Source organism: Nyctereutes procyonoides, unplaced genomic scaffold (assembly GCF_905146905.1).
Source record: "Nyctereutes procyonoides isolate TBG_1078 unplaced genomic scaffold, NYPRO_anot_genome, whole genome shotgun sequence".
In the NCBI taxonomy this organism is placed as follows: domain Eukaryota; kingdom Metazoa; phylum Chordata; class Mammalia; order Carnivora; family Canidae; genus Nyctereutes; species Nyctereutes procyonoides.
In genome coordinates this window covers 9,758,338-9,902,516 of record NW_026575129.1, presented here as the reverse complement: position 1 = coordinate 9,902,516, position 144,179 = coordinate 9,758,338, and the positions used below count along the sequence as shown (strand labels likewise).

The 144,179-nt window shown below is 36.9% G+C and overlaps 1 protein-coding gene and 1 non-coding gene across 2 annotated transcripts; both read right to left on the bottom strand.

Annotated features, from left to right (window-relative positions):
• Positions 1-119,019: 119,019 nt before the first annotated feature.
• On the bottom strand, positions 119,020-121,485 carry LOC129521089 (cytochrome c oxidase subunit 7C, mitochondrial). Its single transcript, XM_055342321.1, has 3 exons — positions 121,288-121,485; positions 120,152-120,295; positions 119,020-119,143 (listed from the first exon to the last, which is right to left on the bottom strand). The coding sequence occupies exons 1-2, from the start codon at positions 121,360-121,362 to the stop codon at positions 120,179-120,181; spliced, it is 192 nt and encodes a 63-aa protein (XP_055198296.1). The 5' UTR covers positions 121,363-121,485; the 3' UTR covers positions 119,020-119,143; positions 120,152-120,178.
• On the bottom strand, positions 119,244-119,306 carry LOC129521102 (small nucleolar RNA Z39). Its single transcript, XR_008666760.1, has one exon. It is a non-coding gene; the product is annotated as a small nucleolar RNA Z39 (small nucleolar RNA).
• Positions 121,486-144,179: the final 22,694 nt, after the last annotated feature.

The following is a 144,179-nucleotide window of genomic DNA, read 5'->3' as shown; positions in this document are numbered from 1 at the left end:
GTGTGACTATCATAAATAAATAAAAATTTAAAAAAAAAGATTTTAAGGAATTTATAAGAGAAGCAATGTTTCAAAAGAAAATTTATATGTGTGTATATATATATGTATTTTTAAATTATAAACAGTCCAGAATGCTGAAATGAATTCATTAATAGTAGCAAAACTGCCTAATATCCTACAGGGCAATAAATTGTAATGTTTATGTTATTATCTCAACCAGGAGGAATTCAATTTTATCTCTACTGGATAAAATTTATTTGCTTAATTATGAATAGGAAGACTTTGCCTTGCCATGGAGAGGAATTAACCAGCAACTTAACTTCTACAATTTGACCTCCAGACCTACAGAACCTGCAATAGCCTAGTCAAGAGAAAATTAATCAAAATTACTTTCTTAAAGAATCAGATTATCCTTAGAGGATCCACTGGACAAAAGCACACCACTGAAACGTAACTTAGTGACCTCTTTTGTCCACTTTTAAGTTTAGACCTTTTCTTAATCTTAGCCTGGGGCGAGGGAGGAGGGGACAACTATTTTTTCAGGCCTCTACATCTATATAGTTCTGATATTAATAAATTACTAAGATCTTCATAAAGGCCCAGAAACTGTGTTCACTTTCAGAAAAGTAGCCAATGAGCTGTTCAGAATAGGGAAGAGAATGACCTGCAATCTCTAGTCACCAAGCATTGGAAAGAACTTTTATTTCCTTGATTTTACCCTTCCCTACAAAACAAAACAAACAAAAAAACAGTTAATACATCTTATGGAACAAAATAAATTATCCTTTTGCATGTATTGTGATGCAAGGAACAAATTTTCCACGCATTCATCATTACCTGAAAATTTATTTCAATATGTTTTTTATATTTAAGTATCCTGACTGCTTTTATTTTTTGTTAAATTTTTATTATTGAACTGGAGTGGACATACAATGTTCTATTAGTTCCAGGTGTACAACATAGTGACTTCACAATTATACACATGTTGAATAACACTGACCACAATGTACACTGTTACCATCTGTTGCCATACAATGTTACTATGATTTTGTTGACTATCTTTCCTGTACTAAGTATACTGTTTGTTTGATGAGACACTTGGGTCCTACGGATTTCTAATTTTCCATGAATTTTCCATCTTCCCACCTAAAGATACACTGTTCCTATGGTTTTTGGTATGGTATAGTGTGGAGTAGGCTCCAGGCTAGAAGGCAACCTGGGAAGCATAAGGATCCTGAGCAGTATTATAGAAGGCTAAGAGCTCTCTAAGAGATCCAGCTGGTCCAGACCTAAAGGGAAATACTTCGGTACAGCAGCTAATGACAGAGAATGAAGTAGGCAGTTCAAAACTTCACAGAAAAAAATAACTATAACTACGATGAAATTTAGAAAATAATCAATGTTAGGAGGTCTGTCCAGTAACTAGTAACCACTGGAAAAGTTTCCATTCATGAATCATGCCAACAGCCATTAGAAATCTATGGATCCAGGAAATAGAACCCAGCATACTTACTCTAGAGAGAGCACTGAACAGAGTAACAAAGGCTAAAAGCAGAGAAAGGTGACCTTAGTGGAAGTCTAGACTTTGGATAGTGTAGCTTTTTTGGAAACATAGTTTTTCTTTGGTACATTCATTGTATAATTAGCTTAAGACAAGTTTGTGAGGTACACACACAGGAAATTAAGAAGGGCCATGTGAGAGCCAAATAGTCAAGACTGGGTTCCTTGAACTAGCCAGGAAAGTCTGCTGGAACTACCAGTGATGCTAAGAATGAGGCTGAGACTTGGATTAAGAAGGCTTTTCTTTTTTTTTATTATTTTTTTATTTTTATTTTTTGGATTAAGAAGGCTTTAAAATTGAAGTAGGAATGATCCTGGGGTGGGTAGAGGAGTAGACTCATAATTTGAAAATTCTGATGGTAATGGCACAGATACAAGTCTGGAACTAGATAACAACTACTTCATTATTCTACCTCTTTTCACCTTGAGCAAAACTTAATGGAGTATATCTTGTTAACCATCCTACCTACTTGTCCCAGGCTACCTTTAACTGACTGTTGGTACATAAAAAACTAGTGTATGTAAATTTGTATTCATTCTGCAATGTCTATAACATTCTTTCTGTGTATCAACTTTTAATAAGTGATCGTACCACCTCTTTCACAGAACTTTGCCCTTTATTGACTTGTTAACTAAATTGATATATTTCATATATTTCCCTCAATCTGATTTCTAGGTTTCAATCTTCCAAGCATTACAATTTTATATATCTTTTCCACCTATAATGATTATTTATCCCATAGCTTTTGAAATTAATGATCTTATATCTGGACCTTCTTGTCAATTTAGATCTGATTTTCAATCTGTCTTTAAGTCATTATTTCTACTCTGCAGGCCTTGCTTCTTGAAACTTTATGATCTATTCCCCTCAACCACTGTGTGCTAGATGTAGCAGTCCTCAAGAGCTGATTATTAAATATTCAAGAATTTTCTGAGTGGGTTGATAAATTGGCCATGGTGGGAATATTTGTATCAGGGAAATTCATAGTTCCTGCAGCTGACACGTCCACCTTATAGAAGAGGAGATTGAGGTACAGTAAGATTCATTAGTTTCCCCAAGCTCAAAATACTAAGTTGTGGTGGTAGAAATAGAATATGGGTCTTCTCTGTTCTAATCAATGCCATGGGCATTTTGTGATTCTTCATATAAGAGAATGTTAAAATGGAATTAAGCAATTTAGTTCCTCTTGTTTCATCTGATCCAATGTTGGTAGCTAAAAATAATTAATGAAATGGTATGATGATATGTATTTTAGTAAAAGATAGAAGATAACTCCAAGAGGATTGAGATCCTTCTGTTCACAAAATAGGGTTAAAATTGTAAGGTGCCCTCTTTGTGAAGATTGCTTCCTTTTAGGCATTACAATAGAATTTTATAGAGCTGGTATAGGCTCAGTCATGTTTATGAAACTTGATGAGTTACTATCTCCCAATAAATAAAAATGATAAAGTTAATATTATATGTCTATAGATTTCTATATTTAAAATGGCCATAGGTATAGTGGTCACCCTAAATGCAAAAAAAAAAGTGTAGAACTTGAAATAAAGACTTAAAAATATTCAATGCAGAAGTGCCTCGGTGGCTCAGTCAGTTAAATATCTGACTCTTAGTTTCAGGTCATGATCTCAGGGTCATGGGATTAAGTCCCACTTAGGGCTCCATGCTCAGCGGGGAATGTGTCAGAGATTCTCTCCCCCCAACTTTCCCCCCACTCACATGCATGTGCTCTTTCTCTCCCTTGTATGCATGCTCTTATAATCAATCAATCTTTAAAAAATATGTATACAATACAAACTGAGGCTGTCTATTATCAATTGATACCTAACACTGGTGAATTGAACCAGTTGATTCCCCCCTAGTTGATTACCAAACTCACTACCGTCACCCCTAAGTTACAGCTCATCCTGCCACTACCCCTTGCTTTATATAGTCACATGTTTCCTTCAGAAAAGCTACTGGTTCTTTTCAGAGAAATTTGTCACCATCTTTCCTGTAGAGCCAGCTCTTGAAAGCATCTCTTTCTTTAAAATTTCTCACCAGGAAGTCCTGTTATCTCTTTTGACTGCATGACTCAAGCTGCCCAGAAGTCCCTTAAGATAAGAGTTCACATATTGGGTTTCTTTTCCCTGAGGACTCCTTTCTTTCTGTTAGAACTATCTACATAGCCCCTTTGTCAACAAACTTCTGCATCATTTAACCACCAGCTCTTAGCATTAAAAGCAAATCCTTATTCATCAATCAGGTTATAAACAGCCTTTCTAAGATTGAGGAAGTGAGAGGATCTTTCAGTCTCCAAGATTCTCTCACTCCCTCAGTCTCCTCATTGCATTATCAAAACCCAGTGATTAGGATTTGAACTTTCCTGTCTTCCCACTGCTACAATCTTAGTTCAAACCTTTATTATATTGTTTGCCATCAATAGTAACAAATCTGTTTGCATCAAGTTTTTGTCATCTTCACTATATTTTTAATTGCCTGAATGTTACTGTATCAAAATATAAATCAGATCTATGTTCAATCTATCTTGTATTCTTAGGATCTGGCACTATCCAGATCAAAAAAAATTTTTTTTAAAGATTTTATTTATTTATTCATGAAAGACACAGAAAAAGAGAGGCAGAGACATAGGCAGAGGGAGAAGCAGGCTCCCTGCAGGGAGCCTGATGTGGGACTCGATGTCTGTTGGGTCTCCAGGATCACGCCCTGGGCCCTTGAAGGCAGGCACTCAACTGCTGAGCCACCCAGGGATCCCCTACTCACTTTATTAAAATGAAATAATATTGAGTTTGCTTCTTTTTTCTCCCAATTTGGTAAGAATGGCAACCTCTTTAAATTGTTAAGCCTGAATTCATTCACATCTAAGTAAAACAACTCTTAAAATTAATCTTTATCACTTCAATCATTCATAAGCATTTATTCAAACTTTGTATATGTAGCACCTAATAGTCTACACAGTAGATGAACAGACTAGATCCTAAGTCTCAGGAAGCATACAAAGCAACTCAGAGGAGCTGTGACAAGTATGCAAACTCTTTTTAAATGAATTAGAATGGCATCAGAGTAATTAGAAACACAGTGACCAAGCGCTTCTGAAGACCCTTTCATCTAGGGTCATGGATGGCTTATGGATAAGGATCAATAGTAACAAATCTGTTTTTGGCTGAATTTTGAAGTGCAGGCATACATGTGGAGGAACTTCTAAAACAAAAGACTAGAAATGGAGAGCAGAGACAATGTTTAGAAAGAGCTGTGCCCTTGAGTGTGTGAGGAGACCCAAGATAAAGCTGGAAGATGGATTATGTTGAGGCAAGGGAGAAGCTTGAGTTCAAGAAGTAGAAGAAGTAGCTATTCTCTCATTCCATAGTACAGTAGAGCCATCCTTGAGTGTTTTTGTTCAGGGAAATGAGGAAATCATAGTTGTGCATTTGGAAGACACATTCAACAGCAGGCGAGAAGATCCCTGAGAGAGAGAAGAGCCTGGACATGGATGGCAGGTGCAGGGTACAGGTTTGAAGGCCACGAGGCTGGGGTTATGGTAGTGGCTGTGGAGATGGGAATAAAAAGGAGCATTTAGGGAACAGTGAGGACTAAAGGGGACAGAACTTTTGGGCCAAATGTGAGGAATGTGATGAGGAAAGGTAGAGAAGAAATTAAAAATATCCCGGGCATTTTCATTCAGGAGAACCAGGAGAACGGCCTGTCATGAAGAGCTCGTAGGAAGGAAGGAAAGAAGAAGAAAGAGGGGTGGGGAATTTCGGTGCAAGATGACTTTCATTTTAGATATGAAGATTTTAAATATTAATCAGCTCTTAATATGAGGACGTTTTTCAGCATCAGGTTCAACTTACTTTTACTCTCAGAACTTCTGTTTTCATTATCGTCACTTTGGCTCAGCTATTCCTCATTGAAAAGGAAATTTAGGCCATCTGTCACTGTCATGCTAATTTCCTTTTTTTCCACGTAGGCCCTTACCTCTAAGATATTTGTATCCTGTAATCGCGTCTTCCCTCTTTAGGGTGCACATGGTTGTTTCTCACAGTCCCTTCCCTCGTGTTCTGCCTTATAATCCTTGTATTGTTTTGACTGTGCTCCTTGATCTGCCCAACCTCAAATCATCCTGTCACCATGACCTTGCTGGGACTGTACTACCTGTGTCTGTTGGAAGGGCAGCATTTTCACCTTAGAGAGGCAGGCTTGAAATCAAAATTCAAGGAAATATTTTGTATAATACTTGATGTGGGTGGGCAGCAGATATACTGTTGGCAATCCATCACAGTTCCAAATAGAATTGTCATTGCTTTTGCCTTATATTATAGATGCCAAATATAAAATTATTCCAATGTTGTCCCTCTGGTTCTTTCTGATAACTATATACTAGAGGAAAGAGACTAGAGAAAGTGCCAACTTGGAATTTATATAATTATGATTACATAACTACAATATAATGCTCAATTTATGTGGTACTTACATAATACCACTTTTGCTTTCAGGTTTCCTGACCTTAATATTATCACCAATAGCTGAAAGAGTTTTTGTTGCAAGGAATGATGGAAACTGGCCCTGGTGTACCTTGATGATCACTCTTATAGCTTATTAAAAAACAACAACAACATATGACTGAGCATATGGTAACATTCCAACTTTATAGACTTGCTGTTTAGATAATTCTAGACTTTCCATTCTAAAGTGCTTCATTCCTCAAACCTGTGATTTCTTAATAAAGTGCTCTTGATTACATTCTCCCTCTTTTAGACAGTAACGCTTAACTATCTGTCTCTTTACTGTATCGTGCCCTCTAATCCATGTGCTGTTTTTAATGCTTGGCTGGTAACGGGAACCCCACAGAGACAAGGCTGTCTGTACCACATAAGAAGGGCAGGATTCGTGCTGTACAGAAAAGTGTGTGTCAGATCAAAGGGCAGGGAGACTGCATCATGCTTGTGGGAGTTTCTCAGCAAGTAATTCTAAAACACTTGGATAGTGTAATCAAGAGAGCTTTGCTGGTTCCTGGTAGCAACAAAGTCTGTCTTTATCACTGGGAAAATAAAAGCAAAGAGAAAAAGGATAAAAAACCAGAACAGAGTTTTCTTACTTTTTTGCAGTCATTGCTATGGGCTGTGGGGATTTTAAAGAAACACAAAACTTGTTTGTGCTGCTCACTAAAATTAAAAATAATCATCATTTTGTATGTATGAACTGCTTTGACTCCAACTTTGGACGGTTTACTTTTTATTGTTAATCATGATTCACAGATCCTGAGTACCACACTCAGGCCAGCGGTTCCTGACTAGTTCCCTATTCTTTCATTGACCTGGTATTCATCAAATAAGGGTCATTTTTCATTGCTGGGAAGTTTAAGGCCTAAAGGAAGGACTATGGACTATAGCTAAACAGCAACACATACTTCTGAGCGACCAACACTTTTCTAGGCTAAATATTGAAAAAAGTGGATTTTCCTTTTTTCAAGAACTATTGCATCTGAAACATAGGTTATACCTATTTCTATTCTTCCAGGAACCATATTACTTACTTGCTAAAGTTTTTCATTTGTGAAATATCCATTTTCAGTGGGTAGGAAAAGAAATGGTATAGAGAATTTGTGAAGAGAGAAATTTTTCACAATTTGTAAGCCAGATTAGTTGATTTACAAACTGCTGACTCAATGTTTAAATCCATTTTCACCATGATTGATAATTCCTGTCAAGAGTATAAAAGTAGGTATGGTATTCTCTAAAGAATATGAAAATATGAGGCAGAAAAAAACTTACAGCTTCCACAGTCCACCCTACTACATTGTACAATTTGGTTCTTTCCTTTCTTGGCATTAGTTGCCAAAAATGACGTAGGCAACTATTTGCTTATTGTATAAACATTCAAGCCGTCTATTTTGTGTACTAATATTTGTGATGCATTTCCTTATTTTCCTTACTTTTTTAAAGCTTATTTAAAATTGAGTGTAACTTACTTTGCTTGTAATTGTTTAAAATCTCATTTGGAACTAGATGTGAATTCATAGATAAAATATATTTACTTACTAAAGCAAGTTTTTCATAATGTACCTTTCAATTTTTAAACAATGCCCTACAAATAATTAGCTTAAAATCAATATTATATGCTTAAATTTATTTACACTTTTCAATTTCCTAGCTGAAGGGAAAATCTGCTAAACTAAGGGAGCCTGGGTAAGAGGACTACTTCACAAAACAGAACCCAAGGCAATTTATGTTTGATACCGATGAGTTTCTTTTTTCTTCAACTCTTTAGGATTTTCCGAGTCGATTCAGCAACATTTACAGAGTGCCTCAAAATTGCACTGCATGTAAAATTTGGTCTTATGTGCCTGAAAAAGTCAATTTCTGTCCTAGCTTGTGTAAAATAGTTTGGAGCATAGGGCTCAGGTATTTCAACTCAAAGTGGTAAGTGTCTCCAGAAATTTAAGATACTTCTTATAATTCTGCGCTATAAAAGCTGTATTTTTCTCTGGGAAGTTGGTGGAGGACACATTATCCTCCCTGAACATATTGTTTGTGGTAAAATTGCCACAGTTCTTTGCAGCTCTTCTCAAGAGATTTCTTGACTTTCTCATATTTAGACTGGTCTCGTAATTTGCTTTTGAAAAGAGAGTGCAATGTAAACCAAGTAGTGTAGGTACGAACATGAACTTCAGGAAGCTTTTCATGTTTTTGCTGATTCTCTTGGCCCCCCACTAACTACCATGTCAGCAACTCTCATCCTGCTGAAGGAGAAAAGAAATAGAGCAGAGAACCATCCCAGCTGAGAGTAGCTGGCAGCCAGCTTAGGTGAGTGTTACCTATCTGTAGATCATGAAGGAACACAGCCAACATGAGCCTCGCCAGGCCTAGATCAGCAGTCACATCTAGCTGACCCACAACTCATAAGCAATAATAGTTGATGTTGTTGTAAGTCACTGAGTTTGGGAGAGGCTTATATATGGCAATAGGTAACTGTTCACATTTCCTTCAGACCCTCTGTAAGTGGCCTGTTTTCAGATCCACTTTTCCTCTTTGCCATAACGATAATTTTGAGTTTAAGTGGTCATGACCTGGCAGGTAGTTTATATGAAAAGAAGTGTCTAGGCCTAAGTGAGAGGCCATCGAGTACAAGCCCTGGATCTTGCCTTTCAATGTGGCTCAAAACCCAAATGAGTACTTTTTCTGGTTTCTCAAAACACATTGGCTAGAATAGTTTTAACCCTGGTAGTCAATATACCAACATGTAGTCAAAGCAATTTTGTCCCTTGCTTTTGTTACTTGTTCTATTTAATACAATTTGCCTTCAGGAAGTTTGATTTTGTGTCTTAAATAAAACTTTCTTTTTCAACTTTAGGCTCATACTCTTTAAGTTTTCTTCCAGGAGTGAAACTCAGTGGTTTCAATAGCCTAAAAATATGCCACTTGCTCTGGATATACAACCAGCAATACCAAGGTTGTGGCTGGTAAGTTCCCTACTGCTTATGAAATTTGTTTTGGGCTTGCTTTAATAGGAGAGATGATGCTATGATGAGCCTAAAGTTCTTAATACTTGCAGTGTCTCAGTGGTCTTCACTGCTGAAATATACTGAAGAATATCAGAGACCACACATCTCATGAGAATAAGAAATAGGCATTTGAATCCATCAGGAAAAATACTAAGAAAAATGTTCTGGTTTTTGACTGAATATTTGCCTAGATTTCCCACTTCATTTGGAGGGCCGCTAGGAATTTGCTTGCCTGTTTCACAGGAAAGAGAAACGTCAGCTGTTTTTGAGTAAATGAATGTAACCTACTTCAAGGTTCATTTCAATATTCCTCTCTGGTCTCCTTCACTCAGAATTGGTCTCAATTTCCATGTGCTGTTCTTAGTCCAATTCTTAAGTTGTATACTGCCCCTACAGCTACTCTACGGAAGACCTTTACAGATTATTTTACCCCTTTTGTTGCCTTGTGACTTTTGTCGGACTCTATTTTCTAATATTCCTGTATATTAATTCATATCAATTATATTAAATGTGATCATGTTTATGTCATTTCCTTTTCAGAGAGCTAGCATATCTGTAGTCATCTCCAAATCTGAAGGAAGGGCTCACCAGTGTTAAGAATTTCTGGCAGTAAGCTTTTGTTCAGGGGGTCTAGCAATACCTCTCATGGACCGTCAGTTGTCTGTCATCCTCACTTTTAGAAAAGACCTCTTTTGGAGAACGATATTTGATCTTTTTTCTCTTGCTATATTCCAACCAGATTAATAGCTCAGTCCTAATTGTGAGCAGTTCAGGTCCTCAACATACTTATTATATACTTTTTATAGCTCTGTGCTTAGTGAGTAAGGAAGAAGACATGGTTGTGTGTATGTGTGCGCGTGAGCACACACGTGTGTTTTTGTGCGCTCATGTGGTATTCGCCTCGGGGTGAGCTATCCTTTCTCTTCTACTTGGCTCTTCACCACAGCAAGTTATGGATATTTTGTGGATTTTGCAGAATTACTCCTCCTCCTGCTATCTCTGAAGGAGGAGTAATCTGTTTGCAGCTGCTTGAACCATTCAGATTCAACAAAGCGCTTCTTGTAAATGATGACATCTGTTCAATGTATGATTCTATAATATAGGCACCTGCAATATCTTTGGTTGCTATGGCAATTTGGGTAGGCAGACCAGTTGGCAAGTGGAGATAGCTTTGCCCAAATAGGAGTCTTGAATGTCCTGAGCCCATAGCCCTGCCAATGCCATTACAGCCAACTAAATAGAGGGTCAAAGAGTAAAAAAGTCAGTGGAATCTTAGCTCAGTAGCACTGAGCCCAAGGGAAGAGTAGGGACACAGAATAGCCTTGAATGTATATGAAAAATTGGTCCTAGTGACTTTGAAGAGTTAATAAAGAATGACAAAACACTGAACTCTTGGTTACTTAACAAAAGGCTGGCGACATTCTGAGAAAATGACTCTCAGCATGGTATTATACATGCGCAATAATTTAAATATAAAATTTTGAAATGCTGGTGCCAAGACCAATTCCAGCTGATATAATTTTCTCAGATTAAATTTCAATGAATATAAGATTCCAAAAAATTATATTGTGATATTAAAGGAAAAGCTCTATTGCAAAGGTAGAACATAGCTCCCTTTGTAATAAAAAGAATGAAAAGGAATACTGATTAGTAGGAATGAGTAAAATCCCCCCTGTGTTAAAGCATAAGATACAGGAAGTTAATTTTTACCCACCAGATTCTAAAATTGCTCACATAAATTTTCTCACTTATTCATGTAAACGAAGCTATGTGTTGTGTGAGGAAAAATTAGGATTCAGCAAGGAAAAATGCACATTCAATTTATGGTTGTAATTTTAGAGTTTGAATCAAAATTGTCTGAACATTTGGACTTAAAGCTGCTCTTCAGCGATTTTAGACATGAAAAAACCAGGGAAGGGCCTGAAGTGAACCGTAATATCAATATTCATTTGAAGTGTACCTGACACTGAGCTTGGACAACCCCCCAAATTCTACATATTTCTCATTGTTGGACTTCCTCTGATTGTGCATTAAAATCTGCACAGGATCACTGCAATAGCATCATCTGAGTGACTCAACAAAAATTCAGACTCCAGATCTTACCTCAAATACCGTGGGTCAAAATCCCTGTGGCTGGAGCTTGAGAAAATACATTGTTAATATGCTGGCAATGTGATTCTGACACTCACTCAAGTTTGAATACCCCTCCTTTGTGGAACATTAGTAAAGAAATAGTCTACTACATGCAGTTTTGGAAAATGCAGTCTCTTAGGATCAATAAATCCAGTGATAACAAGCTGCTAAAGTAGTCAACGTACATGAGGTCTCCATCCCAGACATTCTCCTTCCTTGGCCTTAACTTAATACGACCTTCTATTGGTCCAGCCTCTGCTTCCCATCCCAGGTTTGATAACCAAACTTCTCTAAGTAAATGGCAACATTTTTTTTATTTATTTATTTATGATAGGCACACAGTGAGAGAGAGAGAGGGGCAGAGACACAGGCAGAGGGAGAAGCAGGCTCCACGCACCGGGAGCCCGACGTGGGATTTGATCCCGGGTCTCCAGGATCGCGCCCTGGGCCAAAGGCAGGCGCTAAACCGCTGCACCACCCAGGGATCCCAGTAAATGGCAACATTGATAGGACCTAAGGATTTCTAATTTGTTCAACTCATCACTGCCATTTTTCTCTACCTTTCTTTTTATTCAACCACTATAAAGTTGAAACTTGCTTCATGTTTGATATATTTTATGACTCAAGCCTATGTGCTCAGGTACCTCTGGTGACTGGGCTATCTCCAAAAACTGGATGACTGGGAGATACTTTATACTTGTAAAATGTTATATATGTGCATGTTGTTCATTCTATATACTAACCAAATTAAAGTATAATAAAAATTAACTCTATTTTTGTCCCACATGACATTAAACTCCTTCATGACTTACCCTTTGAAGTTTCTAACTGCCATAAGCCTGTACACAAAATATAAGTTCCATAAATCTTAAATGAGAATTACGAAGCAGAGAAGAATAATTTTAAATTTTAGATTTGTACTTGAAAAAAAAATGCGCTGCGATACCTCCACAGAACAAATCTGTATACACAAAGGTTTGCAAAGCCCCTTTTGTCAGTTCAATAACATGTCCTTATTCATCTGGCTAAGCCATTATGCTGACAGGAATTTTTTTCCTTAAAGTAATTTTCTAAAAGATTTGTACAATAGTTGTTTTTTAAAACTTAGTCACTGTGAATAATGAGTTGATACAAGTATTAGGTAGTGGGGATAGGAGAGAGGAGACCCAATTTTTTGGCAAGCATCAAGCCATCCATTATCAAACACAAGACGCACAGACTTAAAATGTTCAAAATACTGGAGAGGATTAGCCCAGGTCACTAAGCCCTGAATTAAGTTTCTGATTATTTTAGTTCCTGCTGATATTTCCTTCTCTGAAGTTTTACAGTAAATTTGTATCTAAATAATGCAATTTAATACATAATCATTCTTCACTCCTGAAATATTTAACAGAGATTTCAATTTATAAAGTGTAAATAGATGTATACTTCTAATATATTTAGACACACACGCATGCATACATATATTCATGCTTTAAGAGTTTTATCTCATTTCTACTATTAAATGTTAAGGTCTCTAAAGGCAAGAACCATACTTCATACTTCTGTGTCCTTCTCCACAGAATGAACACTCTGCATGGCAAAAGGAACATGAAAAACACATTGCCTAATAGAAAGTGTCATTAAATATTATGGTCAATTACTTTCCCAAAATCGATGGAATATAAACACAATAATCTCTCTGCATCCCCTTTCTCTTTCCCCACCCATTTTTTGCCAAGAATTTTCCCCAGTTCTATACTACTTGTTCATGTTTAAGTATCTGGTTGCCTTGATACTGCTTTTTAAAATTTGCCATTTTTTTTTTAATTTGCCATTCTTAAAAAAAAAAAACTTTTTTGCCATTTTGGAGGCAGATCAAATTGTTAGATTGAATAGTTTATTTTAAGAAGTTTTATAATTAAGTATGCTCATCTTTTTCAAGTAATAAGAATATTATTGCACTCTTATGAGTACTTAAACAATGACTTAGGGACAATATCAAGATTTAATTTGAAGAAACAGAAATTTGCTGATTTTTAGATAACTCCAAGTAACTGTTTTAGGCTCGAAATGCTACTTTATGCTGGGCATCCTCTGTAGAATAGATTTTTTTAAATGATTTTATTATTTGAGAGATAGTGAGAGAGATCATGATCAGGGGGTGAGGAGAGGGAGAAGCTGACTGCCTGCTGAGCAGGGAGCTCAATGAGGGGCTCCATCTCAGGACCCTAAGATCATGACCTGAGCCCAAGGCTGAGGCTTAACCAAATGAGCCACCCAGGTGCCCTTGTAAACTAGATTTAAACTTTTAAAATATTTTTAAATAGTTGAAATAAGCCATAAGACTTCCAAATCTCTTCTGTTTCTATCATATAGTTAAGGCTTTGGTGATAAAATTGGAAATAATGGAGACATTCTCCTAATTATCTGTCTTTCCCTCCCTATTTTTTTTCTGTGATCGATAATAAAATACATTTTTTTAAAAGATTGTATTTATTTATTCTTGAGAGACAGAAAGAGAGAGACACAGGCAGAGGGAGAAGCAGGCTCCATGCAGGGAGCCCGACATGGGACTCGATTGCGGGTCTCCAGGATCAGGCCCTGGGCTGAAGGCAGCGCTAAACTGCTGAGTCACCCGGGCTGCCCTAAAATACAGTTTTAAACTGGCATGTATTCCTATACCAAATCATAATGATGTCAGCTTGTTTCATTACTGCTCCTGTATCTTCAGAGAGAAGCAAAATGCAGAGCTTTTTAGGCAAATGGAAACAAAGGTGGCTAAAGTTCATTGAATGGTCCCGAAACTCTAAGCATTTTTCATGTATTAACACACAACACCTTCTTATATATGGAAAGAAAGGAGGCAGAAGAAGAAGAAGAAGAAGAAGAAGAAGAAGAAGAGAGAGGAGGAGGAGGAGAGGAGGGGGAAGAAGAAGGAGGGGCAGGAGGAAGGGGCAGGAGGGCCATGCCCTCGGTAGAGGTACCTGATGGTACAAGGCTTGGCATACAGATGGCTGGCATGCATAGTTCAGACCCTTCATCGTTGTGCTGCTATATGGCTGCTATAGGGCCAAAGATGTGTGTACATTTGTTTATTTGTTTTAATGTAGGTTAAACTATGAGAATTGAAAATGATACCTCTTTGTATGTAGGAAAGAAGTCCCTGCTTTAGGGCAAGTTTCCTAAAAGTGGAGCCTGAAATGGAGAATTTGCATTAGTTTCCTATTGCTGCTGTTACCCATTACCATTAACGTGGTGGCTTAAAATAACACAAATTTATTATCTCACAGTTCTGGAGGCCAGAAGTCCTATGCAGGTCTCCCTTAACTAAGCTCAAGATTTTAGACTGGGTGTGTTCCTTTCTTGAGGCTCTAGGAGAGAGTATTTTCCTTTCCCAGCTTCTAGACTGCAATCTGCCACTCATGGCCCATTTCTTCCATCTTTAAAGTCAGCAATAGGCATCTCTCTAAACACATTCCCCTGTAATTACAGCTCCCTCTGACAACTTCTCTCTTCCACTTTTAGGGACCCCTGTGAGTACATTGGGTCTGCCCAGATAATCCGGGCTAATCTCCCCATTTTAAGGTCATCTGATTAGCAATCTGAATTCCATTTGTAACTTTTCCCCTTTGCTAGGCAACCTAACAGTCACAGATTCTGGGAATTAGTATGTGGACATCCTTGGAGGCCATTATTCTGCTTATCACAAGATTCTTACTCCTGTGGTTTATTAACAGATGTTCTCAGTACGACAGGAGGGGGAGAAGCAGGAGAACAAAACCAAGCAAAGATGTGATCTCAGCTAGAGACTAGCCTCAGCCTAGTACAAGTTCTTAAGCGCAAAGTATGCCACAGCATTAGTCCCAACTTGAGGCAAGAGACCTGCGGGTGGTCTGGGGGTGGTCCAAGTCTACACATTGAGATAATTGTCTTTGGATAAGTGGGAACTATCAGAAGAAAGGCAGTTTGAGTCACTATGAGGCAACATTCACAGCAAGTGAAGAGTAACTGCCACTACACTAAGGAGGCTCTGGGCAGAGTAGCAATAGGATCCACGGTAGACCCCATTGTGGGTTGAAAAGTGTTCAGGACATGAATCATGTTATATTGGGGCCCACACTAATGACCCCCCTTTAACCTAATTATTCCTATTGAATTGTGTCCCCCTCTGCAGTCCCCACTCCCTAAAATGATAAAGTCTTAACCCTTAGTACCTAAAAATGTGACCTTTCCTAATCCAGGGTGACTGGTGTCCTTATAAGAAAGGGAATGTGGACGGGCATGCAGAAGGGGACAATGACGTGCAGAGAGAATGCCATGTGAAGATGGAGAACTAGAATGACGTATCTGCAAACCAAGGGACATGTGAGGTTACCTGAACTATGTAAGAGTCATAGGACAGTTCCTTCAGAGGGAGCATAGCCCTGCCAGCATCTTCCAACTTCTAGCCTCCGAAATCATGAAACAATGAATTTCTATGGTTTTAAGCCACTCCGTTTGTGTTACGACAGCCCTTGGAAACTAATATAGACCCTATGTCAGAAAACCTAGAAAAGAGAAACTAAGTAATTATGAAGTCATCCTCCTCAGAATTTCTTCCAAGGGGGTTTCTTCCACATTGTTAAGCTGTAATTTTTAGGATTTCCTTTAGCTAAGAAGGCATTAATCTAAATTCTTCCCTTGACTTGAGAGAATAAGGGTAGGATGTTCTTTTTTTTTTTTTCTTTCAACATGAGGCTGGCTTGAATTCACAATCCTGAGATCGAAAGTCAGACACTTACCTGACTCAACCACCCAGGCGCCCCAAGGGTAAGACCGTTCTAGACCCTGTAGGATAATTTTGTGAATTCTACTTCTGGAATCTCACCCCGGTCTGCAAGTGCTCTGATAATAGACCCATAGCCCTTGATTTAATTAGTTACAATATGTTTTTGCTTTCAAAACAGTAAGTTCTTTGAAGATAAGTACTATCCAAATTCATATCCAGGCTACCTAGCATGTAGCCTAATATCACAGAAACTTTGAAGGAATTATTCAAACAGTTTTTCTGCCCTTGGGAAGGCCCATAGGACATTAGCAGTACTTTTTCGTGGTCAAAGATTAGGAACAATAAAACACAAAAGAAGAGCCTAAGATAATGTAGTAACAAGCCAGGAGATAACGTATTGGGCCAGCAATAAAATGATGTGGGTTCTATGGAGCCTGCCATTTACCCCTGTGAATAATCTCTTGGCATTATAACTGAAGAATTATGAAATGGAGGCATGATTAGAAGTAACTTTGGCTCAAAAAACTCAAGACTACAATCTGAACACAGTTAAAGGAAAAAAAAATCAGCCAAATAAATTCTTGGCATTGTCAAAGAAATTTCTCAAAAGCTGTGAAATTACATGATTGCATGCTGCTATGAGATACTGAATTCTACTACTCTTGACCCAGGCATATTGCAGGATAAACACAGCTGACATTTTATGCTGACCTAATACGACTTTAAAATTATAATTGAATTACTTAAATGTCTTCTACCACTGTGCCCAAAGTAGAACCATGGGACTCCTAAGAAAAAGACCTTGTAATGAAAAGACTGAGGTGCCATAATTTCTATTCCAATTCACGCGGCAAACAGAATGCACTATTGCCAAGGACAGCTTTTCTTCGACTGACCTTTCAATGGATTTCATTTATATAAGAAAAGTGCAAAACAATCTTAGTGGAGGAAAACTAAAATGTATATATTAGGCCCTATAATCTAATGATGTGCTTTCAGGCCCATTGTATAAATTTCACCTAAGCCTTCCACACCCATTTTATTGGCTTTTATCATAGATCAAGATACAAAGGATACATCTTAGAATTATCTTAGAGAGAGAAAAAAAAAAGAATTATCTTAGAGAATGCTTACATATTTAGAGATAAAATACAAGCAAGGTTAAATGGGAAAAACATCATCATTGAAATATTACAGTCAGAAAGCAGATTTCACTGAGGCTGTTCAAATAAAGAAGCATAGCTTTCCTGTTTTTTCACTCATCCATTTTTGCGGAGAGTCACTGCCTACATACACAGAAAGGGGCCTATCCTCACCTCCAAAGGATGACTTTGTTCTGCTTTCAGCCTGTACCTTTCGTCTTGCCTCAAAACTCCACAGCTACACCATCCCTTCTGCACCCTGTATTTTCTTTTAAACAAACATTTCCTCAAGTGTCGAAGCACATCACCAACAACCTCTTAGAGCTGAAGTTCTTAGGATCCCTTGGTATGAAGCGGCTAACCAATTCTTTGATGGGTGTATGCTTATGTGTGTTTATGTGGGGTGTATGTATAAAAACATACCAATGTTTTTGCATGAAGTTCTAAAACAATCTTTCAAGTACATTTATAACCTATGAAAAATATCTTCAAGTACCTGGGTTTCTTTCCACTAAATTTTCAAATGTAAGTATAAGCAAGGATTTTTAGTTATTAACATTTATGCTGACTCCTTTCAGTGACATTTTGATTGGACAGAGTTGGAAAACTTTATAATCATAGTACTTTCGAGTTTCCTAAAGACTAGTAACTCTCAAATGCATAGTAGAACTAAAATAACCTGTCAAATAATTCAAGACCCATACTGGTTTCTAAGATTAACTTGACATTTAGCACCCCTTTGGAGTTACAAAATATTCTATCACATTGAATTCTGTGGTTACTTCTCTGAGTAATTTGGGTTCACTTGTCATGTTTAATTATAAAGGTGAGTAGTAACTTTTTAATTTTTTTTAACTTAAGAAATTATTTCTTTCCTGGTTTTCTAGTCTTGTCAATTCCAGGATCTTCTGAAAGCAAACCTGTACTAGGTGATGAAGTGTAGAATGATTCCAAAGAAACCCTACAGAGGGCAATTTGGCAATATGGTCAGAACTATAAATATATAACCATTTGATGCAGTGATGCCTAGGTCAAAAAGTTTATTTTTCTAATTTAAAAATATATATTTTATTTAAATTCAATTTACCAACATATAGCATAACACCCAGTGCTCATCCCTTCAAGTGCCCTTCTTAGTGCCCATCACCCAGTCACCCCCATCCCCCAACCACCTCCCCCCTTTTGCAACCCTTTGTTTCCCAGAGTTAGGATTCTCTTATGGTTTGTCTTCCTCTCTGATTTTTCCCCACTCAGTAATCCCTCCTTTCCCTTAAAATCCCTTTCACTTTTTCCACATATGAGTGAAACCATAACTGTCGTTCTCTGATTGACTTATTTCATTCAGCATAATATCCTCCAGTTCCATCCACATTGACATAAATGATGGGTATCCATTCTTTCTGATGGCTGAGTAATATTCCATTGTATATATAGACCACATCTTCCTTATCCATTCACCTGACATCATGGCTCCTTCCACAGTGTGGCTATTGTGGACATTGCTGCTGTAAACATTGGGGTGCAGGTGTCCTGTTGTTTCACTCTATCTGTATCTTTGGGGTAAATTCCCAGTAGTGCAATTGCTGGATCACATGGTAGCTCTATTTTTAACTTCTTGAAAAACCTCCACACTGTTTTCCAGAGTGGCTGTACCAGGGGGCGTTCCTACCAAAAGTGCAAGAGGCTTCCCCTTCTCCACACCCTCTCCAACAGTTGTTTCCTGCCTTGCTAATTTTCACCACTGGTGTGAGATGGTGTCTCATTGTGGTTTGGATTTGCTTTATTTTATTTTTTTTTAATTTTTATTTATTTATGATAGTCACACAGAGAGAGAGAGAGAGGCAGAGACACAGGCAGAGGGAGAAGCAGGCTCCATGCACCGGGAGCCCGACGTGGGATTCGATCCAGGGTCTCCAGGATCGCGCCCCGGGCCAAAGGCAGGCGCCAAACCGCTGCGCCACCCAGGGATCCCTGTGGTTTGGATTTGTATTTCCCTGATGGCAAGTGATGTGGAGCATTTTCTCATGTGCTTGTTGGCCATGTGTAGGTCTTCTTTGGAGAAATGTCTATTCATGTCTTCTGCCCATTTTGTGACTGGATTATTCGTTTCTTGGGTGTTGAGTTTGATAAGTCCTTTATAGATCTTGGATACTAGCCCTTTATCTGATGTACCATTTGCAAATCTCCCATTCTGTAGGTTGTCTTTTAGTTTTGTTGACTGTTTCTTTTGCTGTGCAGAAGCTTTTTATCTTAAGTCCCAATAGTTCATTTTTGCTTTTGTTTCCCTCGCCTTCATAGATGTGTCTTGCAAGAAGTTGCTGTGGCCAAGTTCAAAAAGGTTGCTGCCTGCGTTCTCTTCTAGGATTTTGATGGATTCTTTTTTCATATTTAGATCTCTTAACCATTTAAGAGATCTTAAACTTTAACTTTGTTTAACTTTGTGTCTGGCATAAGGGAATGGTCCAGTTTCATTCTTTTGCATGTGGCTGTCCAATTTTCCCAACACATTTGTTGAAGAGACTGTTTTCCATTGGATATTCTTTCCTGCTTTGCTGAAGATGAGTTGACCATAATTTGAAGGTCTATTTCTAGATTCTCTATTCTGCTCCATTGATCTATGTATCTGTTTTTGTGCTGGTACCACACTATCTTGAGGATCACAGTTTTGTAATACAGCTTGACGTCAGGCATTTTGATGCCTCTGCATTAGTTTTCTTTTTCAACATTCCTCTGGTTATTCTCAGGGTCTTTTCTAATTCCACACAAATCTTAATATTATTTGTTACAACTCTCTGAAGAAAGCCCATGGTATTTTGACAGGGATTGCATTGAATGTGTAAATTGCCCTGGGCAGCATTGACATTTTCACAATATTAATTTTTCCAATCCATGAGCATGGAATGTTTTACCATCTCTTTGGGTCTTCCTCAATTTATTTCAGAAGTGTTCTGTAGTTTTTAGAGTATAGATGCTTTACTTCTTTGGTTAGGTTTATTCCTAGGTATCTTATGCTTTTGGGTGCGATTGTGAATGGGACTGACTCAATTTCTCTTTCTTCAGTCTCATTGTTAGTGCATAGGAATGCCACTGATTTCTGGGCATTGATTTTGTATCCTGCCACACTGCTGAATTGCTGTATGAGTTCTAGCAATCTTGGGGTGGAGTCTTTTGGGTTTTCTACATAGAGTATCATGTCACCTGTGAAGAGGGAGAGACTACTTCTTTGACAACTTGGTTGCCTTTTATTTTTTTGTTGTCTGATTGCTGAGGCTAGGTCTTCTAGTACTATGTTGAATAGCAGCAGTGGTGAGAGTGGACATCCCTGTCATGTTCCTGAGCTTAGGGGAAATGTTCTCAGTTTTTTCCCTATTGAGAATGATATTCGCTGTGGGCTTTTCATAAATGGCTTTTATGATATTAAGGAATGTTCCTTCTATACCTACACCTGGAGTTTTGATCAGGAATGGATGCTGTATTTTGTCAAATGCTTTCTCTCCATCTACTGAGAGGATCAAACGGCTCTTGTCTTTTATTGATGTGATCCATCAAATTGATTGTTTTACAAATGTTGAACCACCCTTGCATTCTGGGGATAAATCCCACTTGGTCATGGTGGATAATCTTCTTAATGTACTGTTGGATCCCATTGGCTAGTATCTTGGTGAGACTTTTTGCATCCATGTTCATAAGGGATATTGGTCCATAATTCTTTTTGGTGGGGTCTTTGGTTTTGGAATGAAGGTAATGCTGGCCTCATAAAACAAGTTTGGAAGTACTCCCTCCCTTTCCATCCTTCGAAACAGCTTTAGCAGAATAGGTACGATTTCTTCTTTAAACACTTGATAGAATTGCCCTGGCAAGCCATCTTGCCCTGGACTTTTGTTTCTTGGGAGGTTTTTGATGACTGCTTCAATTTCCTCATTGGTTATTGGCCTGTTCAGGTTTTCTATTTCTACCTGTTTCAGTTTTGGTAATTTGTAGGTTTCCAGGAATGCATCCATTTCCTTCCAAATTGCCTAATTTGTTGGCCTATAGTTGCTCATAGTATGTTTTTAAAATCATTTGTATTTCCTTGGTATCGGTTGTGATTTCTCCTCTTTCATTCATTATTTTATTCATTTGAGTCTTTTCTCTATTCTTTTCAATAAGTCTGGCTAGGGGTTTATCGACCTTATTAATTCTTTTGAAGAATAAGCTCCTGGTTTCGTTGATCTGCTCTACGGTTCTTCTGGTCTTTCACTGAGTTCTGCTCTAATCTTTATTATCTCTCTTTTTTCTGCTTGGTTTAGGCTTTATTTGCTGTTCTTTCTCCCATTCCTTTAGGTGCAAGATTAGCTTGTGTAATTGAGATTTTTTCCAATTTTTTGAGGGAGGCTTGTATTGTGATGTATTTCCCTCTTAGGGCTACCTTTGCTGTATCCCAAAGATTTTTAACAGCTGTACTTACATTTTCATTAGTTTCCATGAATCTTTTTAATTTTTTCTAATTTCCTGGTTGACCCATTCATCTTTTAGGATGCTCTTTAATCTCCAAGTATTTGAGCCCCTTCTAAATTTCTTCTTGTGATTGAGTTCTAGATTCAAAGCATTGTGGTCTGAAGATACGCAGGGTATAATCTCAATATTTTGGTATAAGTTGTGACCCTGGGTCAAAAATTTCTCAGAATTTGTGCTACAGAAATACTAGCACATGTGAGAAATGATACAAGTGCATGCTTATTCACCTCCACATTATTTAATAATTTTAATGATGAGAATATAAATGTGTAACATTAGTAGAGTAACCAGTTATGATCAATTGATAACATGGAATATGATACAACTTTTTAAAAAGAATATTCTCTATATACCAATATAGGAATATCACCAAAGTATATTGATAAATGAAACAAAGGTGCAGAACAGTGTGTATAAAAGACTATCTTTTGTGTAGAAAGAGTAGGGTTCAGACAATATATTTATATTTGTTATAGATAACCATTATAGATAACAGTATACTGTTATAGATAACAGTATAGCTAATAGTTGTTACCTATGTGTTGGGAAGAAGGGTTGCTTAAAAGGGTTGGGAGGAGGGACACATGGGTGGCTCAGCAGCTGAGTCTTCCTTTGGTCCAGGGCGTGATCTTGGAGTCCCGGGATCAAGTCCCACATCAGGCTCCCTACATGGAACCTGCTTCTCCCTCTGCCTTTGTCTCTGCCTGCCTCTCTCTCTCTCTCTCTCTCTCTCTCTCTCTCTCTCACTCTCTTTCTCTCTCTCTCATGAATAAATAAAATATTAAAAAAAAAGGTTGGAAGGATGTGGGATAGGGAGATTTTAACAATACCTGGTTTGATGTTTTGTCATTTCTGAACGAAAAGTTACCTATTTGTAAATTTTAGAAATCTGAATAAAAAGTTTTAAAAATAATCAAATTAAAATAATTTCCATATAAAAGGACATACTAGGGTGATTGGAAATCCTACTTTATTGCTTGGCACCTGAGCACCTATATAAGTTCATATTGTCTTATGTGCCTGGAAATCTCTCAGCATTTTCTGGAGAAATCATGCTGTCATGATCCAGAAGATAATTTCTCCAAACATGGCTAAATATTTTTCTTGGTTTTCCCTCCACCATATTTAGTGATTTCTCCTTTTCCTACAATCTATCACAGTTACAATCTGCTAAAAATGGATGCGCTCAGCTTCCCCCCACCCCCACCTCCGCTCCTCCAATCACTTTAAAGCCTTGACAGTTGACTTGCTTAAACCTTCATGAATACCTATGATCTTCCTCTGAAGAAATATCTGTATATTGTCTTATTCTCCCACTCTAATGTCACCAGTAGCATATTTACCTTCTTCAGTTATGAATATTTTAACAATTATATACAAAGTAAAACCATTCCAACCTCATGCTAGATGAGAAACCAAAGACTAGGGTATACTCCACAATATTGTGCCGCCACAGTAAGGTTATGATCCAGCCACCTTGGCCCCACCTTTGACTTACTAAGTTTTTTTTTTTTTTCTTTCATACTGAATGAGACCTCACTCTCTACCAAGCACAAACTTTTCAGTTTTATTTCTTAAACTTTAAATCCCTTCTACCTCTAAAAGTTCTTCTTGATAATAACCCCAGCTGTCTTTTATAGATCTAATTCTCTGTGCCAGCCATGGGCACAGTCTTTTTAAATATAGAAAGTACAAGTTTCACTGACTATAAGTTTACTGAACCAAAAATGTAACTTTTTTTTCCCCATGACTGAACTCCTATTTCAAAACCCATTCCACTGGCAACAGAGATGGAATCCTAATTTCTGAATGAACTAAGTCCATCCAGAATTTTTTTCCCCATTCTCATCTTCAGAGTTATATTGCTTCTGAAGTGGGAGGCCACTAGAAATAGACTCATGTAGTGTCCTGTCTTTGGTAAGAGGACATATTATGTCCTCAGTCATTTCTTATCCAGGATGACCTCTCCTAAGCTGTTCATTGTCTCATCTGACCAATGATCATTACTCTTCATCATTGACATTTCTTGGTTCTATTTAATTCTCTGGCACCTGTTGTTTTGTCTCTCTTCCCCATGGAGTTCAATAGTTCCCCAGATCCAATGCTGCGAATGTACTCTCTTCTCCAATGCTGATCACAATGGAAAACAGCTCCATGTCATACAGGATTGGATGTTGGCTAGCCCCAGAGTTCTCTGTCTAGAAATAGCACAGAATCACTTCTACTGTGTCACTCTCCCTCCATGTCAATGCTCCCTCTAATCTGAGATCACCAAATATATTTGGGGGAACTATCTTCTTCCTCTCAAGGACAACACTGGGCTTGTCCTTTTTTTTTTTTTAAGATTTATTTATTTTAGAGAGAGAGAGGGAGAGAGCGAGCAGGGGGAGAGGCAGAGGGAGAAGAAGAGAGAGAATCTCCAGCGGACTCCCCCCGGAGTGTGGAACCCAATGTGGGGCTCAATCCCACAACCCTGAGATGATGACTTGAGCCCAAGGCAAGAGTCAGATGCTTAACTGAGCCACCAAGGCACCCTTGCTCTCTTTCCTAAGTAGCCTCAGAATTTCCTTCTCACTCATGTCAGTACTCCCCTTTCCAACTTGTCTATCTTATTTCCTGTCCCAGAGTTTGCTTTGGACTCTATGAAAGAAAATAATCAAACTCAGTAGATATCCCTTCAAATCTTTTTGATGCTCAAATAACAAGACCTACCCTCCTTTGTCTTGACATTGTGCTACATTCTCCCTGAAGAGGAAAAACACATTAGCTGAATTCATCAAATTGCTGTCCCTGAAGCACCAATATTAACTCATTTACTGCTCACAGCAGCTCTATAATGAAGATACGATGAATTTTATCTTATAAAATTTGAGTTTTGTTTTCCTAAGGTCATGAAGCTAGTAAATGAACAGAGTAGGAATTGGACCCAGACCTTTCTGTTCCCAACGCTTATACATCTAACCATAATCTCTTCTAGAATTTTTTCTCCTAACTTCTTGTGAAAAGTCATGCTTTTCTTGCTTAAACGATTCTGTACTCATGTAGTTGGAAGAAAATGTCTAAACTAATTTTCATATTTAGCCACTACCTCTTTTTTGGTTTCTATGGTATTTAGATTTTAAAGCTTCCTACTTCAGTCAGATCCAAATCAATGATATCACTTTTCAAATCTGTGTTAGTGTTGCTTTTCGTTCAATCTTTTACAGATTCTGTTTTGCTTAATATAGGTGTTTTTTTAAAGCAAAGTTTTATAAGAGCATTATCCTTTTTACTCTCTCCTCAAACAGCCTACTTCATCCTTAGATTGGTTCTCCTCTGCGGCATTGACATGTTTTATTCTATTTTCCCCTTTGTCAATAGTGTCCCTGACTTAAGTTGCTGAATAATGTTTCAGCTCATTTTGAGTGAGTTTCCACTGCTCATTCTGGTTCTTCCAGTTCTGTGTATTTCTCTTTCTTCAAGGGACTTCCAAGGAAAATATGCAGGCAGAAATAGTACATGGGTACTATTGTACCAGCATAGTGCAGTGAAGATCTCCAATGCCTTTGATTCCCATGCCCATAGATTAGGCAAAGGAATCGCCCAGAGCAGAATGGTTTCCCCTTAACTACTATGCATCCCACTGTGAATTTGGAAGGTAAAGAAGGTTAAAAATGTAGAAAGAATAAATGGGGAAAATCTAGGGGTGGGTGCTGAGGAGAAAGAAGGGAGGGAGATAGAAAAGACTCAAAGGGTAAAGCTGCTTGGAAAGCGGATAACTGGAGCAGAGTTTCAAAATAAGAGGAATGGAATCAAATCTCTCAGTCATGGCAGGAAGTCTAGAACACTAACGAACAGTCAGATGCCTGTAAACAGGAGCAATGCAACACACAAATTCCCAATAGGTATATATGATCATGTCTGGATGATTGATAAATGCTTCCAGAGGTGCTGAGTCAAAGAATTTCATGATTCTAGGTTTAGGGTTGCCCTTTAAGAGGAAAGTGCAGTTAATTTCTGGGAACCAGGAAATTAGACTCAGTCAGCCTGATAGAAGAAAACCTTAAGTGTGGGAATTTCAGGTGACTGCCACAGTCTTCTTTACAATTAAATCAGCCACATTGTCATCTAAGTTATACATCAGGATGGAGTTCAAGGTAACAAATATTTATGTGCACCTACTAGGTATCACTTGCTATTTTGCATCCTGGGGATATAGTGTATTATGCATAATCTTGGCCCTTGTGGAACCTAAACATTAATAGCACAGTTCTTATGACCTTGAATCTTGATAAGATTTAATATGGTGGCACAGACAATAGAAGTCTTAAACTTTGAGATTAACTAATGCATTCTGTGTGTACTGCATAAATGGCAATTTACCATGACAGATTTTGGTCATTTATTCTTACTTCTTTTATTTAATCAACAGTTGAATAACTCTCTAGTACTAAACACTGTAAAAAGTAATCTACCTCAATTTTCTCAAACTAGCAGAATCACCTTTGTGGACAAAATATGGATTCTCTTAAAAAATTTTTATTTAGTGAGGCTAGAGTGTACCTCAGAAATGTAGACTCAGCACTCACTGCAGGAGATTCTTACAAAGAAATTTGGGAAATCCCTCTGTAAAACTGCAAAGATAAAGTAGATATGGAACGTACCCCACAGATTTTACATTCTCTCAATGTTCTTTGATTAGATCTTCCTCTAACATTTGAAGGGGTAATTCAGATAGCTTTATGGCTCAGTTAGGTGGGACTGTAAAATGTCACTGATTTTTTTAGGTGACTCTGAAATTGACACTCTAGAAAATTCCACAAGTGCAGTTCCAAAAATGTTCAGAGTAATGGATTTCCAAGAGGATTCATTTCAAGTGAAATTTATTTTTTTTAAAGTTTCATATTCTTATTAGAAAAAAAAATCATTACCTTGGAGTCACATGATTTAGTTATAATCATATAATTTTGAAGCTGAAAGGGACCATGGAGATAATCCTCACTTAAAAATTCATAGTAAAACTGGACCCAGAGAGACTTAGCGAGCTTCCCAAATTCATAAAACTAGTAAAGAGAGAAGAGCAAGAGCCTGTCATCTAATTCTAAAATAAAAACACTATTTCTACTTTACATATACTCCTGTCCCTCAACTGCTGAAAGGCAAAACAAAGGGCTGTCCACAAACTTTAAGCTTTACAAGCAAGGGGTTGGGCAGCTTTTAGCTCATAATCACTATATTCCCAGCAGATAGTATAGTACCTGGAATGCCACAGATGAAGGGGACCATCTCCTCTCACCCATTAAACCATGGTTACAAGGTTCCTCGACAGCTTTTCTGGACAACTAAGCCTAGTACTTAACTTAAACTTCTCACCCTCCCTCCCCACCCCTTCTTGAAGCACAAGTACACAAGTATTTTTGCTGGGTTCCATCTGGGTAACCATTGCCAAAGTGTTCCCCGTATCGGCAGCATCAACATCATCTGGGAACTCATTAGAAATGTACAGTATCTGGACACCCCAGACCTATTGAATCGACATCTACATTTAAGATCCCAGAGTGATTCATATGCATATTAAAGTTTGAGAAACACTAACTTAGGGTCCCTATTAAATGCACATTAGACATATATTTTATACCCTGTAAAGAGGTAATAGCAGGGGAGTAAATTATATTTTAAGAGAGAAAGAGAATATTTCTAACCTCTTTTTGGAAAGATAAATTTTTTTTTCCAAGCGACTATTAGTCTTAGAAATAGTTTTTGTCCTGTGCTTAATTTATCCAGTAATAGTAATAATTTTTATGTCCTAGAAATATTTTATTATAACTTTCAACTAGCATGATTATGGCAGAAACAAATGCAGTACAGAGCATTTCTTGAAGGCTAATGATAAGTTAGGAGAAACAGCTGGCTTGAGAAAAGACTGAAAGCAAGAAATAACTTGTTGGATTAATTAAGACAGGTTTATGTTGAAGTCACTATTGTTTCATCCACAGAGCCCTGGGAAAAGAAAAGAGAAAGAGAAAGGAAGGATGAGAGAAAAGGGAAGAGAAGGAAAGGAGGAAGGAAAGAAAAAGAGAAAGAAAGAAAGAGTTCTATAGATCTTTCTCATGCGTTAGGCAGTTTATTTGTTGTTTGCCAATGTTTTCTGGAGGCTCTCATCAGAGAACCACTGCTTTGTTCATTAACCTTTCAAATTGCTTAATGTTTGCAGCAGATTATGCAGTATAATATATCGCTGTTACCTCAACATTTCATTTAGTACTTCTGCCACAGGTAGGAAATGCACCGTCAGTTCCAAACTCATTATGTAAATACTACATCTAGGCAATATTATTCTGACTTCCCTTAGCTCTACTCCACCATTATCCTGGCCTCCTGTGAATCAGAAGTGTTAAATTACACATGTAGATTTGTGGAAGTTTGAGTTTTGGTGTGATATGGAATGGTCTCCCACAGACTCAGCACAAAATCAATTGGATTTGAATCAAACACTGCATTCCACATTTTCAAATATTATAGTTCAAATACATCCTCTCTAGAAAAATCTTATAACACATGAGCCTTAAGAATTAGCTTAGGGAATCACTTCACGTTTACAAAGCCAGGAGACAGCTCCTCTCAAAACACCTGCAGGTCTGTATATCTCCTGAAACTTCTACCTGAAGATGGTTATTTCTAGGCTAAGCAATGAATAAGACACTAGACTACAGGGAAATTTTTAAGACAAAACAAAGCAATCTCAAGATTACCTTCTATGTATCAGACTTCCTGTGCATACATCAGGTTCTACTCTATATTTTGTGCAGCATACCCTAGAAGCTATCTGCCTCTATGTGCAATGAAAGTATATTTGTTTGAACTTCCTCAAGATCTTAAGTTTTACATTCTTTGTCAATCAAGTAAGGAAATATCCTGTCTATAAGTTAATATGCTAAGTCACTCCTTTATTCAAAACAGATCTTAAAGTACAAAAGACTATTTTTCAAAATGAAATTAAAAGTAGGGCTTCCTTAGTATATTCACCACTGTCCCCAGCTGGCCTGGTTTAGCCATATAAGTAATGCAGAGCTGATCTAAGAATTCTTGGTAAAGCATTTTTCCCTTCCTCCAACTCTTCATACCAAAACTCATTGATACCATCTCTAGGCTCGTTCTAAATACCTTTATTCATGTTGGCTGAAATCTAAACATTTTCCATCAACGGATACTCATGGTTTGAATGGAATTTAATTTTTTGAGAGCCCCCCCATCACCAACATGACTACTTCAATCATTGCCTATATACACTGAATAAATATGTCTCCTATGTATGTTTCTTCAGCTTTTAATATATAGAGATGTAATTTTGATTAATAGGGTGATAATGCATTTAGGTGTTAATTTTGTCATTACCTTTTAGTCTAAGTTAATGCGTACTTAGCTGAACTCTTAAGGATGAAAATTGTTCACTTAAAAACTTGATTTCAGGTGTTTAAAATGTGGGCAAAAATACACTAGAAAATGAGAAAATAGGTTTAAGTGAACATATGTCTTTTGCTGCACAATCTGAATCCCTCAAGCACCACTGATCACCTTTTCTGTGCTAAGCATTATATGAGGGGTTGGCACCATTCGACATTGTATGACTCGTTCTTTGACCTGAAACAAGTCATAGTAAGTCAGATATGTGAACTGGGGGATGAGTCTTAATTTTTAAATTTTCATATGATTCATCAATTTCAAGACAATAAGGTGAAGAACAATATAAAACAAGCTCTACAGATTATATTAAGACCTTATAGAAAATATATGTATTTTTCATATAGGAGATTTGTGGAAATTAACTTTACATCCACCTTTAAGAGAGATGATGAATAGTGACAGGAAAAAAACCAGATGATAGCAACTTCAGGTATACAACATCCACTACACATTTAAAGCACTGTCCCCAACGACCTTAAAAAGCCTTTGATTTGTGTGTACTTTTAACCAGTTCAATAGATTTCTTCAACGTTTATTATATTCTGACATCCAGAGATATTGATCCAAACATGTTTTATCACTAGAAGCAGCTGATGTATTTAAGCATCTAAAGATTTTGTTTTTACTGCATTTTATCCATGAGTTTTCTCCCCAAGACCTGTGACTGTAAGTGCTATGTAAGGCAGCAATTTCCTGACATTCATTTAAAGCATGGAGTTAGGAATATTAGATTCTGATTTAATTGACTCTTATTTCACAGTCATAAACTCTTATGGACTCCTACAATTCTGGTACTGAAGCTGACCTAAGATGAAAATCATGTTAGAGAAAATATTTGAGGTAATGTGTATTTTCACCAAACTTTTGTTTGAATAAATGGTCAAATTAATTGTTTCATTAATGAACTCATAGATTTGTTTGGTTAAATGTGCAGTAAATTTACACATAGTTATCAGTTTAAGTCTCATGACCCTTTTTACACTTAACTTTATCTTCCGAATAGAGTCCTATGGTTTAAAATGCAAGCTGGAAGCTGGGAGTGACAAAGAATATGAGGAAAGAATGCCAAGAATGGCCTTCTGAAATTTTGGGTTAACCAACACTTTAACACAGCTTTACTTGTAACTTGGATGATTTAACTGGATCATTTGAGAAATTGCTAGTGACTATTGGTCATGTAGGCAGAACGTGTTAAATATTAGAATGAAAACAAAGAAACCAAATCAGAAATTCAACATAAAGTTTTTTTTTAAGTTAATTAACCTATTACTTTATTCATGTCAGTTTTCCAAATAGATGATGGGGATATTGATGCACTGGGTGATATGTCATATATTATTAGCAATGTAACTTGGCCGAGTTGCAATCTGAAGGGAGAGATGGTGGTAACAAAGAGGAAAAGAGTTGGGTTGGGTGAGAAGGTGACAGATTTGTGAACTTGTGCATGTGTCTCTCTTTAATAATGCATCTAGGCAATACTCTTGATTAGGAAGAAAAAAAATCACATCAGAAATTTTTAGTTTAGAATAATTGATCAATAGGACATTCCCTGATGCGGAAAGACTAAACCCAAAATCTTTTGTCTCCTTTTAATTTCTCAGCTTTGTAATCAAGTAACCAAGATACAGACAAAACAGGATGGGACATTTTATTATACTGAGTAAGAATACATGGATTAAAGTAACCACTTACTAATCTTTTTGTATTACCCTCAGCAGCTACTGACAGTAGTAAGAAAATCTTCATTAGTCTATGATACAGCAGAAAACTACTTTGAAAACATTTGATTTCAACTGTTTGAACTTTGTATATAACATTGAGTTTCTAGTACATCAGACATGACTTTGAGTACTTTCTCATAAACAAGGTAGGTCTAGTCTGGGTCTTTGTTCTCAGAAGCCAATTAATGAACCTTCAATAACAGAATTCTTGCAACTATAAGGACAAGAAATCCAAAGCAAAGTGCATTATTTGGAATAGGATTGGTCTAGTTGGGAAGCCTTCAGTGATCCATCCATTCGATAGTTATTAAGCTCCATCTATTTGCTGGTTACTTTGTGAATGCTTGACCCCAGTGGTGAATGAGAGCCCCTGCTTGTATGTAACTTATTTTCTAGTGAGGTATAAAACAAAATAGATAACATAATTATTTTTAAAAATGCTAATTAATGCGACAAGGGAAAAACCAAGTAAACCAGGCAAAAAAAAAAAATACATAAAGTCACCTATTTTGGTACCAGGTAGATACTACTCAAAGTCTGTGACCTAGTTTACAGAGAAAACACCATATTTATATAATGAATTTGAACTCTGACAAGGAATATGCAACTCAAGTTACTTTTGACACATAAATTAAATCTACAAACAAATAGATGGTGAAACTTAATAGCTCTGTAAAGGATAGTGCAGAGGTCAAAACTCTTCTTTAGTGAACCATTAACACTTTAAGATCCACATTAAATTGATGCTGATATTAGAACATAGCAAGAGGAATAAGAATTTAATGCTCAGGTTGACATTCTAGTTCTGCTACAGATCCCACTATTTTATGAACCTCTGATCTGTATGTAATTAGTATTATAGGTTCAAGTGATGGCAGACAGAGCCTTGGGACAGAAAAAAGTAAGATATGGTCAAACTCTGAGCAATGGTATGGAAATAGATATGACGTATTTTCTCTCACACCTCTATCTTCTTTCACTTACTTCTTCTCTATTTGTAATAGAGAGACAAGGCATATTTTATTCAAAACATTTATTTGTTCATATAATCACTTATTTCTCGAGCACGTATTTATTGAGCATATATTATAGTTTTTCCTAAACCTACCTCGGTATAAACTAAGCTGTTTGACACTTGATCAGTCCAAAGAATTATGACATGGTAAAACTGTCCTTGTGTATCATTTATGACAAGCCTATTCTGTTGCTATGGATTCCTACAGGGTGGACGTGTATGGTATACAGCTTCAGGTTGCTTAGTGACACCTTTCTTAGGGTACGGCACAGTTATGATAAGTAGTTCATTACTTTATTATATTTCATAGACACTAGCTAAGACCACTTGCATATTTAAGAAAAATGCCCATCACAAATGCTATCTAGGGATTGTAAACATTCAGCATAATATCATTTTTATTCATTATATATGCAATGTTGAGCTTTTCAAAAATGAAAAACAGGATTTGTATAAATAAGATATAATATAGAAACATAAGAAAGAAGTCTCCTGTAATAGTTACCTTTGGTTAGGCCTTTACCTAAAGACCTTCCCCGGGTTTTATTTTTTAAAAACTAAGGAGAATGTATATTTGAAGAAGGAAGAAGAGAGCAGAACAAATAATTTTAAGTTCAAAAATCAGATATAAGGGGAAATATTACCAAATTAGAATCACTTATCCTAAAGATGAAAAAGCTGATGTGATTCAATAGTGATAATGTACAGAAAACACAAGATAAGCGATATTGGACAAATGTGTTCTATATCCCAGAGTGAGTGGGATAGAGAGGAATGAAGAAGAAAGAAACAAATGAAAAAGGAATGGAATTTGTTTGGTTAGATGTTTTTAAAAGGTTTTTCCTCCCAAATGGTCCTTAAACACAAACAAATCTAAGGAACTTGTAGAATGTTCTTCTCCAAAACCTTAACTGGTATCGTAGAGGGAGCTACTTCTATCCTGCAGATCATTCCAATGTATTTCTACTTGAGACCCAGAGCTCTAACTTAATGGTTTTAAAATAAAAATTGCTATACCTGTGTTGAAGTTGAACTATGTGCCAGTCGTTGGTCTAAAGCTTTACATTCTAACATAACAACACTATGAATTAGTTTACTAAACCTGTTTACTGGTGGATTAACTCAGACATGAGGGTTCAAATACCTTGCCCAACACCAGAGGCTCAAAGTACAAACTGAAAGCCACTGAATCCTATCCCTTTGCCATGATTTCTGTAGAACGTGGGGCTTGCCTGAGTACCTTTGCTTGGAAGCTAGATCAGGAAGGCAGGAATTATATCCACACTTCATCATGTCACATATACAGATCATTAGAATGCAGCAATCCAGTTGTTTTTGAAATTAGAATCTCCAGAAATAAAGTTGCACTGACTAGCCAAAGTTTAAGTCACTATTCAAAATCTAGCAATAACTTTATCAAAAGGATAGCTTTTATTTAAGATGAGTAGGCAGTGAAATATGTATGCTGATAAAGTTACTTGCAAATGTTAAAACACTAGGTACAGAGAATTTCAATTACTTTGGCCCAATAGGGGCTAACAACAGTTGAATCATTAAGAAAGGGTTTATGTACCTGCAAGTAATAAAATACTGTTTTCTCTCTGAGATTGAGGTCTCTAAGGCAAATTTCAACTTAGTCATACAAAATAAATGAGGTAAATAAGATAGAACTTACTAAGGGTTTTGTCTATAGTTCCAAATACTTGAGAACCTGAAATATCTAAAAAGATACATTTGAAATTAATGGTGCATAAGGATGAAACTTTTAAATGTCAGCCTTGCAACCAAGGTGAGTGGGATGAGATAATGGAAGTTTATTCAACTTTAGGAATGTACTACCTTAAAATGGTTTTGTTCTTGCTAAATAATCTTTTACCTTTGTGGAAAATATTAAGTCAATAGTTCATTTGTAAAAAAAAAAAAAAACTTTGCGTATGAATAAGTAAGGTGGAGGTCGGAGGCAACTATTAAAAACTTAGCAAATAGTCACATCACGTCATCGCCCATTAGTGCTGTCTAAAGAAACATCTTGAATCCTTAACCCTCCACAAATGCTCTGATACATTTTGATAGACACTTTTCTTTCCATATCTCCATAATACCTTCTCTCATGATGTTACTTCTCTTTCTCAACATATTTAGGTTGCTTTACTCTCTCTTATCGCTCTGGGCCGAAAGAGGTTCTTTTTGATATGGAGTTAGAATCACTCGAGTCACTAGAACACAAATGGCTCATCTTGGGGTGAGGGAGCACAGTAAGCCTCCATAGTATAACACCAGAGTCCTGTACAGCACCTGTGGGTCACTAACACTGTGCAACTGAAGCTCAAGCTCAAGTTAAGGCTGCCACATTTCTCTTGCAAAAGAGATTCCATCACCTGAGCCACTCCCCGGGGCCACCGCCTAACTGTGGAAGGAGCCTCGGTGTCCATCGACAGGTGATGGATAAAGAAGCTGTGGTCTATGTATACAATGGAATATTACTCAGGCATCAGAAACAACAAATACCCACCATTTGCTTCGACATGGATGGAACTGGAGGGTATTATGCTGAGTGAAGTCAGTCAATCGGAGAAGGGCAATCATTATATGGTCTCATTCATTTGGGGAATATAAAAAATAGTGAAAGGGAATCAAGGGGAAAGGAGAAAATGAGTGAAAATATCAGTGAGAGTGACAAAACATGAGAGACCCCTAACTCTGGGAAATGAACAAGGGGTAGTGGAAAGGGAGGTGGGCGGGAGATTAGGGTGACTGGGTGACAGGAACTGAGGGGGGCACTTGGCGGGATGAGCACTGGGTGTTACGCTAAATGTTGGCAAATTGAACTCCAATATTTTTTTTTTTTTTTAAAAAAGACTCCATCCACTGCTAACTGCAGGATGTCATTGGCAGGTGGAATTCCACAAAGTTCTTGAATTCCATTAAATTCTTACTCATTCTATTATATCACTTTTTGACTTATGGTGCCTGATCCGGGTTATCCAATTGGAGATGGCATCACTAGCATTGATCTAGGGATGTTACCAGAAGTTCTTTGTCCTCTATGATGTCTATGTTCATGTTTACATTGGAGTGTTTTTGTATATGTCATAGAATTCAGGCTTTGATGTACATTTTTGAACTGGGAAAATTGTTAGAATAAAGAGTGTTTCATGTGACAAGAAGCAGACTGTATGTATCTATTATTGCTATATCAGTATCCTTGCTCTCTTTCTTTCCCCTTTCCTCCCTTCTCCCCCCTCCCACCTTTTATGATAAGAATTATGGAAATCTTTCCATACTCTTCTCCCTATGCTATCACAGTTCTAGGTGTCTAACAAATACACTGCCTTTAGGAGAGCCATAGCCCTCCAGTCTACATTTTTTCCATGCCCCAATCCTCTCCCCAACATTCACCAGAATGTACTATTACCACTAGCACAGTCTTACACATGCAGGTACACGTGTACAATCACACCTCACCTTCCTATTGGAGATATGGCTCTTTGCTCCGAAATGATCTCCCACACATCTCCTTCAATACAACATTTCACTTCCTTACAACCTTTCTCAGGTCAGCAATCCAGTGAAATAATTCTTAGGTGCTAAAGAGTTGTTTTTTTTTTAAAGGAATACTCTCATTTTAAAAGCAGCTTTTGTATAGCTCTATTAAGTTTTAAAGAGTGAATCTTTACTAGTAGAATCTCAGGCAAAAGGACACATTTCATAGCAGGTATTTGGGAGGAGAGAGATTCTCCTATCCTAGAATATCTTCCAATGCCACTTGTTAAAATAATCCTATGATAGCCTAGCCTATGGAAGATAATACGAGATGGAAAAAAAGCCACTGGACCCCTGGTATTCAGGAGGAATGGGATCTAAACTCAATTTTGCTACTAAGTGGTATGCTAGAAACCTGAAACTAAACTATCCTGACTTCAACATCTCATGATTGATTGAGTTGTATGGCATTAAATATTATTCTATAACGTTATGTTTAGAATGGAGTTCAACTGGTATTTGTAATGCAAAACAAGGGAATAGATGAGAAGATACACATTAGGAGGGGAATAATTTTAATAAGAGAAATGAGGATTCAGCTACTTTTACAAATGGAAGACAAATCAAAACATATGTGCCTTCAGAATCCATAAATTTCAAATGCATATGTTTGTCGTCAATTGAGTTCTAAAGAAAAAAAGCTAAATAAGGCCGTTAGTATATTAATAGGAGCTTTAAGAATGAAATTCAGACTAATCCAATCTTTTCTCAATCTAATTTGATATTGCACACAAGTGAATGTAATTCCTAAACAGATGGACCTTAAAGAAATTGCCAATTAATCTTAAAGGGACAATAGCTCTGCAGCTCACAAAAATAAGTCCTATTTAAGGACATTTAGTTCTGATCATATTCAGACCACACGTATTATGTTTTACAATATTCCTATGCTGTGTCCTTAGTCAAAATACTGCAGTAAGGGAATGCTTAAATACCCGAGAGAATTCAAGTTAATCCACATAAGGCCACTGTGAGCATACAAAGCATCCTCCCATCCTCCAACACCTAAACACAGTCTTGCAACCTTTAAAATAAAGGAGTAGGTGTTAGAATCTAAGAAAAATTTCTCATGTCAAAAATAGGACTTCAGATAAGAAATAACTTGGTGCAGCTAACCATATTGCAAAAAAAAAAAAGTTTTTAATTTATTCCTATAGGAAAGACTTAAGGGGGAAAATACAATGAGAAGTGATTGTTTATTTGCTACCTTCAGAATTTTCTCAGACTGGAGAAAATTTTGACAACAAAATCTTTCATAAGAGGGTAAGGAACAAGTTCTAGTTGTTTGGACTGAAAAACAGTCCTCTGACTTACTATGTTAAATCCAACTCCCTCCAACTCAAGACTGATTATCCACTCTTTCCATCTACTATTTGGGATTAGGGAGAGGATGAAAGCACAAGAAAGCAAGTAAGTAACAGGTGTTATTCTATACTTCAAGCATCTACAATACTTTCAACCATTTATAGCGTCAATTATAAATTCTGGAACTACTCCAAGCCTAAAGATCTCCAACATCACCCCACTTTATTCATCCAATTTATTTGGACTCTCCACCCCGGCCAGTTTCTTCATGCCCCTCCACTCTAGTGGCATATTTACTTGAAGTCAAAGTTCTTAGTTCTCTGTTTAAGATTCTTTTCCTTCTGTTTCCACTTTCTTAGTTGATTCAAATTCTAGTCAAACTTTGAGGCCAACTCTAGCTCTAATCTTTCCTAAATGTTTGTCAACTCTTCTAGGTTATCCTGACTTCTCTTGTCTTTCTGAAAAAGGCCTTGGAAACTGATATTTTATCATTTTCTAAACTGCTTTGTGTATTTTATCTTCCCAGTGAAATAACTTAACAGTTCTTAAGTATTTTTTAAAAAAGATTTTATTTATTTATTCATGAGATACACAGAGAGAGGGGGAGAGGGAGAGGCAGAGACACAGGCAGAGGAAGAAGCAGGCTCCATGCAAGGAGCCCAACATGGGACTCGATCCTGGGTCTCCAGAATCACACCCTGGGCTGAAGGCAGGTGCTAAACCGCTGAGCTACCCAGGGATTCCCAAGTATCTTTTTAAAAATATTTTATTTATTTGAGAGAAAGAGTGTGTGAGTTGGGAGGAGGGGGAAGGGGTAAGGGTGAGGTAGAGAATCTCAAACACACTCCACACTGAACACAGAACCCAACTCAGGGTTCATTCCCACAATCCACAGATCATGACCTGAGCTGAAACCAAGAGTGAGAAGCTTAACCAACTGAGCCATCCAGGTACCCCAATAAATATGTATTTAAATGGTTTAATGTAAATGGTTGCATTATTTAAAAGTGAGGTATATTGAAATACTATGCTTAAAAAAAAAAAAAACAATCACTCTCCAGCCAATAATCTTATACTTTGTGTCAGGATCAGGGGTGTGTTTTCCGTAAGCTTTTTCCAGTCAAGCTATAGAAGCTTGTTTTCATGAGGTAAACTCTGTAGAAAGTCCTGGGAATTATTCTCAAAAAAAAAAAAAAAAAAAAAAAAGAGCAGTCTTCAAATTTTCACAGTCTTACTCCCAGCTACTGTTTAAAGTTATTGCAAATTTCTTGATTTTATCTAAAATCTATATTTTCATTTCTTAGATTTAGAAACCTTAAGAAAATAATTTTTAATGTAACATAATGTGGAAAGCAGCTTTGATTTTTTTATTGTGCTCCTGTATATACTTGGTGAATACATGACTTTAGAAGATACTCCAAAGAGCAACATGATTATTACCAGCCTGGAACTTCTACAGATCAAACAAAGAGTCTGCAGCTGAATATCTTTCTTTAAAAGAAAGGCTAATTGAGGAGTTACAATGAGTCATTACTTCAGATCTAGCCTAGATTCATACAATGAGAACACATTGACAAAAATACTTCTGACCTGTTGGCAAGACTCCCTTTACATTTTAAATTCTCTTCAGTTAAACACAAGATGACTAACAGAAGCTTCAAGACCAGCACTTCTCTTTCCCTTCTTTTTCTTTCAACTCAGGCACTGTATCTTGCTGTATCTGCCTTTCCGTGTACCACGTGGGCACTCCAGGGTGAAGGACAGCTGGCTCAAACTATTATCTCCTCTTTCTTTCACTTCTAACATTCTCCACTTAAGCCAGGAAGACAGAATAGAGAAGCATAAATCAATTTCGGTTTTATAACCAGAGTCCTCTTAACATTTTACCAACAGAAACACTGTAGTCCCTGTAGACTTTGTGGCTTCTTAACAATGCAGAGATGCCATTGTGCTTGAAGCACCTTGCAGAATGTCTGGCCTTGGCAGAGTGTGTAGGCCCTTAACAAACAGTAGCTATACTTATTTCCAATTCTTCTGGATCTCCTTGAGTGATTGTAACAATGCCTACTACACAATAGACACTTGGTACATGCTGGTTAAATTCATATTATGGCTAGTATCCTGGAAGAAATTTTTCTTCAAGGTGTCAAGTAAGAGAAAATAGATTTACCTAACTTTTCGTAGAGCTTTGAGATGGCTGCTAAAACCAGATCATGCAGGTCTATAAACCCTAGTTTCTTTGGGCTGCAATACTTGTTCATACTTATATAGTAGATATGACTTAATAAGTTTGTCTAAAATATATTAGAGCAACAATCACACTATCGGTTAGGGATCTAGTCAACACTCTCATATAGTTATTTAATTCACATCAGGGTTGTTCAGTGCAGAGGTCTTTGGCAGTACGTTATCCAAGGGCCAAGAATCACTGAGAACATCAAGACAAAATTTGGAATGCTCTGCTAGTTCTGCTGGCTTATACTCTGTTAACTGCACATTTTTTATCATAAAAAAATCTAGTATTTGTTATTAAAAGGAAATAGAGCAACATGGCTGCTCAATTTTAAAGAGGTAATAGATTAAATGGCAAAGTTTAAATAAAAATGGATCTAAGTTTCCTTGGATCAGGCTTTACCATTCTACTTCCTAAAGTAACAGTGATATTGAAGCACTTCAGGTATGTTACAGCTTGTTGGGATGAGATGTTCAAATACACAGGCTCCACTATCCTGCAGTAAGTTATAACCAGGAGACACCTGATGGGTGTGGTAATTGAAGGCCATCAGAGCGTGCTGGGATTCTCCCAAATGCTATCGTCTTTTTTCATTCTCTCTTTGTATCAAACGTGTTTTACTCCTTGCCCTGTTCCACAAAAAGAAAACTGCCACAATCCCGTTAAAAAGCTGTTATTCTGTCAAAGGCCTTCAGAAAAGTCTGGGTTAAAATGAAGATGATCATTTTATATCTTTCTTCCTACTTTCCGTTTGTACCCATAACAATGGCACATTACCTCAACCCCAGGCTGATTCAGGCTTAGCACCCAAGGTTTGACTTGCTTTCAAAATTGCAGTAAACATCATAATGAGGCTACTGGGGTGGGAAGAAGAAAATTAAAGTGTCTAACTTGAGTCTTAAACTCTGAAAAGCTGATACATGAACCAGCTTTTGAATTTACAAGTTTTATTTCAAGATTCTTGTGTGGTTCTCTCCATAACCCTTAAGTACCTCATCCAAAAGAGAATCATGGAAGCAAGGCATGCAGGCTATAGCTGCCACTCTTGATAACCCAGCTTGCTCTTCCAGCAATATATCTAGTGAATTTCTAATAGCTGACTTCTCTAAGTTGGGGATGGACCACCATGTGACCTTGAGAAAACATGTACTTGTGTTCTGAACATTATAGTAGTGCCTCATGCTTTAAGACAATATTGGGTCATCTAAAATTGGAGTAGAGAATCTTATAAACACAGGATTTTCCCTTTAGTATTCTGAAGAAACAAGTTATTCATTTACAAGACATTGAATCAATATGAAACACTTTTCTAAGACTAATTCAAAATCAAAGTCAGGCATTTAGTTCTAGTTTGCAAAGATAAATATCACTTTTATCAGTCAAAAGTCATTGATAATGTAGCCAATCTTTTCACTGAGTGGATTCAAATTTTTTTATTTCCTATTTGCTAGGAAATGCACTACTCATTATCTCAGCTTTAAGAGGAAAGTAACATATCTTTCACTCTTATTTTCAAGACATAGGTCACAGGAGGATTAAATTTGAAGCTGTAAGTTTTGTCAAACTTATTTTCAAATTCTCACCAAGCAGAACATCTAAAATTAAATTCTAAGTGGCATTTATGAAGAAGGAGTAAATTCTCTCTTCCTTGGCATAATTAAAGTACATGAACGGTTTTTTATAGTACTTTTCCAAAGCACTAAATGAACATGTCCACTCTGGATCTTCCCTTTAGTTAAATATATGACTGTTATTAAAAACAGATTCTAATCCTTATACCTTTATTACTTATATGTCCACATGAGACGATTGATAGATGGGTCCATATACTCCCTTCATAAAATCCTTCCTGAGAACATTTTTATTGAATTCCCAAATGTTCAAACACTAGAAAAGATTATTAAAGCAAAAATTTATTAATATAACAGAATTTTCTGTATCCTGGAAAGGTGGTTTGATCCAATTTATTCCAAATTAATATCAGCGTGTGAAGATGTTAAGTGAAAGTACTTGGGAGAAGTACGCAAGATTAGATTAATTCTTAATCTGTAGTTCAAGCAAAATGCTACTTTATACTCCTTTATTTTTTTGATTTTCCATTTATGCTTTTTCAATTTAGTCTTAATTTTTTCCGTAGTAAATATAATATCTAAATAATTGCTTAATACATTATTAGAAGGTCATTTTTAAAATTTGACCACATTCAGATCACTGGAATTTCACTGTATAACTTTTTGGTAATGTGAGACATTCACTTAGAAGGCAGTGTTAGAGCACATGTAAGAGGGAGCTTAGTTACTAAAATATGTTGAAGACCTCTTTATAAGCCTGTTTCCCTTTGAAAACAATTCCCTATGATATACCTTGCAACACAGCTACATAGCTAGCTGCTTTTTAATAGACCATCTTCCTGAGCCCTGTGACCAAGAATATCTGACTTAAACACTGAAGAGAGAGCAAATTTGATTTTCCTTCCAGTGGGAGATGAGAAAACCATCTAGTATGGATAAATATCAGATTGCTCAGTGTGCTTGTGTGGGGCAAAGGAATCCTCAAAAGGCACTTTAATGAAGTCCAGGTATAAGGGAGATATGGGCTGGTGACCTCTAATAAAATGACTAATGCTCTGTTTTCATAGAAGATTGAAATCTTTGTATATATGTATTGACTCTCCAAAGACAGAGCTAATAAGTGCTTATTTCCCCCAGGGTTATTTTTCAATAACTAAAAGTATCTCTTACTTCTGATGTCTAAATTAGTATGGCTTTTTATTGCTATTAAAATGTTTTATGATAAAGCCAGAAGAGAAAAGTCTTCCGAAATCTCTTCTCCAATGTCATAATCACCTGTTCCCTGCACATTACACATAGAAGAACCAAGTGTATGATATCAGGATCAACTTCAACTATTGATGTACCCATGTCTACACCCATTTGGGCTGCTCTAACAAAGTTACCATAGACTAGGTGACTTATTAATGACAAACATTTCTCATGATTGTAGGAGGTTCAAGATCAAGGCACTGGCAGATTTGGTGTTTGGTGGGGATCGACTTCTTGGTTCTTAGAAGTCTGTATCCTCAGATGTCAGTAGAGACAAATGGGCTCTTGGGTCTTTTTTGTAAGGGCACTCATCACATTAATGAGGGCTTTGCCCTTATGACCTAAACGCCTTCCAGACATCCTATTTATTAACACTGTCACCCCTAGGTATTTGGATTTAATATGAATGGAGGAAGTAAATTAACATTCAGGCAAGAGCATGGTCTAATTTTAGGACCTAGGAATTTGTCCTTTCCCTTATCCACATCTTCCTGCTCTTTAATATTAAGATGGATTTTTGGCTAAATATAGGATTCTTTAATTTTGTGAATAAAGATATGTAAAGCAAATACCCCTGAAAGAGCAAACATTTGACCTACAATCATACTAAGGTGAAAATGGCTGAAAGCACATTCCTTCTAGAAGATAAGTTTTTGCGATGCACAGAGGTTGAGCATACTAAACACCTAAAATCAAGCTTGTGATCCAATAAATAGGAAGGAGGAAACCTAGAAAAAAGTGAACAGTTAAAAGGCACAATCAAGTTTAGGAACACCATCTTAACAAATGTTCTATTCCATGCCTTTGGCCTTTCCAGAACTGGCGTAACACTATGTTCTAAGATGCACATAAGGAGTATGGACTATCTCCTTTAGTAAATACCTTTGAAAAATTCTTTTGAATTAGGTACCACTTAAGACACAGAAGTAAAAGGATACTTTCTGTCCTGCCCTTGGATCTTGAGGATTTTAAAATCTTTTTAGAAAAGGATCACCTTAAGTAACACTAGAAGATGACATCAAGTCACTCTGCTCTATACAGGGAACGGTGTTACTAGCTTTCTACCTCCATTAATTCCTAACGGTCTCTGAAACAGTGATCAAACAGTGATCAAACAGTGGCCCCACAATGCTAACCATATAAAATGTATTTGAAAATAAAATAAAATGTATTTGACAGGAATAATTGTTGGTGAATGTGAATACACTGAAAATAAGTTGCATGCTGGAAAAACGTATGACTGCTGATGACTTTGTATCAGTATTGTAAAGTCTCCACTATTTCAAAAGACCATTAAAACAAGTGAACATGCAAGCAACAATAGTTTCATGGATTGAAAAAAAAATACTCCTTATGATCATTAAAAATTTTCAAGTAAATATATGTCAGGAGCAGTGAGATACAGAAGTCTGTATTGCCTGATATATTATAAAAAGATCTACCAATTCTTTTAAAGATGTATCTCGGGTTGAAAAACGTTTTCTAAAAATATGTAACTGTCCTTACTCAAATTGACTCTTATTGGTTTGTAATGGCCCAAATTTGCCATATCTAAAAGACTTTGGTACAATTTTTTGCTTCTTAATAACTTTCAGCTTTAACATTTTAACATTGCTGTACTTCTTGAAAATTGCTATGCTACTGGACTCCAGCTTAGCCAATGATTACAACAGTCATAACCATCCAGTTATTACTTTGTTGTGGGCCCACATGCTCGCCGTACATTTTTAGTCATGTATGTTTTACAACTGCATTTGAGATAGATACTATGCCATTTAAAAGATGAGGGTATTGTAAGTTTAAGAGATAACATCATGTCAACTGGTAAGTGGTACAAACATGGTTTAATGTCAGTCTTCCTGATTCTAGAAGTCAGTCTTGATTACTTCTATCATCTCTTCTAAAAGCACTGTAATTTTAGATTTTTCACTCTTCCCTGAAGCTGCTATTCCATCTAACGATTTTTTTCATCACTTTATTAGTGTTCCTATGATTACCTAATTTGCTTGACTTTCTCTACCTTGTATTTAGGCAGCCTATTACTTCAGTTCTATATTTCCAGTCCCTTCCTCAATATCCCTAATTACAGCTCTGTCATATGAAACCCGATGGAAATATATTGGGCAACACTATACTGAGGTAGATCCAGAGTCAGGATTCTAGATCTTTATTCTGGATTCATTATTAAGTATCTGGACCTGTAAATATAACTTAAATTTCTGAATTTGTGAGGAGATGATATTTAACTTAAAAACTTAAGGTATTTCTAATCGTAAAACTTCATTTTTTTGGATCAAATTTTACAACTTTTTACTTTTTTTCAGGTTTTTATTTAAATTCTACTTAAGTTTATATATACCCTAATAATGGTTTCAAGAGTAGAATTTAGTGATTCATTACCTATATTTAACATCCAGTATTCATCCCAAGGAGTGTCCTCCCTAATGCCCATCACCTATTCATAGCCAATCCCCCACTCACCTCTCTTCCAGAAACCCTCAGTTTGTTCTCCATAGTTGACATCTCTTATGGTTTACCTTCTTTTTCCCCTCCTTTCCCCTATGTTCATGCATTCTGTTTCTTATATTCCACACGAGTGAAATCATATGGTACTTGTCTTTCTCTGATTTCACTTAGCATAATACACTCTAGCTGCATCCACATCATTGTAAATGGAAGATTTTTTTGAAGGCTGAATAATATTCCATTGTATATACACAACACCTCTTCCTTTTTTTTTTTTTTTTTTTGCAATTAGCAAGAGGGTTTCTTGAACGTTTGCGCAAACGGGCTCTCCGCCTCCGAGGAGGAAAAGAGCCCCGATTAGCAATTACAGGGATCTTTTAAAGGCAAAAGGAAAGAAACTGCCTAAAGACAAAAGAACCGCGGGAGTCGCATGGCATCCAGGTTGATTTCAGGTTGATTTCGGGGAGGGTCAACATGAACCTATTCAGGGACATTCCAATCAGGGTGTGGGGGGGAAACGGTTTTCTTATTGTAAACAGAATGCTTTTAGTTGCTAAAATTTCAGGAAGAAGACTGGATGGGCTGCCTCTGGATTAGGGCTGGCCCTACTTACAAGGGGGGAGGTTTCTTCATTCCCTCCTCTTGTTTGGGCTGATTTTAACCTTAAAATCTTAGGGAACATTTATTTCTTCAGTTTGGAGGGCCCGACATTGCTGAGTTAATACCAGAGCTTGGGTAATAAATAGACAATCTTTCTCGGATGAACTGGAGCAGCCGGTTGAGGACGCAGGGGCCGAAAGTTAGCAGCAGGAGCAGGATAACTAGAGGGCCCATAATGGTAGAGATTAGGGTGGTCAACCAGGGAGACTGATTAAACCAGCTTTCAAACCAGCCCTGCTGGGCCTCCCGGTCTCTTTGTCTTTCATTTAACCTTTCCCTGAGTTTGGCCATGGAGTCTCCGATGACTCCAGAATGGTCTGCATAGAAACAGCATTCCTCTCCCAGGGCCGCACACAGTCCTCCCTCTTTCAGGACTAGTCAATCCAAGCCTCTCCTGTTGTGAAGTGCTACTTCTGAAAGTGAGGGGAGGGACTGTTCTAGCTTAGAAACGGACTGCGCTAGTGTCCGTAGATCCTCATCTACAGCTGTTTGGAGTTCTATAGAACGTCGTGAGCCCTGGATCAGAGCAGCTGCGCCAGTACCCACCCCAGTAGCGACCCCTAGTCCCAACATAACGGCTATACAGTCATCGGTCTATAGACATTTGGGCTTTTTCCATAATTTGACTATTGTTGATAATGTTGCTATAAATATTGGGGTAGATGTGTCCCTTTAAATTAGAATGTTTGTAGCATTTGGGCAAATACCCAGTAGTGCTGTTCCTGAGTCATAAAGTAGTTCTATTTTTAACTTTTTGAGGAATCTCCATATTGTTCTCCAGAGTGGCTGCACCAGTTTTCATTTCTACCAACAGTGTAAGAGGGCTCCCCTTTCTCTGCATCTTCACCAACTCTGTTGTTTCCTATGTTGTTAAAAGAAGATATAAAAGGGAAGTACATAGCAATACAGGCCTACCTCAAGAAGCAAGAAAAGTCTCAAATATACACCCAACATTACACCTTAAGGAGCTAGAAAAGGAACCCCAAATAAAGCCTCGACTCAGCAGAGAAAGGGAAATAAGAACAGAAATAATAGATGTAGGGCAGCCCCAGTGGCTTAGCGGTTTAGCACTGCCTTCAGCCCAGAGCGTGATCCTGGAGACCCGGAATCAAGTCCCACGTCGGGTTCCCTGCATGGAGCCTGCTTCTCCCTCTGCCTGTGTCTCTGTCTCTCTGTGTGTCTCTAATAAAATAAAATCTTAAAAAAAAAAAATAGATGTAGAAAAACAAAAAGCAGGGCAATGAAACTAGGAATTAGCTCTTTGAAAGAATAAAATTAATAAATCCCCTACTCTGACTTATCAAAGAGAGAAAGGGCCCAAATAAAATTATTAATGAGAGAGGGGAGAACACAACCAAAACCACGGAAATAGAAACAATTGTAAGAGAATATTATGAAAAATTTATGCCAACAAATTGGGCAATCTGAAAGACATGGATAAATTCCTAGAAACTACCAAAACTGCAACAGGAAGAAATAGAAAACTTGAACAGACTTGTAACCAGCAAAGAAATTACATCAGTAATCAAAATGAGCACTGGGTGATATGCTGTATGTTGGCAAATTGAACTCCAAAAAAATAAATAAAAAATTCAAAATAAATCTGCCTTTTAAGCATTTTAATAATTTTTAAAACAAGCACATTTATAATTCAAGGAATTTATACTTACTGTAAAATTAAGAAATAGAAAACATGAAAAAAAGTCCCAAAAAACAAAAAATCCAGGGTTGGATGGCTTCCCAGGGGAATTCTATTTAAAGAAGAATACCTATTCTCAAACTGTTCCAAAAAATAGAAATGGAAGTAAAACTTCCAAACCCATTTTATGAGGCCAAAAATACCTTTCCTCTAAATCATACTTTTTTTTCTAGCTATTATTCCATTTCTCTCATGACAATTCCATTCGCTTCTATAGCATCATCTTGGACCTTGATCCATCGCCTTACCCTATAATTCCTATACAGGGTCATAAAGTTTAGTGTTTCTCTGTGCCCATGTTCTTATTTTGCCTCACAGTGTCTTAGCCCCATTTCTAATTTTATAACTGAACTGGGACATTTGGTAAACAAATTTAACACATGAATAGCTGAACCCAATTCTGTGATACTGTAATATACTAGGAAATACTACTAGTTTTCCAGGATTGTGAATATAACAAAATGATCAAAATTTAACAAAACCATATTGAGAGAAATATGCTGTATGCTTGTATATTACAATAGCTGAAGATTAAATTTTGAGGTTTAAGACAGAAATAGATATGGGGTTTTTTTTACCTATAAATCCACAGACTTATACACTGACAAAAAAAAAGTTATTTAAAAAAATGCTGATGTCGGTCCTCCTGGATCCAATTACATGAGAAGAGAGGTACCCTTATCAAGAAAACCAATTTTTGGAATCTATTGTTATATGAATCTAACTAGGAATTATAGAGTCTATGACTCCACATAGACTTTGAAACTAGGGATAGGACGTTACTATCCCTAGGATGTTACGCTGTGCGTACCCAGCCCTCCTGTTTCTGTGGTCCTACCAGGTATAATCATAATACTTATTGTGAATAGCCTGGTATTCAGAGGCCAGGCAGCCCAGATACATGTGACTCAATATTTTTTTTTAACAGACATCAAAACCTATTAGATGCTTTTGTTTCAAATGCAGCATTTCTACCAAAATTTTATTTTTTTCAACTTTTAAGGAAATAAGAATGGTCAGCTATTGTCATCACTTTGTGCATTAGTTCACCAAAGTTTAAATTACTATATTATAATCATGTTGTATGAATAAGCTTTATATGTCATGACTACAGACTGACAATTCAAGGAAAGTCTGAAGCCCAAATAAAGTCTTCTTATAAAGGTACATTTACTTAGGGTATTTCTGGCACTGTAAAGGATATCATTAGAGGCCCTTACCAAGGTTTTTCCACATTAGATTCAGAAATATTTGTCTTGATAAATTTTAACATTATCAACAGATTTGAGTCACCTGCATGACTGGAATCACTGTTCAGGAGGTGTTTGAAAAGATTGCCAAAAAGAAAGAAAAAGAAATAGAACAGCTATGGCTACATCTCCCAAGTGATAATTTCATTGGTGAAGCATGTAAAACCACACACCATTTGAACCTATATTTGGATTTAAATCAATTGAGATATTGGACCTAAAAAAATTCAAAACCATGTTTCCCAAAAGGTTTAACTGAAACTATAAATGAATGGAGTTGTTGCTTAAGCGATTACCACATAACTTTTTTTAATAGTGAGGAAAAGATGAACAAGTCCATTTGTTCACAAAACTGAAATTACTTGGTTCAAAGAATTAAAAACTCCCAACTATGTTTAGTGATCAATCCGATGAAGGAAAATTAGTACCTGAAATACTATTCCCATTACTTAGTAATCAAGCAACAAACTTCCTTGACATTAGTGAATTACAACTACACAGCATTAATTTCATGCTTGTCTACTCTCATAAGCTGTGAATAGAGTTAGGAAACAAAGAAGAGTTAGAATAGGGTCAGAAAGCACCTTGAAAAAATGATAAAATAATGAATAATTGAAAGCATTTAATGCAATTAAGCAAGAGTTTCATCCCAACAGGGTTTGCAAACATCATGATTATGTCTGGAGTCTCATCTTTAGGAGAAGACTGTTAAAGTCTACAGCACATGCATAAGACATCTTTTTTTTTTTAATTATTTTATTTATTTATTCATAGAGACACAGAGAGAGAGAGAGAGAGGCAGAGACACAGGCAGAGGGAGACGCAGGCTCCATGCAGGGAGCCTGATGTGGGACTCAATCCCAGGTCTCCAGGATCACGCCCGGGACTGAAGGTGGCGCTAAACCCACTGAGCCACCAGGGCTGCCCGCATAAGACATCTTTAAAGAAATTACTGAAAAATGGCTGTATGAGATGCTTTAATTTAACTTCAATTTGAAAGGCTTAGGAGTGTATTAAAGCCAATTTATTTCTGATCAAATTCCCCCACCGAAGCTTTTAAATTTTATTTTACATTAAATTGGTTAAAACTGAGGAACATGAAAAAGTAGAGCAAGATACAAACCCATAATTTATTTTGGGTTTCCTTTGCAATTTTTTTTTTTTTTTGGTTCTTTACTTCTCTGATTTTGCTTCATCCATAATGACCTCCCTAATTTTTCATTTACATTCATCGGTTTTGTCCATAATGTAGCACTGATGATCCAGGAAGGTTTTATGTTCTAATAAACTGCTCCCCGAGGTGCCAGCACTTACTTACTGAAGTCACTCTAACTTTGTGTCAGTATGCCCTCGAGGATATTGCCATTTGTTTTGATATCCTATGTATGGCTAGGAGAACTAGAATAGCATGTATATGTGCATGGAAACTTTTAGTACTTATTATCCTGCTTTCGCTGTTGACTCGTTTGTAAGTCATCTTCAAAATATATTCTTTATTCCCTACTAAAATGACCTTGTCCTCAACCCTTGATTGGATTCCAATACATGCAATTGTCTTTACACTTCATGATCTTTATGGAAGCACTTGAGCCATAACCACCTGAAAATAGAACACCAGGAGGGTTTGTGTATATGTGTGCACGCACACACACGCATGCATGTGCATGAACTTTGCACTCTTGGTATTACATTTCTTCATTTCCCCCCTCCCTGAATTCAAGGAAAAATAGGAAGGGATTTGGACCTTAGTGGAATCAATATGACCGATTCAGGTATGTCAAGGATGTGTGTTTACCTGAGAGAAGGGTCCATTCTGTCCATTACATTACCTCAGAGATTGTACAGGCATATCTCAGAGATACTGTGGGCTTGGTTCTAGACTACCATGAAGTAAATAGCAGAATAAAGTGAGTCAAATGAATTTTTTGGCTTCCCGGGCATATAAATACTTATGATAGATTATAGTCCATTATGTAAGCAATATCATTAGGTCTACCAAGTGTACATACCTTAATTTAAAAATACTTTGGCTAATCACCTGGGCTTTCAGAAATTCATAATCTTTTTTCTGGTTGTGGAGGGTCTTGCTTCAATGTTGATAGCTGCTGACTGATCAGGATGGTATTTGCTGACAGCTGGATTGGCAGTGGCAATTTCTTAAAATGAAGTTTGCTGCATCAATTAACTCTTCCTTTCCCAAGGGATTTCTTTGTAGGATGCAGTCTGACAGTGTTTTACTCAAAGAATTTCTTTCAATCTTGGATTCCATCCTTTCCAACTCTGCTGTTTTATCACCTAAGTTTACGTTATATTCTAAATCCTTTGTCATTTCGACAGTCTTCTCAGCATCTTCACCAAGAATGGATTCCATCTCAGAAAACCACATTCTTTGTTCATCCATATGAAGCAAATCCTCGTTCGTTAAAGTTTTATCATGATGTTATAGCAATTCAGTTACATCTTCAGGTTCTACTTCTAATTTTAGTTTTGCTTTTTCCAGCATATCTGCAGTTATTTCTTCCACTGAAGTCTTAAAACTCTCATCATCCATGAGGGGTTGGAACCAACCTCTTCCAAACTCCTGTTCATGTTGCTATTTTGACTTCTTCCCATGAATCATGAATGTTCTTAATGACACCTACAATGGTGAATCATTTCCAGAAGGTTTTCAATTTACTTTGCTCAGATTCATCAGAGGAGTTCATGTTCCAGGGCATCAGTGACCTTATGAAATATACTTCTTAAATAACAAGGCTTAACAGTTGAAATTACTCCTTGATCCACAGGCTGCAGAATAAATGTTATGTTTCCATGTCACGTTAACCTCCTTGTACATCTCCATCAGAGCTCTTGAGTGCATTGTCAATGAGCAGTAGTATTTTGCCAAGAATCCTTTCCTGAGCAATAGGTTTCAACAGTGGGCTTAAAGTAATTGGTAAACCATGTTGTAAACAGATGTGCTATTATCCATGCTTTGCTGTTCCATTTGTGCAGCGAGAGTAGATTTAGCATAATTTTTAAGGGCCCTGGAATTTTCAGGACATTAAGTGAACATCAGCTTCAACCTACATCACCTGCTACATTAGTCCCTAAAGAGTCAGCCTAGGCATTGAAGCTTTTAAGCCAAGAATTGATTTCTCTCTAGTTATAAAAGTTCTAGAGGACATCTTTGTCTGATATAAGGCTATTTCATTTACACTGAAATCTATCATTTGGTGTAGCCACCTTCATTAATTATCTGGGATAATGCCCTGATTCACCTCATACTTCTATTACAGAGATGACATCTTTCCTCAAACCTCATGAGCAAACTCTGATAGCTTCAAACTTCTCTTTTGCAGCTTCCTCACCTCTCTCAGCCTTCCTAGAATTGAAGAGAGTAAAGGCCTTGCTCTGGATTATGCTTTGGTTTAAGAGAATGTTGTGACTGGTTTGATCTTCCATTCAGACCACTAAATTTTCCTCATGTCAGCAAGCAAGTTGTTAGCATATCTGCCATAAGTTCTCTTTCTTATTCACATATTCTCTGGAGTAGCACTTTGTATCAACAGCTTTTCCTTTGCACTCACAACTTAGCTCTTTGGTTCAAGAAGCCTAGCTTTCAGCCTATCTTGTCTTTCAAAGTGCCTTCTTCGTTAAGCTTATCATTTGTAGCTTTTGATTTAAAGTGAGACACATGGGACTTTTCCTTTCACTTGAACACTTAGATGCCACTGTAGGTTAATTATTTTATCTCAGGGAGTAGGGAGGCCCAGGGAGAGGGAGAGGGATGGGGGAAGCTCCACTGGTGGGTAAAACGGTCAAACAAACAATACTGTTAAGTTCACTATCTTCTATGGACATGGTTCATGGCACCCCAGAACAATAGTAACATCAAGTACCACTGATCACACATCACCATAATATAAAGTCTCAAATATTGTGAAGATTACTAAAATGCAACAAAGACAGGTAAGCAAGTGCTTTTGGAAAAATGGCACCATTAGACCTGCTGGATTCAAGTTTGCCACAAACCTTCGATTTGTAAAAACAAAACCAGTATCTGAGAAGTGCAATAAAATGAGGTATACCGATATATACATTAGATTTGGAAAAAGCCAATGTAAGCTCTGCTGTTTGTTTCTGCAGACCAGGCACAGAGGTTGGAAGAGAGTCAAGATTGCAGAGCTCCCAGCCTTGTTCAAGACCATAGGTTTGCCAATGCCTGGTATTGAACGGAGCTGAGGGTCAAAATTGTGTTCAGAAACAAAGTTGTATAGTGATACTGAAAAATAAAAAGGAGGGTGCACCTGGTGAGTCAGTCAGTTGAATGTCCAATTCTTGATTTCGGCTCAGGCCATGATCTCAGGGTCATGGGATTGAGTCTTGCTTTGGGCTCTGCGCTCAGCAAGGAGACTGCTTGAGATCTTTCACCCTTTGCCCCTCCCCTCCCACTCTCTCAAATGAATAAATAAATGTTTGTTTAAAAAAAAAAAACAACAGATAAAGACCTAGACTTGGTAAAATTTAATTTTGTTTATATTTTTCTATATAATACTGACAAATTTTCACCAATTTAATTATTTGTTGAAACAATCTAGTAACCCTATCAGTACCAAGAAAGTGACTCACATAGAAAGTTCCTATGCTTCTTTCAGTTGCTATTTATACACAACAGAAGGGAACATAGAGCCAGATCAGGGTTGGTAAGTAGAAAGGGAAGCCTGAGAAAGCCTTTGGCCAGGAGCAGAGAAAGGTAATGAAATGGAAAGTCTGAGAATCAGATTTCCAGGGAGAAGCATGAGTGCTGGTGAGAGGGTAGGTGGTTCAGGGTTTTTGGTTTTGTTTTTGTTTTCCTGGATAAGTAAATTTTATTTTTTTAAGTTAATTTAATTTTTTTAAATTTCATTTTATTGGAGTTCAATTTGCCAACATATAGCATAACACCCAGTATTCATCCCATCAAGTGCCCCCCTCAGTGCCTGTCACCCAGTCACCCGAACCCCCCACCCACCTCCCTTTCCACCACCCCTTGTTCATTTCCCAGAGTTAGGAGTCTCTCATGTTCTGTCTCCCTCTCTGGTTCAGGATTAATACTAAGATTGTTACTATGTTAGGTCTCCTGTGTTCCTTATGGAAAGGGGCATGAAAGGGCTGACCAGGCTGAGATGACTGGGGATAAAGTTGAAAACTGAGCCCATTTGGTCATACACAATGGTACATGTGCTTGCTAGCTTTGCCACAAAGAAGTTTTGTCAAAGAAATAATTATTCCCCCTACTATCTCTCAACGAGACACTGCCAAATGTCCACGTATTAAGTTTAACTGGGAAATGAGCTCAAGTATAGTCTCTTTTGAGTCTCTAGGAACTCCCAGCTCTTGCTTTTTAGGGGTTTCAACTATCACCTTCCATGAAAAGTTGACTTGAAAATTCCAAGACCCGAGATGCAGAATTCTGTCAGCCTTAAACCCAGCCTCAGGCAAACAAAGTCCTCCAATGCTTTTGGTGGAACACAGGACAATTTGGAGCTTTAGCCTAGGCCTTCAAATCTAAGATTAAGAAATGTACAGCTTCCCTGGGTTTTTATACCTTACATATGCATGGTTTGGAGAAGGTCTCTAAAATAAATAAATAAATAAATAAATAAATAAATAAATAAATAAATAAATAAATAAATAAAAATGTTCTTAACCATATGCTTCATATGCTTTTAACAACAAAACATTTTTAACATTTTAAGCTGGTTAAAAGGCACTATATGGTCCAATATAAACCCATATCCAACAGCACGCTAATTACCAATGCCTTGACTATTAAGATTATGAAAATAAAAGCACTTGTATTCCAACAAACCATTTCATACTTAGCTTGAGCTATCATACACATCACACTATATATACTAATGTATTTTATCATTCCCATTTTAGTATATGTGCTGCCAAAGTGAGCACTATAAAGATATATTTTAGAGAATCTTATAACAGTTAAGTTGAACAAAAATCCCCTAAAAATCACTATTAACCTTTCCTGCATGTATTAATCTAAGCTTTTTTTTAAAACCTCTTCTATAGAAATGTGTCATTATTTGGCATATTCTATGTAAAGTAGTAGTTGCTTTTTATAGCACAAAATTTGATAATCTCAGATTCCAGGATTTTTATTAAGTTCCTATATGTATATATATTTTAAAACCAATAACTTCTCTTATTCACCCAAAATAAAGCTCTTTGATCATTTATAATGTGGAAACTTCTATACTTAGAGTAGTTTACTATAAATGCCCATACTCCATCTCCAGAGATTCACAATCAATTGATTTTGGGGTCTTCCAAGTTCCCCAGATAGATATATTCTGCTGATAAGGTTGAGAAACTCAGTGTTGTTCAGAAACTTGGTAAAGGGAATTTTATATTCTACATTTAAAATTTTTAAGTAAAAATCTACTTGGCTTCTTGCTACATATCTAGATTATTAGGGCAGAGCCACAAAAATTCTTAGTAAATAGGTCTCAATTATCAACAAGAAATCTGTTTTCAACTATAGCCCTTCTTCTGTTACAGGAGGTTAAACATCCACAGTTTGAAAAACAATATTGTGTAATACCTGAGAACAAATATTTTGAGTCACAGTGCCTCAGTATAGATGCATTAAATTGAATATTGAATATTATTCCTAACTTCAGGAAGTGATCCCATAGGTAATAACAATCTTAAGAGTTTGGCGAGGGTACAGATCGAGTGGTCTTTAAGGGTAAAGCAAAATTCTATAGGATTAAGGGCAAAAACACTCTCTTGAGGTAGCAGAGCAAGCCACAAACCAAAGGAATAGATCAATAAGAATAGTAGACATCTGATGTTTTGTACAACTAGCCCTTGTTCATATCTAGTACCTCTCCAAATGTGGTCCTTGGGCCACCACCAGGCCAAGCACTGAAACTTGGTAACATGCAAACTATTAGGCCTTATTCCAGACCCACTTAATCAGAAACTCTGGGGATGAGGCCTAGCAATCGGTCTTAACAAGCCCTCTTGGTGATTGTGATGTACACACAAATTGGAGAATCATTGCCCTGTTCTTTTGACAAAAATTATTTTAATATAAGCTTCCCAGTTTTCTTATAGGAAACCTTGTAAATTCAGTCTACATGTCATGTATGTGGTGATCCTGACTCATTCCTCACCTCAGGAGTGGACCTGTAAACTCCTAGAACCAAAGGGGCTCCATTCTGGTCTCAACACTGAAAGATCAGTCAAGAGGGTCTATCAGAAGGAAGGCTGAAAATGAAGACAAACACTTCAGAAAGCAGAAACAAATGCTGGAGAGAGGCCTGGAAACATTCTTTGAGCCAGAGGACTGCTTGTTTGAACTTTTTAACTGCAATCATTGACTTTTTAAATTAAATTGGCAACATGTAATACCCAATGCTCATCCCTTCAGGTGTTCTCCTTAGTGCCCATCACCCAGTTACCCATCACCCCACCCACCTCCCTTCTGCAATCTTTTGTTTCCCAGAGTTAGGAGTCTCTTATGGTTGGTCTCCCTAATTTTTCCCCACTCAGTTCCCCCCTTTCCCGTATAATCCCATACACTATTCTTATATTCCACATACGAGTGAAACCATGATGATTGTCCTTATACGAGTGAAACCATGATGAATGTCCTTCTCTGATTGACTTACTTCACTCAGCATAATACCCTCCAGTCCCATCCACGTTGAAGCAAATGGTGGGTATTTGTCGTTTCTAATGGCTGAGTAATATTCCATTGTATACATAAACCACATCTTCTTTATCCATTCATCTTTCGATGGGCACCGAGGCTCCTTCCACAGTTTGGCTATTGTGGACATTGCAGCTATGAACATTGGTGTGCAGGTGTCTGAGGACCTGTCTTCGATATGCTCTAGTTATAGGACCTAATATATTCCCTTCATATTAAAGAAGTTGGAGTTGGGTTTCTCTAGCAATTAGAGTAAGTTTGACTAACATAAACAGAGTCCATTATAGAAAGCAGACTTTAGTGACTGAAACAAAATACAAGTTACAGGAGGATATAAGTACAATGTTTAACTGTTAAAGGTTCAGGCCAAACAGATACAGAATCCAGAGCGGGAACCAAGTAGAAGGAGGGTTTGGAGCTGCAGTTGCAGTTTGAATGCATAACCATTTAGATATTGGGTGCCTATGTGGGTCAGGCTGGCTTAGACCGAGAAGCAGCAGCAGTAACTATTGGGCCTTCCCATAATGCTTGCATGGGTTTTCCTGGGGTGCCACGTCAGGGAAATGGAATTCTGACCTGATGAGAATGTGGGCTTTTTAATGAAGAACTCTGTGTGGTAGGAACATAATTTCTGAGTCTCCCTTACTTGTGGGAACCTTTAAACTGAATTGAAAATGGACATTGTTGGTACATTGCAATTGCATTCGATCCAATCACACAGAATCATGATAGTCTTCACATTCAGAAGACCATGGCTTTAAATTATTTGATAAAAAAATGATTCAACCTGTGTCAGGTGGTTACCATAAGATTGCTGAAATCACAGAAGCTATTTTTTTTTAAGTCTTCAAAATGGCAATAGTTGTAAAAGAAAGTTTCAGAAAAACTATCCACATCAGGGATGCTCACCAAGAAGCACTGTTTGCACCGCGTCTCAGCAGCGCCACCTCCTGCAAACACCGACCTACTCGTTACCCAGAGTCCTTACAGTGTTTTCTCTCTAGAACTATGCTTTCCATTTAGTGACTGACAAGGGGTTTTATGTAGTTTATTGTTAATATTTTAGCCCCATTTTATTTGGGTAGGTTATTCCAATTATGCTATCCAGTTGACCCTTAAAACACAGAGGAGTTATGGATACGGAGCCCACACATGGTTGAAACACCTATGTAGGATTTTTTTTTTTACTCCCCCAAAACTTTACTACCAATAGCCGGCTATTGACTGGAAGACTTACTGATATAGTGAACACATACTTTGTATATTATAGACTGTGTACTTACAGTAAAGCCACAGAAAATACTAAGAAAATCATAATGCAAATAAAATATAGTACTGTATTTGGAAAACTGTGTTGAAGTCGATCTGCACAGTTCAAACTTGTGTTGTTTAAAGGTCAGCTACATTTCCAAGGAAGCATAGGCTAACTTTAGGAATATAGATGCTTTTTTTGGCCACTGCTGTGTTAATAGCTTACTCCTTCCACAGTCTCTTCCAACACATCACACGGAGGAGACTCTTGTGGGCACCATATAGTCATGATGGTTAATATTTGCATGGTATTTGTATGCGCCAAATACTCTACCAAATATTTTTGTAGGTATTATCTCATTTATGTTCTGTGGTAATCCTGGGAGATACATGATATCTTCATTTCACTGGCAAGGAAATGTAGAAGGAGAGAGGCTAACCAACTTGCCCATGCATGTAATGAGCTTGGTAGGGTCTGAACTCTGGCTGACAGGAGAGCTCATGCTTTTGACATCATTACTTAATAGAATAATATAAACTACACATCCTTTTTCCATATATAAACTTTTTACTTATTTTTTATAAACTTTTTATATGTAGAAATAGAATTTAACTGTAAACAACATGAAGAGACCACAACCTGTTTCTCTTTTCTAGGACATGGTGAGTCTAACAGTGTATCACACAGAAGGTAATCAGCAATTATGTAGGAGTAAATGGGATGAATGGCATTTAGGCTACTATCAAGTATAGAGCTGATTTTGGAGAATAGCCCCAAATGTGACTGGATATTCTAAGGCAAACTTTTTAATTTCTGCAAGATGATTCAATACACATGGAAATTCCGTAATATTCCATCTTGAAATTTGCTTAATAAGCTACTCTGACAATACATTGAAGGTTTATTTTTTTTTCTGATTATCTAACCTCTTGGGAACATTGAGAAGTTGCCAAATTGTAGCTTGGGGATTATTTAGCCTGAAGTTCTATCTATTGTAGAAATCTTATCTATGGTACCCCTCCTGACAGGTAATCATTCAGCCTTGGAGTATTTCAAGTGACAGAGAGCCTATTACAACATAAGCCAATCCACTCCCTTTTTGAGCAACTTTAATTGTTTGGAAAGTTCTTTCTTATACTTGGTTGAAATCTTTCTTGCAACTTCTTCCCATTGTTCTTAGTTTTGTCCTCTAGAGCTTCTCTGAGTGACTGGCAAGACATGTCTATATGACAGTCCTTCAAATATTTAAAGGCATTAATAATGTCCCTCTAGATATTTTGTGCTGGAGGCTAAAAATCCCCAATTCCCACATTTCTCATGATGCAGGGTTTTAGCATCCTAGGAGCCGGTTTGCCTTTAAAAATCATCCTCTGACAGAGGTGAAATTTGGAACCACGAAGCTAAGGACTTCGGGTTCCACCTGTTTGGGCTGCTTCCACAACCGTTGGGAGAGCACTGAGCAATGTGTTTACATAGGATTATGCTCTGTAAAGCTAGCCTTGCAGGAATCCTTCTAGATTTGCTCTGCCAACTCCTGGCACCCTAACTTGACAAAACAGAAAACAACCTGGTTAGTATCATCTGTTCAAAGGATATTTAGAATTAGTGCCTAAGAAAACTTGAAATGTTAGGGAATCTTACAGCTCGTGCACAAACGAGGATAGTTTTACTAAAGCTGGAAATAATCCTAAACATTTAGATCAATGAGTTGTGAAGATGGGAAAACTTTCTAAGCAATCAATAATAAAAACATTTCAATCAACCATGCCAGAAGGCTGAATTCCTTCTTCTACAAAAGATATTACAAAACTGCTCTTTATATAAAGAGATGATCTGAGGCTGTAGTCAACTCATTTTAGAGGTGTGTCAGGCAGTTAATGAAGTTTTACTTTTAAATTTTGTTAAATTTGTGAGCATCCGTCAGCTTATTTGTGATCTTTTTTCATTTTTATGCTTAGTTTTGCATTTTTAATCTGTAACTTTTAAGAGGCTCAAAACTGTGTGTGTTTTCCTCTATTAGAACCCGAACTCACTCTACTCTCTGAACTCTGAACTTTGGACAGAAATATTGTGATGGGACTTTTACTGATAGAAGCTAGATTCCATCAATTTTTTTGGCAGTTTTGCCACATTGACGACAAAATTGCTGAATCAGCATTTTGGGGTTGAGCATAACCTCAAAGGTCATCTAAATCCAATGCTCATTCTGTGCCCAAATTCCCTGTTGATACCCCTGCCAGGCAGCCCATGGTCTAATGCTTCCTGTGACAGCAAAGTCATTATGTCTTGTGGAATCCATTATATCTTTGAACACCTCCAAATTTCAGAAAGTTTCAACAATACCTCTTGTTGGACTTGAAGTAAAATTAAATATTTCTACATTTTTTAGATAAACTTTAGATTTAGACTTTATCTAAATCTACTTTTTAAAACTTTTTAAAAGTTTTGAGACCAAATTCACATAGCAGACTTTCCATGTAAAACGTACAATTCAATATTTTAAGCAGTTACAGGATTGTTCAGCCATCACTACTATATAATTGTGTAACATGTTTGTACCCTATGAAGGAACTGTGTATCCATTAGCAGCCAATCCCATTTCCTCTATCTGCACCCCCCACTAAGCTATAAGCAATCACTAATCTACTTTGTTTCCCTATTAATTTACCTATTCTAAAAGTTTCATACAATTGGAATCATAGAATATGCAGGGTTTTTTTTAACAGACTCCCTTCAGTTAGCATATTTGCAAAGTTCATTTTCTCATTTTGAATTTTTAACCATTTTTTAAAATCTAAATATAGGACTTGACATTCATCCCCCATTTATCTTTTTAGTTGTGGCTAGTCTTCCAACTTGTCAAAAATAATCTTAACTTGCCAACATATCCTTCAAATAGTTATTCTTTTACTATCGGCCAACCCTGTGGCAGCTGGTGGAAGAAGGAAAAGTTACAGGGGTATCACCTATAGAGCACTTACTTTATACCAAATAAGAGTTATGTATCTTCTTGTTTATACAGTACCAATATTCTAAGGTAACATTTTTCCCATCCTATAAATACAACTTAAAAACTGAGGCTTAAACCAGTTACTTGTCTCAGCTCATACAGCCAGGAAGTTGCAGAACTAAAGTTCAAACCTAGATCTGACTCTGGAGTCTGTACCTAAACCCATAGACTCCACAATCTCCCATATCCCTTTTTAATTCTCATTAACAACATCCAGTATTATTACTATGTATCATTCTCTGTTATTCCATGTTGGTATAGTCCTCTGGAAAACAATAAAATAGATCTCCAATATGAAGTATCTTAAGTCTAAAGGAGTTAGACAATTTGTCCAAGTTTACGTAGCTAGTGAGTTATAAAGCAGGTGTTTGCATCCAAGTATACCTGATGTCAAAGTCTTCACCTTTCCCCTAAATTACTGTACCATTTGGGTTTTAGAATAGGTCAATTCCCTTGTAAATGTCCCAGGGAAGATCATTAGCTGATAAGTCATCTGTAACGCTCATTCTAGTGCTGCATTTGATCTCTTAAAGCTTAATGTTAAAAATAGCCATCAGCATTGATGTGTTTTTACCTATATGTATGTAAATAGGACTTGTATATTATGTATACATACATGTATATATATTCCATATTCAGATATATTCAGATATCTCAATATCTATACATGGGTGTATATATTATACATAACCCAATAGTCATTTAGTCTAAAACTGAGTAAATAAGTAAAATAAGCCTACGGATTTCTATTCCAAAGATGCCAGTCCTATGATAAAAAATTCAGCATATCATTAAATCTGTTTCTCTGCTTCAGTCTAGAAAATTTTTCCTTTTTTAAAAGTGTATCTCTAGGGGTGTCTCCGTGGCTCAGTTAAGTCATGGACTCTTGATTCCAGCTCAAGTCATCATTTCTGGGTCATGATACTGAGCCCCGAGACAGGCTCTGCACTCAGTAGGGAGTCCACTTGAGATTGTCTCCACTCCCTCTTCTGCACCTCCCAACACACACACTCACATACATGGACTCTCTTTCTCAAGTAAATACAAATCTTTAAAACAATATTCCAGAAGTCCGTCCCTAGAAAGCCCTTTTGATGGAAGGCAGGACTTGGAAAGTATCATCGTGTTCCATGTTGAGGTCATTTGCTCACATGCCTATTTTATGACAAAGTTTAATATGAACACAGTCCAATATGGACAAGGGTAGTGGTCTCACAAGACAACATGAAACCCAAGGCACGTGAATATGAGATAGGACTTTGCTCAAGCCAAGTCAGTTCCATTGAGCTCAGTCTATCCATATATTTATTTAGGTCATTTTTTAGGATGGTTACATGACTTATTGACTTTTTTTAATGGTGGAAACCACAAATCATATAGTAACTATACAGAAAAATGTTCATAGCATAAAAATCGCTACTATTATGATCACTGAAAATAGTGATAACTGGGGCACCTGGGTGATGCAGTCAGTTAAGCATCTGTCTTGGGATCCTGGGATCCCAGAGTCCTGGGATCAAGCCCCTAACAGGCTCCCTGCTCATACGCTCTCGCCTGTGCTCTTGCTCCTAAATAAATAAAATCTTTTTAAAAATAATTAACTATATCTGGAATGTTTTTTAAGAGATTATTGATGATTATCCTAAGATAATTTTAAGATCTCCAAAATTAATCTTAAGGAAATTTTTCTATGGGATGTTTTTAAAAATCTTCCACAATTTCACAAAGTTGTTAAATCTCCCACAGTTTCACAAAATTGTTGGACACCATTGTTTTGCCAAGTTACTACAGGCACCTTTGGCTTTTTTGAAATATGGTAGTTGTCACCAATTTGGCCATCACCTCTGCTGTCAGATATTCTAATTGAAATTAGATTTAAGTCATTTATTTTGTGAGATATCCCAAATAAAAGTGCAGATACAAATGATTTTTTGCCATCTTCCATTATATATTTTAAAACCCCACAAACCCTAGTGACATATAAGAAATTCAGCAATAGTAGATAAAATATTTATCTTTGATCACTGAGCTAAAGATTATCAAGTTATCAAAAATTTTAAAAAGTCTTTAAAGGTCAAAGCAATCTAACATGTTCCTTTCATCTTCTATCTGTTGTGAAAAATAAGAGCTGTATTTTTTAGCTTCTATTATATAAAAGATTTGTCTATAGTGTTGGCCTCACTTCTTAGAAAACCTATTTTTGAAAATTCTAAAATTAAATGTAGAGAAGGGTTTAAGTTTCATTAGTCTGCTGAAACTTAGTACAGTAGGAAGAGACCAGCAGAATAAATGATAGAATTAATACTTATGCAATACAGTGTTGCCTAGTGACAAATTTTATGTGTGCCTTTTGCCTTCTGGAAACTATTTTCAATGTTGATATAAATCTGTGGAATGTTTTATGAAATTGCTAGTTTCATAGACCTTTAATGAGTACTTCAAAATGTCTACAATTATATTTTGTGGTTAAAAATGATTAATAAAAGTTTTTTTTAAATGTCAAGTTATGTCATCTTTGTAAAAGTAGCTGTTTTCTTCCAAATTCTCTCAGAAGTTCTCCTAAGCCCTACAACAAACAAAGAGCCTTTTATGTGATGTCCTGGCTTTGATACACAGAATACTGTGGAAATAACTAAGTTGCTGAAGGTATTAAGCCAATAATGAAGGTTGGATAAACTTAATGCTCTCCAGCTTACATTTCCCTGCCCCTAGTGCAGAATTCTCACAATTACAGCATGGCTTTTGAGTAGAGGAAGACCTATGTATTTTTGTATATTTAATGTATATTGCATTTTATTTGTATTCTTCAAACGGGCCCCTCTTATTTATTTGCAAGGATTTTGAGGGGAAATTTACACAAGTTTCAAGGTCATTTATTGCCACTAAAGGAAATCCGTCTGTCAATCATTTCCCTTACATGGATATTGGTTTTGGTTCCTGGTTAACTCAGATATTGTATTTTCTTATGTGGAAGTAATACCTGGGAAAGAACTAAGACTGCCCATGTGAACAATGAGGTCATATCAGCCCAGAGCCAGTTGGGCTACAGTTTCTGGGAGTCTTCCTGGTGCCAAGTTTACACAGCCCAGAGAAACATTCTGCTCCCCATTTACTACCATGCACACCCTCAGGACGAACTGAAGGGGGCAATATTTACCAAGAAAATTCAGAAGGACAGTCCTTTGGAAACAAACTCGGAACATTTTAACATTAAGATATCAATATTTTTTATATGCCAGCTGCCACTACCATTATATAGCTACACACAATGCACAGTGAAGAACTAATGGGCTCAAATTTTCACATCTCATGGGTTGTATTATATATTCATAGATAATAAGTTTGGCTTTGTCCAAAAAGTATACTTCAACAGATCTGGCTCAAATTTACTAAACTATTTTTTTCTATCAAACACAGTCTGTGGAAAGTCCCTCACATGATGGATGTCGGCTGTTTTCAGACACACAAAATAATTTCTCCTCTCAATTAGACTAATGTAGATAGATAGTATAGATAGACCAGGCTCTATGCTGTCTCTTCATCCAAGAGCCATTTTTCTAGTTCAGGTTTCTTTTAGCCCTTAGTTAAGAATTTCCCTTAATAGGGAATAAATCTTTAGACTTGGGATTCAAGTAGTCACCAGTTTATGTCTAAATGTTATCTGATAACAATGTATCAAACCCAGTTTATTATTTGGAAATAAATACATGTGAATGAATGTGAAGGTGAGTGTGACCATCTAACTTCCTGCCTATAATGTTGTAAGATCCCCCCCCCCCAAAAAAAAATAGAATGATAAATAACATCTGCACAGCTGGGATTTCTCGTTACCCTGCCAAAAACTAAACAAACAAAAAAAGTGATATTCTGTAAGTACATATCTGCTCCTTCTGTCACAGTAGCCATGCCACTCTAGTTTGCCTGTTCCAGAGTGTTTGCAATTCCTAAACCACTCCTCTTTACCCAAGATAACCCTATCTTCAGCAAAAATCCCTTGTCTCTTACTTCTACTACTTAACTACTTTTTTCTTCAATCTGAAAAAAAACCCATGGGAGACTTTGAGTTAGCAGAGGAGGTATGGTTTCTTTTACAAAGTTAGTATTTTTGTTTGGTGGTGTTGGGGGGGTGGATTTCAAAAGTTTTATTCTATATACACAGAAAATTCAACATGCAGGATTCTATATAAATTAATATAAACACAAACTATCACTTTTACAAGGTGACATGTTTGACTAAAGATAACACTCTCCAAAGCTTATCTCTCTACCCCTAAGATAAGAAGGTTGGACTAAATAAGGAAAGATCTCACTTCCCAATCACATACAATCATTTTAGAGAGCAGGAACTGAAACTAGGAAATGAAGACTTGATTGTCCAAGGTCAAAGAGCTGAAGACTGGAGACTAGAACCCAGGTTTGTAGAAGCTTTCTCTGCCAGAAATGCAGTGCAGTGCTCTTAAAATGATGCTGCCCTCTGATACTTGTAGTCTCTCAGTAAGCACAACTGTTCAAGGGTTACATTAATGACAAGACACATACAAAGGCAATTGTTTACTGAGCCAGACTAAGTATGCACAGTTTACAAGTACAGTTATCATGAAATTTCCTCTACCCATCAGGGAAGAATGAAGAAAGAACAAAAATGGGGATGAAGGGAAAAAGGAGAGGGGCATGAAGAGAAGGCTCCATGAAAGACAAGGGCAAGGCATATTTGATAGGGTGAGGAGCCAGGGATAGTAGATTCCTAGATGTTTGTTGAAACATAAGAGTTTTCTGTAAGTTGCCAGAAACTCACTTTCGTTTGATCTCCTTTCATTTAGTAGGGTTTTTTTTTTCTTTCTCCCCTTCATAGGGCTTCTCTTCATACCCTTTCAGCCCAACATCTATTAATTTTTATTACTTGATTTTGCTTAATTTCTACATGTTAAAATGTTTATACTTCTATCACTTTATTTCTTAGTTCAAAAACCATTTAAAAAATTAGCATGGTCCTAATTTGAGTCTGAATTGAAAGTCTGAATTGTATTGCAAAAGAATTTACCTTTAAATCAAGAGCCTCCCACAACTGCAAATGTACAGGTTTGTATAACATTTTTGAGACATTTTTATTCAATTATTTATAAATGACAATCGTCAGTCATATAAACTATCTGCTTAAACCATCTAAGACATATTCTTTTTCTCCAGAACCGTTTTCCCCATAAATAGTTTGCTATAATAATCTTGTTCTGCCCCTTGGGCACTTTAACACAACACAGTGCTCTTCTGTTGCTCTAAGAATAATCAAGTGGGTTAAATATTAGCAAACATCAGGGCTACCAGATGTCTTAGGAATATTTCTACACAGTCATCAAGCATGTTGATTTAAAGGAGAATGGTGAAGAATCAATCCCACACTCAATTAAAAACTATGGATAGGTGTTGCTTTGGGACAATCTTTCTGACGATATTGATTGTATATGACTGCCTCTGGGAGAATGCACACATTTCTAAGAACTAATGGCCTTCCCCAAACTGGATGCCACTGTTCACATTCATATGTAGTTAGAGGTCTTTCCACAGTATGTGTTAATGGAGTTTTTACCACCTTAGCTCTGAGACTCCTTTACAAAAGTAACTTTCCTTCTTTGTACTACCTGTGGTCACAGCTGCTTTTTCCACTACTCTGGTTGTCCAGCCATCTTTAAATGATGCTTCAGTTATTATAATAAGCAGATACAGTTTTTCTTCCATCACCGTGAGTATTAAATTCCCTCTAACCACTGCTTTTCAGAAAACTTACTGCTTCTCTCAGACACTCCAAAGAGATAGAATTATTTTGATATCATTAATTGATTTCTATGATCAGCAGAAATTCTTCATTTAGCTTTTTGTGTCTTTTTAAATGAGGTTAATGAATTTAAGAAACTCTCCTACAGAGCATGTCTGGTTATAGTGACCATCTGGGAGCCTTTGGACTCACAACACCTGCAAAGAGGTAACAACCCAACAACGGAGGCAGAAGAACACTTTGTTCTGACTATGAAAGATGGTAGAATGTTTCTCAACAAAATTTAAAAGTTCATCAGTAAAGTACCCCTTTCTCCTCATATAATTCTTTGTATCCCCTTATCCTTTAGTTCTCTCCATCTGAAACATCTTTAAGATTTAAAGCAACTGTGCAAACATAGAGAGAGGATAGTCTTGAAAAGGCACCAATAAATTTAAGTTCATAATGGTAGGTCTTCAGAATGAAAAATAAATTTATATTTACTAGAATCTGATCACAGTGGGCAGGCTACTTGAAACTAAGTTTTGAATTAATGCTGAAAATATTTTTTAAATGTGCGTAATAGGGTAAAGTGGAAATACACTCTTTAGTCAAAATGCATAAATTTCTCCATTGTTTATACCTTGACTGTGCTACTGTCTTTTAAAGTTACAGGAGTGGACATTAAAGAAAAAAATTATCAAATTCTGTATATGGATTATACAGTTATGGTTGGTTCTGTGAATTGATATGTGAACATACACTATATTAATGCCATGTTTTATATATGTGTATATATACACAATATCTAGATACTTATTGTACTTATATATATATATTTTTAAGAAGTCATATATAGGACTTCTTGAATTGTATCAGATTTGATGTAGTAATTTAAAGCTACCATGAAACAAACCTAGAAATTGTCCACTTTCACATGGAGTCAAGGTTCTGGATACCTCTGTAAACTATACTTCATCTTCTTAAAGACTGCCAGTTCTGATATCTTTCCATATGTAGTCCTCAGTCCCAAGCCAGGCCTGACACAACCCATCCCCAAGGAATGTATGGCTTCATGTCCTTGTTTCTACTCTCCTAGTCTTTCTATCTAGCTGTAGAAGTTCACATATTAACAAAAAGAATGTTAAGGAACCATCTATTATGAGACTAAAATTAATTCTCAATTAAGGCTGAAGACTGAAGTACTTACATGAAAACTAGTTTTGTGAGGACTATATGCCACTAAATAAGGACATATCCTTTTCCATTTAGGATACCCTCAAGCTTTATGTTCAGAACATTTTCTGGTCTCAAACATTAATAAAACCATGATACAAAATGACCCACTTAATCTGCTAACATGTCATTTTTACTTTTTGAGGGAAGGCATGTGGTCTGAATTTCTATTTTAAGTGATGCTGTCTCTTTCCCTGTCATTAAAACAACAGAAGTTGCCTTTGTACAAATCCCGTGGTGACTAAAAACTGTCCTCACAGATATCTGTCCTTTTAGGAGTAAATGGCCACTTTTGCACATTTCTGTTGAAATAAAGTTGGTTTATCTGACCTGTTGATGAATAAATAGTCTGCCCTGGTAGTTAGAACAAGAGTAAGATTCCATTTACACAGCAGGACTTCTAGGAAATTAGGGAGTAGAACAAGACTTAGCCAAAGTTCCTGTTTTGACAATAGCCATCATTTTTGTCCTTTGTATCCTACAGTCTTTATAATGGTGATAAATTTGTCTAATGAGTAACTTATAGCAAAGATGCAGGAAGACAATAGGGGGAAAAAAGAGCAAATTCTTTCCTACTAGGTGATTTTAGGCTAATATATTATGGTACAGGCTGGAAATACAAACATTATATTAAATCACAACATAAATGACCCATGTAGAACAGTTTATTTTTCACTAGCAAGGTGAGGGGGTGTGGGGCCAAATAAATCAAAGGAACAAGGCAATAATTGTTCCTCCCATGGTATCATCTTAAATGTGAAAGTAATGAAGGAAACTATTTAAATAAGAAATGTTCTATTGGCCAACTCATGTTTATATTTAGAAAGAAAAAACTTCAAGCCTCTGTGACATAGTGAGCCTATTTTAGAAGAAAAGTGAATCTGAAAGAATACAAAGTTATATTATGAAGAAGGGCAGGATATACTAGTAATTGTATTCAGTTGGGGTATAAGAAGAATTTAAACTTAAAAATAACTTCTGATATAAGCCCCACTGTTTACAGGGATTAACATGCAGAAAGCAACATCTTTGAGATTCATAAGTGCATAGATTTCACAGTAATTACCATTATTATAGGGAGTTATTTAGAATACACATTACTAGAAATTGACAATGTATTCATAGGCAGTGAGATAGAGTTCAAATAACTCTTCCTTAAGTATGAATAGGTACGGTCATCTCATTAGTGATGATCAGTGATAGATTGATTTTTCTAATAGTATAAAGCAAATAGATTATGAAGCAATATTTGGCTCTTCAATAATTTTTTTCTAAATCTCTGGCTAAATAAGAGTGCTTCTGAGCAGCTTTTGTTTTTTGTATATTTAGACAAAATGATCAAAGTGTCAGAACTATATTGCTAACAGCAATCAATTCTATATCTTTTATAATTTGTATTACTTCTACTTAAAAAAGACACTGTTATTTAGGGTTTGGCCAAGACGGAATTCTCTCTCCCAGATAGGAGTGGATGTTTAAGTGATGACAATATGAGCAGTCATATGGAAATGTGATGTGGCAAATGGAAAAGTATGTGATGTTTAAGGAATTTAGATCCAGGGTTGATGAGCCCTTAGAGACTGTATGACACCTTCCACAGAAACTTTAAAGGTATCTCCAGGTCTTTTCAAGTCCAAATTAGAAATAAAAAGGGTTGTGCTAGGTCTTTAAAGAAAAAGTAAACAAAAGTTAGGTACTACCAAATGGTGTCAAGGAGGATTTTTTTTTCCCCTTGGATCATGGCCTATACCAACCACCATTTTGAGGAGCTATAGGTCAAGGATAGAATATTCTTGGGAAGTGAGAAGATTGGGTAAATCAGGAGGCTTGTTGACTATATACAGAAGTCTGATCATATTTTTTTGTTATAATTTTTATCAACATTCCCATTCCTTTAGATAGAGTTAACGATTCCTCACCCAGGTGAATATACAAGACTTTCTTGAGCCCCTAACAGCCTATCTGCCCCTTACTCTTCTATACCCAGCCCATTGCAAAACAAGCCCCCCCCCCCACACACACACACACTGCAGCCACCTAGACCACACATCTATGGTCCCCACAGTGGGACATGGGTTTTTGTTTTGTCTCTGGTCCCTTGACTATGCTCAGGACAGCCTTTATCACACATGTTCCTTATCAAGTCTCTTATTTCCAGCCTCATCTCCATTTATAGCCTTCTCAGGGAGCCTTTCCTGAACCACTTCCCCAAGCTTTATCAGGATTTGGTGGGCATCCTTTTACAGAGCTCCAACAGCTTAACTTAATTGCTTGGCTCAGCATATACCACCATAAATGTCCATCTAATAATTTGAATATCATTCTAAACTCTTTGAAATAAGAGACTATGTCCTACTAGTTTTGTCTTTATAGTCCTTGCTTCTACCATCAATATGGCATGTACTTAATGAATGTATATGGCTGTGGGTTGAACTTCTAGTGGAAATGTTGAAAATGCATAGATAAAACAAATTAAGGTGTGATCTGACAACAAAACAGTAAGAGTATCTAGAAGCTAAGAAGTTAATGAAAAAAGAGTCAATTTAAGTTCCATACAACACACAGTATCTAGAAATTAAGATAATTTAAACTATTAACATCAGTTGGCAAATATGATTTCATAGGTGATATAAGCATAGTTATTGTACTCTGGGCCACAGTATCTGTGCATCTGGAACATCTTTTATAATTTTATACATAGTTTTAAAATGTATAAATATTTTATGCTTATGAAGGAAAAAACTCGATTTTTTATCTACTAGAAGCTACTTTTCAGCATTTGAATATTTGTTCCACTGAAATAAGCTTCCCTATTTGTTGCACATTGTTTTTTTTTTTTCAAAAGAAGAGTCTAGAAGCACATGCTATTTTGATTTGAATACAGCTTTTCATACTATAAACATTTTCCATGGTTCTAAACTATAAGCACATATGGCTATGTAGCTGTCAATACATCGACGTCATGCCACAAAAAATCATAGCTAAGAATATGAAGACTGAACTACCTGAAAAGCATTTGTTTAAAAAAAAAAATAGAAGACTAACTGGGTATCCCTGTGGAATAATACTACAAACACCTCAGTGAGGCTGTATGTGAATAATGATTTCCTAAAAGATATTGAAAAACAGAACCAAAGCAAAATCTAATAGTAAAACGTTTGTCTTCTGAAAACATGTAACCTAAAACATTCCTATCTTAATGTGCTAAAAAGGTGGGTATAAACATCATGTAGACTAGACTTTTCAAATGGGTCTGCAGACCAGCCTAAATCAGAAAATGAGGTGAACTTGCTAAAAAGGCAGCTTTATAGCCCCATTCCAAATTTACTAAATTAAAATCTCTGAGGCTAGCTTCTGGCTTCATGGATGGGATAGAAAGACCCCATACTTGGTTTAATGCTCTGCTGTCACTGTCTTGAAATTCCTGCTGACTTTTGAGGAAGGAGCTTCACATTTTTATTTTGCACTGTCCTGTTAATGAGGTAGCTGGTCCTGGGAAGGAGCACTTAGAAATCTGCATTTTAAACACCACCTGCAGGTGATTTTGATTCAGGCATCTGCAGACACACTGTTATACACACCAAGACTGAGGATGATTGACTTTGAAGGTAAAAAGCAAAGAACCGTTACCTGGACACAAGTATCAACTAGGAAGGGCCTATGAACACAGAAGCAACAGAAAGAAACCATGGAAGATAGTAATCATGTTATCTTAGAGTTCATAAAAACCCAGGAGTGAGACTCAGAAAAGCCTAACACTACACTTTAATTGAAGAACATTTCCAAAGTTTTGAGACAAATGGGATTGTACATTTGGTCAGAAGTTATGAAAGGTGAGTGTCTGAAAGGTGTCTGAAAGGTGAAGTTCTGAAAGGTGAGTGTCAAAGCAGTTGAGTGTCTGCCTTCGGCTCAGGGCATGATCCTGGGGTCTGGGATAGAGTCCCACATTGGGCTCCCTGCATGATGCCTGCTTCTCCCTCTGCCTATGTCTCTGCCTCTCTTTCTAATAACTAAAATCTAAAAAAAAAAAAATCTGAAAGGAAAACAAACAAAAATCAGAGATTCTACGCAGTTATAAACAATGCCTGACAAAATTTATTAATGGAAAACCAAAGAAAATCTTCATGTCTGAACAAGGTAGTGTACTGAGCGCAGATGTTTAAGGTTGAGAAGCTGAATACCAAAGATGGAAGAAAATCACAAGAAGTCTACAAAGACCTGGAACATTTGAAAGTTCTCAGGACAAAACAAGAGCTTTTAAATAGATTAAGTAAAATAAAAAAAAGGAATTCAAATGAAGTAAAAACCCAACATAGAGAATCTTGCATAAGAATCTGATACAATTATAAATGTTCCTGAAGGTTTCCTCGAACTGAGCCCGCAATCTTCCCCTAAGAGGGAGTGCTGAAGACCAGCACAAACACTGGGAACACTCAGTTTAGACCACTACCATCATGCTAGGGTAATAGCACCTATACAGACACAATGCCAGTACAGAGGAGACCTTTCACAGATGTCACCTTGTTACTTTGCGCTTGTTAAAATGTGAAAATGCTATCTTAGAAAAATCATATTCAGCTGGAAGTTTCCGTAGCACCAAAGCATTCCAGGTGCTTCTCTGAATGCTCTCAAACACAGATTAATCTCATCAAGCCCACCTCAGCAATTTGTCTGAACATCCATAGTACACATTTTTTAGTTTCAGCTTCACTGGTTATCAGCTGCTCTTGATCCCTGCAAAGTAGCCTTTCCTGGATATGTTGCAGAAATACACATTTGCTCTAAACAATCCACACCCCTCAGGAACAGCTTGCAGTTTATGATAAAAGATATAATGTTAAGCAACAAACCAGAGGGAGTAGATGTATTCATATACAGTTTTGCTCTTCTTCCACCTCCATTAAGGAAAATAATTTTCAAGCTGGCAGGTCTAGCACAAACATCAGTAGGAGAGGATTAAAGTGCAAGATAGGTGCAGAGATAATAAGGAATTGCTTTACAGCTTTAAATTAATTCAAGCCTTCAGGCCCAGATAAATTATATCCCAGGATATTTAAATGACTTACAGATGTGATCAAGGAACTTCTGTTGCTAAACTAAGAAATCTGAGGAAGAAGGAGAACCCAGAAGTCTAAAGATGGGCAAATATTATAGTTTCCTATAGACAGGTGTATGGGGAAGGGGGACAAAGGAAATGAATTCTAAAAGTTATAAACTTAATGGAAGCCCCTGGTCAAATTCTGGAACTAAGCAGTCTGTGCATATCCTATAAATACTGAGAACCTGTCTGTTGTGTTCAACATTGGACCCTTAAACAGGGTGTGTCCTTAGTAGATACTTAAATATCTACTGAACATGAACCGGCCATTTAGAAAGGAAGGTCATGCATGAAATCAACATAGATTCGCTGAGAAATAAACCAGTTGCTTAACTCTCTGATCCTCATTATTGGACTAAGCAATAAGATCATGTTTGCTTTGTAGATCATCCCAAAATCTTATAGTCTCAAATCAAATGACTTACTTAATAAATAAATAAAATAAATAGTCTTAAATCAAATGACTTACTTACTAAATCAAATGACTTACTTTTTGCTCATAGTTCACATCCTTGGTGTGGCCGGTGTATTCCACTCTCTGCCATCTTCACTTCAGAACTCAAGCCACAGGCTGAAGCATTATCATTTATAGATGCAGAGAGAAAGCAAGAAACCTGTGTGAGAATGGCAAACCCACTCATAGCTTCCACCTGGAAGTGATGCACACCTCTGACATATTTGATTGGCCTAACAAGTTATACGGTCATGCCTGTTTTCAAAGAATGGAAAAAGAAGTATAAACCTACTTTGTGCCAGGAGGAGAACCAGAAATATCCAGTTCAGAGTACCAATGCCTACCATAGTTATTGTATCTGTATAAGGGAAATTTATAATATCTACAATAATCATATCTGTTAAAATTTGACTATAATATAGCTGTTATGATACCCATCTTGTATTTTTTCCATTTTGTATTTCTTACAAGAAATACCATAGCACTTTGTTTTTCTTAATCTAATGGTGAGCTATCAGTGCCCAAGCTGGTGAGTAATTTAATACTAATCCTGTTTTTGGTGGTGCTGGGAGAAGAGCAGAATTTTTCTCTTTAAAGCTGTACAATATTCAAAGAGTTTTCATCCTGCCTTGAAAGTAAAACAAAACAAAAGGTCCTAGCTAAGAAATAAAGTGTCCAATCCCATGTGATCCATTAGAAAATGACCTTTTGTTGCTACCTCTGTGCTTAGCTCCAGCACTGTTTGTTTGGAGGTAGTATGAGAATATTGTGAGGCCAAAAGCTTTGGTCAATTGTCTATCCTCCATGATTGCACCTTGCAGCTGCCCCTTCTGAAGCAGTGTACCCTTCCTAGGTTACTACATAGGAACTTAATTCCCATCTTTGAGCACATACACATTTGTCCTCAGTCTTAAGGAATTTTTTAATTTCATAGCCCTGTCCATGTCTGTCTACTCATTCCATACCTCCTACCACATTCCAAAGTCTGGTTTCTCTCCCATCTCATTCTGGAAAGAACTGGCTTAATCCTTTAAATGGATTTCTGTTTTCAGAAATAAGAGGTGGAGAGAGGAGGTTGTGGTTTATCAACTTCTGCTTTAACCCTTGCAAATTTTATTTTATTTTATTTAAATCCAATTAATTAATATAGAGCATATTCTTAGTTTCAGAGGTAGAGTCCAGTGTTTCAGCAGTTGTATATAACACCCAGTGTGCATTACATCACATGCCCTCCTTAATGCCCATCACCCAGTTACCCCATTCCCCCATCCCCTGCCCTCCAGCAATTTTGTTTGTTTCCTATAGTTAAGAGTCTCTTATGGTTTCTTGTTTGCTCTGATTTCGTCGTACTTTATTTTCTCCTCACTTCCTCTATGATCCTGTTTTGTTTCTTAAATTCCATATATGAGTGAAATAATATGATAATTGTCTTTCTCTGATTGACTTATTTTGCCTATCATAATACCCTCTACTTCTGTCCACATCATTGCAAATGGTAAGATTTCAGGTCTTTCGATGGCTGAGAACTCTTGCAAATTAATACCCCTGAAGCAAGACAACAAAAGGCCTGAACACTTTTTAACAGAAAGAAATACAATAGAAGCAAGATACAAGTTAGGGATGCAACAGATTATCTTCAATAATACTTCAAAGTAATGTCTTTAATTCTGTGATTAAATAAAAATATAACTAAAATCAAATACAGTGGCTGACAGTAAATTAAAGCTTTCAATAAATGACAGTTTCTACTATTATTGTCAAATTCTTATTAGCTATATTTCCATGTTTAGAACAGTTACTCTTCTGGTTATTCGAAGGATAATATATTCAAATTGCTATATGGATTCGGAGAAATAAGCACTATGTTTGTAGGACATGGGACATTGAATCTTCCATTTAATTCTGCTCTTTTATTTTACAGATGAGGGATTCTAATACATGAAAACCTTTCTAGCAGAGTTTACATTGTTCCCTTTGATGAGTATTATGTAATTCTAATCCTGTTTCTTCTTTTATAGTTATAATGTTATCAAAAATCAAACCGGTGGGATCAAAATTACTTCTAAGAATTTTAAGTTGACAATTTTGATATGCCTCCTTGATTTTCTTCAAATAATTGGAAATCACTTGACCAATACAAATACCAGAATTCTATATTGCCTTTTGTTTTTGTTTTTGGAATTCCATTGTTATTTATTTATTTATTTATTTATTTATTTATTTAAATTTAGGGCAGTGTACCATAGCAAAAGATGAGAGGTAATTAAATTTCCTTGGTAAACTAAAAACTGGGCAATGAAGAAAGGGGCGATAGGGAAGTATTTGGAGATAAACAGTACCTGAAAGAGGACTCATTCTTAGGCAGATCAGTTTTAGGAAAGATTGTACTGGGGGTCAGGTAATTGATTCACATGCTTGCAAGCCCTTACAAAGGACTCCAGTTGAAAGACCACAGGACTATACCAATGAAATCTTTAGGGCATTTTCTAAGGGAGGTTGGGGTTGTTTATATCATCTTGTTTGGTTTAAACTGACACCCCTAGAGCTCTTATGGATTAACTTGAGAGAACTTTCTAGCAATATAAAGTCCTGTCAATCACTTAGGAAGGCTTAACTAAATTATTAGAGTGATTCTATTCTGTTTTTCAAATTTATTATACTTACAAGCTCTATAGAGAAACTTGAAATCAAGATTGACCTCAATTTATTATCAAACTAGAAGGTGACATGCAATTTCAGTGTTAATAGTCTGGGGAATAAGGGCCAAGAACTTATAAACCTCAAAGCCTGACCATAGTTTTCAACCTTGAACTTTATATCCACTTTCTGACACATGAAAATGTCATCCAACTCACCAAGTAAAATTAGGACCAATAAATAGTGAACAAATTTGACTTCTTTTTTAAGTGTTATTTTATTATTCTTTTTCTAATTTAAGAGTAACTGTTGTTATTTATATTAAATATATAAGTCAAAAGGGGAAAAAAATGGATGTCCCCCTGAATATAAGTTTACTATTTATGTTTTCCAGACTAAAAGCCTTCTTTTGTTTTATTTCATGCTATTATTATAGAATCTCACTATAAAACAAATTTTAATATAGAATTCTATAACTGTAGAATTAGAATAGCAAATTATGTACAATGATACCTACTGTAGCATTGTTTGAAAAATAAAAACCTGGAATCCATTAATGGAAATTTCTTAAATACATTATATTACATCTATACCACAAAAGATTAAATAACTTTCTTAAAAGTGATATAGGAGAATAGATCTTAATTTGGAAAGATGTTCAAAAATGAAAAAAAAATGTTACAGTGGTTATGGTATGATCCCACATATGTTATTAAAATATTTGTAGGTATACATTTATTTTTAAATGCATAGATGAATGCTGGAAAGATAAATTAGACCTTACAAACAGTTGTTATTTCATGGGAGTGAAATTGGGGAACTTATTGGGAAGGAGACTTTTTCTACCCACCTTGCATCTTACCCTATGGATGAAATTTTTAGATAAATGTATGTTTATTATATAATATAATTTATGTTTGCCATTCCTCTCAAACCCTGCAAGAAAGATAGCCCTGTTTTTAAACAATCAGGAAATGTTTATCACAAGACATTTCAATATTAATCTTTTAAAGAATTTGTTCCAATGAGATATCCACAACAAAATAAAACAAATGATGAAATTGGAGTAAGAAGAACACAGGGAAGAAAAATGGATTAAAACTAAAGGTTAGTGCACAAAGAATTCTGTTAAATGGCTTGCTTGAGGTGTTAGAGATGGGCTTTTGATTTTTTTTTTATTTATTTACGATAGTCACAGAGAGACAGACAGAGAGAGAGAGAGAGAGAGAGAGAGAGAGAGAGGCAGAGACACAGGCAGATGGAGAAGCAGGCTCCATGCACCGGGAGCCCGACGTGGGATTCGATTCCGGGTCTCCAGGATCGCGCCCCGGGCCAAAGGCAGGCGCTAAACCGCTGCGCCACCCAGGGATACCAGAGATGGGCTTTTGATAAGCAATATGCTTCCACAAGTCCAAAGAAAATGGGTAAAAGTTATCAGTTTAGAGAATCATGTAATTTTATCCTTGTGATAAGGCCAAAGAGCTATTTCTCCTATGCTTATAAGCCAAGAAAGCATCTAAGTAAGAGAAGGGCAAATCAAATTGATTGGATCCCAGATCAATGAGGTTTTTCTCTAGAATATATAAATTATGGAAGACTTTTTAAATAACTTTTTAATAAAAATAAATGATTTTGTTTCCGGACATATTTGATCATGCAGACAGAGGTATGCGTAGCTAAAGAGTTGTTAATTCTAAAGAAAGAGTTTCAAAAAAAACAGTCATAGGGCAGCCCGGGTGGCTCAGTGGTTTAGCGCCGCCTTCAGCCCAGGGCCTGATCCTGGAGACCTGAGATCAAGTCCCGCGTGGGGCTCCCTGAATGGAGCCTGCTTCTCCCTTTGCCTGTGCCTGTGCCTCTCTCTCTCTCTTTCTCTGTGTCTCTCTCATGAATGAATAAATAAAATCTTAAAAAAAAAAGAACAGTCATAGAACTATGAGCTACAGGAAATGAGGAGACCTATGTTACCCTGGTAAAGTGCTATCATACAGTATGACCTTTATTTTTATGCATTTAGGTCTTTTCACCATTACTCTAGGTCCATCCATGTTGTTGCAAATGACAAGATTTCATTCTTTTTGAAGGCTGAGTAATATTCCATTGTTTATATATGCCACATCTTTATTCATTCATCAGTCAATGGACATTTGGGCTTTTTCCATAATTTGGCTATCATCAATGATTGTGCTATAAAATTGGGGTGCATGTGCTCCTTCAAGTCAGTATTTTTGTATCCTTTGGGTAAATACCTAGTAGTGTAATTGTTGGGTCACAGGGTAGTTCTATTTTTAACTTTTCAAAGAACCTCCATACTATTTTCCAGAATGGCTCCACCAGTTTGCATTCCCTCCAACAGTGTAAGAGGGTTCCCCTTTCTCCACATCTTTGCCAACATCGATTGTTTCCTGAGTTGTTACTTTTAGTCATTCTGACAGGTGTGAGGTGGTATCTCATTGTGGTTTTGATTTGCATTTCCCTGATGATAACTGATGTTGAGCACCTTTTCATCTGTTAGCCACCTGGGTGTCTTCTTTGGACACATGTCTGTTCATGTCTTCTGCCCATTTCTTAACTGGATTATTTGTTTTTGGGGGGGGTGTTGAGTTTGATAAGTTCTTTTTTTTATAAGTTCTTTATAGATTTTGAATACTAATCCTTCATTGGATATGTCATCTGCAAAAATCTCCCATTTCACAGGTTGCCTTGTTGATTGTTTCCTTTGCGGTGCAGAAGATTTTTATCTTGATGAAGTCCCAATAGTTCATTTTTGCTTTTGTTTCCCTTGCTTCTGGAGATGTGTCTAGCAAGAAGTTGTTATAACAGAGGCCAAAGATGTGTGTTCTCCTCTAGAATTTTGATTGTTCCCTATCTCACATTTAGGTCTTTCATCTGTTTTGAATTTATTTTTGTGTATGGTGTAAGAAAGTGATCCAGTTTCATTCTTAAGCATTTGCTGTCCAGTTTTCCCAACACAAGTATAGATTTTTCATTCTCATTACTAGCAGCTGAAAAAAAAAAGAAGACAAAAAGACTTAAAATGATAGAGGATGTGATAAACCAGATTTGAAAGAAATGGAAGAGATAAAATATCCTAAACCATGTCCATATTACATGATATCCAAAATTTCTGAAAAACTACCTTCTCTTTTCTCCTCTATGATTATAAGCTTCAGACTTATTTAACTACCTTGTCTGAAACTGATAGTTGGTTTGGTGATGTCTGGACACTCTAAATCATTTTTACAATGCCAGTACACTATCAGTTAGCATGAGGTGACCTTTACCAGAACAAAATCTTCCTGCCTATGTCTCAGAAAATGTTGACAAAAGTGTGTGAGAACAAGAGTGATAATAAGATTTATCATAGGGAGGCACTGAATAATAGGAATTCTTCTATAAATTAACAACCACAGTTGACATTATTTGTGCATTTGTGCAAATGCCAACACAGCCTAACATCTGTCCTGTCAGACAAAAAAGACACAACTCATTTGATATAGTTAGTGCCCTCCTCGTTCCTGTAAAGGTCACCTGCTCTTTAGCCTGCTATACATGATTAAACTTGCTTCTAGCAAATAACAGTACTAGAAACTAAGGCCTACTGTTCAGATAATACTGACAGTGAAAGCACCCTTTGTCCCATCTTCTCAATAAATTGTTTCAATAAATTGTGAAAGCCCCAAATATTTACCATTACTAATGTAACAACTAATATTATTAGCATTCCATACATAAACATATGAATCAAGAATCTTCACCCTTTTAGCATTTTATGCTGTTTTTCTCTACTTCCAGAATGGGTTCTCTTTCACTGGAAAACATTTCATATTTCTAAGTAATTCCCATGCATTTCTTCTAGTAAGCCCTGTTATATTCCCTTCAACAATACAGATGCTGTGTAAATCTGGTGGCTCTGAGATTTAGCTCTTACAGTATAGAATAAAACACTTTTTGTCTAATTTCTAATGAGTTGGGTATTTTTACTTCATGTAATGGTGTATGTATCCTTCAAGGATTAAAAGGAAAGAACATTAGAATCTTCCTTCTATCAAACTTGCCAACTTAAGTTTGTCCTTCAGCAAAAAAACCAAACCAAACCAAAACAAAACAAAACTATGATGGTGACCATATAGACATAAATGTGATTTGAAATCATGTATTCAATGTCTTTTTTATCTTGTCTGTGTAAGCCTTTGAGCTAAATAATTCTAAATATACAAAGATATATCAGACCCAGGAATTTCTAAGGTCACAGTTTAGTAGATGATACAAAATGTAAAGCTGTGTCAGACCCAGAGTTTTCCTTTAGTTCATAATTTAGTAAAGGAACAAAAAAACGGCATATTAAGGAACTTTGATGCTAGGTAGAAAGTGATTTTTTACAAAGCCATAAGAGTTATCAACATAAACAAACAAAAAGCTATCAACTATGGGTAAATCAATGGAATAAAATATATAGTATAGAAATAAAACCATACACATATGGTCAATTGACTTTAAACAAAGTTACAAAGACAATTCAACAAAAAAGGTTAGTCTTTCCAACCAAAGGAACCTTGACTCAGGCAGAAAATTAACTCAAAATGAGTCATGGACCCAAATGTAAAACTAAAAACTATAAAACTAGTAGAAAACAAAGGAGAAAATATGGCCTTTAGTTTAGCAACTATTCTTTAGATATGACACCAAAAACACAGTTCATAAAAATATGTCTAAACTGAGCTTCATAAAAATTTAAAAATTTCTGCTCTCTGAAAAAAAAACTAAGAAATGAAAAGTACAAGCCACAGACTTGAAAAAATATTTGGAAAACATGTATCTAGTAAAGGACATGTATTCACAATATTTGAAGTACTCTGAAAACTCAGTAGGAAAATAAACAACCTCCCAAAATATAAAAAAAGAAAATAAGCAACCCAATAAAAAATATGCACAAAGATTTGAACAGAGGACCACAGAAGATACATGAATGCAAATGGGCACAAGAAAAGATATTCAGCATCATTAGCCATTAAGGAAATGCAAATCTCAAATGCATCAGAATGCTTAAAAAAATGGACAATTGCAAGTGATTGCAAAAATATAGAGCAACTGGAACTCTCAAACACTGAATTAAGAATACAAAATAGTTTAAAAAATAGTTTGACAGTTTTTTATGAAGTTAAAACTTAGACTTACCACCCAACCCCTTAACCTGAGTCCTAGGTATCTATCCAAGAGAAAGAAAAGCTTAGGTTTACATCAAAATCTAAGTGTTTACACAGTATATCAGTGTTTACATTGGCTGTATTCATAACCTCCAGAAAGTAGAAACAACCCAAATGACTTTCAGCTTGTGAATGTATTAAGAAACTGTACTTTTATGTAATAGAATAATATTCAGCAAGCAAAAATAATAAACTAGTGATTTACATAAATAAATATCAAATGCCTCATATAAGTGTATGATGCCAGACTTGAGGCTAAATACTATATGAATCCATTAATGTGACATTGTGAATAGGCAAAACTATAGGGATAGAGAACCAGTGAGCTAATTAAGGTGTGGGGGTAGGGAAGAGGTGATTCCTGTAGAGGGGACTATGGAAATTGCTCAGGGATGAAATTTCTATATCTTGATTGTGGTGGTTATAGAAATGCATTTGTCAAAACTCATAGAACTGACACTGAAAAGGGTGTTGTGAGTTCAGAAGAAGGAGGAAATTGCAATTGATCAAGAAAGATTATGTGGAGCATTATGCAATGGCATTAAGAGCAACTTATGGTTGGAAAACTCCTGAAGGAGGAAGCTTCAGGTTATATCCAGGGATCAAAGTCAAAATTAATAATAAGGAACTGGGTACTACTAGCTAATACAAAGCTGTTGGAAGTCTTCACTGGAATGATAAAGAAGGTAGCCCGTCTATGATACCATGGTAAACATTGGAGAGTTTTCACTTGGAAATGACGGACATTGTGCATCAGAAATTCTATTTCTGGTTTAGTTAATAGGAGCATTGGCCCAGAAATATGCATTTTTAACAAAACGTTAGACCTCATCCCCAGCTAATTCTGATGTGGTTTATTCATAAAACTGAAAAAAAATATTGTGGCATTCTTTCAACCAATCAAGTGGTTTCATTCATTGTTTGACCAAAAGTCCTAAAATCTGCTATCATATGGGTCTTTTTTTTATAAGATTTTATTTATTTATTCATGAGAGACACAGAGAGAGAGGCAGAGACACAGGCAGACAGAGAAGCAGGCTCCATGCAGGAAGCCCGATGTGGGACTCATCCCGGGTCTCCAGGATCAGGCCCTGGGCCGAAGGCAGTGCTAAACTGCTGAGCCACCCAGGCTGCCCCATATGGATCTTTATAGGAAAGAGGTGCAGATGGAGCCACTGGAGCAGTAGTCACCAAAAACCATGCTGTTTATGCATATAGACAGCTTGCATTTCTTTCTGGAGTGTCTGACATGGTAGAAAGAATGCTGAAATCAGAGTCGTGAGACCTCAGTCAATATCTTGCTATTGACTGTGTGACTCTGGAGCATCTACTAAACTTCTCAGAGCCAAAAGTTATCAACAGTGTGCATGTAAATTAAAACGCCTACCCTCTCAGCCTCAGGGTGACTTAGAGGTTCATAAGAAATTTTGTTTGTGAAAAGCTCTTTGAAATAATCTACCAAGTGCTATACAAATGTGAGACATTTTAATCCCTTTGGGTTAAATCATTAAATCTCTAGACAACTCTATTTAAATGCAAATATGTTGTATAAGAAGGTATAACATTAGCACATATATTAGAGTTTTAGCTATGCATTAGGGTACATGTTTTTTTTTTCCCCACAAAAATTTGACAGTGAAGAAATGGGTGGTAGGGCTGTTCACGATTTGATGGGAGAGGGGAATAAATTTTACAGGAGTCAAAACTTCACTTCTACCCTCTTAGGGTCTCTGGTTGGGCCTGAGAATTAGATTGACATAAGATAGATTGACAGGAAAAAAAACATACAGATTTTATACAAGTTTTGCATGGCATAGGAACCCTCACAAGGAAATGAACAACTGAAGAAGTGGCAAACCTAATTTTTTTTTTATACTGGATTGAAGAAGCAGAAGCAATTGTGGAGAAGTAACTAAAATATATGAGGAGGCTAACAGAAGACGAATATTTTAGCAATATTTGCTTGTACAGAATTCTCTCAGCCTTGAGTCTCCATCTTTGGTGATAAGAATGTTTCTTTCCTCCTGGTATAAAGAGGATATCTTGGGATATTTATCTCTTGCTTTTAGTAAAAAAAAATACAGGTTGAAACACTCTTCTTGCATTTTTTTAAGTGCTCAAAGGAATTCTTATGGCATATATGGCATATTCTGGGGTGGCATATATGTCTGCTACCATTCAGAAACATAAAGAAAGGAAGAAAAAGATAGGAAAAATTCAATGTATGGATCTGAAGGTAGGTTCTAGGAAAGTTAAATAGCTTGAGGTCCAGAGTGGAAATGAAAGGCTCTGAAAGCCAATAAGCTTATTTTGAGCTATTCATTGCCTAGGTTTGGTCCTGATTCTTCAGGGGAAAAATATCTTTGTCAAAAGACATCTCTTTTTCTTTTCCTAGAGGCAATGGTGAAGGGAGTAGTAGACATAGCTGGGCAACCTATTTGCAACCTCTTGTGTGTGGTGCGTGCATCTCACATATACAAATATCTGGCCCACAGAATGCTGTGTGTGGGTATACCAAACCATATATACACAAAGCAGCATCCCTACTGTGTTGGAGAGACCACTGTATGTATGAATTCCCCACTATTTTACATGCTCTAGGATCTTACATTTAGATCCCAGTGTACTGAGGGGAGAAATGGAACCGGCTGTTATGCAGTTTCTACTTTAGACTCTCAATAAAATGAACTGAGCTATGACATTGCCAGAAAAAAAAATGTAGGTACCGGGTTTCTTAGATGCTCAAAGACATTAAGCCTCCAGAAAATGGGGAAAGGACATAAGTCAAACCTGGCCCTGTAGCTTATTTGCACATACCCAATTTCATTCTCCTTTTGCAATTCTAAGTTGAAGGCTCTTAGGCGACAGTAGGAAAGTTAGAGCCCTGAAGTCCCACATATGAACAGGGAGGGCAATGCCACAGTTTAAGGAAGAAGGCTCCTCTGACATGCATTTAAATCACTTAGATGGCTTGGTAGTTCCTTGGCTTAAAGGCAGTCAATTGTGTTGACCCTTGGGGTTTATGTGAGCTGCTCAATTACAAAGACAGCACTTTCACCTTTGGGATTCCCAGCCTTAAAAACTGCTGTAGGCTCTCAGATCTCTCATAACTTGCCCAAATAGGAGCCAGCTTCAGCTAAGGTGCATTAGAACTTCCCCTGGGCATTTCCACCCACCGTCTATAAAGGCAGCTAAACAAACAAGAGCTGTGAGAGGAATACTGGAAAATCAGAAAAATAATCTTGTTTCAACAACAAGTACCTATCTGGACTCTTATTCAATCACTGTCAAAGGAGAAATGAGTTCCAAATGTAGAATTAGTTTTACACAAAGCCTTCTGTACTTGTCTCCATATTCATCTCTGACATTTGGCAATAAGACATAAATTCGTCTCCTTAGAACTCATTTTTTTTCTTTGAAACAGTAATTAATGAATGAAAAATGTCTGAAGAGTAAAACTTCCCTATGACAGCAAATGCAAAACATGCAAAAGGATGTAAAGGGAAAAGGTTTGTCTTTCATCCTAGCCCCCAGTTACCTATTCCTTTTCTAGAAGCTAACTCTCACCAGTTGTAGAGCTGGTCTTCATATACAAACATGTGTGACTATTTCCTTTTTTTTTTTTCAAATAGTATGTTATAGATTTTCTTTTGCACCTTGCTTCCTCGTATGTACATCTATCTATCTCTGTGTCTCTATATGAAAACCATTTTTGTCTCCTGTGTGAATTACATATAAATTTCTCATATTATTTTTAATAGCTACATGTTGTTTCTTTGTGTGGCTGTAGCATAATTTATTTAACTGAGCCCTTATTCACAGCCACTTACATTGTTATGAAGTTCTTATATTACAACACTGAATATCTTTGTGGCAATATAATTTCATTCAAGTGCAAGAATACAATAGATAAATTCCTAGAAGTGGAAATTCTGGAAAAAAAGAACAAGTGTTTTAAATTTTGAGATATATATGTATATATATCTGCATTTCCCTCCCTAAATTATTGTACCAATTCAAACTCATACCAGTCACATCTAAGATTTCCTATTTCCTTATGTTACTGAACTTTCTGATCTTTTAGAATGGAAAGATTTAAAAATAAAATATAAGAACAAAGCCCCGTGTTTACAATTATATAGCTATTGGATATCCCCATGAATTTCTCATATGTTGTTATGTTCCTTTTCTTTTACTGCTATAATATTTTAAATAAAATTCTAGACACTATATCATTTCTTCTATAAATACTTCAATAAGTCTCTCTAATGGAGAAGAATCTTTAGTAATGTAACCAAAGGACTATTATCATACTTAACAAAATTAGCAATAATTATTTTGTATCAGACAATATCCAGTTCCTGTTTCAATCTTTCCCATTGTCCTAAAAACATCTTTTTATAGTTGATTTACTTGAATCTGAATCCAAATAAGTCCCATACATCACATTTGAATGATTTCTGTCTTAAGTGTCTTTTAATTAGTAACAAGTTCCCTCTTTCTACTAGCTCTCTTTAACTACCTACCCTTCCCCACAAGGTCATTCCTTTTAAATCTGGTCATTTGTCTTATAGGATTTCTTACAGTGTATATCTTATTGATATGTTTGTGAATTAATCTAGTATATTTGTTTAGACTTATTTTCTATATATAGTGGTTGGAACTATAAACTTGATTAGATTCAGAAATTCAGGTTTTATTTTCTTTTATTTGGTAAAGACACATAGGTGGTCCTATGTGCTTCTTACTGTATTACATTGGAAACACATAATATCTGCTTTTCCTACTTTTTTGATATTCAAAAAATATATTTGATCAAGGAATTCAGCTTCATCCATTATAAAGTTGCCATCAACCATTTACCTAATGATTTTAGCAGCCATTGATGATTGCTATCTAAATCAGTTATTGTATTAAGGTTTGTAAAATGGAGATATTCTATTATTCCTTATCTATTTAATCACACTTCTATATATCTCTGTTAATATGATCAATATATAACACTTATTTTCCCAAATACTTTTAACACAATTTTACCTTGTCAGAAAACAAAAGACTATTATTCAAAATAATGGCAAAATTTTATAGTAGGAACTTTTTTTAAAAAGCAGGTTGTCCTTTACTGGAAAACAACAACAACCACTTAATTTCCTGGAGCACATAACTATGATGTCAAAAAGAACAATAACCACCTAAGACACAAATATAAAAATGTGTAATATAAGCAAATTATATGAGAATACAATGATATAATGCAATAGTAGACATTTAAACAAAAATTTGTTAAGATTCTGATTAACTTTTATTAATGTAAATTCCCACTGGAATATAATTACATAAAGATGAAGACTTTTGTATATTTTGGTCAGGGCTGGATTTACAAGATCTAGAAAGATGCTTGACATCTTAGGCTCTTAGTAAATATTTATTGATTCCATATTGAATTAATGAGTGAGATAATTTCAATAAGTGAGTAGTTAACAGTAATTACATCAAACTAGAAGAGAATGAAGAGGAAAATCCACTCTGGTTATTGTGGCAACAGTTAATAGTTCACCACTGTGAGTTATGAACTCAATGAAATATTTAGAAATCTGTGTGATACCATATGTGAAGTTTAATGTATTTAGACTATTTACTTACTTCACTTGCTAATAAAGCACAAACTCTCTGGGTCAAAGAATCAGAAGCATAATTATTATTTTCCCATTAGTAGCCTCTAATCCTATTTTTCTAGTAAAAAGCAATTTCAAATTAAGTTGCTTCCATGCTTAGCAAATACTTGTTGGATGGATGAATACAAAATTCATTCATTTACTGTGATTGCTGATAAAATATGTAACCAAGTTTTCTCTATAGAAAGGGGTGTTTTAAGATTTCTTGCTATGTTACTTATACTATTACTACGATGAGGATAAATATGTTCAAAAGTCCCTTATGAAATTAAAGACGATTTAAAACACAATCTTAAAAAAATTTCATGATGTCACATATATTTTATAAAGAAAAAAAATACCCTTGCTTTAGAAATGCTGGTCTACTGGTTCTCCTCCATCTTCTCTGTTAACTCTCTCTTCTTACATGCCTCCTCTTCATCTCTTACATGTAAGGGATAATGCTCATCATTATTTCTCCTTTAGTGAATTCATTGACTTTTACGTGTCAACAGTTACTTAAATTTTTTTAAAAGTTATATTTACTTAAATAATTTCTATACCCACTATGGGGGCTTGAATTCACAACCTGAAGATCAAGGATGCATGCTCTTCTAACTGAGCCAGCCAGGTGCCCCAAGAGTTACTTAAATTTTCATTACTCTTTCTCTCACACAAACTATATGACCAGTTCTGACCTTTTTCCTATGCTCTGGGTCTGCATTTCCATTTGCACAATGCTTCAAACATGTCTAAAGCCAAGTCCCAAATAGAATTCCAAAATAATCTCACTGTATTCTATAGAAATTATCATTTCTGTCGATACTATTTTCTTAATCTCTCAAGCTTAAAACCTTGTTATCACTCTTATCTCCTTGATACATTTGCCATCCACCTACAATTAATCACTAAATTCTATTGGTTTAATTTCCTTAATCTCTTGAATTGGTCTCTTCTGTTCCATTCCCATGATCCCTTCTCTCATTACCTCTCAGCTGAATTATCATAATAGCCTCTTAATTGGTCTTCTGTCTTTCTCTACTCCAATTTTGTCTCCTGCTACAAATAAATCTTCCTAATGCACAACTCTCAGTACATCACCTTGCTGCTCACATAACCTAGTAATTCCCATTACTTCGATGGTTAAGTACAAACTATTTTGTGTGGGATATATGATCTTTGTCTGAATCTTCCATAACATATGCCCCAATCTCCAGCCAGAGTGAGTTATTTCCCACTTCCCAAAATAACTATAGGATTACCTGTCTCTATTTATTTATGTTTCTCTCCATCTGGAATGTCCCCATTCCACAGCCTTTTCCTTATCTTTGTCCATAAGCTACCCTCAAGACACTGCACAAATGCCCCAGACTTCCAGAAGACTTTTTATTCATGCTTTTATCATATTACATTCTCTTTTTTTAATGTCTGCAACACTTCATAATTTTCCTTTTGGGAAAGAAGACAAGTTTTTTTTTAATTTTTTTTATTTATTTATGATAGTCATACAGAGAGAGAGAGAGGGGGCAGAGACACAGGCAGAGGGAGAAGCAGGCTCCATGCACCAGGAGCCCGACGTGGGATTCAATCCCGAGTCTCCAGGATCGCGCCCTGGGCCAAAGGCAGGCGCCAAACCGCTGCGCCACCCAGGGATCCCAGAAGACAAGTTTTTAAATCTATTCACATTCTTTTTTCCTCACTTACAAGACATGGTATAGTATTTTGCATACCATAAAGCCTTATAAGTATATGTTCACTTAGCTTTAAGAAGTGTCTGTGGTAATTCTGAAAAATCAGCTATACTACTTCTAGAAACAGCCCAGTTAAAATGGCTACTGTGTGGACATCAGCCAAGTGTTACTGAGCACTGGCTCAGAGAAGGGAGGTCAAGTCAAAATGTACAGTAATGTTCACTATGAAAATTTAAAAGACAGGAACCATGCTTTCTGCTTCCTTTATGTACATCACATAGACGCTAACACAATGCTAATCATATTGTGACTAATATATTCTTGCTAAATAATTCATATAAACTATAATTGTTTCCAAAATTTTTCAAATAATAAGAAAAGATTCACTATTTTGAAATCAACTGATCAGAGTCCTCAAATATCCAAATTTGTTTTTCAACCCTCTAAGGAGAATCACTAAAGTCATAACCAAAAAAACCAGCCAATTTTAGCAATTAAATTGCTGTAAATATCACTTCCAGGTAGTCAGTACACACAAAGTCACATCTCTGATGTTTTTCTGTCTACTATTTCTCCGTCTCCTGTTATCCTGCTATACATGAGCACTGTTGTGCATAATGACTATTCTAGAGTACTGTCAGATTCTCTTTATCAAAGGCTGATCTGCGTGCTATCTACTCTATTCATTAAACAAGTAATACATTTTATTTACTTTATTTATTTCTGAGTAAACTCTACCCCCAACAAGAGGCACAAACTCACAACTCTGAGATCAAGAGTCACATGCTCTACTGACTGAGCCAGCCAGACATCTCTATGTTAGACATTTTAGGTTTGAAAAGCAGACGTTCACACTAAAACGTGTTTCCAAAGGGCATCTGGGTGGCTCAGTGATTGAACATCTGCCTTTCGCTCAGGTCGTGATCCCAGGGTCCTGGGATCGAGTCCTGCATCAGGCTCCCTGCATGGAGCCTGCTTCTCCCTTTGCCTATGTCTCTGCCTTTCTCTGTGTGTCTCTCATGAATAAATAGAATCTTTTTTTAAAAAGTGTTTCTGAATAATAGACTTAAGGAGACACCAAAAATCATCTCTAAGAATTCAAGTTACAATGACTTATTATGAAATTAAAGCTACAGCAAGTTTTAATTCGGAGTTTTCCACCATCCCAACCAGAGTTGGAGTGATGGGAAGCCTTAAAAATGCTAAAACCTCTGTAGTTGTTCAGTGCCACCAAATGGGTGAAGCATCTCAGTTATTTGTAATAGTCATAGAAATGGATGGTTATATAAACACTTATGTGATTAAGAATGACATACCTCGGGGGCACCTGGGTGGCTCCCTAGGTTAAACATCTGACTCAGGTTGTGATCTTGGGATTGTGGGATCAAGCCCTGTGACAGACTCCACACTCAGCAGAGAGTCTGCTTCAGGATTCTCCCTCTCCCTTTCCCTCTGCCCCTCCCCAGCTGGTTCTCTGTCTCTCAAATAAATAAAATCTTTATTTAAAAAAATGACATACCTCAGTTATAAAACTGTGGTAGGTAAAACTACAGGCCTGTGGTGAGAAGGTTGAACTCTCTCTCCTCCACTGGCTATTGTGAGAAAGGAAGGACAATTGGATTAAGCAAACATTGATGAAGTGGGACTTAGGGAAACAGAACAGGGAGTATTTTGCTCTACTCTCATCTCAGAAGAATTCATTTTGCTTTCTGGATTCACCCCTAACTAATTGGAAGTACAGTGGCAAAACTTCTAGCTTCTGTGGGCCTCAGTTTCTTCTTACACAATACAAGGAAGTTGAACTATATGATCACTATGGGCCTTTCTTTCTCTTAAGGAGAGACAGGCAATGAACTCTTAATTAGTAATATAATCTCAGATAATACGTGCTATGTAGAAAGTACAGGGGGCCAAAAGAGTGATGAGGAGTAAGGAGGTGACATGTAAGCTGAACTAAGGCATATGAAAATGTGGGGAAAATTATGCCAGGAAGAACAGAAAATGCAAAAGCCCCAAGGCAGGAAAAAGGCTACCATGGAGGCTAGAATAGTGATAGGAAATGACATTGGGGAGGTGGGCTTATGGCAAAGAGTTTGAACTCAAGTTTACTACTATTGATAAAGGAAGCCATTAAAAGAGTTTGATGCTAGCCAGTGATCTGATCGGATGTAAGCTTTAAGACACTTACCTGAGGAGTTTTGTGGGGAATAGACTGTAGGGAAGCAAGACTGGAAGTAGGTAAGGCAGGAGGATGAGAGTGGTGGCATGGACTAGGGCTTCGGTAGTGAGCCAACGGTGAGAAACAACTAGACCTAAAACTGTATTCGGAAGAGAGCAAATACAAGATCTGCTAATGAACTGGATGTGGGGTATGAGGAACAAAGATGGGTAGGGATGCCTAGTTCTTGATGTGGTCAAATAGATGGTTTCATCTACCGTGATAAATTAATATATATGCTTGTTGATAACTTGCAACGATTCAGTTGTCTGAATGTTGCTGAGTTTCCATGGAGATGTCAAGGTTGAAAATGGAGATTTGGGAGACCTCAGCTTATAGATGGTACTTAAAACTATGGGACTGGATGAAATCTTGAATGCTCTCACATTCACCTTTTTATTATCTACCTGCAGAAAAATTGGATCAGGTACATTAAGTAATTCTTATTAAATTACTTGCCATGGTATTTTGAAGTTTTTTTGGTGCTAATTTAATGAAGCGATACAGATAAGGAGAGAAGCTATGAAGTGTGCTTCTGAAAATACATGGTTTCAGTTGTAGCTTAATTTAACACTTCACTGTTGGTATTTTATGACCACGCAGTATTTTCCAGGCATAACTTCACCTAATGTTTTCTTTATCTTACTGAAAGGAAAGACACAATTTTTATCATTTAAATTTACTTTGATTGTATCCCCTTACCATTTAGTTTCTGATATATCCAAAGCCAATTGATTTCCAATTAAGAACAAAGTTTCGTTTAATTTTAAATCCATTTAATTAATTGTTTTAATTCCAAACCTAACAGAGTTGCAGGAAAAAGCTTGGCTTAAAGTTTATTCTTAATGAAGAAGACAGAAGATTGCAGAAACTGGAAACACAAGCTTCTATTGTTAACAATAAGTTCTTTCTCTTTTAGAATAGAATCTTGAGTTGGACCCTTAGTTCTTCCCTTCCTTAGGATTCTAAGATAAACATTTAAGTCTACTTTACATAAATGGTATGAAAGACAAAGGTTTAATTCTTAAAGAGACAAAGTCTTTATAAATCAGTAAGTAAATAATGATGCATATACCAACAACAATAATTATGCAAAGGATATAATTAGGAAATTCACATAAAAAAAGATGCCTAACCTCAATTTATGCCCACTGTATCTTGGATTTTTTTCTAAATGTTTCTTATTTTAGAATATTAAACTCTAATTTTGAGAAATCTGCCACATAATTCTGTAACCTTCTGTAACAGGTCATCCATTTCACTTTCCTTAGCTTCCTAAACTACTTCTCCCAGCCTGCATTGTCCTCCTCATTCATCTCTGGCTTTAATCTTAATCAGCAGAATCACTTTAGATCTAACTGAAGGAAAGTGAGGCAGTGAAAGTAGGAAATATTGCTGGTCTTAATTATCAATCACCAATTCTGAGCTCTCTTCTGTACTTTGACTTTTTTTGATAACTCTTATTTTCCCACTTTCTCATTAATCTACTTTTTGAAATTTGTTTTCTGTATTTATTCTTACATTCTCCTCTGTATTGCTTTATGTATCAAAATGTCTATGCTTTTCTTGAAATTTCCTAAAGGGAAACCTAATTAAAATTACCACTGAACATTAATTAACATGTAAACATCTCTTTGAGGGTGGAATAGAAATATTTTTGGAAATTCATATCAAGAAAAGGACTCTCAAAAATGACATTTTAGAGTTGAAAACTGGCAGTTGCTTTTATACAGGTATTGCTTCTAGCAGGTAACAGGAAAATTGCTCTTAGGATAAAAACATTTCTTTGAAGAATTTTTCAAATTGCCCTAGAATATCCAGAAGCTAGGTGTTAAAAGTTCAGAAGCTAAGGACTTATTTTTTCCTCAAAAGTTGATTACAGTGAGCCTGGCAGTCAGACCAACTCTAGTTTGAAGAGGGAAATGAGGCAGTTTTGTAGTAGAAGGCAAGGAGTTAAATGAAGCAATTCTTTCTCTCTCTTCTTTACAAAGGCACTTGTTTGATTTTTTTTTTAATTCTCCTTTGATGCCATTCTACTCTATCATAGTATCAGATCCAGTTTTGACTATTTCTAACTTTTTACCAATGTGGTAACTAACATATTTCATTATTGATTTACCAACAGGACTTAACCTAACACTCTTGAATAGACAGAACAACCAATGTACAGCGACATGTGGTAATAACAAAAGGTTTTAACAATAGTTCCTGCAATATTAGGTCCAGGGGGGTCCTCATGTGAACAATAACATTAAAATATGTTGGACCACATATTGCTCTTCTTTTACACGAGAGTAACCATCACTTGTGACCCACTTACTGACAGTGGTGCAGCTCTGACTGGAGCCAGGATCCTAAACTGGCCAATGCACATGCAACAGAGGCTAATGGACACCACAGTCCTTAGGTGGGTGCTACACCTTTAAAGCAGAAGCCACCTTCCCATCAATCCAGCATTTCCCTAACTGACAAATCCAAAAACTGGCACCTAGTCTGCAACTCTTGGAGATGTTGTTTTCCCAAAAGAAACAATGACAGTTTGGCTTCAAAGGACTTACCCTGAAACTCAGAGCCCAGACTCAGTGCAGAATTGGGTTCCCTGCTGGACAACAAACATTTTTCCATTAAACTCTCAATCTTTTGTCCCTTAGTCTTTATGTTTTATGTTTTATTTTCTTTCTTTCAGAGCCATAAATTAGTGACAGAATTAGCTAGGTTGATAATTATTGGTTAAAAAATAGACTCTGCAAACTAGGGGTTGAAAAAGCACATCTTGATATAACAAACTTAAAAGCAACCAAAGCAGAGCTTTCTTTTAGTTTGAAAAGAAATTATTTTTGGAGTTAAGAAACTGTATTAAATTGACTCTCCCAACCCACTCTTAGATAATAACCCATCAGAAAGAGCATTAGAAAAAAATATATAAAAGAATGTTGATGGAGTATGTGGGCTGAGAAGACTTGGGTAAAACACAAAATGTATCCATTTGATGCAAAAGAAATAACTATAAAAGCCAACTCTTCCATCAAAATACATTCGATAGCAAAGATGCAAAAATGCACTTCTTTGAAATACTTGAGAAATTAAAGAGACAACTCTGATTTCAATCAAAGCATGAAATTTTTCTTGTAACGTTTTTAGATATTAGGCATTTCTGTAGCCCAAAATTTATATTCTTAGAAACATACTCACTGAGGAAGGTGGTCCAAGATAGTGACATTGAAGACCCTGAATTCATCTCCTCCCACAGACACATTGAATCTATACCTATATACAGAGCAATTCCTCCTGAAGAGGAACTGAAGGCTGACTGAATAGCTTCTGTACAACAAGTGAGAGAAGGACCACCTAGGGAAGGGTTGAAGAGATGGATACATGCTATCGATGGAAACCCCATCCCTCAGATACAACCTGACAACTTTTGATAAGAAGGAATATCACTGAGGGACCTGTGCAATGCTCATCCACTCTGGGGCACAGGGGAAAAAAACAATAGTGTAAAGGGAAGCTAAACTATAAGTGAAGGAAATCCATTTACTAACGATAGATCATCTGCCAGATGGGCAGGGAAATGCTAGAACTCTCCAGGGTTGGAGACATTGGAGAGTGCCTTTTTTTTTCTTTCTTTTTTCTTTCTTTTTTCTTTTTTTTTTACTTTTCCCTTGCAACTTGATGGAATACCTGGGAAAGGGTCCAGGAGGCTCCATCTTGGTGAGCTTCAGCCCCTCAGTGCCCACACCTACTGCAGCTCTAGTCATCCCACTGAGGCAACACTGGCATGCCACGCCCCATGACATCCTCAGCGCATCCCCACTCCAGCTCCAGCCATGCCACCAGAATGGCCATGACACAGAGCACCCCGGAATCTCCCAGCCCAAGCCCACTCCAGCTCCAACCATCCTGCCATCGTGACCCAGTACACCCTATGACCCCCAGACTGTGCCTGCACTAACTTTAGTTGACCATCCAAGGCAGCCTTAGTGGATGGTACCCTGAGACCCTCTAGACCATGCCCACTTCAGCTTCAGTTGGTCCTTTAGGGCAGTTCTAAAGAGTGAAAAAGTTTTTAAACCATGGCAAAAGAACAAAAAAAGAAACTTATCTCATTTCTCCAAGGAAACTTATTGGAAAGAACATATTCACTTGATCATGTGAATTTAAATATAATCTAAGTGCTTTAGTGTATAGCTTGTAGGGTGTGTGTGTGTGTGTGTGTGTGTGTGTGTATGTGTGTGTGGGGGGGTAAGTGGCCCCCTTATCTTAGAACATTTTTTTAAAGATCAAAATAATGTCTAAGACATTGCCTGAACAAAGTATTTATTGAATGAAAAAGAGTTATAATTATATGGCAACTTAAAATCTTGTCTAAGGGGATACCCGGGTGGCTCAGCGGTTGAGCTCTGCCTTCAGCCTAGGGCATGATCCTGAAGACCCAGGATTGAGTCCCATGTCCAGCTCTCTGCATGGAGCCTGCTTCTCCCTCTGCCTGTGTCTCTGCCCTCTCTCTCTTTCTGTCTCTCTCATGAATAAATAAATAAAATCTTTTTTAAAAAACCTTGTCTAATTATTAAAAATATATTTTTAAAAATCTGAGGTCATGGACGTCTTTTAGGTTTGACATTATGGAGTATCATCTGTGCAAAAACAAAGTCTTAAAATCTCAGTGTTTATAAGGTTAAAAAAATCTAGTCCTCAAACTTCCACCATGTTTTGATCCATTCCACAAAATGTCTTGTCAAAGTTGTCCAGTTTCTGCTTAAACAAGTCCATTGAAAATTTAAAACATGGATGTCTGTATCCAGCTATGTGGTACTTGTTTCATTTTCAGGCTCTGAAAATACAGTCAGTTCTCATTATTTGTGGATTCTGTACTTTAAACTTTGCCCATGCACAAAAATTAATTCATCACCTCAAAATCATTATTCGTAGCATTTTCAGTTATTCATGGACATGCACAAAATGGCAAAAATTTCTTAATTACAAGACATGCTCCCTCCCAGCTGAAGAGCAAAATGATACTCTGCTTTCTTGTTTTATATATCATTCTGAAAATAAATGTTCTTTTTGGTGATCTCTTTAGTGTCATGTTTTGGGTGTTTTTGTTTTTCCATTTTTGTGGGCGTTTTAGTTGTTTTCATGTAAAATAGCCCCCAACCTTACTGCTGAAGTGCTGTTCAGTGTTCCTACGCACAGGAAGGTTGTGTTGTACCTTACAAGGGAAAATACAACTGTTAGGTAAGCTTCATTTAGGCAAGAGGTAGAGTGTTGGCCATGAGTTCAATGTTAATGATCCAACAATATATATTAAATGAGGTAACTTTAAACAGAAACCCACATAAGAGAAGGTTGTTATTGATCAGCTGACAAAAAGTTGTAAACAGGGGCTCACAGGAACCTAACCCTATATTTCTCATAGTAGCAAAGATTCAATATTCACTATTCAAGATTCAGTTTTTGTGATAACATTATAGAACATTCACATACTATGAATCATGAGAATCGACTGCCCAAAAAAAGCATATCACAAATCCCAGTATTGGAATGAGTATTGAACTTTACTTTCTTTTGTGTACCTTAGTAGTCTCAAATGACAATTTGGAACTTAAGATTCTTTCTCACTGTTAAAAGAATGTGTTTCAGGCTGTCACTTCTAATTTCTTTTTTTTTTTCTTCAGATTTTATTTATTTATTCATGAAAGACATACACACAGAGAGGCAGAGACACAGGCAGAGGGAGAAGAAGGGTCCATGCAGGGAGCCCGATGTGGGACTCAATCCTTGGACTCCAGGATCATGGACTGGGCTAAGGCAGATGCCCAACTGCTGATCCACCCAGGCGTCCCCTAATTTCTAATGAGAAAAAAATAATAACTATAAATCATATTACCTGTGATTATTATGCCTACTACAAGACTTCCATTGTGCTTTTTTTTCTGTCAAGAATTCTTTTGTGCAAAAATACCTATAAATCACAGCCCACTGAAGTGAGTTTATAGTCAACCCCCATGGAAGTGACAAACAGCAAAACAATATTAACGCTGGCTAGAAAATGAGAAGTGACATGATAGAGAAATATGATGGGAAGAAAACTTTTAAATCATCCTTGAAATTTGTAATTCCTAAAGTTTTTCTAGCATTAGAATTCAATGGCAGTTCTTCAGAAATAACCTTCACAACTCTCTAGATTCATTTTATTCTGAATGCACATGTAAAGTATTTGGGTTAGAAACAGATTTTTTAGTAAATTCTTCTAAGTAAATAATAAGTCCATTGGGCCACATTTGCTCTAGTCCTTACCTTTAGAGTAGTACAATGAAAGGCATGTCAATTGTTTTTTGTGATCAGCCAAACACCCATGAGAGACATGAGGAAAATATATTTTCCTCTGCTTATAAAAAGGAAGAAGGAAGCTGTATTCCTCCTTTTTTGCAAATAAAGTCTCTCCAGCAGCCATATAGCCCCTGCGTGTCTCAATTTATAAGAACATCTACCTAGAGAAGTCTTCAAGTTTTGGAGTTTCATCCCTTTTTGACATGTAAATCCCTACTGAGATAGCCCTCCAGACTTCCAGGCACTTTGGGGTTTAAGCTAGGAACCTAGTTCAGGTTCTATGCAGTTAACCTTCTTGGAAGATTAAACAAGCTTTATTGTCCTTTCAAATTAGAGAAATTAAGTAGACAAAGGGCTACAGAACTAATTTTGATGGTATGTGAAGATGCTTTTCATGTTCTAAGAGAAATGAAAACAAACATTCCCTGATTTTATAGTTTTTAAGTTTCTGTGGCCCAAGAGCTAGAGCAGGAGCATTGAGAAATCCAGGGAAGTTTTATTTTCCCACACTTATCACGGTCTAGCCTAATAATTCAGGTCTAACCTGAATAAAAAAGAGTTAACAGTTAGACTAATATGGTTCAAGAAGAGTTTACTTAAATGAAAATAGAAAAGATGAGCCTGAAAAGGTAACCTGCATATATACTTTTAAGAACTAAGAGTATCAAAAAAAAAAAAAAAAGAACTAAGAGTGTCGGGTCAAGGATTTGGTATTATATTCATCCAAAGGCATTAGGATGACTTTTGAGGCTTTGTTATTCAAAGATGTCTATATATCCAACAAGAGATTTCTAACAAATGTCTGGTATATTCAAATGTGAGGCAGGCTCAAAACAGTAGCAAGTGTGGAGTTAAAAAATGAACTTCTCTGGAATAAATTCTGAAAAAGCCCGAGCCTTCAGAAAAGGCTGGGGATTCTGACTTCTTGAAGTCTGATACAAATTTAGTATAATAGCTTAAAGTAACTTAATCACATGGACCTGGCTCAGAATGTGCCTAAAGGGGACAAACATCTCCTTAGGCTTGGCTTTTACTGTCACCTCTACCACACTTTTCTCTTGTGATGACCTCTAGCAGTTGTCATTCAAGCCACCTATAAATTGGAGTTGGTATCAAAAGAACCAAGTGAAACTTCAAGTTTTTTTTTTTTTTCCTTTAAAGGTTAAAATAAAACTCTCAAACTGAGGCTATATTATTACTCCATTAAATGAAGTTAAATGGAGATCTAAATATCAGCTATAAAATCTTTCTAAATGTAAATTCTAACCCAAATTTCAAGAGGGATGAGAGATTCTCTTGAGGGACCAGGCTTTTATTAATATAAATTTTTGGTATATTGTGTGCCAAAGATTCCTCCTTCTGTAAACAGAGCAGAACACAACATAAAATAACATGAACTTTATCCATGGCTTTAATCTTTTAGTCTTGAATCTAGTTCGTCAACACAGAGCCACAGGGGTCTGCCTTTATAGCCCTAACATTCTGCCTTGAGATCAGACTTGCTGACGGAAAAAAAAATAATAATAAGTTTCTCTCTCATAAAATCCATATCCTCAAAATATTGAGGTAAAGAGGGAAATGGTCCGAGATGGTAGTGTAGGAACACTCTACCTGAACACACCTCTTCCCAGAGACATCAAATCTACAGCTACATATGGAATTAATCCTGGTGAAAAAAACCTGAAAACTATCCACAACAAGGGATAAAAGGGTCACATTGAGATGAATAGGAGAGGCAGAGGCATTTTCTCGCCAAAAAATCCCACCCCCAGTGCAACAAACCACAATAGGGAGTGATCTCACAGGTCTAGAGCTTTTTCCTGTGGAGTGAGAGGTTTGCACCACACATCAGGCAATCCAACCCTTGGAACCTGCGTGGGAGAGATGAGGCTTTAAAAATGGTTGACCTTAGAAACCAATGGGGCTTACATCCAGAGGGCCCAGGGGGCTGTGAGAATCTGACATGCCTTTTGAAGGGCCTACAAGAGACCTCACTCATCTTGGCACCCAGTAGAAAGGCAACAGTTTGAGAGGTAACTGGATTATATGAAGAGAAGATTGATTCGCTAATCTTAAGGCTTTTGCTGAGGGGCTTTCTTTAGGGACAGAAGTGCTGGCATGTGCCATTTTTACACTCTTCCTTTACCTAGCTCAGGCAAGCACACATGGACATCACCTCACTAATGTGTGCCTTGTACCCAGTGCCCTTTCCAGGCCTCACTAAAGCCACAGAAGGGACCTGCCTAAGCAATCTTCTTTTGTGTCACTAAAACTGGATGTAACTAGTGCTCTTTCCCTGCCTCTCTAAAGCTGTGGATGTGCCCCACTCTCAACACTCTTTTGCAGGCCTTGTTAAAGCTGGTAGATAAATGCAGTCCACAAGGGGATACACCTTAATCTCCTGGTTCTAGTGGCCACAGGTGCTTGCATTCCTAGGCCTCACTGTACTGCAACAATTGAAAAGACAGTTTTGGACAGGCTACCATTTCCAGGGCACTGCACAGATAGCACACTGAAACATACCCCTAGTCTGCCTGTAAAAATAGGTCCATTTGTTTGTCCTGGAACTTCAACCTGAGGGACAGGCTTCAGATTTGCCACAGAGACATGCTGAGAAGCATAGGCAGGGAGACACCCCTCTCCATACCTCACAGCTCACTGATATCTCCCAGAAAGAAGCTTGTATACTCATTTTAAACCCTGATTTTTGCAACTGTGACCCAGGGGACACCTCAAGATTTCCTGATTTAGAGGTCAGCAGGTTTAAAATTGTGATCCCACAAGACCGTACATATTTGAATACTGACAACAATGGTATGAAACTAGAAAGCAATTACAAGAAGAAAACTGGAAAAATTACAAATATAGGGCAATTATACAATATGCTACTGAACAACCAATAGTCAATAAAGAAATAATGGGAAATAATAAATATTAGAGCTTAAATAAGCAAAATAGAAACTGAAAAGAATAGACAAGATCAACGAAATTAAAGAGCTAGTGTTTTGAAAAGATAAACAAAATTGAAAAACCTTTTGCTGGACCCACCAAGAAACAAAGAAGCCTCACATAAATAAAAATCAGAAATGAAAACAAAGAAGCCACAAATGATACCACAAAAATACAAAGGATTATGAGACTGCTATGAACAAATTATACAATAACAAATGAGACAATATAGAAGAAATGGATAAACTCCTAGAAACATTCAATTTTCTAAGACTGAATCGTGAAGAAATAGAAAAATCTAAATAGACTGATTACTAGAGATTGAATCAGAATTCAGAAACCTCCCAAGAAACAAAAATCCAGACCAGACAGCTTCACTGATAAATTTCTGTCAAATATTCAAAGATTTAATACCTATCCTTCTCCAATTATCCTAAAAAGCTGAAGAGGAGGAAATGCTGCTAAACTCTTTTTATGGGGCCAACCTGACCCTAATACTAAAACTAGACAAGGACACCACACACACACACACACACACACACACACACACACACACACACACACACTAACAGGCCTATATCCATACAGCATATATGCAAAAATTGTCAACAAAATATTAGCAAACCAAATTCAATAATACATTAAAAGGATCATGCACCATGACAGAATAGAATTTATTCTAGGGATGCAATCAATGATGGTTCAACATCTGCAAATCAATCATTGTGACATACCAGATTAATAAAATGAAACAATATGGGGATCCCTGGGTGGCTCAGTGGTTTAGCACTTGCCTTCAGCCCTGGGCGTGATCCAGGAGACCCAGGATTGAGTCCCACGTCAGGCTCCCTGCATAAGGCCTGCTTCTCCCTCTGCCTGTGTCTCTGCCTCTCTCTCTCTGTGTCTCTCATGAATAAATAAATAAAATTTAAAAAGATAAAATATAAATAAAATGAAAGATAAAAACCAGATGATCATCTTAGTAGGTACAAAAAAAAGAATTTGACAACATTCAACATCTATTTATAATAAAACTATTAACAAAATGGTATAGAAGGAATGTACATCAGCATAATAAGGGCATATTGACAAACGCACAGCTCACATACTCAATAGTAGAATGCTGAAAGCCTTTCCTCTAGGATCAGGAAGAAAAGAAGGATGCTCACTCTCACCACTTTGATTCACCATATTATTAGAGGTCCAGCCAGACAAATTGGGCAAGAAAAAATAAATAAATAAAAGGCATCCAAATTGGGAAGAAAGAAATAAGTGTCTCCATATGCAGATGACATACTATGTACAGGAAACCTTAAAGACCTCATAGAAAAATTGTTGGAAGTAATAAATGAATTCAGTACAGTTGCAGGATACAGAACCAATATACAGAAATATGTTGTGTATTGATACACTAGTAATGAACTATTAGAAATAAACATGAAAATAATATTTCTAATTGTACCCAAAAAAATGCCTAGGAATTTAACCAAGGAAGTGAAAGATCTGAACTGACAACTATAACATTGATGAAACAAATTGAGTAAGACACAGATAAGTGGAAAAATATTCTATACTTATGGATTGGAAGAATTAATATTATTAATATGTCCATACTACCTAAAGCGCAATCTATAGATTAAATGCAATCCCTATCAAAATTCCATGGCATTTCTTATGGAATTAGGACAAATAATTTTCAAATTTTATGGAACCACAAAGGACACCAAATAGTCAAAGCAACCTTAAGAAAGAAGAATAGGGGCACCTGGGTGGCTCAGTGGTTCAGTATCTGCCTTCAGCTCAGGGCGTGATCCTGGAGTCCTGGGATCAAGTTCTTTTTTTTTTAAATTTTTGTATTTATTTATGATAGTCACACAGAGAGAGAGAGAGGCAGAGACACAGGCAGAGGGAGAAGCAGGCTCCATGCACCGGGAGCCCGATGTGGGATTCGATCCCGGGTCTCCAGGATAGCGCCCTGGGCCAAAGACAGGCGCTAAACCGCTGCGCCACCCAGGGTTCCCTCAAGTTCTATATCAGGCTCCCCACAAGGTGCCTGCTTCTTCCTCTGCCTATGTCTCTGCCTCTCTCTCTGTGTGTCTCTCATGAATAGATAAATAAAATCTTTGAAAGAAAGAAGGAAAGAACAAACCTAGAGATATCACGATTCCTGATTTTTCAAACTATGCTACAAAGCTATACTAATCAAAACAGTATGGTGTTGTTATTAAAGCAGGCCCATAAATCAAAGGAATAAAATAGAAGCCCCCCCTCTGAACCCATACACATATGGCCAATTAATTTACAATGGGGAAAATACAGTCTCTTCAATAAATGGTGCTGAGAAATCTATACAGCCATATAAAAGAGAATAAAACTGGGCCATACACAACAATCAACTCAAAATGGATTAAAGACATGAATGTAAGACCTGAAACCATTTAATTCCTAAAAGAAAACTTAGGCAGCAAGCTCCTTGACATTGGTCTTGGCTATCAATTTTTGGATCTGACTCCAAAAGTAGAGGCTACAAAAACAAAAATAAACAAGTGGGGATATGTGAAATTAAAAGCAGTAGAAACAGCAAAAGATACCATAAACAAAATGAAAAGGTAACCTACTGAATAAGAGAAAATATTTGCAAATCATAAATCTGATAAAAGGTCAATGCCCAAAACACATAAAGAATTCAAACAACTTAATAGCAACAAGCAAACAAGCAATCTGATTTAAAAATGGGTAAACGATCTAAACAAAGACATACAGATGGTCAACAGGCACATGAAACAATGTTCAGCATCATCAGAGAATGGTAAATCGAAACCACAATGAGATATTACCTCACATCTGTTAGAATGGTTATTATAGAAATAACAAGCATTGGAAAGGATGTGGAATGAAGGGAATGCTTGTACACCGTTGGTGGGAATGTAAATCGCTGCACTCACCATGGTAAACAGAATGGACGTTCCTCAAAAAATTAAAAATAAGAGGTACCTGGGTGGTTCAGTCGGTTAAGATTCCAACTCTTGGTTTCAGCTCAGGTCATGATTTCAGGGTCCTGGGATCAAGCCCTGAATTGGGCTCTGTGCTTAGTGTAGAGTCTGCTTGTCCCTCTCCCTCTGCTCGTCCCCCTTCTCTTTCTCTCTCTCTCTCTTCCTCTCTCTCTCTCTCTCTCTCTCTCTCTCAAATAAGTGAATAAAAGTCTTTAAAAATAAAAAATAAAAATAAATAAAACTACCATATAATTCAGTTATATTACTTTTGGGTATTTACTAGAGCAAAACAAAAACACTGACTTAAAAAGATACATACACCCCTATGTTAATTGCTGCCTTATTAATAGCCAAGACATGGAAGGAACCTTAGTGTCCATCAATGGATGAATGGATAATGAAGATATGATACACACACATACACACACACACAGACTGAAATATTAGCCCATAAGAAAGAAGAAAATCTTGTCATTTCTGACAACATGGATTGACCTTGAGAGTTCCATGCTAAGTGAAGTAAGTCAAACAGAAAAAGACAAATACTATATGATTTCACTTTTTTGTGGACTCTAAAATACAAGCAAACAAAGAAAACAAAGTTTATAGAGACAGAGAATAGACTGGTGACTATCAGAGGGGGAGGGGCATGGGGATGAACAAAAAAGGTGAAGGCGATTAATTGTATGGTGATGGATGGTAACTAGGCTATGGTGATCACAAATATCCAATTATTATATTGTACACTGGAAGTTAATATGTTATATACCAATTTTTACTGCAATAAAAAAACTGAGGTAAATAAATAGTGATTGTATTTGTTACATCAATTGCTCCTATGGTTATGGCAGTTCACATGATATTTGTTTTATCATCACGTGTAATTTAGTTTGACATCTGTGAATGAATATCTGAAACATTCCTAGTTATAATTTTCTAGCTCTTAATAGTGTGCAATTAAAGTGTTTATAGGCATTGTGAATTTAATTGACGTGTAAACAATATGCTAGTAGATGATAAGTACATAGTAATTTTCACATCAACAATTGAAAGTAAATAAGAAACTCTTTTCCTTGTAATTCTTTTGACAGAGCCTCTTTCAATGGCTTAACTTATTTTTTCTCATAATCATGTTTTTGAGTAGTTTTGGTGCAAAATTAGAGATTTTAGCCTTGATAAGTGATGTGTTGAAAACTGAATTAAAGGCAAACTTAAATAATTTAGAAGATATAAAATATAGAGGGATGAGTGAGAATTGGAGGGTATAGAAGCACCAAAAAGAAATTATTTACAAAAGAAATACTTACTTTGGAGGGGAAAATAAGTGATTCTACATCCTCCTACCACTGTTCCCCACCCTATGTATGATTTAGAGCTTCTGTGGCATGAGCTAGACCTGAATTTAAATGTCCATATGTCTGACATTTAATAGGTACATGTCCTTAGACATACTTGGGTACTCTTTTAGCTACAGGTCCTTAATATGTAAAAAGAGCATCTTCTCTCTTTCTCTCCTTCCTTAACAGTTAATTTGCTAGGAAATCTTTGTAAGAATTCATACTGGCTCTACCTTGAAATATGTCCATGCTACTCCAGGTGCCCATTATCCCTCATCTGAATGTTGTGATATGCTTCTCCTTTGCCTCCTGGTTCCAATCTTGCTCCTCTCTGTCCTTAATGCAGCAGCCCCAGTGAACCTTTGAAAATTTAAGTCGGATTGTGTCACTCTGCTCCTCTAAACCTTTAGTGATTCCGCTTCTCATCCAGAGTTAAAGCCAGGGTTCTTATAAAGGCTTACAAGGCCTGACTTGCTCTAGTCCACGGTGAACTCTTAGGCTCTAACTGCTATGCTCCTGTCACTCTGACTTTCTCCCTATTCTTTGAATCCAACGGGCACCTACCTTAGGAATACTCTTCCCCCAGATGTCTCAAATGTTTGCTTAAATATTAACTCCCAATGAGACTTTCTTTTACTACTTTAAAATTATGACTAATCCCTCCCTGCCCTATTCACTATCTTTCTCAGTTCAATTTTTCCCTAGCATTCTAATTTCTAAGATACTATATAATTTGCTAATTATGCCTATTATCACCTCTCTTCTCCCTTTAGTATGTAAACTTAACAAAGGAGGGATTTTACTTTTTGTTCATTGATGTATATCAAGCTTCTGGAACAGTGCATTGAAACTAGTAGGTAGGGATCCCTGGGTGGCTCAGTGGTTTAGCACCTGCCTTTGGGCCAGGGCATGATCCTGGGATCATGTCCCACATCAGGCTTCCTGCATGGAGCCTGCTTCTCCCTCTGCCTTCATCTCTGCCTCTCAATCTCTCTCTCTCTGTCTCTCATGAATAAATAAATAAAATCTTAAAAAAAAAAGAAATTAGTAGGTAGTCAATAAATATTTGTTAAATAAATGAGTGAAAAAGTACCTGTGCCAATAAGTGTTGTTTTAAAGATTAAAGTTTCATAGTACCACTATATTCTTGCCTAGATATTTCTGAGCCTTTCTGTTTATAAAAAGTCATAAGTTACCCTCATATTTTCAATAGAAAAAGAATTAAATATAAAAGACATAATGTAACAACAGTTTTAAAAATGAGCTATATATTTTTTTGCTTCATTAATATACTTGCTTGCTTTGAGGCCTAGAGCCCCGGGCCACTGAAACATTCATAGCTTTATTAGACGCATTTTAGCTAATCCTACTGCCAACAGAACATCCTGAAGAGATTAAGCCTCTGTGGAAACAGTAAATACACACACACACCATCAGGAACAATAACCAGTTTTAAGATCAAGACAATGAAGGAAGATCCCAGCAATAGCACTAAGAAGTTACAAAATATACTGAGATCTAAATAATGTTTCCATCTCAGTCAACACATTACCAGCTTAGTTAACTGCATGATAAGTAGGAGAAAAAAAGAAATATTAATACCTCCTTGAACTGTGGTGAAACATACATTATATAATGTGTGCAGGTTCCTAAATGAAGCACTTATTCCTCAGTAAAGTTGATTTTGAAAAATAAAAAGCAGGTATACTACACTTTATAGTTTGATATCAAAATTGTTTCAAGTTTTTAAATTTTATTTTCTCTGATTATAACAAGCAAGGCAGGGCAGCCTGGGGGGCTCAGCGGTTTAGTGCTGCCTTCAGCCCAGGGCATGATCCTGGAGACCCAGGATCGAGTCCCACATCAGGCTCCCTGCATGGAGCCTGCTTCTCCCTCTGCCTGTGTCTCTGCCTCTTTCTCTCTCTCTGTCTCTCATGAATAAATAAATGAAATCTTTAAAAAAAAAAAAAACAAGCGAGGCATACTTTCTATATTAATTTCCCCAATGATTTCCCTCTTGGGAAGTTCCATGAAGATTATTATGCATACACCAATACGTTGTCATTCTCATTTATGACTCAATCTTCTGTGATTTTGGTTATCCCACACAAAATAACAAAAGTGAATGTCTAAACCTGATGTCTAGTCTCTGGACTCATGTAGACCCCCTTCATGAAACACAGCCTGAAATGGCCTACTAATATGTCTCTACCATATCCTAAGTGCAACTCCAATTTTTCGGTAAGTTTCAGGATATATCTCTCTTTTCTAGGAGACTCTCGAGGTACTCAGGAGATAAAACAAAACAAAACAAAACAAAAACAATTTTCTTATTCACTCTCATGAAATGATTGTTATATATGTGTGTATGTGTGCATACACACACACACACACACACACACACACACACGTTAAAAGGTTAAGGGCACCTGGGGTGGCTCAGTTGGTTGAGCACCAGACTCTTGATTTTGGCTCAGATCATGATCTCGGGTTTAAGAGATTGAGCCCACAGTGCGTTCCATGCTCAATGGGGTGCCTGCTTCTCTCTCTCTCTCTGACTCTCTCCACACTCATGTTCTTTCTCTGTCTCTAAAATAAATATTTTTTAAAAAGCAAATTAAAAGGTTAAAAGTCTGAAGTATCTGACTAAATTATCCTTGAGGGCAACTCAAAGGTATATGCAAATGAATATAGAGAGTTCTATGAATATAGAAATTAAATGAAAACTTTAACAAATTTTGTCAACAACTGTTTCTAAATCTGCCAACCCTTGCTTTCATCCTTTTTAACAATAATTTCTGTGCCTCATAGATTTCATTTTAACAGGTGAATTTTAGCCTTAAGTGCTCTTAACATGTTATTTTAGTTTGTTGCTTGGGAAGTTTTTCACATTTGCAAATTGATGATTGATTTGACTCCAGGGCATTGAGGTCCAAAGTTTTGTCTTAGTGATTCCTTTTAACAATGTGATATTTTGGAGTCTATCATGATTACTTACAAACTATATGAAAGGTTGTCATAACAACCAAAACTTAATAGCTTAGTGTTCCAGATTTTTGGATTTATTTTTCATACTTCAGTAATATCATCCCTCTGCAGTGCTTGAAACCACTTATAAAGTAAATGAAATGTTTACCATGAGCATTAAGAAGGAATGCTTAAGGAATTTCCTATAAATAAATATATCTGTACAATTCATCAACATATGTCTCTATATAAATGTCTGTATGGGGACACCTGGGTGGCTCAGCAGTTGAGTGTTTGCCTTCTGAGATCCTGGGATTGAGTCCCACATTGGGCTCCCTTCAGGGAGCCTGCTCCTCCCTCTGCCTGTGTCTCTGCCTTTCTCTGTGTGTCTTTCATGAATAAATAAATAAATAAATAAATAAATAAAACCTTTTTTAAAAAAAGTCTGTATGTATACACATTTTATCTGTAACATATATGTAAATATATGCTTTATATCTCTATGACCTGTCCTCTCCCCACATATCCATGACCTCAAATTCTGTCTATCCCTCAAGACCCAAACTCCATAAAATTGTCTCAGATACACCAGCCATCCAGCTTTCCCATGCCCTCATAGCTCTTTCTGAACTTCTTTTCCAGCACTTATCCTATCCTAACTGTACTCAATTTATGTGTATAAGCATCTATCTTTCTCCCGGGTTTCTGCACTTCTGAAAGATGGGAAATACCATCTGAACTTCTTGCTTTGTTTCTCTCAAAGACCACTACAGTATCTTAAAACACAGGATTTTATAAATATTTATAGATATTGAATACAATAAATACATGTCTTAGTCAAGCAACTCCTTGGGCAGGGCACACAGAGCACTGCTTGATGGAGTAGTGACATCCTATGTACATATGCAAATAGGGCTGCCTTCAACTTTAGAGTTCACATTCATCTTATTAAATATTAAAATGAGCTCTCTGTAGAGTACTACCTCTTACTGTCACTTGATTAACTGCACTATAAAGTTATTTTATAATGCCAGAGAAAGTGCTAAGTATTCAAGACATCAAAAGACCTTACCACGGGTCTTAGAATGTAGGGGCCTTAAGATTTTAAGACCAGAATTAAATTAAGAGTAGAGATAGAGAAGCCAAAATACTTTTCACATTGCCTGGCTTCTTGAAGAATTTTCTATTCTTATTCCTTTTTCGAGTCACAATGTAAAGATCCAGTTTTTATATTTTTGCAGACTTTAAGAGAATTGCTAAATAATCTAATAAAGACAACTGGGGCAACAAGAAATACTATTTTCCTGCATTTAATTTCCAAATACCTCTTATAGTGAATATTCTAACCCATCCACTTTTAATGCTGTAACTTTGACCCTCATATTCCCATTCTCAGATTACCATTTCCTGGTTGTTATTCTTCTCCGGTTTCTTTTCTTATTAGGCTTTCAGGCAAGTAGTTGTAAATTAATATTGCTCTTGTCACCCACATGTAAAAAGTTGTAGCCCACCATCAATCCTATAGCTCAAGATGTCAGATTGGCCCTCCCTGCCCTGTCCACCCTGTCTTACCATGACCTTTCCTTTACCATACTTCTCTATCTAGTCTCATCTTAAGATACTCAGTTGAGTTAAGGACAAAATAGGGCTAGGTAGGGAGAGATAGGTAGGGGGCTACGAACCAGAGTCACAAAAATCCCAGAAACGCTGAGATGTAAGGAAACTAGAGATAAGGATACAAGCCAGACTACCCTGCCCTAAGTGTTGGAGGGGAGGGTGTCTTCTTTATGATAGTAACCTGTGACAAACAAATCATAACCATACTCCAAAGAAGAAACAAACCATTAAAGATGTTATCACTAGTCCTTACTCAATGGTGATATCAATAGATATGTTGAAAGGATTTAGGTTTCCTGGTAAGCTTTCAATAAAAGACCAACCCTACAAGCCCCCCCCAGTGGCAACCCCGTTGGGACCCCTCTCACATCTGTGAACTTTCTTTGTACCCTCACTTAATAAACTTCAATCACTTCACTCACTCTCCTTTGTCCATGAGATTCATTCTTCGACTCCGTGAGACAAGAACCAAGCTCTCCCTTATCACACTGAGGGCTTCTTCATACTTCTAGAAATCTTACTTATTCTCATATGTTCAACTATGTTCATATTCTTCTGTATACTTGGAACAGTCTTCAGTTTAGTTCACTTCCACACACATTAGCTGAGCTTTCACTGCTTACTGGAGACTGTGCTAGATGCTAGGAACACAAAAATGTAAATATACAGCAGCTGCCTTTAAGGATATTTCATTCTTAGAATCTTTCTTTGTCGATCCATTTGGTCTTTTCTGTACATGCTTAAGATACTTCTGAGAAAGAAAATATCTGATTTGTCTGATCTCGTGCTGCTTATTGTTTTACTCCATAGATTCTCTTACTCCATATTCCATAGCTCTTCTTCAGCTGTGTTATGTCATCTGTAACTTCTTAGGTCAGATTTTCTCTGGGAAACACTTTGAAAATACTAGAATTTATAATAATATTCATATTTCCTAAAATAATAGGTCATGTAATAGGTATAACTAAAGCATACTTATGCTCTGAAACTTTTGTATGTGAAAATGATATACCCTGTGGAGTTCTAGAAGACATTAATCTTTTTTTTCTTAAGATTTTATTTATTTATTCATGAGAGACACAGAGACACAGGCAGAGGGAGAAGCAGGCTCCCCGCCCGGAACCCAAAGCTGGACTTGATGCCAGGAGCCTCCGATCACAACCTGAGCCAAAGGCAGATGTTCAAACACTAAGCCACCCAGGCAGCTTCAAAAGACACTAATCCCTGGTGAAAATAATCAGAAGCCTTGTTGCGTCTGGGAGATAGGGACAGGGATAGATGGGGAAGGGACATGGGGAAACTTAATATGCTTAAGCTTTGCATTAAACAGGAGTATGTATTTATCTAAATATTTCAAATAGCCACTAAGGTTTTGCCCTTTTCTCTGTATGTAAATTTTATTTTTTTATGTCTTTGTCTTGTATTTATTTCTTAGCTGTTTTATGCCTTTCCTTCAGTTCCTTCATTCAAGCAAATCTATCCTTCTTTAGGCATCTTTAACTTCAAAGATTATTGTTGTTTTTTTCCCCTCATTTTTCCTGGTTTTTGTTTCACACCTCCCAGACCCAACTCCTGTTCTAAGATTTTGAATTTTTAATTTAAAACGTTTTTTTTTTCCTTCAGTATTTGCAAATGTTTAAGGATATTTAATTCAGTTGGATTGTGTTAAGATTTCTTCTGTTTCAAGGATGGTGTTTATTGTGGAATTGTCATCAGCTGAAATGAAATTCTATGAATATAAATTTCTTACAGTAACTTTGTACGAAACTGTTATATGCTATTCTCCTTGAAATATTATTTTCCTGTACTAGTAATACAATTATATGTAGCCAGAGAGAGAGTTTAAGGAGGCTAACTAGGTTTCTTAATTCAAAACCATTATTTTCTTTTGATGTGGTGAAATGTTACTGTTTCTTTAACCAAGATTGCACTTGTTTCAATGAGAGGGCTTGGTGTATCTACTGTTTTTGTGACTCTCTCTCTTTTTTTACAAGAAAATTTCCCTTTTTTGTTTCCTTTTCTTCATTCACCAGTAAGCCTCTAAGAGTGCATCTTCCTGTCACTTGCAGTTACTCAGAAGTGATGCCATTCTAAAACCCTACATTGGGCTGGGCTCTGCTCATTCTCAAGTCCCTTCCTTTCATTTACACTATAGCCAGTGCTCCAATCTATAAGATCTCAAGCTGATTCTGAGTGTTTTCCTATTCTGAGTGCACTTGGTTTTTGAGAGTGATTTTATCCGTATCCTAACATCCCCAGTATCCCTACCTCCACCCCTCATTCATATCCTCTCTACCCCTACCCCCATCTGTTTGTCTCCCCTTATGTATAGGCTCTAGACACAGTGTTGCCCATCATAATGCTTATTTTTCAACTTAGAGATAACTTAAAATCTGTCCCTTAGTCTTTTGGTTCCTGGACCCAATTCCTGTGTGTGAGTGTGTGTGTGTGTGTTTAGGGTTCTTTACATCAACAAGCAATGCTCAAGACACCAAGAGGGTACCAAGAATTCAACTGAACTCAGCTTAATTCTGTTACTATCTATCTGGAGACAGACAAAGGGCTCACTTAGTGCACAAGCCCACCCTCTAGTTTAGAGGTCAATTGTAAGCCCAGGTTGTTACCTGTACTCTGGCTGCCTAGAAATCAGAGGTTCCCACAGACCCCTCTTTAGGTTCAAGTAATTTGTGAGAAAGGCTCACAAAACTCAGGGAACTCATATATTCACTAGATTACTGACATATTGCAAAAGATATTAAAAGATCCAAATCAACAGCCAGATGAAGAGATACATAGGACAAGGCCCTGAGCCAAGGAAGTTCTGTCTTCATGGAACTTAAGGACTGACACAGAGGCACATGGAAGTATTCTGATGAAGCCCTCCGAATCCCCTCCTTTTGTTTTTTTTTTTTTTTAATTTTTTATTTTTCCTTTTGGGTTTTAATGAAGGTTTTATTACTTAAGCATGATTGATAGCTCATTGGCTATTGGTGATTGATTCAACCCCTAGCTCTTTTCCCTCCCTCTACAGGGAATGGGAAAGTTCCCACCTTTTTGCTTAAGGTTGTTTCTCCTGGCAACCACCCAGCATCCTTAGCAGCTTTCCAAAAGTCATATTTTTAAAACAAAACAAAACAAAAAAAACTTTATTTACTCATGAGAGAGAGGGGGGGGGCAGAGACACAGGCAGAGGGAGAAGCAGGCTCCATGCAGGGAGCCCGACATGGGCCTTGATTCCGGGACTCCAGGATCACGCCCTGGGCAGGTACTAAACCACTGAGCCACCCAAGGATCTCCAAAAGTCACCTTCTTTAACATAAACCCAGTTGTGATGGAAAGGAACTTGTTATGAATAACAAGACACCCATTTCACCTTTATGGCTCTGAAGCATTCTGGGGAACTGAGGGCAAGAGATGAATTATAACAAAAGATGCTCCCATTGTTCTTATCTCAGGAAATTACAAGGTTTTGGGATCTGTGAGCCAAGAACAGTGGATGAAAATTAAATATATGGGAGGAACATATTTTAGTCACCTAAATGTCCAAATATATGCATTTCTTGTAAATTACTATGTCAAACTTAGTTACAGGGACACCTGGGTGGCTCAGTGGTTGAGCATCTGCCTTCAACTCAGGGTGTGGTCCCGGGTCCAGGGATTGAGTCCTGAATCAGGCTCCTTGTGAGGAGTCTGCTTCTTCCTCTGCCTATGTCTCTGCCTCTATGTCCTGAAAAAGTAAATAAAATCTTAAGAAATAAACTTAAAGTCACAGATTATGGGTGAATTTGCTTTCCCTGCTGATCAGTAAGGTTTTTCTGGAGGACACAGAGGGGAACTTAGATTTAGAAAGTGTCTATCTGTTCAGGCTGCTATACCAGAATATCATTGGTATTTAATAAATAACAGAGGTAGGAACGCCTGGGTGGCTCAGCGGTTGAGCGTCTTCCTTCAGCTCAGGACTTGATCCTGGTGTTCCAGGATAGAGTCCTTCATCAGACTTCTGCACAGAGCCTGCTTCTCCTTCTGCCTGCGTCTCTGCCTCTGTGTCTCTGATGAATAATTTTTTTTTTTTTTAAAGTAAATAACAGAGGTTTATTTCCCACAGTTTTGGTGGCAGGAAAGTCCAAGATCAAGGTGCTGGCAGATTCAGTGTCTGGTGAGAGCCTGCTTCATGGTTTACAGATCATGGTCTTCTTGCTGTGTCTTCACATGGCAGAAAGGGGTGAAGGAGCTCTTAGGGGTCTCTTTTAAAAGGGCAATAACCCCATTCATGACTGCTCCAATATCATGATCTAATCACTTCCCAGAAGCCCCACCTGCAAATATCATGACATGGGGGATTAGGTTTAGAACATATGAATTCTGTGGGGGGACACATACGTTCAGTCCATAGCAGGAAATTCCTTTTTCCGTATGACAACAGAAATATTTACAATTCTCTAAAATCCAGAGTTGTTTTTTTCAGACAATTCGTATTAAATCCCATAAGGGAAAAAAATGCAAGCCAGATTCTTGCTGTAAAATCATCCTACTGATGAGAAAAAAGGTGAAAGAAATGCAGATAAAATTAAATTTCCTTACTACTTGCAGCCCATTGATAAACACCTGAGACAGGCCGAGTATGACATTTCTCAAGAAACTCACAGCTGCCTTAATGTTAAATGCTTTGCTAGAGGCAAAAAGCAACCTTAACTTGACAATAGCCGCATCTCCAGGATCCTGTAAGTCTGTTTAACCTATGAAAAGTTTCCTTTAGAAGCTTCCTTTACCTCTACCTTCAACTTAAAAGTATATAACCAATCACAGTGCAGCTCTGTCCATGGGTCTTTTCCCCGTGCTTTAATAAAAACTTATTTGCACCAAAAACATCTCAAGAATTTTCTTGACCGTTCACTCTCCACATTACATACTGTGTCTCAAGAATTTTCTTGACCGTTCACTCTCCACATTACATACTGTGTACATGAGAAAGTGTTTTTTGTACTGTAATTGGGAGCAATGTCCCCAAAAGCTCAGACTGTTAGGGGAAAAGTAGCATTTGAGAATTCTAGATTATCCTGGTTTTTTAAATGGTAATAAAATGATAGCATAATTATTATTATACATATTATATGTCATATATATTATATACTGGGTATAACAAAACATACTCATGTTAAACAGTTTCAGTTCTGCTATACTGCCTGCAGACAAACCAATTAATCTCTGGTTGTGTGAAAATCCATGGCTTCCCTGGAAACTCCAGGAGTGGTTCAGTAGCTGAGAAAGGAAACCATGACCATTGAACCATCAGAAATTGAGTCATTTTCTAGGTCAAAATATGATACATCAGTAATTTTATATGGTTCAATTTAATATATACTGTCTGGGGAATGTGTGATGGATTTTGGTAGTTAGCAGCAGAGCTTGAGCATGAATAGTGATTTCTCACTAGTTTATAGATAGAACTGTACTGAGAAAGGCTCTTAGGACATAATGTATGAGAAATTTTTATAATATTAATTAGAGAAAATCAGGGTTAAGATATTTAACTGATCATTTCCAGCTATTAGGCATCAGGAGAGAATTTCCTAGACTGGCTCCCCATACACTTGGAAATATTATTGAATCCAATTAATGTTCCTCTTACCTCCATCTATTTAAATATATTTGTTGAAGGCTTAATATTTACCAAGCATGGTACTAAGTTTTGGAATCCACCAAAGAAAACAAAGCTTGTCCTAAAGGATATAGAGTCCTGCTAAAAGACTCAGTAATTATTTAATCCAGTTATTGTGCACCTGCCTTTTGTCATATCTGGGAAGATTGGGAGGACAGTAAATTTTAGTAGGAATAATCTGAAAAATTCAAATTTGAGATGAATTTGTTCAGGAATACTATAAAGTTGTACTATTTTCCAATGTACAAAGTAAAATGAAGAGGACTAGACAAGGGAACAAACGTGCTCCAGCATGATGCTGTGTCCATCTGGAAAAAGAGATTCAATTTTCTAATTTTTTTTTTTTTTTTTTTTTTTTTTTTTTTTCAATTTTCTAATTTTTATAAAGATGTCCAATGGGTAAGTGAGGTCCACCAAAATGATAGAGAAGGTGGAAAGGCTCAAAACTGAAAACTGCAGCTCAAAAAATCAGTTTGAAAGCCAAAAACGGTGTATCGCCATCATTCTGGCTCCTGTCACATATGGAAAGTGCTGAAGAGATTTTTTTTCCTTACTTAATCAAGCTTTTATATCGTAATCACATTTGCAATTGTAGATACAACTCATTTTATAAAGATTTATTTAAGGGAGAGAGCGAGTGAGCGAGCCTGCATACGTGTTTGATTGCGGGGAGGAGCACGGGGAGAGAGAGTATCTCAAGCACACCCGCCACTGAGCAAGGAGCCCAGCACTGGGGCTTGATCTCACAACTGTGAGATCATGACCTGAGCCAAAATCAAGTCGGATGCTTAATCAACTAAGCCACCCAGGTAGCCCATATATAATTCATTCTAAATCAGAAGACGCCTTAGAAAATTGTATTGACACAGAATTCTACAATGAAAGAATCAGTAATACAGAGACAGAGGTATTCCACTGAGGGTAGGCCAAGATTTGCTGCAGTAACAATCCTAACCCCAAACGATTAAAACAATGCAAATTTCTTGCTCGTTCTATATATTTAACAAATGGCTGTACTCACTAGTCTCAGGAAGCCAAGCTGATGGAGGCTCTATCCCTGCAGCATGAGGAAGGGAACTTGATGAACTGTACAATATTTTTAAGCTTCTAGGAAGGAATAACAGATCACTTCTGCTCTTATTTTCATTTGTCAAAGCAAAGGAGACAGAGTTCAATCCTGCCGTGCACACAGAACTGGCATAGTTGTGAAAAACCCTAATGACTACTCTACTAGATTAGGGAAAGACCAGAACAGCTCGTACACATATTCAAATAGTTCAAGTCTGTCCCAACTCAACTATTATTTGAATTATATGTTAACTAGAAAATCTTCACTGTATTGTTAAATATATAGAAAGTGGCTACCTTCCTTCTAATCTGTAACATTTCAATAGCTAGGAAAATAAAATCATTACTTCATAATGGATACATTTTAATAGACGTTTTGACATAGCAGAGTATAAACCATGGAAACTAACAACTATGGTGCCAGCCATTCCCCTTGCTAGTGTATTTAGGAATGAATACATGACTCCTGTGCCCAATGAGTGGTGGATTTCTAAGCAATCTTTCTCCACTCTTAAAAATAACTTGAAACTCCAACTCTTCTTGCTGGAAATTGTCAAATCTGTATGGGATGCCTGGAACTATGGCAGCCATCCCGTGACAGAGTGAACTTAGGAACAACAGGTTGAGTTAACATTTAGGCCCTTAAATCCACTGAGATCTATTTCAAGCATTAGATAAAACCATACATCTCCTAATTCTTTAAGTCCGTGCTTCTCAAAATGCTAGCCTGAAACAAGATCCATAGTTAGAATGTAAGTCAACACACACTTATTTTCATCAGTTTGTCTTAGATACACTGTCCACACTGCTTAGTCCATCTTGGACGGACTGCTTAGTGTAGGTAGCGACATAGTTCAGTTACATTTTGGTGCAAACTCTTCTCATTTAGTCTACAAAATTGGGATTATTGCAATATATATTTAGAGAAACTAACTCAGCAAGGTTTCTTTTTTTAAGATTTTATTTATTCATGAGACAGAGACACAGGCGGGGAAGCAAGCTCCATGCAGGGAGCATGACCTGGGACTCGATCCTAGGTCCCCAGGATCACACCCTGGGCTGAAGGCGGCGTTAAACCCGAGCCACCTGGGCTGACCCTCAGCAAGTTATTTGGGCGAAATTTATTACTATCTAGAAAACATTGAGAGATACACTGTTTTGATGTGTAGATTAGGCCGGGGCTTTGCTCTTTTCAAGTAGTTTTATCATTCCTGGCTTCCATTCAATAAATGTCCATTGACCACTTACTAAATTATACATGCAGGGCGCATGAATAAGTAATGGTCTCCCTGGTCTTGGAAAGATCATATGCTGGTATGAGATAGGGAAGGAAATCAGTAATTATACAGTACATGCTGAGGTCATTACAAAGCTGTTTACAAGGTATTGGGAGACCTTTGTGTAGTATGTTTGGGCTAAAGGGGGGGAATCAGCAGGAGAGAGCTTTACTGAAAATGTGGCACCTGAACAAAGACGTGGAGGTGGTAATAAAAATGGAGCTGTATGTTGAGGGGGAGGCTGAAACTGCAGGGAAATGACTAAATACATGCTAAGAAGCTGGAATTTTACTGATGGTGACAGCTTACAATACGCATCCACACATTTTTGCACATGGCTAAGGTTGAAGTACCTGCTGGACAGCTGTTTAGAAGTGTAGCTGGAGTAACTGCAAACACCTGCCAGCAACTGCAGAACGGCTTTGGGATCAACTTGAACAGTTCCAACCATGTCCACTCTATTTCCTCCACCTCACTTGTTTTTCATTAGTACTCTACAGCAGGAATCTAAAGAAATTTGCCTCGATTAGACCTACTTCCACTTTTAATCTTCACAACTAGATACTCTTGATAGAACAGGAACTCAGGCAGTCTCTTGACAATATGTGACCAAAGACTGGCTTGGAATCCAAGCAAACCCTACTCTTGAACCCATTAACTGTTTTGTTCTGCCTCTGTAGCAAAATACGGATTTTTTTTTTCCTTCAGGGTGGCCAAAGCTTAACTATGGAAGCAGTGGCAGTTTTCCTTCAAAACAAATCCCTATTCAGGTATCCTGGAGTTGAGGAAGCATGTGTATGAGGTACTTTATTTGTCCTAGCTCAATTTCATACAGGAATGTGTGGGTCTGTCCAGTGGGTTTTCCAAAAGAACTGGATTTTTACGGGAATTTTGTGGTTTTTAAAACTCCAACATTTTAAATATTACACTGCGTTAAGTCACATGCTTATATGAAATTGGCATGGTTTAAATTTAATGTCAACCTGACTGAGCCATGAGTCCAGATTATTTGGTCAAATATTTGTGAAGTGTGTTTCTTTTTTTTTTTTTTTTTTTTGGGGAGAAATTAACATTTAAATTGAGTTTCTAAAGCTGATTATTCTCCATAATGTGAGTTAGCCTCATGCAATCAGCTGAAGACCTTAATAGAAATACCAAACTCCCTGGAAAATTTGGGAGAGAGAGAATGAATGAATGGGGGAGTGGGGCAGACAAGAGGGAAAAGCAGGCTACCTGCTAAGCAGGGAGCCCAACACAGGGCTAGATCAGGACCCTGAGATCATGACCTGAGCCAAAGGCAAATGCTTAACTGCCCGAGCCACCCACATGCCTATAAGGACTTTAAGATTTTATTTTAACTCTACTCCCAATGTGGGGCTCAAACTTAGGATCCCAAGATGGAGTAGCATACTCTACTGAGGCACTCAGGTGCTTCCAGAAGAGTAAATTCTTGTCAACATACAGCTTTGGATTGGAATAGCAACTCTTCCTAGGTCTCCAGCCTTCAGCACTACCTGCATCCGATTTTGGACCTCTCACACCTCCATGATCACATGAGCTAATTTCTTACAACAAATCTGTCTATATACATACCTGACTGGTTGTTTCTCTGGCCTCTACCTCTCAACATACTTATGGACTACGACCCAGGTTACAGAAGCCTTTTTATGTTGGGACAATCTGTGCTCCTCTCCCAGGACAGGCAAAGGAGGTTTTTTCCCCCTCATTCATGTAAATCTCAAACACTGAGGAAAACAATTTAATGCATTAGATATTTGCTAGCTAGACCTTGCTGGTAAGTAACAGTAACATTTGATTTGTGATGTATTTTACATTAAAAAAAATAAATCTTTTAGAACTTGCCAGAAACTAAAATGTTTTTATATATAGCTTACCAAATCCCCAAACACTACAAGATAGGTTCTATTCCAATTTCCTCCAAGTAAAGGACAACAGCTAAATTTGTAACTTAACAGTAGAGATTTGAACCAAGAATTTGGAATCATTTTATGGTCTTTGAACTCATTTTTACCTTCCCAAAGGCAGAAAGCCTTAATGTTCCATAAACACAGATGACATCTGATTCAGCAATAATCAAAAAAACAATGACATGCAAGTACAGGGAAGAAGTTAGGCAGTCATAAAGATTTAATTATATCCATATTTAAGTAACTATCGCAGTATTATTGGAGATCGTGATGATAGGCCCAGTCAAACCATAAAGTTTTTTAAGGTTCCACTAAATGAGTAGTTTAACATTAGGGGTACACAGATAATCTAATGTTGTCAGGACTAATTTAGGCAGCATTTTTTTTTTTTTTTTTAGGCAGCAGTTTTGTTCTATGAAAGGATGTAGAACCACTCAGAGCAATTTTTCAAGAACCCAAAGAGACTTTAACTATTCTCGTTTTTAAATAATGGTTTAAAAAGTACAGCACCCCTATTCAACCAAAAAGTCTAGAGCTCAAATGGAGCAGCAGTTTACAATCTCTGCTTTACGGCATTTTTCTAACATCAGTGTGGTATTCCAAAAGTGACTAAACGAGGATTAAACATTTAAAAACTGTTTTCCTGCCCCAATACAAAGCCCTAGGAACTAAGTCACTACATTTTATGTAGCTAGCAGCATTTCACTATCAACATAAATTTGATTTACTGATATAAATTACTAATCAGAGCCATCTTTTAGTCCATTTCTACTAAAATTCCAGAATAAACTTGGAATATTTCCATATGGTTTTACAAGCTATTACATTTCAAGTATTCTACTTTTACTTAGTCTAAAAACGACTAAGTAACAGCAAATTTGGTCAACAGCAAATTTATCACGGGAAAATTTTAGTTTTAGATCACAGGTCTGGAGAACTCTTGGGGCTTCACTCTGTATACACTAGTGCTTTTCCTCATGACTAAATGTCACTCATGAAGAAAACCAATTTTACTGCTTATTTAGTAAAGGCAAATAAAAGTACACTTCTTTTTCAACTAAAAGATTACTATGTGACAACAAAGTTTGCCTTTTTAATAACATAGATTACCAACAAGGTCCTGACCTAGTAATCAAAAATCAAAAACCTCAAATCTAAAAACAAGAAACAGGCACAATCACACACATATTCTGACCAAACAAACTAATCCTGAGTATTTCCCAAATAAAAAAAGCACAATCATTACATTCCATGTTTCAGCAAAGAGGCATTAAAGATTCATGCCATAAGTTTATTTACAAACATGTTGAGTATGTTGAATTCAAGAGTTTGATCCATTTTTCAGAGACTGCACCTCTTAAAATGTTCCTTTTCACATCTGCAAATAAAAATAATAAGTTATTGACATTTAAAATGTCTCATTCATTAAGAAGAGATCATTTAGTTCATCAACATATCGTCTATCAGTTTATGACTGGTACATCAGAAAGCGTTTACAGTATCATGACTTTATTCATACTGATTTGCTTCATCATATGCACCAAAATCTTTCCATTATGGGTCACCTGGATAAATCCTTTCCCTTATGAATTAAGACAAATAAAAGCCTTTTCTTACTAACAGTATTTTTGGAATTAATTCATACCAGCCCACAGAGCTTCCCATAATGTTGCTCTGAGGAATATTCTGATTACAATTAAGCTAAATAAATGTTTCCTTCTCACACAAAGTATCTGCTAACCCCACACACAAGATTGGTTTGGGCATATACCAACACCTATTGCCCTGAAGACAATCTAACCAGGGGATGCCTGGTGGGCTCTCGGCAGTTGAGTGTCTGCCTTCAGCCCAGGGCGTGATCCGGGTCTGGGGATAGAGTCCCACATCGGGCTCCCTGCATGGAGCCTGCTTCTCCCTCTGCCTGTGTCTCTGCCTCTCTCTGTGTGTCTCACGAATAAATAAAATCTTAAGGAAAAAAAAAAAAAAGATAATCTAACCAGAACGCTACCTGGTTGGGAGCGTGAACTCTGGAACAAGACTAGGTAAAAATCCTGGTCCACGACCACCAGCTACGGGCTACTTAACATCTTTGTGTCTTAGATTAGGTTAAGTCACCCATCTCACTCACAGGCTTGCTCCCTAACACCAAGAGATCGTTAATGTAAAATACACCTGACAAACAATAGCATCCAATAAAAATTGTTTTTTTAAACACAGGAATATTTGTTTTTAGCTTCATCAAAATGTCCCCAGCAATGCCACATCTACACTAACTTCAGGAATCAGCCCTGCACACTGTTTGTGTAACTGTGGGTGGGGGGAGGGGAGGAAGAAAGAAATAGAAGGGAGAACAGGACTTTGGGAAGGTTAGGGATCCATGGATTACCTGTTTAGTGGTTCAATTAAAACATCCTTATTTCTTAAGCAGTTGGTGTCTTACTATAAAAAAAGGTGCAGCAAATCCAGATCCGAAATACAAAGTCATCATAAGTAGTAGCCTCCACTTGTTTTCCACTGAAAATGGCAAATTCTGTTGGGGAAAAAAGAGAGAGCAACAAAAATGAAATTTCAAACCACCGGGTAAGTACACAGGAGATAGTAATTTCATTCTTACAGCCTCGGGTTACGGACGCGGTACACCATACCTCCTTTTAGGACATTATTACGTTTTACATCCTATGATCTTAATCCCACCCAACACTATGCGGTAAAAAAAAAAAAGAAAAAAAAAACTGGCTTTACTGAGCCCTAGGCAGGGCTCCAGGTCAGGCTAACTCGGCGCCAAGTTTTCATTTTAGAAGATCGAAAAACTATTCTCCAGGGGAGCTGTTTTCTAAATGGAAGGCGGCGTTGTGGTTTACGATGTGAGCCATCAGCCACCTGCGGAGGGCACGCGGCAAGGGCAACTCATCGCGAGGTCCACCTTTTCCACCGCCGAGAAGCCCTACCACGCGCGCCCCTCCAACCGAACCTATCCCCACCTGAGCCGAGCCCAACCCCAACTAAAGAGGGGTAAGAGTTCTAATCAGGCTCGACCCACAACCACAGGCCTCACGTCCTCATGCGTCGCCAGCGACCTTCACTCCGATGACCTCCAGCTCAGCCGTAAGCCGCCAACACCTGCAGCCTTGGGCCCAGGGGCCCTGCAGGTCCTGGAGGCCGCGGAGGGGAGCGGAGAGGGGAGCGCGGGGGGGGGGGAGAACGGGGGGAACTCAGGGGAGCGGGGGGGGGGAAGCGCAGGGGGGGAAGCGCAGGGGAGCGGGGGGGAGCGCAGGGGAGCGGGGGAGGAGCGCAGGGGGGGGAGCGCAAGGGAGCGGAGGGGGGAGCTCGGGGGAGCGCGGGGGGGAGCGCGAGGGAGTGCAGGGGAGCGGGGGGGAGCTCCGGGGCGCGCCGGGGCGAGGTGGCGGCCTACGGCTCCCGCTCCTGCCGGCCCCCTTCCCCCGCTCCACCGCCGCGCTCCCATTTCCGGCTTCCCAGGTCCCCTCCCCCAACGAGGCGACGGGGGGGGCCCTACGCACTAACCTTCCCGGGGCCCTCCTCATAGTGGCTCCTACGGACCACAGAGGTCGTGAACCTCCGGATGCTCTGTCCCAACATAGCGCCGCTGAAGGTCCTGCGAGAGCCGCGGGCCCCGAGACGGCAGGAACGGCAGCACCCCGCGCGCTCCCCTCCGCGACCTTGCTCCTCGGCGCGCCGGGGCCGAAGGGGAAGATGGGAAACGGGGAGCGACCGCAGAGAAGGAGACCAGAGGGCGGTGTCCGAGGATTGTGGGAATCGTAGTCCAGAGAGCGCACCGCCACGTCGGCTCTGAAGGATTATGGGACATGTAGTCCGACGCGGGAGCCGGGCCCCGGAGGGACGAGCCCGGGCGCGGGTGGGGGCGGCCCGGAGAGCCTACCGCGATGGATTCACACCTGAGCGATTTTACTGAATTTAGGGACGCAGTTTCGCAGAGTTTATGAGACACAAAAATAAACCTTTCCAAGCTCTACTAGTGTGGTGATCCTTTGTACGACTAGATCGGCTACCCTAGCCCTGCGGGGACCACCTGCCGGGCCGCGCTCGGCCAGGGCCGGGAGGTGCAGGAGCCCGAGGGCGCCTCAACGCTGAGCTCAGGGCGGGCGGGGCGGGGCGGGGCGGGGCGGAGGGGAGGAGTCCTGAAAACAGGGTCACTGAGTGGAACAGGAGACACAGGGCGGAGCAAACTCCAATCCACTCCTAATAGAGGCTACAGGACCTCAAGTTTCTCTAAATGTCCCCCTCAGGGCTCGTATGTATTAAAGGATTTTGATTTAACTATAATCCGGGAAACATTTTCACTTTGAGCATTTCTGGATCGTCCTTTGCAGTCTAATGCAAGTAATATCCCCTGTGTGTTTGGTTCATTGTAACTTCTAATTCACATCATTTGAGGCTCCTGTGTGTAACTGGCTTCCAGCAAACTCCAAAGTGAATTCCAGGATAGAGTCTGGCATGTGGCTTCAGAACTGCCAGCCTTCTTATGGGCCCTATGACAAATTAAAGATAGCTGCAAATCCTTTTATCCAGATACAGAGTCTATGCCTTCTCTCCTCAAATGCAGGTGGACTCTCTATTTTGACCAAGAGAATTTGTTGTAAATGATGCCGTGTTAGTCTCCTGCCCCGATCTTATACTGGCAGGTCCCTTTCCTGTCTTTTGGAATACTTGCCCTTGGAACCCTGAGTATCCATGTAAGAAGTTTGACTCCTCTGCTGGAGATGCTTCCCGAAGAGTCCCCAGGAGTCCACCAAAGGAGGCGGGGGTCAGGGCAGGTTGTCAGGCATGTGAGTGAAGCTACCTTGGACCCCCCAGCTCAGTCTAGCCGCCAGCTGAACATTAGTGAGTGGCCCCAGTCAATGCTACCTAGAGTCTGGGAAGCAGAGCGGTTCCACTTGATGGTGATGTAGCAGCTGGCATAATTTGGGGGAATGCTAAATAGCCTCAGAAATGCACTTTCAAAAGCATCAGCTTTTTGATGCTCCTGACAACTTAGAGGGTAAATTGGAATGGAATTGAAAGTTGATGAGAAGGGCATCTGGATGGCTCAGTCGGTTACGCATTTGACTTGGCCTCAGGTTAGGATCTCACGGTCCTGGGATGGGGTCCTGAGTTGGCCTCCATGCTAAAAAAAAGAAAAAGAAAAAAGAAAGTTGCTGAGATCTCTTATTCTTTCTATGATTATTCACCGTTTTATTAATGGCTAGATACGACCCACAGAACACATTTTTGATAATTATTTTAAAGGTTTTTGTAAAAAAAAAAAGTCAAACTGAGAACTAGGGAAAATTTCTTATCGGTTTCCATATTGTTTTTCTTAATTGCTAGCTAGTAAGAAATTAATTAAATAACTAACATACCCTGAGTTTAGGGGTTTTAAGCTAATCTCAATCTCTTAAAATTTGCTGTAGAATGAAGGAAAAGTTTAAGGAAATTTGGCAATCTTCCATTTTTGAATAGGAATTGTGATAAATTAAAGATGGCCACAATTTCTTTGTAACTCTTCCCTTTGAGAGGTGGGATCTAAGTCCCCTCCTCTTGACCTTAGTGACCTGCTTGACCAATAGAATGCAACACTGTAAACTTCTGAGACTCCTGAAGGTGGCTTATCAAAAGCCTTGCAGTTTCCAATCAGGCAACTTGGAATGTTTTCTTAAGAAAAGTCAGCCACCAAGTAAGAAGTCTGACTACCCCAAGAGTACCAGGACAATAGGGAGCCCAAGATAACCATTTAGAGAAGCCACGTGGGGGAAAGGTGGGTAAGATAAGGGGAAAAAATAGGCCAGATCAGCCTCTAGTTCTTCTTGCCATCCCCCAGCCTGGAACTGGATATATGAGTAAAGAAACCTTCAGGTGATTCTAGCCATGGCCATTATTTGCCTATAGTTTTATGAGTTACCTTAAATAAGAATTACCCAGATGAACTCATCAGCCTTCAGAACTATAAACGAAGATAATAAATGATTGTTTTAAGATGCTAAGTTTTGTGACCGTTTGTTATACAGGAGTACAAATCTGCAACTGGTATCACACGTAGTTTCTTATACATGTAGCCTAACAATCTAAATCTAGTCAAAATAGTTGGCAAGAAAGATGTGAATCAACCTAGAGAAATTTTTGATTCAGTATGATACTCTTTGTGGTATAAAATGAATTTCAAGAGAAATGAGACATTTCACATATTGGCACAAAATAGAAAACATCTTTAGGGACACGAGGCTTACTCCAAAGTCATATTTTAAAAATAAAATCCAATTATTTTAAGTAGTGAGTAGAGTGTATATCATAGAGTGAGCAGTGTACTTTCTAGACTCAGGAGTCTTTGGAGACTGAAATTACATTATATAGAACAGTATTTCTAAAAATTAAAGTACAATATTTGTCACTTCTCTCAACAGCTACTATATAGGATTTTAAGAACTAGGTTAGAGTTTATTTACAAATAGATTGTTTAGTGAAGAAATTATGTTTCTGTCCTACACTGAAAAACTCAAGTTAATATGTTCTTTTTTGGTTTTAGGTTTTTAGAATTTCTCCTACTGCAGAATTATAGTCAGGACTCTGTGTTAGCTTTTATTTGAAATTTTATGCTTGTGGCAGGTGGGGGTGGGGGCGGGGGGACCTGGTTTTAGGAAAAGACAAAATGTAATACCACTGTGGCAATTAGGATTGGAAAATATTCTCCTAGCCTTCTGAATGATTGACTGATGGCCTACTGGATGAAAAGGTTCTGCCAAAAAAAATGCTAACTTCATCAAGCTGTATGTTTACTCCTCCTTTTGTTTCATTACTTTTGAATACCATTTTTTCTTAAAAGCATTTCACATTTCTTATTCCAATTTTATTGTAGGTTTAAAAACAATTCTTTTTTTTTTTTTTTTTTTTATAGATTCACTCATGCCGAGTAAGGGAAACCTGAGGCTAGATAGTGGGTGATGTGACTAGGGTCATGCAGGGGGTGATATAACCAGGTTCACAGAAATCCCAGATGTGGAGAAATGTTATAGATAAGATATTAACCAGAGACAAGGGCACATAATAAATACACCTTGTTTGTTCTAAATATGGACGAGATATTTTCATAATATTTACAAATCTACTTTGACTTAAATGATATGGACAAGATATTTATCAAGTTCCCTGGTCAGTTTTCTATAAAAGACTGACCATAAAAAGCCCTTAATGGCAACCCATTTGAGACACTTCTCACTCCAAAGCACTCCTTTTCTTTCCTTTCTATTCTCACCTTTACTTGATAAAGTTTCACTTCATCCTTTTGTTGGCGAGATTCATTCTTCCACTCCATGAGACAAGAACCCTGCAACCCTGCAACAGTAATGTATTTGTCATTAACAATCGCCAAGTATAGGTAGGTACATTTTTACAAAATAAATACAAAACTAACATTTCTCAATTTAAAAATCACTGATTCTAGTTGCATCTATGTTCCATGTCCATCCTGACTTAACCTGAAATGGAACTTATCATTGCTTTGAACGGGTTTCTTTAAATGCCCTATGGTATCTCTTGGTTGTTTCCATAACTGGGATACTAAGTGGTTAAATAGTTTTATTAATTTATTTTAGGGCAACATAATTTATTTTATTTATTCATTTTAAAGATTTTATTTATTTATTCATGAGGGACACACAGGGAGAGGCAGAGGGAGAGCAGGCTCTCACACAACAGCCCAATGTGGAATTCGATCCCAGACCTCGGGGATCCCGGACCTCAGGATCACACCCTGAGCCAAAGGCAGATGCTTAACTGCTGAGCTACCCAGGGGTTCCAAGGGAAACATAATTTAAATGAGGCAGGGGATTTTGAAAACCAATTTTTTAAAAAAGATTTTATTTATTTATTTATGAGAGACACAGAGAAAGAGGCAGAGACACAGGCAGAGGGAGAAGCAGGCTCCATACAGGGAGCCCGATGTGGGTGGACTCGATCCCAGGACCCTGGGATCATGACCTGAACCAAAGGTGGATGCTCAACCAGTGAGCCTCCCAGGCGTACCAAAAACCAATCTGATGCATCATTCTAAAAAGAAGTCCTGTTTTGTTAGAGCAGAAGAAAAACAGAGGAGATATGTGACAATAGAACCAACCATGTTGCATTACATGTGATGATTGTAAAGAATTGTGCAAGTAAGGACCTTCTGGAAATCTTGATTTCTTACCACGCCCATTACTGCTGATCAATGGCATATAAGCTGCTGCTATATTTTGACCATTCGGGTGAGATTGCAGGAATCAGATCAAAGGCACTCTGTTCCTTTAGACAATGGGCTGGCAACTCTACAGTTAATACAACCCATCAAGATGTCTGTTTATGCTATAACAATTTTTGTATTTGACTTTTTAGTTTGAACTTACCATTAAGAAAAAATGTGTATTTCTTGAGAATATCTATGCAGTTTGAGTAAATTATTACTGAACTCACGAAACAGTTATTTTAAACATTTAAACTAATTATAAAATTATTACACAAAGTAGGTTAGGCTTAATTTCCAGTTCTCTTTGAACAGCGTTCTAAAACTGTATCATTGAATGTGAATTGTGCTCAGTATCTTCTCACCACTTCGTACTAAGGGATTTTATAAATATCAGACTTATGAATCTCATTGCTGGGTTTACTGTGGAGATTTTTTTTTCCTCTGAGGATGTGTTTCAATATATTTCACATCATCATTTTTATGAGGACCCATAGGACAAATTTTTTCCTGGTCTTAGAACTCAAATAAACATGCTTCTCCTGGATAGCTGATTTGCTTTTGTCTTATGAGTACTGTGAATAACAGACTTCACTGTAATTTTCTCCTTATACTGGTTCCTAGGATGCTTATAGCCCAATATGTGACCCACCTTTAGTGGAGACGATGGATCTATTTTGTTTACTTCACTCCTAGCTCCATCTTCTTTTCTAGATTTATTTACCCTTGTTTCACTTTCCTCTCCAATTTTAAATTTATTCTATCTTGTTATATATGTCTTTGTTCTATACCTCAAATGTTTTCTGGAACAATATCAGCATGTAAATAAACTAATAAATCATAAATTTTTTTTCACATAGAAAATTGTTGTAGTATTACTTACTTTATCAGTTTTACTCTTCTTTGCTTCATGGAGCCTGGGCTAGATAAGGTAATTAAAGCTAGCTAACATAACAAATGATCCCAAAATGTTAATGGCTTAATACAATGAAGATTTTTTTTCTTACTATGTCACAGTCTGAATCAGATGTTCAGCACGTGATCTTCCACATGGTATACTCAAGTGTCATCATCCTCTGTGCTACACTCAATCCTCTGGATTGACTCTGCCTGCCACGATGCTAAGAAAGAAAGTAGAGGCTCACACAGGGTTGTTCATGGACCAGGTCAGTAGGTGGCATACACTGCTTGTGCCCAAATTCTTTTTTTTTTATTTAAAGATTTATTTATTTATTCATGATAGACATAGAGAAAGAGGCAGAGACACAGGAGGAGGGAGAAGCAGACTCCATGCCGGGAGCCCGACGCGGGACTCGATCCCGGGACTCCAGGATCACACCCTGGGCAGGCGCTAAACCGCTGAGCCACCCAGGGATCCCCTTGTGCCCAAATTCTATTATCTGAATCAATCATATGCTACCATCCAGATGCAGGGGGTCTGAAGAATTGAGAGTTCTGTGTGTCCTAGAAGAAAAGGGAAATGGTCTAGTTGAACACATAACATCTCCTCTACAGAGACCCAGTTTCTTGCTGAAATCCTATAGAGTGCCTCTATAGGAATTCAATTTCCAAGGGTTTTATATACTTTTGGAACTTTGCTAAAGTGGTTGTAAATTGTCACAATTGTTCTATAATTTCTCGTTCGTGCACATTTACCCAGAGTTGCACACTCCAAGCAGTATATTGTAACCTGGAACCAAACTGACATGGATTCAAATCCACAATATATCCTAATTATCTAGCTTTAATTAGTTGCATGACCTTTTCTCATCTTTCAAATGGGGCAATAATGTTACCTACTCTATGGGGTTACAAGAAGGGTTAATTGAAATATTTGCTGCTTCAAAATGTTATATTAGCAAATTTCCTGTGACTCTCCATATATCACTTTTTAATTAACTTTCTGTCTTTCTCGATGGTCTGAAGTATGTAGATCCGAAATACAAAAAAGTGTGATGCTCTACTAGAATGTTAGCTCTCTGAGGACAGCAAAGTTTTGTTTTTTTACTTATCACTTATGTATCTATCCTAAGAATCCTCCATGGAGACACTCGAAATGTTTGCTGAAAACAATGAACAAATTATTATTATTTTTTAAATTTTATTTATTTATTCATGAGAGACAGAGAGAGAGAGAGGCAGAGGGAGAAACAGGCTACATGCAGGGAGCCCGACATGGGACTCGATCCTGGAACTCCAGGATCACACCCTGGACTGAAGGCGGCACTAAACCGCTGAGCCACCGGGGCTGCCCTGAACAAATTATTTTTTTAAAGATTTTATTTATTTACTCATAAGAGAGAGAGAGAGAGATAGGCAGGCAGAGGGAGAAGCAGGCTTCATGCAGGGAGCCTGATGCGAGACTCGATCCTGGGACTCCAGGATCACGCCCTGGGCCAAAGGCAGGTACTGAACTGCTGAGCCACCCAGGGACAATGAACAAATTATGTGGCAATTTCAGCTTAAATACAAATATTATGTTTTGAGTGTGAGATTATGATTTGGTTTTTAAAATCCACTACATTAAGACATTAGTAATGTGCAACAAAACATGTCTATTTTAGGTAGATTGTTCAATGAATTTGAATGCCACAATTAAGATATAGAACGTTTCAAGCACCCATAATTTACTTTTAGCAATGAAATAATACTTTAAGGGGATTGGCTTGTTAATTGTCCCTAAGTGCCCTAACCTTTGATGCCTAGATATTCTTAATTAAAGCCAAAGCTGCACTCAGTCCTACATAAGTTGGCTCTACTGCAAAGTTTTTCAACAGGGGACCATTATGGCCTAGATAATTCTTTGCTGAGGATAATGTCCTGCACATTACAGGATGCTTAGCTACATTTCTGGCATCTACCCACCAGATGCTAGTAACACTTCAGCTTCCAAGTTGTGACAACCAAATCTGTCTCCAGATGTTATCAAAAGTCCTCTCTGCTGGCAAACTTTGTTCTGGGTTGAAAACCACTGCCCTGTGGCCATCTCCTCACAGCACCATGAGTCAAAAGAACATACACGTGGTCTGAGCCAGTCCTTCTGCACTTGCTGAGATCCATCTGGAGAACTGCAATGACTCACCCTTCTCAACAAGGAAAAGCCCAACTGCCTTAGTCCGCTCTGCAGTCTGTTGGCAGAGTGCCCACTCCCTTTTCTGTCATCAGTGTATGCTATCCGCTGCCTGGAGTGTTGAACATTTATATGCTTCCATTGATCCTCCCCTCTGTTCCACACTGCATCGAGGGCAGATAGGAAGTAGTATTAAAGCTTGCTTTTGTTTTATTCCTATCTTGTGAATCTGTGTTCTTAGATAGCCACTCATTTAGAAGGTAATGAACCTATCCTTACTTCTACCTTTAAAATAGACAATTAGTTTTTAATTAAATAAGCATGTGTGCTTAGCACTGTCTCTGGCAAGTGGCAATGCTTGACACATAGCAGCTGTTATTATTACTTGCGTACCACTGTCTGTGTTGCTATTTTTCCCTCTGTGGGATCGCCTACCTTCCTCATACCTACTGCATTTTCTCTGTTTGTATCATCAGCTTTTGTATTAAGGTTGCAAAATCTGTGCTTCTATGTCTCAAAGATACCTTCTCAAGCCACCCAGGCCACCAAGGCACTCCTACCCTCCTGGCCTCTTGGATAGACATTTCCCAGCTTTTCAATCAGTTACTCAGGAAATTCTATTATCATTTGACTCAGAAGGAACTTCTTTCTAGACTGGTGCCATGAGGAAGACCATCCTCTGAAGGAAAAACCCTAGGTGTTCTATCTCTGAAAGTTTCCTAGTTTTCTCACTGTCCTACAAGAGCTATGGAGCTCTGTACTGCTACCTCATGCACTTTTTGATTAACAAAGATAAAAGCATTGTATCAAAAATATTAACTACAGTTTATTAAAGGTAAATAACATAATTGTTAAAAAGAGAATATAGAGACACCTGGGTGGCTCAGCGGTTGAGCATCTGCCTTTGGCTCAGGGTGTGATCCCGGAGTCCCAGGATTCAATCCCCTCATCGGGCTCTCTGCATGGTGCCTGCTTCTCTTCCCTCTTCCTGTGTCTCTGCCTTTCTCTCGGTGTCTCTCATGAATAAATAAATAAAATATTTTTTTAAAAAAAGAGAATATAAACTTAAAATGCGACCAAATGAGGAAATCAGAATATTGTTCATTTATTGCGAGGAAAATAATCTGAATCATGCAAGAAACCTTGAGTATGAGGACTATTGAAGTGTAGGTTATTATTACTATGTTCTGTATTATTTGTAGATTATTTGTAGATAGGTTATTGTAAACTTGGGAAACTTTGTCGAACTCATTGCTGAACAAGTCTGAATTTTGTATTCTTATCCCAGAGCTATCAGCATTAAGATGGCTTTTGACAGTCAGTATTCAGGAATGCAAGATCCAAATCCCTATTATTCAACCTATTGTGCTACTTGGTATTTTCCAAAGTCTTTACAGAAACTCAAAAGCTGAAATTGAAGGGTTCCCCCCCCTTTTTCTTTTTGCATTCCTGCTGTAGAAATCCTATCCTGAAGGAAATGGCGGGAGAGGATAGACCTAAAGGTAATTCATGGTTATTAAAAAACAGGTGATGAATTAAAAGTTATTTTCCCAGGACACAGGTTTTTATTATGTGAAGTAAAATTACTGATGTGAATTACATCCACTTCTCAGAGCAGTCTTGTGCATATATTGGGGAAGTAGACAAACCTGACTACAGGGGAATAAAGAAATCCCAGTACTTTCCTATCATTCTCAAAAGGAAAGTAAAATCTTTCATTCTAAAATGAGAGACAAAGGTTTAGATACACATCAAGAACAGAAGTAAGAATTTGACTTAAATTCACAATCCAAAACCTTTCTAGAAGGCAAGATTACCTAGGAAAGGTTGAGGTGGAGTTGATGGCTGGAAGCAGCAAGGGATTAAAGAGAGTGGTTAGATCAACAGGCAAGATAACAAATGATAACATATAAACAATTTTGTTCTGGACAAATTTTTTCCCTTCCTCTCTTTCTCTTTCTCATGTGAACCATGGGAATTTGGCAAAAATATACAGATACAACGTAAAAATCACATTGCAACATCAAATAATTTGTAATTCCAGGAAAGATGACAGAAACGGTAAAGATTAAGGATGCCAAATTATGCCAAATTAAAATATATCAGGAAAATAATATGCTAGATCCCAAACTTTGAATCATAAAAACTAAAAGGGTTTGACAGGGTGATTTGATAATCATAATAGGAGAAAAAGTTCTCATTCCTTTCCCTCTTAGATGCCAAACTGGTCATCTTTTTGAAAGCAATGCCCTCCACCTTCTGTCCTTAATTAACCCTTCTGTCAATGCTGCCATCATTGAAGAGTTTTAATAAGCTCCCCTACGGAGTCGAATAGCACCCCAGGCAGTCTGTATAAAAGGGAATATGTTATGCTGATGCAACTCCATCCTGCACCACAAATCTACTCTTCCTCCTAATTGTCTTTTCATTGATGTCATTTCCATTTTCTGGTCATCCCAGTCCAGAATCTGAGAATTGTCTTTGAACTTCTTTTTCTCTTTTTTCAAGGGACTCAGCATTTAAGGGGGTAGGGTAGAAAGAAAAAAAAAATCGAATGTTTTAAATGTGTAGAAACAGGAAGGGTCTAGACATATGGCAAAATACTCTTTTCCTCACCATGCACACAGAGCCGCAGGTGTTACAGTGCTGACTGTTTTAAGTGGGTATGTCAGGGCAGACACTAGCTAGTTATTTCTCTCTGAGTCTAAGTGGAAGGATGAAAGGAAAACATTCCCTCTGTACTACTCTAAGAAAGTTTTTGAAAGTTAAAAACTTTATACTTGATTTTCTATCCTCTAATTTCAAAGTCACACGCGGGTGTGTATGAGCACAGTACCCACATCAAACACAACTCTTAGGTTGAAAAATAGTGCCCTTAATCTTTCAATTGTTTTAAGGTTTTATTTATTTATTTGAGAGAGTGCGAGCAAGAGAGAACATGAGCTGGGGTGGGAGGGGCAGAGGGAGATGAGAAGCAAACTCCCCACTAAGCAGGAAGCCTGACTTGGGCCTCCATCCTGGGACTCCAGGATCATGACCTGAGCCAAAGGCAGAGGATTAATTGACTGAGCCACCTAGGTGCGCCAGTCTTTCAGTTTCTGAGCTCTACTCCTGTTCTACCACATCATGACTCTTCTCTTCTGCACATTCCTCTTCAGGACTCAAGAAACACACTGTCTCTGGGAAAAAGTTTGTTTATGAGATCTAAATTTAATACCTTTTTAATATATAAACAGTTGGACATTATATTGGAGTGCTAATGTTCTCTGAAGACTTTGCAAGTTAGCAAGAATCAAAGTCTAAGTAAAAGAAATGATGCTTCTACAGATAATTTCAGACAACATGAAGACGAAGATTCTTTGTTTTGTTAAATTAGGACAGACTACTATGGACAAAATTTAAAATATTCAGGTGATTTCTGTATCATGTACATTTAATGAAGTCATGGAAGTTTCTAGGTAAGTTTTCTTTCCTGGGTATATGTGCAACTATATCATTTACATATTATATCTTAGATTACAATTTGTTTTAGGTACTTGAAATTAACATATTCAATGATAATTTTTAAATAACAGTTTCAATATTTTCATATTGGTTAGAAAGGTACATTCAACTTGAAAATACATGAAAACATGCTCTATTTTATTACTTTGTCAAAAATGTTATTGTTCCTAGCAATATTAAATCATGTTTATCACTTTCAAACATAATCCCAAAGACAAATTTAAGGCATTCATACTAAAATCTTACAATTTTAGCACTTTTTTTGTATTAGTGATTCTATTTGTGTATATAGTACACAATGCTAGAAATAGCAGTATAGTGTTATGTGATTTTATTAATGTGGCAGTTAAGATCATAAATAATGTAAGGAAAATTTGGATATGCCAGAAAAAAAAATGCAAAAATTTTAAATCAATTTTTCAAGAAAGTGCTATATCATATCTTTAATAATGTATAGTTTGTTAAGTTTGATTATAATATACAAGGTGAATTTAAGGAAATAGTGGGATAATCTCTAAATATCAAAAAGTAACCACAATGAAATATAGGATTTAGTCAAATCTTTTCCTTGTGAAATATATAGATAAGTGACACATGGAAATAGATCATGGCAGAAGGCTTAATGCTCCATTTCACTTCACTTTGGTACCTGTAGCAATAAGCGTATTATGAATTTTAAAAATGTAATTTACAAAATAATGAACAAAAATTAAGTCTAAAACTCTTTTTAGAAAGAGGAAGTGATCAAACATTAATAAAAAGTTAATTGTTCTTAAGTTTTTAAATTTATTATTTTTAAAGATTTTATTTCTTTATTTGACAGAGAGAGAGAGAGAGCACAAGCAGGGATGGTGGGAGAAGAAGAAGCTGGCTCCTCAGTGAGCAAAGAGCCCTATGGAATGAGGAGCTTAATCCCAGGAGCCTGGGATTCTGACCAGAGCTGAAGGCAGACACTTAACCAATCGACTGAGCCATCCAGGCACCCCACAGTTAATTTTTTTTAAATAAGATACAATAATTTTAGATATTTACTAATAACTAGTTAGTTGTAAAATGGGAGTATATATAAGGTTTCGTATTACCTAAAATTTCATAACAGTGTATAGTTTTTCTTTGAGGAACACTGATCTATAAGAGACTAATGCTAGTTTTTAAGTTCATTGATTTTCAGTTGCTAAGAAAAAAAGGATGATGTTACTTAAACTTGTTTGCCCCTTCTTAGATTTTATTGACAAAATCTGTAATGTGTTTTGCGTACTTGAAAATAAGATAGGCTGACAGGTGCTTTAGTACCGAAACATGAAGAATAGAGTATGAAATTTTATTATTTTATTTATTAGCCTCATATTTTGTTTACTTAAAGCAAACATTTATTTTCTTAAGTATGAAGTAAATTTTTTTTAAAGAGATGGATTAAGTGATTAAAACATGAATAGACTAAAGCAAAATTTCCCAAATTGTGAAACTTTAAAAAAATCAATTCCGTTATATTTGTAAATGTATACTGGTTTTAGGCTTCACAGTGAAAACAGAGGTAATTTCTTTTTTGAAGCTTATTCTTTTGCAGCCAGAAGGTAGAAGAGAATGTTTTGGAAGATGTTCAACATTTAATTACCTAAAATCTGATTTTTGCTAAGCAATGTCAATACTTTTAACCAATTGAATTAAAATGCTTATTTTATATTGTATAGTACACAGAACATTTCAGAACTAATAAAAAATGTAAATGAAGGAAAGAAAATAGCTAATATTACCTTAGAATTCTCTTTCTTTTTTACTAGCACATTAAAAAATGCCTCGTCGGCTGTCTGTGAGTATTTTTGCCTATCTATGCATAAGTGGTACCAGAAATCTTAAAGAATGATGGATGTTTTATCAGACTTTAATTACAACTGTGTGTGACTTTGAACTATAAAATAATCTTGAGAGATTAAGCAAAAAATTAACTATAGGAAGAAAAGCAGACATTTTTGTAATAGGAACATGTTTTACCTGCTAGCAATGCAAATTTCAGGTTTTCTTGCTGATTATTGAATTCTGTCTTCCAAGGATAAAAGAGAAATAGATGTAGAGACAACCTACCGCCAAAAAGAACTTTCAAAGTTGTGAGACGACCCAGCACAGTAGTCTGTCCCTGATAATGAAACCCAGCCACTTTGTAGGAAGGCATGAATGTGGTCCTTAAACATCAGGGTCTGCATGGATGTCATAATGAAACGCTGTTCTGGAGCACATCTAATTTCTATGGGCATAACTAAATGGTTGTTTACTAAATTTGGGGTGGTATTGTGTACATCAATACATCACTGGACAGAAATTTGTATCTGGAAGTGAGATGCTGCTATTGCTTTTGGGATCAGCCAGTGTCTTCCTGTGTGTGTTTCTGTTGTCACATGGCATTCTTTCTTTGTATCTGTACTCAAATTCCCCTCTTTTTAAAAGGAAATGAGTTGTAGTAGGCCCAGCCTAATGGCCTCATCTTAACCTGACTGTATCTGAAAAGACCTTATTTCCAAATAAGGTCATCTTTACAGGTACCAGGATGTCAACATATCTTTTTGGGAGGCACAATTGAAGCCTTAACAATGGAGCACCAGAAAAGTGGGGGGGATCTGGCCAGGGTACCAACAGCATTGACTGCAAGATGTGTCTAAGTTCCCAGTTCCTTCCTGCATTTGGTTTTTAGATATACCAAATTATTGACACACTGAGCAATTTTCAGATTCCAATTTTCATATCTATGTCCATTGTTGCCCCAACCATGTCCCTGGCATCCTTTGCTTGGTGAAAGTTTTCTCACTTTAAGAAATACTATTGTAAAAAAGAAAAAAAAAAAGAAAGAAAGAAAGAAAAAAAAAAAGAAATACTATTGTATCCTGAGAGCAGCCTTCATTGACTCCTGGTCTCTATGCCAGGTCACTTATTCCGTTCCTAATGAGCTTGTTCATTAATTCATTCAAAACATTTTAATGCTTATAATGTGGTACAATGCTAGATATTAGGTATAGTGCTCTATTACCTTGGCGCTAAGGTAGGTTACAGTCTAGTAGAGTACACAAAATATAAATAAATAATTATAACAAAGTTCACTAAGTGGTAAAGTAATCATAACATGCTGTGGTCACTAAAGAAAGAGCATTGAGCCCTGGGAGTGGCTGAGATGAAAGGGATAACACTAGATGGAAAGATTTTGACACAATAAAGATCAACATTTTATTTTTTATTTTTTAAAAGATATTTATTTATTCATGAGAGAGAGAGAGAGAGAGGGAGGCAGAGACACAGGCAGAAGAAGAAGCAAGCTCCATGCAGGGAGCTGGATGTGGGACTCGATCCTGGGTCCCTGGGATCACTCCTTGGGCAGAAGGCAGATGCTCAACCACTGAACCACCCAGGCATCCCAAGATTAACATTTTAAATTAAAAAATAGTTCTAAATCAGTCCTTTAATAAAGAACCTTATTTTTGGGACAAATGGGTGGCTCAGTGGTTGAGTGTCAGCCTTCGGCCCAGGGTGTGATCCTGGAGACCCGGGATTGAATCCCATGTCGGGTTCCCTGCATGGAGCCTGCTTCTCCCTCTTCCTGTGTCTCTGCTTCTTTCTCTCTGTGTCTCTCATGAATGAATACATAAAATCTTAAAAAAAAGAACCTTATTTTTGACTTTATAAATGTTCTCTACTAGTAAACTATTTTGTTAATTCATTCATCGAATCATTCATTCATTAAATTCAACAGTTATTTCTGGAATGAGGCCTGAGTTAAGCTCTGTCAAACATATGTCTGAGCTGTTTTAAAACAAACAAGTATAGGTAATGAAATAAAACAGACTTACTGTCTCTAAAGTTAGTGTAGCAACTTTGTATCTTGAATTGTTGATCAAGCTGTATTTATCTACAATTGATTAGTTCCCTAGAAAAATTTTTGTAAATCTATAATTTATATATCTCCAAGTTGTCCATAAATATACCAGAGGTAATTTTCCTAAACAGACATTTTAGAATGCCTGCAATTAAAGTTACAAGTGATGACTGTCTGTAATAGTAATTTTCTTGTCTTAATGGCAATAAGCTGCTCATTATCTTAAAAAAAAGTGTGTCAACCATTATTCCTGTTTAGAATACTGCCTTTTCTCCAGAAGCTGATAAAACACTCTACTTCCCACTGACAGTGCAGTAAAGTGTGAAGGAAGATGCCAACCTTCAAAGACTAACATCACAAAAATCCACACTGAATTTTGATGGATTTGTTTTACTATTATTATCCTTCAAATAGCGATTTTCAGGGGTAAAATGCTTTACTTTGATATTTATCAGTCAAAGGTTTATATCCATTCATTTATTATTATTATTTTAATATTTTATTTTTAAGTAATCTCTATATCCAATGTGGGGCTCAAACTCACAATCCCAAGATCAAGATTCACATTTCCAGCAACTCAACTAGCCAGGCGTCTGTCCATTCTTATAATTAACCCGAATGGAGACATAGAATTTCACCAATACATCCAGTTTCTTGTATCCATAATATTATAAAAAAAGAATAGCGTCAGTTGATTGTTCTTACTATACTCCTGCCTTATATTTACAGAATACAAGAATAAGGATGAAACAGAAATATCACATTAACAGGAGTCTTAAGCTTTTCTTTCTGAATGCTTCAGTTTTTTGGGGGTCAAGTATCTTTTATAGCCGCATTAAATAAAAGAAACTGGTACACATTATTTTTTCTTTATTTTTTAAGATGATTTTTAAGAACCCTGAAGTACATATAGGTGACACAATAGAAATGAAAAAGTTTTCAACTTTTTTGAAAGAGTTATTCTGCTAAGAATGGTTTTTGTTTTTTGATAGGTCATTAAACCTCTTTATGACAGTATCAAAACTGGCTTCTCCTTGTTCATTTTGGATGGGTGAAAAGTCAGTGGTAACTGCTGCCAGGCCTGTAGATTAGTGGTAACCCCTTAAAAACCAGTAACAGACTTAAGACTGTACTGCTCTGCTTCAACAGCAATCCTACTAACGAGCCTTAGTTATCCAATACAGCATGTTTTAACTTTGAATCTCATTTCTTTCTTGCTCTCTACCTTTTTCTCTGTGTCTTTTTCTTTTTCTCTTCCTTAAATTTTTTTTGTGTGTGTCCGTTATTAAAATGAATTCATTTGTGATATGGCTTACCTGGATTTCAGGTCATCAGATTGTGAGGCTGCTTCCTTGAAACATTTTTGTGCTATTGTTTTAAAAAATAACAATTAAAAAACAGTTGGCAGTAATAAAAAAAATCAACATGAAATTAATAAAAGAAATTGTTCCATTGTTCAAAGAAAACTGATCTTCCAGAACATTGATTGCTTAAAATATTACCCTGCTTCTAAATGATAGCGCCTACATGAGTTTTAAATTCAGTCTGACTCCAGAGTCTAGGCTTTTAAATAAAAACCTATGGAACTTGCAATTTTACCAGTAGAGAAATTTTAGTACTTTCTTCATTGTTTTATTATAAGAATTTCATTATTTCATCCCTTTACCCATCCTTCGGTGCTGGCTCTAGGACTCCATTGCTTTTACTTTCATATTCTGGTATAATTTTATGGCAGAAACTTGTGGATATTAGGAATACAACTCTTTTGTCCAGTAATCTGAGAAAATTTGGTCATGGGCACTCCATTACGCTAATATGAATTGTCTCTCACTTTAATTAGGTATTTATATAGTTAGTAAGGATCAATACAGTTGAGTATTATTAGTGCTCCAATGAAGCAGGAAGGAAAAGTGGCAGTAGTCTACAATCTGGCAGAGTTCTACAAAGACCACTCTAATGCCTTTCATTTAGAGTTCTTTTTTTTTTTTTTTAAGATTTCATTTATTTATTTGACAGAGAAATTGAGTGTGCGAGCGAAGAGGGCAGGGAGGGGCAGAGGGAGAGAGAGTCTCAAGTAGACTCAGTGCTGATTGCAGAGTCCTATACGGGACTTGAGCTTACAACCCTGAGATCATGACCTAAACTGAAACCGAGTCAGAGACGCTGATTGAGCCACCCAGATGCTCCTCATTTAGAGTTCTTAGTGAAGCTCCACTTCATACAGCTGGGTACCTTACATTCATCAGCCCTGGGTGCAGGGAGGGGGCGTGGTGAGAAACAATTACTCATTACTTAATTGCCTTTTTGATCACAATATTGTCTTTAGGGCCAAAATTTTTGGATGAAGAAATGTCCTATGAACCACAGATTTTATCTAAAAATCTTTTCCCCTTAAAAAACAGAAGCCTGCCTCTTTTGTTCTTCCTGGTTTTGTACTATTGGAGCATGATGGATCCACCAGCATACAAATCCTAGGAAATTCCTTCTTTGATCCAGTATTTCAGTGTTACACCTGCTTTCTTTCTCTGCCTCAGTCCAGAAAGTCCTTAAAACCATTGTTTTCACACAGTATCTCTACTTCATCTCACTGCACTCTGGCTTCCATCTCTACCATTCCACTGAATCTGACCTCTCTTGTCAACATCACCAGGGTCCTACATTTTGTTAACTCCTCTGTTCATTTTTCTCTGGTCATTTATAATTTTATTTGAAAGTAGTACAAGATACATTCGATGATTCCCTTTGTTCCAAGATCATTTTTTTTGTCTTAAAAATAATGTTTCTGACTATTGACTAATGAATGGCTAGGATAGGGCCAAAATGATTTCTAGAAGACTGGTGGGAAAGCCATTAGTGATTGTAGAATTTGATGACAGATAATAATAGATTGGACTGGGAAGCTCTCAATGGAGATAAAGGAAAATGAATAAGAGAACAATAAGGTAAAAATGGAAACTGACAAATCTTGGTTCCGTTTTGGCTTTGTTGAAATTAAGGCACTCTTGAGATGTCCAAATAGAGAAATTGAGTAGACATTGCCATGGTGGATATGGACCTCAGAGAAGAATTCTGAAATAAAACTGATTTAGAACATCAATTTACAATTGATTTGAGGCCATGGGCTTGGAGGTGATGACTTAAGGACATAAGAGTACATTGAAAGAGAGGTCTTAGAAAGAAACATGCTATAGACTGTAATGTAGTAGCACTTCACTCACTTAAAAGAATGGCTCTAGAGTAAGTCTGGATATATAGAAAGTGACAAGATAATAACCCTTGGAGTTGTTCTTTTTATTCTTTATCCCATGTGATACATTTTTCTTTCAGTTCGTGATGAGACTTAATGTAGTTGAAGGCACACAAGCAGTAGATTTGTCACACCTGTCACTCTACTTTTAATAATACATTTCAGTCATAGCAAAGTCTTGCATGATGTATAAAGTCAATATTTGGTATCGTAGTGCTATATTTGATTATGATGATGGAGTTTCATATAAATATCTTTTTCCTATTTTAAGAGAAAAGTTTTGTTACTGCTATGAAATGCATTGAGTGCTTTGCTGTTCCCTGGGAATATATACCCACTTTTTTTCTTTTGCTGCCTTTGAAATGCTTTAGTTTTAATAGTTGAGGTTGCAGTAAGTAATGGTGTTTCTTCATACCCTAATCAAACAGATTTTTAAAAAAATGTCTCACGAAACATATAAATCCAAGGTGAAAATCTAAATAACAAATGTGTATATCTCACTTGCATTGGGAAAAAGCAATATCGGCATATAAAAAATACCTTTAATACACTTATAATAAGAGAATTAGAAAGTGAAAAGTATTCATTTGTCATAAACACTGTTACATGCATTGGTATCTTCTAACCAGTCTAATGGTGCTAATTTATGTGGGTTATTAAGCTGTATATCTTCTTTTGGAATATTCTTTTTTCTTCTTTTTTTTTTTAAAGACTATTCATTTGAGAGAGAGAGAGAGAGAGAGCAGGAGTGAGGAGGAGTAGAAGGGGCATGGAGAGGGAGAAAGAATCAGAAACAGACTCATCACTGAGCATGGAGCCCACTCGGGTCTCAATTCCACAACCATGAAATCATGACCTGAGCCATACCGAGTTTTAGACACTCAACCAACTGTATCACTCAGGCACCTCTGGAATATTCTTTTTCTGTGTGGAGAAAAGAAGTGTGTAAAACAAATAAACAGGAAGCATTTTTGGAACATCAAATATAAGAAACTACTTAATTACTCTGAAATTATTCTTCTGCTTGAGTATCATCTTTTACTGAAATACATTAATCACTTCTGTGAACAAAAAGAAAAGCAAGTGATGGTGTCTACTTAAGTCTTCGATATTTAGGTAGGAAGAAGAAAAAGGTTGCCATTGGTCCTTTGAAATTAATTTATATTTTCAAAGTATTCTCAATAACCATATTTTCCAATTTAGCTTTTTGAGAAAATTATAATTACAAGGTGACTGATGATGAAAGATATTTACTTTGGAATTCATCGTGATTAAATTAAAAATGCTATACTATATACGTGCAGTATTTCATTTATAACAGAGATAGTCCAGAATGAAGAATTTCCCTGGAAATCTAAATATATATTGGGAAATCTATTTTTCAAAAATGTTACCAGAAATTCATTTATTGTATACCATAGATAAATCTATATTAAGCTGAAATCAGTTTATTCAACATATATAAATTTCATAACATCTAAAACATCCCAGCTTTTTTATTACTAATAAAACACTTGTACAAACCAACTTTAAATTTTATAAAAACATAAAAGACAAATAGTATTCTTTTCCAAATGATGCTATTTCTCACATTTTTTTTCTTCTAATGACTTAATTTTCTTAGATTACACCCTGAATGCATAATACTTACACCTGAACCACCATATTGAAAAATCTGTCATTACTGCAAACTCTGTGACTCTAGCACCATCCTGAATTGGACCCATCCCCACCCCATCCCCCACCAGGAAGTTGCTTAGGGAATGGGAGGTTCAGGGATGATTTTGCTGACTTAGGCTCCAGAGTAATTTTCCCACCGAACACCCCAAATCTTTATTTTCTGCATATACTCTCTTCCTGGAAATGTATACTGCTACAGAAAATATGTATTTATTTCATATGTGTTATAAAACTAAAGATCAACTAGACTGAGTTTGTTGTATGGTATGTTTCTTTCCCTTTGTTTAGTTAAGATAATTTTCTCATTAATCTTGAGCTCTAAGAGATTTGGTTATAATAGAAAGTAGTAACTTTGATACCTTAGTAGATGGCTTACTTCCCTTCAGGTCGGAACTAAATGCACATGATAATTTAGTTGAACTGAGGCAGAAATCATGCCATTGTTCTTCAAAAAATGACTACCTGAAATCAATAAAAAATTCTGTCAGTCTGAATTATTAAACTCTGTATATACTGGCTAGATTACAGTTTTGTTTAGCTCTGTAAACTACATTCCTCCCCACCCTCACAAGCATTTCCATGCCGCTATTTCTTTTAACATCTATTCCACTGTCTACACACATGATTTATGCAGCAAATCAAATAAAGTTATTCATTTTATGGTATTTTTAACTAGTTAGAAATTGGGAGATCCTGACTTCTAAACAAAGCGTTTAGGAATGGTGCTGTACACTAACATTTAGTATTTCAAAGTATCTGAAGTAGTTTTTATTCTTAAGTCTGAATATTTTACAAAATAGGAGAAAAGATAAATGGTAACTGTGTGGGCAAATCTGTGTGTCCAGTGTTCCATTTATAAGTTGGAGGAAATTCATGGTTTTATTAATGGAATATTCCAAATATACAGGAAACAGAGTGTAGCATAATGAATAGGGTGAGTTAATTATGTCTACTAGCACTTTTTTCTTCCTCTAAGAATTTCCCTCCAGCCTTTGCACATTCTTCTAATTGGTTATTTACTTTTATTAATGATTTTCAGATTCTTCATAAATTTTATGTAATAATTTCTTGTCACTCATAGTAATAGTAAATATCTTCTTCTGTCTGTGGCTTTCTCTTTTTTAAAGTTTATTTTGAAATAACTAGTTTCACAGGAAGTTGCATAAACAATATAGAGAGATCCCATATACCCTTTCCCTAGTTTCCATGGAACATAACTGTAATACATTAGCGAAACCTGGAAAGTGACCATTGTACAATGTTATGTGCAGTTTGATATCATTTATGAGATGTGTAGATTTGTGTAATCACTGCCACAATCAAGAGACAGAACAATTCCATTAACACATTTTCCATCATGCCGCCTCTTTATAGTCATACTTCCCTCCCTCCCTCCCTTTTTAGTCATACTTCCCTCCCTCCCTTCCTCTCCATCATCCTGTAATCTTGGCAACTACTAATCTATTATTCATCCCTATAGCTTTATTATTTTGAGAAAGTTATATAAATGGCACCACACAATGAGACCTTTGAGATTGACTTTTGTCACTCAACATCAGCTTCTACGTAGAATACCATGTTTTCTGCAAATAAATGGTTTTGTTTCTTCCTTTCTTATCTTAATGCCTTCTATTTTTTTTCTTGCTCCATGTCACTGGCTCAAAGTTCTCATACTATGTTTATTTATTTTTTAAAGATTTATTTATTTATTCATGAGAGACACTGAGAGAGAGAGAGAGGCAGAGACACAGGAAGAGGGAAAAGCAGGCTCCTCGCAGGGAGCCCAACGTGGGACTTGATCCGGGATCCTGGGATCATGCCCTGAGCCGAAGGTGAATGACTGCTGCTGAGCCACCCAGAGGTCCCTCTTGTACTATGTTTAATGGCAATGGTGAGAGTGGATATCCTGCACTTTTCTGATCTTAGGGGATAAATATTAAGTCTTTCATCATTATGTATGATTCTGGCTACAAACTAAATTTGTAGATGTTCTTAATTTAGTGGAAGTCCTCCTCTAACCCCAGCTTGATGAAAAAAATTTTTTAAAAAAATCAAAATGGGTGTCTCATTTTGTCAAATGTGTTTTCTGCATCAATTGATGTGATCATGTGATTTTCTTTTTCAGTTTGTTAATGTGGTGAATTACATTGTTTGATTTCCAACTATTGAGCCAGTCTTATACCTTGACCATTTGATCATGGAACATAATTCTTTTCATATAATGTTGAATTCTATGCGCCAACATCTTGTTAAGGATTTTTACATCTATATTCATGAGGAATAATAGGCTGTGTTTTGTGTGTGTGTGTGTATGTGTGTGTGTGTGTCTGTGTTGTTTTTGTCTGGATTTGATATCAGAATAATACTAAAACTTCGTAAAACGTAAGATGACTGTAAATTACTGGTTTGAAAATTGACTTTTTTCTAATGTAGATGATCAGTGCCAAAAATTCCCTCTGCACTGCTTAAGCTGGGTGCCACATATTTTTTCTTTTAATACATAAAACTATTAAATATAATAGTTAATATCATTTACCAACATATTTTAATCAATTTATGTGTCCTCTTTAGTTTATTATTACATATTTCTGTCTTTCTTGTAGGTGAAGAACATATTTAAATGTTATCTGAGTGCTTACTATCTTGTAGATACAGGCAAGGAGTTAACTTGGGAATGTAAGCAAACTGAAACCATAGGAGAAATAACCCATGAACATCTATTTAAAATTTTAAAAGTGGGAATTTGATAGTCATTTATTTCATTTGAAGGATTAGGTAACAGTCTTTTGCCTTTTTAAAATTTACATGTGATTACTTTTTAAAT

Coding starts and splice junctions, on each gene's coding strand:
- LOC129521089 (XM_055342321.1), bottom strand. CDS start 121,362: ATGTTGGGACAGAGCATCCGGAGGTTCACGACCTCTGTGGTCCGTAGG. Junction 120,296..121,287: donor ATGAGGAGGGCCCCGGGAAG/GTTAGTGCGTAG, acceptor TTTCCCCAACAG/AATTTGCCATTTTCAGTGGA.